The sequence below is a fragment of the Abramis brama genome, assembly GCF_963993115.1.
Source record: "Abramis brama genome assembly, chromosome: 3".
Taxonomy (NCBI): Eukaryota; Metazoa; Chordata; class Actinopteri; order Cypriniformes; family Leuciscidae; genus Abramis; species Abramis brama.
Genome location: NC_139965.1, coordinates 24,098,789 through 24,242,967, shown reverse-complemented (window position 1 = coordinate 24,242,967; position 144,179 = coordinate 24,098,789). Strand labels below are relative to the sequence as shown.

Genomic DNA, 144,179 nt, shown 5'->3' with positions numbered 1-144,179 from the left:
CCCTCGCTTGTGTCATCGCGCTGCTTTGAATAAGGTCTATAGACTAACAAAGAGTAAAATACGTTGTTTTTTTATCGCAGTAAGTTAGGTCAGTGCAGAAAATATTAGAAAAAGATTACAAATTCAAAGATAACGCTTCCCAAATATAATTTAGGCCTATTTCTCGTTTTAAAAAAGACAGATGCTAACAATTAGTTTGTAAGGCACACATTTATTCTGCTTTTAATGAAGACAAATTCAGTGGAATATAAATGTTCACTTATTGTTATAACACAATGGGTAGTAGGTTAAGGATACAATTTATACAGAGAAATCTATATAATAGAATATTATTATTGTATATAGATGTATAGATGATAGTATGCCAGTGCAGAATCTATTTAGGCCTATAGCAAATTATATAAGAGTCCATATCACATTTGTTTCAACAAAACTACAGATTAATGAAACTCACTCAGAGTACGGTATTTTCTCTGTATGTTTGGACATTGATTTGTACTTCTCTCCTAGAACTGGAGGAGTCTTCTATCTGTGTCTGGTTCTCACATAGCTTTTCACAGCATCTAAGCATGCTTTTAGCATCTTTCCTTATGAAAACATACAGCAAAGAGTCAGCGAGAGGATTTAAGTATACTAGGATCCCTGACACTGTGAATAAATTAGCATAAAGACCATGCTCAAAGGATAGTGACAAAATTATGTTCTGAACAATGGCTGGCAGAAACAACACAGTGTAATTGAAAAGCACAAGAGCCAGAATCCTCAAAATCCTCTTCTGTTCATCAGGGGTGACTGCGACTGAATGAGAGAGAGCCCTCCACGAACCCACGAAGGAAAACACAACCAGTGGATAAGGCAGCAAAAAAAGTAATACATTTAGAAGAAATGCAAATTCCACATGGCCTTTAAGTGAAATAATCACATCAATCACCATATATCCACATGATATTGCCCAAACTATCAAGCATATCAGAGCTGAATTTTTATAAGTATGATGAAGTCTGTACCAAACAGGGTATTTGATCATTATGTATCTTTCCAAAGAGATACAGACCATGAAGCCAATATTAGCTATCATGCTCATAAAATAAATGTAGAAGACAAGTACAATTATAACATTGAATAAACAAAAATTCATGATGGGTCTGACACAAATCTCTATGACATCAGCGATGAAGAGGTTTATGACAAAAATGGGAACAGTACGGTTAGATCTGGTCAGACAGCACAATCCATAGAGTGCCAGAGACATGACAAGAAACTCAATGGAGAAAATAATCCAGATTACCACAGCTTCAACTGGGGGGACACAAAACACCTTTTCGAGAAATGTCCAATGCAAATCATCAATTTCCCATGGAAATTGGCTTATTTCCAGTTGGAAAGTACTATTGGTTGATGTTCCAGTATAAACCATTTTATGTGTCTTGGATGGGCTCTGGATGTTCAACTATAACAAAAACAAGTGATTTTTGAATTTTGAATTTGATCTGTTAAGGAAAATACAATTTTGTGAAATTAACACCAGTCCACAGATGAATGCCATCAAAACATCTTCATTCCTAAACAACACAAAAAGGCTTCAGCAGCATTATAAAAGTGCACAAAGAGATATATGTATTCATCATTGAATCTTCTCATTATAAGCATGGAATATGAAAGTTCACTGTAAATTGTTAATTAAACTTGCCATTTAAATTTATAGAGCACAAGAAACATGTCCAAACATACCTTGTTTTTTTCTATAGTGATTATTTCACTTTGTCCTATCAGCTTTTGTGAAAGTGACACTCCTATTGAGCTGAAATACAGAATTTTGCTACATTCTCATTATAGAATCAGATCTCATTCATTAATTTATTCATTCTTGACAGTACATAAAATACTTCAATTCCCAAAAGCTAGTCTGTTAATATACTTTTACAAAACAAAGTAAAATCATTGCCTAGTAAAATTACATGTGAATACATTTTAATACACAATTAATTCAAAGTAAGATTAATATTCTAACAAATATTTCCCAAGACAATGAACAATGTCTCTAAAGAGCAAAGAAAAGGGTTTACCTATAGCTGCTGCTGGTTGATTATGGTGGAAAGTAACTGATGAAGAAACAAGAGAGGGAGGAGCTCTGCATTTTTATCATATGATCAAGCAATCAGATTAATATTTGACCATGCATTTCCTGAAATCACTTAAGCTCAGAGGGATTGACAGAGATGTTGTTGCATTTCAAATGTGAGTAATGATGAGGACTCAGTAAAGTGGTTAAAATGCAATAAATAGCTTCCTGTTCTGTCCTTGATACTGTTCAATGACTCAAATGAAACTTTATACACATTTAGTTAATTGCCATTTGTGGTCTAATAGTGAAATGATTTTGTGTCAGTTTCTGAATTGGAGAATAGAAGGGCTACACTTGATTTTCATGTAGCTTCTTACAACACAAATATCTTAGCATGCTATTAGCATCCTACCTTATGAAAACATAGAGCAAAGAGTCAGCGAGTGGATTTAAATACAACATGATTCCTGACACTGAATGAAAACTATCATAATAACCACTTATTCCGCTCTTAAAGGACATTGCGAAAATTCCGTTTTGAACAATGGTTGGCAGAAACAACACAGTGTAATTGAAAAGCACAAGAGCCAGAATCCTCAAAATCCTCTTCTGTTCATCAGGGGTGACTGCGACTGAATGAGAGAGAGCCCTCCACGAACCCACAAAGGAAAACACAACCAGTGGATAAGGCAGCAAAAAAATAAATACATTTAGAAGAAATGCAAATTCCACATGGCCTTTAAGTGCAATAATCACATTAATCACCATATATCCACATGATATTGCCCAAACTATCAAGCATATCAGAGCTGATTTTTTACAAGTATGATGAAGTCTGTACCAAACAGGGTATTTGATCATTATGTATCTTTCCAAAGAGATACAGACCATGAAGCCAATATTAACTTTTACGCTCATGACATAAACATAAAAGACAAAAAAGACTAGAACATTCAGTGTACAAACATGCACAATAGGCTTGACACAGATCTGTATGATATCACAAACAAAAAGGTTTATGACAAATACAGGAACCGTATTGTCAGACCTAAGCAGACAGCACAACCCGTAGAGTGCCAGAGACATGACAAGAAACTCAATGGAGAAAATAATCCATATAGCCACCCTTTCAGATGAAGACGCACAGAAAACATTCCTCACAAATGTCCAATTAAAGTCCCCCAGTAACCAATTGAAATCGTTTACTTCTAACTGGAGTGTCATCTTGGTTGAGGTTTCAGGGTAGGCCATGTTCTGTAAATTAGGATGTTCAAACTGAAATGAAAACAAATCTGTTTTCGATTCAAACTCATCTATTTGACTTTATTCATTTAAGTTTTATGCTGTAGCTCATGTAACATATAACATACATTAATTAGGTACATTGGCAAAATAAGACACTTGATAGCTGATTTTGGCCAATAAACAAAACAAAAAAAACACCCTTACACATATATAGTGAATCACTTGCGATTAAATATCTAAATTTTATTATTTTTATGCAAAATAAAATATATAAGCATACCTTAATTGTATGTTGTGGTGTAGAGTGCTCTCCGTCCTGTCAGTTTTTGTGAAAGTGACACTCCTTTTGTGCTGAAAAACATTTGCTACATTGCTATAGGCTACTAGAAACATCCTAACAGGCAGTATAGAAAATAATTGACAATGCTTTCCTCAAAAATCAATCTCATAAACATAACCATAACCCTAAATTTCATAAACATAACTATAATGCTGCTTTAGAAATTAAACCCAGAAATTAAATGCTGGGTGTAAAATGCAAAAATTCTGCTTGCCAAAATCAGAAATGGAATGGAATAAAAATAATATATTCTATGCATTTATTTTTTGATAATAATACAAATCTGGTTTGTTGCTAGTATACAGTTTTTTTCCCCCACAGAAAACATATTGACTTTCTATAAAACTATAATAATATCATAAAGGTTAGATAATATTCCAAACAACATTAACAATAATATTTCAAACAACTCATGTATGAATCCTCAGAAAATAAACCCTTTCAAACATGAATAATGAGCTTGTAGGGAAGAAAGAATAAAGGAAAGTTTTACCTGACACATAGGCTGTTGGCTGATTTTGGCAGGAACTGATGAAGAAACAATGTTACAGAGAAAGGGAGGAGTTCTTAATACTTAATAGCATCCATCCTCCATGGGTTCTGCATTTTAGTTAATAAATTGTTGGCTAATGTGATTATGACAACTCTGGAATACAAAAATGAATAATGGTGAGTGGATGGTAAAATGGTTAACTTGGCTGGGTAGTATTTCAGTATTGCTTGCTGTGCTTTTTACTTTTCTGTAACGCATACAGTTTAAAAATAAAAATAAAAATAACTGCCTACATCTTGATTAAAGGGGTTCATAATCATCATCATCATCATCATCGTCATCATCAAAAGGATCATTATGACATCCGATTTTATAAAACTTTGTTTTATTGAAAAAAGAAAAACCCTGCAAAATATTTTACCAGAAATTATACAGAACACACGTCATTTAGCAATTAAAACTCATGCAAAGGATTCCTACTCATGGCAACATGCTCAGAGGTCAATCTGAACTGCCGAAGAACTGGCAAAGCCTCCAAAACAGCATGTTTATCACTCTTCTCGTTCACAGGTCTTTTACAAATACAGAGTACTGCAATTTAAGTTTAGTATAACAACTCTTTAGCACTTTTCCCCACACGATTTCATGTACAGCCTTCATCTTTAGTATTTCCTTATGGTTTACGATTTCCTTGTGTCTTACACTGTCATTTCGCATGTCAGCATTAACTTTCACATTAGTGCTTCTGTCTTGCAAGGGGATGGAAATGATACTCTGATAATTCAAACAGATTGTTCTGTTAAGCACAATGTCAATGCATGATACTTTCAGGTCAAGAATCTCTCCAGGGACCCATTGGCTGTTTATGTACAAATATATAACTCATTTCAGGGTGATTACATGAATGTTGTATTATTATATCTCCTGCAAACAAATGAGTTAAATAGGGAAGAAGAATAAATCATTAGGAATTATTTTGGTGTGTGTATTACTGGTGTGCAATATTATTTGGTGTCTACCTTGCAGCAGCATGTAAAAATCATGTTCTTTTTATGTATTTTTAATGGATATCACTGTAAAGCAATTAATAAGAACAACTTCAAAACAGGGACATACAGGGAAACATTTCTGCAATGAGCTACAACTCAAACACTACCTCTCAAAAGTTTGGGGTAGGTAAGATTTTTGTTTTTGAAAGAATTTTACTTATGCTCACCAAAGCTGTATTTATTTGATTTGACTGATAATTAGACATGGCAAATAGACCTAAAGTTCAAATAAAAGGTGCTTATCTTCAAAGGGCTGTGTCACTGTTGAAATATATACTGATAAAAACAAACCATTTTCACACTTTTTTAAACTGTTTGCAAGGGCACCTGATAAAATCCACTTTCTTTTCATCATCAAAGTGTACAATCATGACAGTCAGATCAGCTAAAGCGTTTTTTAATGGTACATGCATGACGTGAGTTAATAAATCCAAACACTGAATGACTATTTATGTATAAAATGTATAAAGCAACAGGGAGTCAAACCTTCAGGACTGTAGCTCAATTGGAGAATACAACTAAATGTTTGATCAGATCATTCACAGAGACTGCACATCTGCTGTTTTATTTAGTTTTTGCCCTTTATGACACTTGTATTTATATGGATAGTTGAGAGAGCACAGGGAATGATAGTGAAGTGGCCAGAATAGCATGCTGGTGTTCCCACCACGCTGCTTAAAAAACAGCAAGACTTCCTTGGTCAACCAGCTTCACCATGCTGGTCGATCAACTTGATCAAACTCCAGTTGTCTGCATTAGCAACCCAGCTCATTATGAACGTGTGCTAACTGATAATCCACAGCTCCAACATAGAGGGTCTTAAATTGAGAATTCCAGCATGAGAATTATGGTACCTTTCACCAATTTCATGGAAATGACTGGAAATAGTTGACAAGCATGGAAAGCAAGAAACATGTCTTGTGTGAGGCCTACCACCTTGTGTTGAAGATCTCAGTTCTAGTATAAACCCTTTTACAATACAGAACGCTGCTAAAGAAAACCTACTACTATACACTGCAATTTGTCTTGTGCTTTGTTGGTAAACTTCAATAAATAAATAAATAATTCATTCGACCACCTCAGCGGGGTATATTCGTAACCTTTGTTTCCCTCTGTACTTGGATCTCTGACCCTCAAGACATCTTCCAGATAAAACGGTGGACCAGTCTCTCTGAAACGAACACAAAGCACGTGAGCGAGTGAGTACTAACCCTCACTTCAGTCCAACTGGCAGAGACAGTTTTGTACATTATAACTGTCCATTTTAGTCACTTTAAAGTAAGGGAAAAGGAGAAACAAAATGCACGACCATACAAAACGCCCCTTTCGGAAAGTGCTCCCGGTTCCTCAGAGTCTTCTGCGCTTGGGAAGTCTTACAGACATGCCAATCAAATTATGATTAAAGCATCTGATCAAAACACGCTTTGGATTACTTATAACAAAGACCAGAAGCGTTTAAGCTGAAACTCTGAAGGCCCTTCCACCGGGGTTTCTTAGTGTGTAGGGGCTTCTACAGATGTCTAAGAAACTCCTTCGTAGCTAAGCTTTACCTTGGGGGACATGCATAGGGTTGAAGAGCGTGCATGAGATTAGAGTTAGAATAAGAGATACTGCTGAGAAGTATTAAGAACCTACAGTATAGTCTCTACTCCCACAGAAACCCAGCATGAGTGACCATATTGCACTGTGAAGGCGACTGAGCCAGTTCCAACATTTTTTTGCATCTCCCGTGTCAGTTTTAAGGGTCTGTGGGCCCTGCTCCAATCGAAGCGCTTCAAGCTTCACAGTGCGTTTCCCTCTTTCCACAGTAAGTGCCCTCAGCGTCGCTGGCAGGCTCAGGGGGAACTGAGGCAGCATGGCAGCATGGATCCTCTCCTGCTGAGGAAGAGCTGATGGAAAAACTTAGGGCAGAGTGCAGTGTGGAGGGAGGTCAAGAGGTGAAAAACTGGAAGGTTTCACTGCTAAGCCGCTCACTCGCTGGGGTACGCGGGGTAGTGCGTCGGGGGTTGGGGGCAGCCGTGCCCCACAGGAAGGGTCGAGTGTCGTTCTGGAGGAAGGCGTTTAGAGAAGAGGTCAGTGTCCACTCCTGGTTGGGTATCACCATAGATGTCACCTGAATGAAGATGAGAAGTGTTAACAGGACGGTCTAAATAGCACAAAAGCCATGCATGCACATGCAGCTGCTTTACACAGAAAATAAAGTGATTTCTGGGTTGTTACACTGATTTTCTCTTTTCATAACACCAACCATTATAAAACAGTCATCAGATGTTATTCTAACTTAACACGAGGAACCTTTTTTTTTTTTACCAAAGATGTTTTTGGTACTCTAAATTGTAATGTAGACACATGCATTTTCTGTAAAACTGCTTTGAAAGGATATGTATTGTGAAAAGCAAATAAATAAATTTGAATTGAATTGCTTTTCTTGGAGCGCTCTTTGCAAACAACAATCCTTCTGGCAGACTATTATGATGGCTGGTGAAACAAATACATCACAATTATGCATGCGATTCAGTCTCACCGTTGGCAGAGTCCACCCCAGCCTGAGATCCGGTGATGTGGTGCCAGAAAGCACTTCGTGGTAAGATTGCTGTCGGTGTGCAGGGGTAGGACGTCCCCTCTGAACCCTTAGATAAAAGCTGGGGACAGATGTGAGAGGAGAGAAGAGAAAGAATTTCAATTAGGTTGATTATAACACAAAATTATGCCATTAGTTCTGATGTATTGAAAGTTCTATAACAGGAAGAAAATCAGATCCAGCCTTGTTTTAATAAGCACTGTGTGTGTGTGTGTGTGTGTCTAGTGATGATGCTTTTATTTAGCTAGCGTAAACAGTCATTACAAATTACTCTACCGTTCAAAGGTTTATTTTTTATTCAACAAAAATGTCAGTAAAGACACATTGTCACAAGTAATTGTTCTATTTCAAATAAATTAGGTTCTTTTGAACTTTCTATTCATCAAAGAATCCAGAAAAAAGGGTATCAGTTTCCACAAAAATATTAAGCAGCACAATTGTTTACAACATTGATGATAATAATAAATGTTTCTTGAGCACCAAATCAGCATATTAGAATGATTTCTGAAGGATCATGTGACACTGAAGACTGGAGTAATGATGCTGAAAATTCAGCTTTGCCATCACAGTAATAAGTGACATTTTATTTTTTATTATATTTCTGTTTTTACTGTATTTTTGATCAAATAAATGAATGGTATAAATAAATATGAACAGCAGTGTATATCATTTATTTGAGACTGCTGTTTCAAAGAATGCTTTTTGTATAAAGACATTCACAAGGTTAATGAGAAACGTTAATGTCAAAAATAGTTTAGTGACCTAGAAACAGTGCAGACACCTTTTTTGTTGAAATGTGTCTTGGTTTTAAATTGTCAAAACTTTCTATTTTCCTTTTTAAATTAGATTTTCAAACGAAGATTTTTAGTCTGAGTCTTTTGGACCCACTGTATGCTTTCATTACCTTGCTGTTTTTTTCCATTTCCATAAGGACCCTCTTATGCTGCTCAGCTATAGCTAGAGTGGAAGAATGAACCCTTTGGTAGATCTGCTCTCCTTCTCGTGTCTGGAAAGTGTACAGGCCCTCCCCGCTGTCACACATCCTGACACAAAATCAAACAAGATAGTAACACACAATCAAGCAATGCAAAAGTGATGTACTGCAAAGAAATATCATATACTGTACACTACACATGCTTTGTGTGTTACAGTAAAATAGCCACTAGGGGTCAGTGTTACACCAGACTCAACTGCTCTCTAAAACTCTCTCAAAGGGCATCCAGCTGGTGATGCGAATCTTCTTTTATTATTTGATCAAAGCAGTGAGAGAGATAAAGAACACCTAATCTGCCATTGAACTCCTTGTAATCCACTCATTAAATCCTTTTAGGAGGTCCACAGTTCAATGGCTCCCTCCTCTGCTTCCATGTTTCTCCTACATATACATGACCACACCAAAGTGAAGTACACATTACAAATTTCACAAGTTCCTGTGAATGGTTCTTGTTATTGGCTTTAAATTTTGATGATATCTTAAACAGGTTTTACCTGCCAGCCTCAAAGGTGAAGCGTGTAGCATCCCGTCCGTAGCGCCGCAGAGAGCAAAGCGGCCAGGTTACTAGCTTGGTGCGAGGGTTGTGAATATCCCACAGGTAGATGTTTTCATGCGTGATCTGCATCATACACTCTCCGTAGATGTCAAGATTAGGGCAGGGTAACAGGAACACGTTGAAGCGCTCTGTAAGAAAAAACAATGAGAGACTGATAGTCAAGAAGGTTAATAGTTTGGTTCCTATGCTGTACATTTTTTTTGTAATTCTTACTGAAAAAAAGAAAACTGAAAAAGGCTATATTAAGAAGCTGTTAACTGGTTATCTGTAAGTTACCTTACCATATATGGTAAAAGAAAACTGTAAATGGTTTAATATTGCATTATATTTTACTGTAAACTGTACATTTTTTGTTTTTGGAGGTACAAAATTATGAATTACCGTACAATTCATGATGGAAAACAGTAGACAAGTCCTTGACACCACATACGAGTATAATCTAGTTTCTAGTTAATAATCAAGTTTCTTCTGATTTTTGTTATCAGAAATATACATTAGATTGACCAAATATTGCACTTTAAAGGGACCGTATGTAAGAAATGTATTTCAATTAATCATAAAATGGCCCTGATATGTCACTAGACATTAAGAAATCATGTTTATTTCAAATACTTATAACACTGACAACAGTAGTACGGCCAGGATATTGTCATTTAAAAAGTGAAGTTGCAGCCTTCAACTGATGTTGATGTTGTCATGTTGTGTTTTGGCCTGATGCCCCACCCTCCACCTATCTACCAATCACGAAGTCAGTAGTGTTTCGGCATCCGGGTTGCCAGCTCTGCTCTAGTTGAAAGCTCCTTGTAGCTCCTACGTTCCTGCTGGATCCTGCAGCCTATCTGGCAACCTCGAGTCAGGGGGGAGGGGGAGGGGATACACCGCTCTACAGTAATTTGACAGTGATTGCAGTACCAGTTTTGGCCACAATCTTACATACGGTTCCTTTAAATAAACCCAAAACAAATTAAATCTCATGCTGAACCACTACAGAGACATCACAGCCAGTGGCAAATGTCAGAAGGACTTGCAGAGGTCAGGCTGTTCTCATGAGTGCTGACTGCAGTGCTCGCGCCAGGACCTCACAACTCCGAAAACCTCAAATTGCCGCCATCTTTATCAATAAACCACATATTTGAGGTTTAAACAACAACATTCTCACCTGAAAAACTCTTAAATCCGTGACTAAACAATAGTAGTATTTCAAAGAATTATTGTGGCTTTTTTTCCTCCGTCATTGCCGCTCGCTGAGAGAAACGCTGTCTAGACCGCAGTAATGACAAATGATGAACAGTCCCATTGCTGATACTGGTGATATATCAGCACTCCTGGGAGACTTCTTAGCCAATCAGATTCAAGGACCAGAACTAACTGTTGTATACTGAAATATATTGTTTCAAGTAGTAAAATACACTGGCATTAATATGCCATCAATACTGTAAATTTAACAGGTTTTGTAGATTAAACTAAGTGCTACCATGTTGTCACTTCAGTAAACCACAAATCTGAGGCCATATTGGATTTCTGTAGCAAAAAATGGTTTTAGTCTCTCACCTGTGTGTTCACACTGAACTCCAGCAGCAAGGAGGTCTGGTTCTCCAAGACTGATGTCATTAAGACGTGTCCCCAGGCACTCAATAGACAAGGTTTTAAACCACTCTTCAGCCTCCAGCTCTGGGAGAACAGAAAGATTCAATGATGTCGATGAATGAACATGTTCTTTAAATGAATATGTTCTATGAATAAAACATGCACTCGGAGATGCAGTATGTTAATGTGCCTGAGAGCAGCACATCATCAGACTGTATAGACTGCTAATGCCATGTTAATGTCAAGAATCAGAGCTTCTTCAAGCTAAGCATCATCATCAGCTTCTGCAGCAGCACGACAAGCCTTAGTTGAAGATGATGTACCTGATTCACAGGTGAAGGTTCGAGAGGTGTCGTCTGTAAAGACGATGGCCACAGCTTGCCGCTTCGTGTCACGAGGCAATCTTGTGATGTTCTTCACATTACTAATTTCTGTCACCTGTGTGAACATAGAAAAGGCAACCGATGCAAACTCAGAAGTACTGACAGAGCCTAGTTATTCAGGCAAACTTCATTCGCATCATTTGGAAAGGCACTTGCGGTCTCTTAATCATCTAATTTATCTTTCACGGTCTATAGCGGGTTGTGGGAGAAGCAGAGTGCAGTGAAGAAAGGCAAATGAGACCGATAAACACACAGAAACCGGAGGACCGTGAGTCAGCAAAGTTAGAGCAATTCGTCTTTGCGTATAGATACTTTTATTCCAAAATGTATGTTTACACACCGCCCGTCTCGTAATCTTGCCAGCCAGCCCTCGCGGTATGAATGCGCTCTACGTGGCTGTTAGTATAATTGGAGAACTAAAGTGACACTTGAATGTTTTCCTCGAATCTTTCATATGACCCGTGACATTTTCACAGCTTAGATTAGACCTTAACTGAACTGTTGCAGTGAGAGGTGTACCTTAGGACAGGCTCTGATGTAGGCTGACTTCTCATCAGGGTATTTTTCCAGTCTACGAGGTCCTTTACTGGACGACTTCTTAAACACCAGCCAGCAGCGCCGATAGATCTGAAACACGCATGCACATAACCACATGAGGTCCGAAAATAACACTCACAATGTGCTATTAGCACACCATGTGCTAAAGGCATGTAGAAATTAGCCTTAGTGAGTAAATCAATGATTTCAGTGTCAAGGAACCTTTAAAATAAAAAATGCAGCATGGTATAAAATATATACTGATATTTTGACTGATAATAATATGCCAATAATTTTTAATGCAGAGAATCAATAAATGACCAATGTTAAAAATCTTCACTATTTTGTTTTGTAAGAGATTATTAAATAAGTGCTCTTAAAGATTAACTCTTAGAGTGTTCTAAATGCAATCTAAATGTAAAAATATGACTGATACAGATACACTATCGCTCAAAAGTTCTGGGTCGGTAAGATTTTTTAATGTCTCTTATACTCACCAAGGTAGCATTTATTTGATCAAAACAATAAATAAAAATAATAATAATAATAACATTGTGAAATATTTTATTTGAATCTATTATAAAATGTCATTTATTTCTGTGATGGCAAAGCTAAATGTTCAGCATCATTTCTCCAGTCTTCAGTCACATGATGATTCAGAAATCATTCTAATATGTTGCTTTGATGCTCAGTCAAGAATAATTTCTTATTATTTTAAACTGAAAACAGCTGTGCTGCTTAAACTTTGATGTTTTTCAGGATTCTTTGATGAATAGAAAGTTCAAAAGCATAGCTATGACATCGAAATCTTTTGCAATTTACATGATAAATGTTTTACTGTCAATTTTGATAAATGTAATGCCACCTTGCAAATAAAAGTATTAATTTCTTTTAAAAAAAATCTCCAAAACAAACATTTGAGCACTGAAAATCACAATGGGATTTGTCATTTTTTGTGTCAGGTGGTTACACTGAGAAACTGGGTAATGTACAGTATGATGCTGCATGTGGCACAGAGACCTGCTCTTCATTACAAATATACGGGTAAAAACAAAAGAAAAATACTGGCTTAGAAGAACATTTCATTCCAAAGCTAAAGCAAGTTATTCTGCTAGACAAATGTGTTATTTGTACAATATGAAAGCTCCTAATTAAACCCACACCAGTTGTGATCTGTCTTTTTCTTTTGTAAACACTCTCTCCCTTGATCGACCTCCTGCCATAAAAGCTATTTTCTGTTTATACCTCTGATGTCCTTCAATGACAAATCCTACAGTTGCCACGGTAACCTCCAGCTATCCCAAGGCCAGTTCCACTCTCTATCGTCATCACGTACACACCTATCTTATTGCAATCTACTGGAAATTGTTCCTGAGCAATATTATTTCTTCATCATCTATTCAACAAGCATTACAATCCTTTGTCAAAACAGCCTGATGTACCGAACAGGCTTTCTGAGAAACAGCAGGTCAGCTGTATACACTTTCCTTTGTGTTTTAAGCGTCGGAAGATGACAAGAACGGCACGAGAAAAACTATAACATTTGAACTGAATTGAGTTAACCAGGAAAAATGTTATTCTTTACAGAGGAATTATTTGTCGTTTTTGCCTCAGTAACCCTTAAGAGCGAATTAAAGTCAACGCGTTTAGACTCTGATCAAATTCCCTGGTGTTTAGACTGTTTTTAAATGAAGTTACATTCTGACTCACACAGTCATAAACATTGCATTAGTCATCAAGCTTGTATAATGAAAGGCCTGCATTGCCCCTCAAATACAACAGAGAGGCTTAACAACCGAGTCCACATGCTTTTAACCCTATTGTCCATTAATGAACATATCAATAGGTGATTTGGAGTCCAAATGAAAAAAATCTTACCTTAGGAAGTTTCATGCATCTTACAGCGTGTCCAACTTCCTGCCGAGATGATTAATAGCTTTTGTTTTTGTCATCTAAGCTGCTGACCTTAATGTTATTGCCACTCGAATGCTTGGACCCATCTTATGGAAAAATGGAGAAAGTTTGCTGCATGGTTTTCCATTCACAGCAGGTAAAAGATTGATCCCTTGTTTGCATCATATTGTCCCCTGAGGTTCCACTAATCCTCTGTAAACAGACTGAGCAACAGCATCAGCAGAGAGCGACCGAGTGTATGTGTGTGGGTGAGACGTGCTCTCACTGCTGCTTTACTGTTTGTATATCTGTCCGCACAACAATGATACACAGACGTGGAGGCATAGCCTATACACACACACACACCAAAACAAAAAGGTATCATGGTAACGTGTAAAAATTACTACAATTAACTTGGTATTGTCAGCAAAAAGAAATTGAGATCCTACACTACTGTTCAACAGTTAGTATGAATTGTTTTTGAAGGAATTAATACTTTTATTTAGCAAGGATGTGTTAAATTGATGAATAGGAAGTTCAAAAGAACAACATATTTGAGAATGAAATCTTTTGCAACATTATAAATGTTTTACTGTCACTTCTGAGCAAAGAATCCTAAAAAACATTGTATCATGGTTTCCACAAAAGTATTAAGCAGCACCACTGTTTTCAGCATTGATAATAATAAGAAATGTTTCATGAGCAGCAAATCCGCATTTTAGAATGATTTCTGAAGGATTATGATTCTGAAAATTCAGCTTTGTCATCACAGGAATAAATTAGATTTTTAAATATATGAAAATAGAACATTTAAATTGTAATATTTCACAATATTATTGTTTGTACTGTATTTTTGATCAAATATATGGAGAGCTTAACAGACTTACTTCAAAAACATTAAAAACTTTTGAACGGCAGTGTATAGCAGCAGCTTGTATGACTCCACTTGTTTGCGTTTGCTGCACGCAATTGCAATTCCAATTCAAACTCCAACCCTGCTTTGTTTTTTGATTGTTTTTTTTTTTAAATCCATTTTTCCAGAGCAAACATTAATGAAGTGGCCAAACTGTGTCTGAAATTTCAGATAATTGATATTAATGTATTGCTTTTAGCTGCTGTATGAAAGGCAATGATCTCACTCGCAATTATACCACAGTACTGAATATTGGCAAGGCTACAACAACAGTGTGATTTTGAATGTTATTTTGCTCAATTACAGCATAATTGAGCTTCTTCCTTATTTTTTGGAAGAAACCATGGTAACCAAGCTAATTTTGTTTCAGGGTCAGTCTTCTCACACCGTGAATGTGTATTAACATGCACAGTTATCTTTATATTGTCTTGCTTTAACCCTTAAACCTCTACATGGAGAATAACTTGTCATGGCAGTCAAAGCAAATGTGTTAAACACATGGGGGAATAATGCATGGAGGAATGCACAAAACTTCTCAAGTGCTTACTTCAGGTCAATATAAGAGAAGAGGCAGGAGAAATAGAATGAAGGACACAATAACAGCGTATGGAGGCAGAGGGAGAGTTAACAATTTAAACTGAAACAGTGAAAGGCTTATTTATTGGAAGGAAGAAGCAGAGATAAAACAGAGGCAGAATGTGCCAACATTTCATAGGATAATAAGCCTATAATGACTAATGAGGCTGTTTGCCCTTGGTATGAATCCATTTATGCATTTTTGTCAGCTGTTCATCTCTCATCTGCTCTTCCTCTGAGATCTGACAGAACTCAGCTTGGCATCCTAGGATAGTCTAGGATAGTAATAATGACACTATTTTAACAACAGTTGCTGCTACGCTTAAAGCTAAAATTAAACCACTTCCTCTCAGGCAAAACTAAATTTAAAATGGCTGTGTCCATTGAAACCTGTTGGGGATTTTCAGGTCCTGTCTGTCTGCGTCACAGTAGCTTCAGATCTGGGCTTTTTCTCTCAGAGGTGGATAACAAAAAAGAGGGCTAAGCGTGGTATTACAATGTATGTCCATTTGATTGATCTTTGTCACATGCATCGACCAACACCCTCCCCATCTAATGTCTGGGGTTGTTTCATAAATGTGATGCCTGGTGTTGGCCCGTTTACGATTGCAAATGCACTCAAAAGAGCTGGCAGTGGCTGAGGAGCAATTAGGGTAATTCCAGCATGGCAGTGAGGCCGGCGATCCTGGGCTGCCGATACCCGAGCAGAATGCTAAACAGAGCTCTGATTAGTCTGATTGGGGTTCTTGGTCCCTAAGAGGGCCGCAGAGATAGACAGTGAAAAAGGGAGGGAGAGATAGAGAGGTATGTAGTCTGGCTAATTAGCATCCCTAGAGGTGCACATGGAGTTTGGCGAGGGAGGTGAAGAAGAACGTAAAGCGGAAGGGAGGGGGAAGGGATATGGAGACAGTGGTCTGGAACGGTGTGATGAAAGGCTGATGAGACTCACCCAGCTGCTTTATGGCAACACGTAAAGCGACTATGGTGTACATTGCATTCAAGTTATACATTTCAAACAGTGAAAATTTGAAAATTATTAAACGCATATGCACTTAATTTAGTAAATTATTTAGTTATTATGCTGCCCAATGCTGCATTCATTTAATAATAAATACAAAAAAACCCCAGTAATATTGTGAAATATATTATTACAATTTAAAATATAATATATTTTAGGATGTAATTTATTCCTGTGATCAAAGCTGATTTTTTTTTGCATTATTACATCAGTCTTCAGTGTCACATGATCCTTCATAAATCATTCTAATATACGGATTTGGTGCTCAAGAAACATTTCTTATTATTACCAATGTTAAAAAAACAGTAGTCTGCTTTTTTTTGTGTGTGTGTGGAAATGATACAAAACTATAAATATACAAAAATTTCAATTGTCTTTACAAAATTTATTTTCAGTCCTAATATCATCAATGATGGTTTTAAATTTCACCACATCACCAAGACTGTAAATTACTTTTTTATTTATTGAAATACTGTATGACTTACAATGCATGCACTGTAAAAATTATATGATCAATAAGTTGACAACATGTTTTTACATTACATCCAAATAAGTTAAGCAATTTTGAACTTTTTTATAATTTATACAAGATTCAACTCATTTTTTAAACTCAGTTTAATGTAATTTAAGTTGAAATGAATTAAACATCCAAGTAGAGATTGTACTTAAAAATTTAAGGCATAAACTTTTTTTTACAGTGTGTGCGTGTGTTCACTAATTCATGTGTTTACAGAATCCAGAAGCATCAGTCAGTAAGTTCCAGGTCTTGTTACAACCAAAGTCAAATATGAATAAGAAAACAATCGCTAAACAGTCCTCTTCTTTAATAAACACGGTAATGACTAAATAAACCTGGGTGGTCAAAGCCTTACAAAATATTTACCACCCGCATTCAATACAACTCTCAGATGGACAATATGATGAAAATGCTGTAATGTGGGAGATTTTTGCCAATGAAAATGGATTAGAACACAATATTTCCTACAATCTGTGGAGGCTAGTTCCTCTACAGCCAGAAAAAAGTGTGTGTGTGTGTGAGAGAGAGAGAGAGAGAGAGAGAGGGCTTTGTCACAGCTCAAACACAAATGCAAATGCCGCCACACACTCACTGCTGCTGCCAAATCAGAGCAGAGGCAGCAGCATGGATGTAAATAGTATTAGCTGCGCATAAGCGGGGATTTACGATATTGTGCTTGCATTACGTGCACTAGCATAATATTAAATAGACGAAGGAAATTGACTTACAATTAAGGAAGCCGTTTGTTAAACAATGATGGAGGAACGGTGCCCGTTTTGAGTTTGCACAGCACAGGAAAGCAAAAAGGAGAGACAAAGAAAAGCATAGATGCAGATACAAGATGTTTCTGTGCAAAAGGAACAAGAAGAAAGAGAAATAAAAGAGAGAATGTAGGGAGAGGAGAAATAAAGAGTACCAAACAAAAAAAGACAGAAGGAAATGGTCAAATATAAACTCCTCTCTTAGATTATTTAGCACTGCGTTCCCCAGGGGGACCATGTGTCACAACCCCACTGCTGCCACGATAACCACAATCCTGCTGACTATATAATTCAGCCATCGACCTGTGCATGAGCTCGAGAGGCACTCAGAAAGTCACTAGACACAGTAATGCTGGAACTTTAGACATTCTGAAACATCAATGCGGTTCATCCAGATTGATTTCAGCAGTGAAATAGTTTAAAAACATATGTTTGTAATCATAAAAGCAGAGCAGGAAAACTCGTAATGGAAAGTGATTGTAATGCAAATAAAGCAAAAGACAAACACAATGAAATACTAATGAAAAATGACAAGTAAAATGACAAAAAGAAAATGAAGAAAGAATGAGATTTTTCCAGAGGCGAAAAAAAAAAAAACTTATGTAAGTGTAACTAACTGGGACAGCAGAGGAGATGCTCTCAGACCCTGTGAGGCTGAAGCTCCTGTCAGCAGAAGATTGTAAAGCTGTAATGAGGTCTCCGGGCCAGAGATGAAGTTAAGTTAGTAGTATGAATGTAGTCCCCCTACGTCCTGCAGCATTATTGGTTCACAAAGCATATTCCAAGGGAATCATTTGCTCAATCTCTTCAAAAACATACAATTACCCAGTACAATTATTTTGTGTAAGACGTCTAGTCTGATCTGGATGAAACGATAAACAATACTTGGACATTTTGATGCCACATACAGCAATGCTTTCATTACCTTGCCTATCACACACCATTAAAGCAAATGCTGACCAACACACAAACTGATATATGATGTTTGGCTCCAGCATAATTATTAACGGAAATTAAAACAAACACAAGAAAATATATTTTTAAAAAATCAATCTAAAAATAAAATAAAAATAACATCATAATTGTGAAAAACTTAAAAAACATTTTTGTACATGGCATAATAATACGCTATAAGATAATAATAAGCTAATTCACTAAATGCTACAAGATAGACAAGACTGCTGAGAAATTTTATACCATTGAAATTTGAACGCTACACTAAAAAAAAAAGATTGTTGTGAATAAAACAAAAATATTATTGGAGTACATTTTACAACAAAATATTATATCAGTCTTTCAACTTCAAAATTTCATGTTTAATTCAACGTATTACTTTGTATTATTGTATTACATCGTATTACTTTCTTTGTATTCATTGAAATTGTTTCAAAGAAAATCCTACACCAAACTAATTATTAAAACTAAAACAAGAAAACTCTGAAATAAATAATTAATAGAACATAAATAAAATCGAATTTTACCTGAAAAGACAAGTAAAAAATAATAATAATAATCAAGATCATGTGCACTAAAAGCTATTAATTACTACTCACCCCCAGTTTCCTGCTCCGCATGCGGACATAGCCCTGCTTGACAATGTCATTGAAGTTGGAGGCCATCTCTGAGGAAACTGGGAAATTCTAGAATAAATAGAGGCTAGCATCCAGCCCTTCTTTTTCCCCCTTCAGCCAGTCCAACCAACTCCTTCCTTCCTTCTTTCCTTCCTTCCTTCCTTCACTTCTTCGCTTGTCTTCCAGTCTTCCTTGATCTCGTCAACTCAGCAGCTTGTGGAACTTCACATCCAAGAGATCATATAGATCTTCTGTGTCCCCTCACTCCAGCATGATCACTAAGAGATGAAAAAAGGGCACATATTTCATTCATTTACGAGAATGCTGAATGTTTGTGCAGACATGCAAAAGATTATTCACTTGTCAGACACCTTCATTTGGGTAAAATCTGCCCACCTTTCCATATACTTTTTGACTGGAAATCTTTACTGGAAAATTTCACAGCTGAACTTGAGAAAGTGAGAGTTAAATAAACATTAAAGTTGTATATGACATGTTTCCATCCAACGGCTGCTTCAAATGCCATACTGGCCTAAATTAAAATGCTCTCTGACTGCAAACATTATTTCCGCACTAAATAGCTCAAGCTTCATTTTGAGGAGGATGACAAAGATTAAACATATCAAAGTAGCAGACTAGAAACTGGTTAGACAATCCCTAAAGGGATATTTCACCCAAACATAAAAAAAATGTCTCTGTGTTTTGTTTGCATTAAATTAAATTACAGTTGTGTTCAGAATTATTGGCACCCCAGGTAAATATGGTCAAAGATGGCCATAAAATAAATCTGCATTGTTTATCATTTTGATCTTTCCTTCAAGAAATTCACAAAAATTTAAACTTTCATTGTGAAAGAATTGAAAGTGAAAAAAAAAAAAAAAAAAAAGTCACATTACGAAATAAATGTTTTTCTCCAGAACACGTTGTCCACAATTATTGGCACCCCTAGAATTCTTTGAGTAAAATTTCTCTGAAGTATATTCCCATTAATTCTTTTTTTTTTTTTTTTTAGAACACCAGGGTGACTATAGCAACAAGAAATTGTCTGGCTATGACTTCTTGTTTCACAGGAGTATAAATATGAGGAAACCCAAAGGCCAAATTCCCTTAATCATCCATCACAATGAGTAAAACCAAAGAATATAGTTCTGATGTGCATCAAAAGATTGTTGAGCTTCACAAAATAGAAAGTGGCTGTAAGAAAATAGCTAAAGCATTGAAAATTCACATTTCCACCATCATTGCAATAATTAAGAAGTTCCAATCAACTAAAGATGTCACAAATCTGCCAGGAAGAGGACGTGTGTCTATATTGTCTTAATGCACGGTGAGGAGGTTTGAGTGGCCAAAGACTCTCCAAGGATCACAGATGGAGAATTGCAGAGATTAGTTGAGTCTTGAGGTCAGAAAGCATAAAAAAATAAATAAAAACAAAATAAAACAAACCCGACATCAGCACATGATGTTCGGGAGGATTTCGAAAAAAAACTCCTAGCTCCTCCAAAAACACACTCCAGCATATTCAGTTGTCAGATACGACTGGATCTTCAAAAGGCAACGGATTCTATGGTCAGATGAAACTAAAAAAAAAAGCTTTTTGGCAGCAAACACACTAGATGGGTTTGGTGTTAACAGGCATCAAAAGTACCCCATGCCCGCGGTTAAATATACGGCTGGATCTTTAATGTTGTCGGCCTATTTTTTCTTGTTCAGATACATGGTATCATGGATTCTAGCAAATACCAATAGATAAAAAAATCTAAACCTGACTGCTTCTGCTAGAAATCTTATAATGGCCCATGGTTGGATCTTCCATCGGGACAACGATCCAAAACAAACATCAAAATCAATAAAAATGTGCCACTGAGCACAAAATGAAGCTTCTCCCATGACCATCCTAGTCTCCTGACCTGAACCCTATAGACAATGATTGGGCTGAACTGAGAATCTGAAGGATCTGGAGAGATTCTGTATGGAGGAATGGTCTCTGATCTCTTGTCAGGTGTTCTCCAAACTCATCAGGCATTATAGGAGAAAAGGGAGGTAGCAAAAAGTATTTAATAAAAGGGTGCCAATAATTATGGCCAACGTGTTTTGGAGAAAAGCATTTATTTCATAATGTGACTTACCCCCTGCTTTTTAATTCTTTTACTTCAATGAAAGATTAAATTTTTGCGCATTTTTTGAATGAAAGATCAAAAGGATAAACATTGCAGAATTATTATTTACAGCCATCTTTGATCATATTTAGCAGGGGTGTCAATAATTCTGACCACAACTGTAAGTGGGATGCCATGTTGTTTAGACACTATTGACTTTCACTGTACAAGCAAACAGCTGAAAGATTCTTCAAAATATCATCTTTGTGTTCGCCAGAAGAAACAAAGTCATACAGGTTTGGAATAACACAATAATGACAGGATTTTCATTTATGGGTGAACTGTCCTTTTAGAGTATCAAACTGAGTTATCTTACCCACATATCCAATCTTGAAAGGCTTTACAAACCCTCAATAAAAAAAAACTAAACAAAGAAGAATCTTATTACTTATAATAAGTAATAGGGGAATAGTGTGTTTAACACACAGTTTGAGATTAAAAGTTTCTAAGCATTCATAATAATCCTCTAAGCTGTAGCCCTCAGGCCAAAGAACTGGGACATGTTTGTAAGTGCAAAACTAAAAGCATCATCAGCATGCTCTCGAACAACAGCCCAACGTGGCACACTTCCCCAGAAGAGAGTCGGAGCCGGCGCTTAAAATTCTTGACTGCAGTGGAACACAGACATTAAACTTTAACAAGGAGCTCATTAGACAGGACAGAGCCAGGCTAATCGTCGTCGGCGCTGTTGGTTTTAAAAAGCGGCTCGCTCAGGGAAGGAGGGGCCATTTGCTCCAGCAGAAGATCAGTGAATCATAATGGCATTATTATATGCTCTCATGACCTAGCTTCAAAAGCCCTTGTCAGTCGAGTGAATGGAGAAATAAAGATAAAAGGGAGAACAAGAACAGTTGAAGAAGGATATGAACGATAAAAAAAAAAAAAATGGTTTTGAGAGGACCTCAATGGAACAGCATAATGAAGGCTCAAAACAAAATCACAACCGCTTGAAAAATCAAGACTTAAGTGTCAGGTGAGCCTCTTTGTATAAATAGTCAAATCCCTTAGACAGAAGGAGAGTTTAAGAACATGATGCTGTTGTTTTAATGTAAATCTGTACCGGATTTACAGCAGTTTATAAGCATCAGTCACCTTTATTGCCCCAGAATACATAGGATAGGCCACTATGCTTAAATTTGAATTTACATTCAAATTCATTTTGATGGCAGTCATTCTTAGCACAGTGACAATGTCTGGATTCAGTGTATTATGATTACCACTGTTCAGCAGGAAGAAACAAATCAGAGCTATAAATTCTTTGGGACAGTCAGACTTCGATTCTCAAAACCAGCAGGAAAAAGTAGGAGGGGGAATGAATGAACAGCGCTCTCTTCCATCCTCAATACCCACGACTGAGGTGCCCCTGAGCAAGGCACCTCCGGGTGTGTGTGTGTTCACTACTCACTGCTGCTAATGTGTGTGCACAAACATGGATGGGTTAAATGCAGAGGACAAATTCAGAGCATGGGTTACCTTCACATCACGTCACGTATAGTAACAATTTAACATAAGAGCTGCTAAGAGCCTTCTGCTGTATGACGAATGGGTATGTGCAACCAAGAGCAATTTGCTGAATTGGTAAGTATAAGGTCATGTGCAGTAAATAGGCATGCAAAGGTTTTCAGTCTACCACAGCAAAAAGAACAAAAAACAAAACAAACAAAGATATTGGCCAAAATCTATATATTTTAACAATATATACACATAATATATAAGACGCACACACACTCATAGCTAGTGAGTAAGCAGCATTACTGTATTTAGGATGTTAATTCCAAGTAATCTCTTGGATGAACTTGAGGTCCAATCTTTGCCAATCACTTCTATCTTGAGATTACCAAGCCAGAAATTAGCCGAGAAGCCCTGTCATTGCCTGGGCTGAAGCCTCACTTCTCTTCTATGTTTGTCACACAGAGAAACAGTGGTGACTAGGAATCCAGGTGTGAGCAAGATTTAGAGGCAGCTAATGAACACAGACACCAGACTATCCCACCCAGCCCCCTGCAGCACTAGCGACAAACAGCTTGTTAAGACGCAGGTGACACTCAACATGGGAGGAGGAATGGAAGAAGAGCATCTGTTTTCACTGTTAAGTGCAGGTATTGACAGGGAGCTGAGAGCATGCAGCAGACAGACACGAACGCCTGGCTAATGATAGCCTGCATTACCTTGTCGCCAAGTCTTCGTAATCCCTGAGAATTGGCCAGGTACACCATATTGTTATGGATTTAAGTCCAATTTGGTTGCTTTGTTTCACAAACACATCTTATTTTTGAGGAAGTGATGATAAATTGTTTCAATGTTACCAAAAATGCACCTTCGATGATGAGGGTGACAATTGTACAATGACAATGCAAACAATTATACAATCTCCTTTTATTATTACAAAAATAATAAGTACATTAAAGCACCACTGAATTTTGTGAACCACTCATCAATGCATAGGCAATTTCTACTTTTCAGTATATTTTCATTTCCCATCCCATGTCTTACTACATATAAAAGTTCACAAGTTTTAAGGATGAAAATAAATGATAGTGTTATGCTATCAGTTTCCACTTATCTTTAATCTTGATAAACAGCAATCTTGAGAGTGGCAAACAATAATGAGAGATGGGAGAAATTACAGTGCAATTTCTGGTCATATTTCTATTAGCAAGGGATAAAGCTTTTCAAGACGGAGTACTACGATACTTGCATAACACTATTTCTTCACAGCTGATTAGGACAAAGCGTCAAGCAATAAAAGTTATCTCTTCCATGTAAATCTGATTTTTGTCACCCAGCCACGGAAAGCGACAGGAAATTTTGCCGTCACTTGGTTTCCCTTTTTGCAAAATTGCCATCGGTCCAAAATCTGTTCTATGTAGCGTAATATTTAACATCAAATATGTTCCAATTGCCTGTGATCATTTAGTGAAATATTTTCAATTTTTGAAATGCAAACATGCCTTAATGCCCTGGGTTGCCCTATATACACATTTGACTAGAGAAAGGCATTGCATTATGGGGTGGTGGGTGCTTAATTTCAAGGTTGTGGTCAGAGTTGGCAAAACTCCCCTAGGAGGATTAAAGAAGAAAAGAAAGTGAACAGGAGGGGTAGAGGAGGTGCACTGATTGTCAGTTTAGATGAATCCTCACAGTTGGAGTCTATCAGAAGTATAAGTGAACTGAAAATTGAACGTGTTTGCTGTGACTCATACAGACGAGGAGGCCAGTAGCTACAGTGGACAGTGAAATACCAAGTGTGCTTGAGTGAGAGAGAGAGACAGAGAGACGAAGCAACAGAAAGAAAGGTCATTGGTTGCAGTTGTGTGTATTTCAGGGGTCACTTATATTGGCCAGAGACTAAATTTAAGAGGTAAAACGTTAAAAAAGGTGACCACTAAAGTATTTACTATTGATATGTATTTTTTTTTTTAAATTTCACAGAATTTTTCACTAGTGTGACTTTACCTTAAAGCAGGGGTGTTTCATCCAAGGAGGCAGTCCCTGCATAAATAAATAAATAAGTAATGAGAACAATAATTGTCAGTACTAAAATAAAAACAAAACATAGCTCATATAGTGTGAAAAGTGACATTTTTATCAAGTAACACTGTCCAGTGGCCACATTAGCAGATAAAGTTTCATAGGAAGGCAGCATCTCTTTTACCTCCCTTGAGAACATTGCGGTTTCACAGAGGTCACGTGGCATGAATGTGATGGGGGAAAGTGCAGATGAAAAGTCATGGTTAAAAAAAATCAAATGAATCTGCAACATGGATTTATACAAAAAAAAAACAAAACAAAAAAAACAAGAGACGGGCTTCCACACGCCACTGGTCTAAAACAAATCTTGTTATTCTTTAACCTTTTGTCCTCCTAGTCTATCATGGCATCTTTCCCGATACGAAGACATCCCATTCTCATAAGGTTTCAGTGAAGACATATTATCTGAAAAGCATTAACACAGTGAGAAGGTTGTTGGAAAGCCCAATAGGACACGCTGTTACTTTTCTTCTTCCTGAGGGGTGACAGCTGTGCAGAACACCTAGGGTAACCAGCAGCTGACATGCAACGCAATACATGAATAGAGAAAAGAGAGCGGTTGAAGAGAGCAAATGGATGCAAACCACATACCGTATTAAGATGTTACAAAATTTGGCACGGAAAGCCCCCTGGTTCAGTTTAATCACTCCCTGCAAGTGCATGTAAGCAATACGATCATAATCGGTTGTGTTTGGAGTCTTGATAGGCTTATAACATCAGACTCAACCTTGCAGTGTCGCCTTATATAAACTCCACGATATGATATTCCATCAGAATGATACTGCCATTCTTCAGTGTTTGCTGGACTGTTGAATATTGAAAAAGAATGTATCGTACTTTTATCATTCTCAAAACTGCACAATCTCTCATACTTTATAGCTTAATTAAAAATTTAAATGGTAGAGAGAATAATTGGAGAAAGAGGAATGAGAAAATGTGCCAGTGACACTTTCATTTTTGTTTTTTTGTGTTTTATCTCCATCATCAAATATTCAACAGTATAACAGAAGCAGCTCATTTAGCCTTTTTGTGGGTCTGGAAATAACAACATCATATAAATGATTTAGTGATGCAAATTGCCTAAATAAAATTCAGAATTGAGTCTACATTGCTTGTCAAAACCATTATGAGCAAGCTGTATCCCTTCCTCTGAAAACAAAATTATAGTGAAAACAATTCAGACTATAGCACAAAAGGGTTAGGCAAGACTTAATGACAGGACCAGCACTAACACAGCAAAGCAAAAGACATTGACTTCCACTGCCTATCGCTAATTAAAGAATTGATCAGGATTTAATCGAAAACACTCTTGAAAATCAAACAACATAGACTGGTGAGCGCAAGCCAAGCACATAAAGGTGATAAATAACTGTGCTCACTCATTTCCCCTATTTTAATCTTTCAAGACAATATTTTAACAACACTGCTTTAGCAAATCTCAAAATAAATATCTGTTTCATACTGTACATTATAAAGTTGTGATGGATAAAATCTCTCGTAATATATATATATATATATATATATATATATATACATACAATTTGACAACAAACTACAATAGAACAAAGAAACAGACCTATCTGAAAAACTTCAAACACTAGAAATAACAAATACTAGCCTAAATAAATTGTATAAAGTAATCAAATGTATATAAAAACACTATCTTCACTGTGTAAATTAAATATACATTTATTCATAACACTTTACAATAAGGTTCATTAGTTAACATTAGTTAGTTAACATGAAATCTTTAATATGTCATTAAAATCAAAGGTTGTATTTGTTAATGCACTGTGAACTAACAATGAACAGCTGTATTTCAAGAGCATTGAGAAATGTTCTCTTTTCTGTTGTTTGATTAACATTAATGACACAGATGCCAGCAGGATCATTAGGCCACTGTCTCACGGATCCACTATACTGTTACAAATGCACCGTTTACGTTCACTTAAGACATAAATGATTGTGTTTACGAGGACACTTGATAAGACTGACATTTTGACACACAAGTATGTGTATAACAGTTGAAGCCCAATTAAGGGGCAAAAAGAACTCAGTTCATACTACGCTGTATGAGCAGCGGCTTCATGTGCGCACGTCTCACAGCCCTCAGAAACCATCAGCGCACGCATATAGCGAAATGAGTTCTCTTTTGCTGACTATTGCGTTTCAAAGGTTCAAAATCACTCGTTTTAAAAAACGCATGCAAACGATAAGCTTTCGTGACCATGCAGCACAGCAGCATCACGTGAGCGTAACCGCAATAGAGAAGACGGTCCAAAATTTCTACTGGTTGGCAAATTTCTACTGGTTAATCGTGTCTACTGGTATATCGCCCACCTCTACTACAGAGAGTGAAATAACTGAAGAGGAAAAAAAGAGTTGGCTTTGCAACACTCCACTTTGCAACCACAATGCAAATGAAATATAAAGAAAGAAAATACATGAATAACTGAAAGAGATAATTGAAATCTCATTTGACTAAAGTTAATATTGCTTCTGCAGTATTAACTTGTATTAATATTATCTAAGAAGTCACTTACATAATTGTCACAGAATATAGAACTGTTCTATTCATGTCATGCTAAGAGAAGGTCAGGAGTGAGAGAACAACATTGTTGAAAATACATTTTAACAAACTAAATTTAACAAGAGCAAAAATGAGGTAAAGAGGTCAATGAGGTAAAAATGGCTGAGCGAGATAAAGAGTGGAATGGAATTCAAGAAACGTAAAAGAGAAACTCTCTTTTGTGGATTTTGTCATTCATTTATCGTTCAAGGACGATGGATTTCTCCTGAATGGACTTTTTTGTGGTTTTCGTCCACATTGTCAGCACAGTCAGAGTTACTCAGAGCATGTGACATGACCCCTACCACCAGGTAAAGGAAAACGAGGAGAAAGAAAGAGGGAATGGGAGGGATGGGGCTGAGGGGACGACAGGACACAGTGGGGGCTCAGCTGGCTTCATGATTGGCCGATTTCATCTCCTGTGGTGCTGCAACTTATGTGCAAACCACCTCCACACCTGACTGTCTGCATGTGTGGGTCAGCTTTTGTCTGCCACATGGATAGTAAAACCTGAAATCACCTACATTGTGGAGACTGGCCAACAGCTCCCATGAGGAAAATGGCTTAATAAATACACTAAATAATCTCTTAATGAAAATGTATATGAAAATGGATCGAGAATATCATTAGCTCAGCATAAAAACAATAGAAGTCAATGGAAAGCCCCCACCGCAGTGCACATTCTGATGAAGTATATTAAATCCACTGCATACATATCTGCACTCGAACCCAATTTCACACTGAATTAAAGGGCTTTTATTGCTGTCTGACTACCTAAGGAGGGTGCAAGGACACTCTCGGTCTCCCTCCACCTCTGTCTTACCATCATTCTGTCCTTTTTATACTCTTAATCCAGCTGTCATATCACACATAAAGCCCTCCATACAACCCACAAGGCCAACGGTGTCCTTTCAGGCTCTGCCACAATGACATCCAAAATCACTCATTCAGTTAAAAGGGTAGTTGATTATGATTTCACGTTTTTAACTTTAGTTTGTGTGAAATGTTGTTGTTTGAGCATAAACAACATCCGCAAAGTTACGACGCTCAAAGTTCAATGCAAAGGGAGGTATTTTCTTTTACAGAAATTGATTTTTAAAGACTAAAACAAACGGCTGGTAGAGACAACAACAAGCTTCTTCCCGGGTTGGTGACTGACATCACAAACCCTAAAATTCAGCAGCCTTGCTCACTGTGGATCGAGCAATTAATCGATAAACATGCCTTTTAAGAGTGCCTTTTAAAACTACGCTGTGCCTACTATATTGGATCTCACAAGAACGACGCAACACGCTTATTGTGAGAAAAAAAGTTTTTACTGTGTCACTATTGCTTTGTTACAGATCGTTTGATATGTACAGATTATGTGTACATGTCTAACCAAAATGTATATGTTTCTGATATGTAATGATTCATACATTAAATTATATATAGAGATCAATCAAAGAACGCTCCCAATCGCTGGAACTGTCAATCAAACTGCGTGAGTGTTCTGGACTCTCGCTAAAACTCCCGTTAGAATCAATTAATCTCTTATTTACAATGTGTTTGCACTGTTAGTTATGACGAAAGCATTCGTTAGTGTGCAGAACTCGAGTTACAATGACGAGGTCGCTGCATTCATGCGCTCAACATGTCTGTGATTTGGCTACAATGCTCATCCACTGCAACCTTTCGTGCCGCGATCAATCTAAAATATAATGCTATAATCTACACTTTTCACGATTAGTAATCTAATTTAGATTAGATTAGAACTGTAATAGTAAAAACATGCTAAAAGTTTTTGAGAGAAATCCACATATAATACTTAGCTATTTCATATGCAAAGATGTTTGCCAATCAAAGCAGTGGGCGTTACTTACACTGAAGTCTCACAGCAGACACGCCCCCTTAAAAGAGAGCGTTCGAATCAAAGGGCTCAAATCAGGGTAGAAAAAAGGCCTGTTATTTTTAAATTATGACCATTTTTGATGTTAAATCATACCAACATTATAAGTGTACCCCAGGAAACATAAAATAATAAAATAATACAGTTCAAGACCCCTTTAAGGGGTGTGTGTGGTTTTTTTTTTTTTGGCTGAGCAATGGAAGACCAATCATCAGCAGGTTGAATCATGAGGTCAAAGGGCAGAATACTCTAGAAACTGTACTAGAGGCGATTTGACCCTATATCCACCAGGTTGTCTATTAACAACAGGACGGACACAGGCACTTATCAGTGGGAGGCAGAGAGAGAGAGAGAGAGAGAGAGAGAGAGAGAGAGAGAGAGCTCCTGTAAACCAGATGATTTTATGATCACACTTGGCCAATAAAGGTCTAACAGTTTCTGAAAGTGAAAATAACTAACTATTATTCTTCTCTTTTTCTACCTCTTGCCTTTATTCTACCCCAAAGTCCACTGCATTTAGCTACATCAACCGTTTAACTCTTCCTCTAGAAATGCCAAAAAAAGCACAATCAATTTTTAGGACCAACAAAGCTAAACACACCACCTACACACAAGTGTTAATACACACTGCCACATAAGCTACATAAGTGAATGAGACCATTGATATCGCAACAGTATTATAAACAAGTTCGATTTGGGTTACACTTTATTTTAAGGTGACAGTTACATTGTATTTACTCAAATAAGTACGGAGCGGGCACGACCATTCATTTACATGACATTGGGTGGTCTCTTGGTTTCCCATGTTCCACACCAATATATTGAGCAGGCCTTTAAGATTATCAGTATTGAATGAAAACTCATAGATTAAATAGCGTCTGATTAAAACAAAGTGGTTATAGAAATTCACAACATATCAGGACATTATTGGTTTTCTTGTGGTATTTGTGATTGTTGTTTTTTTGTTTTTGTTTTTTTCATATGTTCATATTGGGCATTTTTAAGATGATATTAATATTATACACACATTTAAAGAGGCGATTTCTTTAAGACTTTTTCTGGAGCGCTTTTCTTAATTATCACATATTACAGTATTCATCTCAAAATCAGAAGTTGTGATGTACATTGGTTTGACATTGAAAAATGTTGAAGTTTTTAGTGGTTTACATCAATTTTTAACATTGGCCATAACATGACAATTATCAGCATTGGCTGGAACTGTTTTAACATAATTTTAGGGACTTTTCCAGTCAATATTGTGTCAAAAAAAGTGCTCATTTAAATTCAACAATTTGTGAATATCTTATTTGCTTTTTTGACATTTATACGGTACTTTGAAAATGTCTTAGGCATGTTAGATTTTTCACCATTTTAATGTTTAATATCTTTTCTTTTGCTTTACTCTGTCATTGGGAAATATCAGTTTATATTTCCAAACATTCCTTTTGACATTCATTGTAATAACCCAGTGAATCAGCCTTTTTTTGGTTGAGATTTTGGTTGACTTTTGCACAGGACTGCATATTGGCATTATACTCTCAAAATATTGTTTTGTACCACACAAAAAAAAAACAAAAAAAAAAAAACTATTTTTACCTTTTAGCAACCACCTTACAAGCAATAATCAGAAACGACATGCATATCACAACACTCGAGAAACATAAATGTACCACACAATTCAGTGAAATGAGATGGAAGAAACAGTCTTTCTGAAATCACATTGAGTAGCGCCACTTTTCTTCAGAAGAGACAGGAAAAGGCCGAACAATAATCAAGAAACGGGCTGCAATGCTGATGAAAAAAAGATGAATAAGAAGAGAAAAAAAAGAATAGACAGCTTGAGGGACAGAACGAAGACGCCTCACTCTAGTTTATACGCCCTGATTTTGACCTCTTGTGGAAAAATTCCAGGCTTCACTTCTACATAGTCCTAACAACAATCTCAAACAAACACACAGATACACACAGACCCCCAGAACTAAAGCACAAGCAGATGAGACATGATGTCTGCAAACTTCTATCTAACAAAGATAACAGAGCAGCTATAAACACAGACAACTGGTTTCAGCACCCCTCCTACAGCCTGACGCGACACTTTGTCTCCAGTCCTTTTACCAGATTGACAAAGATAAAGCAAACAAAACACACAAGTATGCAAATACACACTCATTGTAAAAGCAAGGAAGATTTATTACACAGAGACACTTATGCTTGTTCATGCACTTGTTTCTGGCAAGATAATAATCAGAATATGATGAAAGGAAATAATTATTTTAAAAATGGATTCCCTTGCTTGGGTATATGGGAATAAGAAAAAAATAAATTGACAGGTTTAGGTATATTCTGAAGTGAATTTTCAGCTTTGGGAGGTTTTCCAGGCACGCACACTGCCCAACTTTTACATGACTAATGTAGGGTCAGGGTGATATTTAGTTACAGTATTACCTAAATTAGGTCTGTCCATTTAATGCGTTCATTTAGTGGGATTACTTCTAAAACTAAAAAACAATGCTATAAAAAAACTAATTTAACTAATTATGCCTCGTGGCAAGTTCTGTTATAAGGAATTTTCCTACAGTTACACTGGAGCAATTCATGCTTGAAGCATCATGTCCATGTATTTGTCCAATCAGCACTGAATGGATAAGGAGCTGTTCACTAAATACATCTCCATTCAACTGGATGGTCAGCAACATAACGGAACAGAATGCAGGAGTCTCGAGAAACGTCTTTAAATACTGAATTACATTTAACTTAAAACACAGTGGTTGCCAAGTCTGCCTGGATGACAAATTCACTGGATTGCTGTGGACTGTAGGCCAGTGATTGGCTTCAGTGATATGGAAATAAAACTAAATATATGCAGTTTAAGGCCAATTATTATAATGTCTATTCAATGATTCAATGAGTTATCGATAGCCACAATGATGTTGAAAATGTTTTTATTAACTGTGATTACTTTTACTTTTATGCATTTGGCAACTGCATTGCATTGAAGGTATAGATTTTTATCAATTCATGCATTCCCTGGGATTCAAACCCATGACCTTTCTGTTGTTAGCGCCATGCTTTTACTGTTTGACATACAGGAATGCTGTATTTGAATAATAATTTGATTAGTTACAACAAATTTGATTCATTATATGCTAATGCTTTATAAAGTATAATCTAATTTGAATTCTAATTTGATTAGTCAAAATATGTACTGAATTACAATTTATATTATAATATCGATTGGCAGCCCTAATTTAAGTTGATAATTTTCTCAAGATCATGAGAGACAAGAAAAAAAAAAGCGAGACTTGAACCTTCAGTGTTTGTGTGTGTATAAGAAAGTGAAGTTTTGAGTTGAGAGTGAGATCTTGAGTTGAATTCCAGATATTGAATGAGAATGAAAAGGCTCACACAGCAGCGTCTATCACAAGTGGCTGTCTGGTTTCTGACACCGCAGAGCCGAAAGCCCATCTGACTTCAAGTGTCTCTCTTGTCTTAGACAGCCTCCAATAAATGGGACAAACACACACACTCTTACACATACACACTTTCAAATCTCCCAAACACTGCTTCAGAGCAACAACAAATAAAAACATTTAATTCATAAAATTCCCTCAGGCATAAAAGGAGAGGAAAAGATGTAGTTTTGCTATCATCTGAGAGACATTTATTGGTTTTTAACTTTATAGGGCTGCCTGTGAACCATTAAACACATTTAAACATTTTTAATTCTGCAGAGCAAAGAGACGTTTCAATAACATCCAGGCCTATCCCGGTCCTCCTACTCTCCTTAACAGCACTCCAGTGTATAGACATTACATATAAATAGTGAGAAAGGGATGAGAAAGTGTAAAAGCAGTCACTGTGTTGTGCAAGAAAGAAATGCGAGATCTTGTTTGGCCATTTAATATTTCCAGCTCAAAACATCATTTTTTTTCCTGTTTCGTTTTACAAATTGCTGCCACACCACAGCAAACTTTTTCCTGGTGCCACAGTAAAAACAAACATTGAGGTGTTTACACAGGTTTGTGTGTGTGTTTGAGAGCTGCACGATTCTGGATTCTGAATTCTGAATTCTTAGGACTCCCCCACAATTCTGAATAGACAACTAAACAAAACACTTAATATAAAGTAGGACCCAGTCACTCCTCCCCACCTACTGGTGGAATGATGTAATGATAAAAAATTTTTTTTGCAGCTTCAAAGTACTTTCAAAAGGTGTTTTACTCCTATATAAACTTGTATCCCAGTACTTCTGTGATCATTTGAATTATTGTAACAGACAAATACTGAGCTGGACTGAAGATTCCAGTCCAATCATCCAGTAGCACTAAATGATTTTAGGCCTGTTGCTCTGACTTCCTTAGTAATGAAGAGTTTTGAAAGATTGCAGAAAAAAGAGCTTCTTACAAAGGTACAAGATTCCCTTGACCCTCTTCAGTTTGCTTATGGGCCCAGGCGTGGAGTTTTGTACCAATTTTGTACTTAGAAGGAAGCAAGACTCATGCTAGAATTTTATTTGTTGATCCGCTTTTAATATGATACAACCTCACATTTTAGTAGAGAAGCTTTTGAGCTTTGGTTTTAATTTTACTATCGTTGGTTGGACCCTTGACTTTTTAACTGATTGAATTCAGAGAGTAAGGGTGAATGGGTGTTTGTCAGAGGTGTTGTATTCATCCACAGGGTCCCCTCGGGATTGTGCCCTTTCTCCAATCCTGTATATTTTATACACTGATGATTGCAGGAGCAGGCATGACAATAGATTTATTATAAAATTTGGATCCAGAAATCCAGAACAACTATTAAAGAGCAGGAGGTTGAGGTTGTTGAATAATATAAGTATTTGGGATGTGTGATTGATAAGCTGAATTTTAATGTCAATATGGAGACGATTTGTAAAAAGGGCCAGCAACGTCTACAGAGAGAATTTTAATGTTGATCGGTCCTTGATGATTTTATTTTACAAATCTTATACTGAGTCCGTTTTAACATTCGCTGTTATGCTGGTATGGCAGTCTTAGGGTGAAGGCAAAGAACTGCTTTGGCAAAAATAGTTAATACTAGTAGTAAGATTTTAGGAATTCAGCAGAGTCACCCATCCTGTTTAATCGCCAGGTAGTTACAGTAGAAAAGCCCAATCCATCTTAATGGTTAGTTCCCATCCTCTCTACTCTGAGTTTCAGTTTTTATCCTCGGGATCTCGGTTAAGATTTCCCTCTGTTAGGAGTAACAGGTACAAACATTCATTTATTCCTACCTCTATTTCTCTGTTAAATTTGGGCATGGGGGGAGTAGGTGGAAGTAGGTTGTTGTTTGGGCCTGTCGTTGTCTTGTGTAGTTTATTATGTAATTTTTAATGTATTGGAAATTGTCTTCTTTTGTATGCTGGTCTTGCTGTAAAACCAATTGCCCTTCGGGGACATAAACAAATAAAGAAATAAATAATGTGGTTGAAAAGACTGTTTGTGAAGCTGTTTCATACCAATACATGACGACTGCTCTCTCTGGGTCAGCGGCAGCATCAACACAGATTTGAATGTTCGCTGTGATCGCACTTGTAAAAGGTTAAGACATAGCTGAATTGATGTCAACTAAGAATAGGATTGTGTGGGTGCTTGAATCAAGATTGTAATTTCAATAGGGGTTATGCGCAACATACTTCCGGGTTCTACAAAACAGATATAACTACTTCCGGTCGTCAGCTACTGATGTAAACACAGCGTAGGAATGGCGACCTTTTATAGCCGGTGTTTACAGGAGCTACCCATTCTATCCATTTCAGATGTACATCGTATTGCCAAACGGACTTCCATAAAACTTTGGACTTTTATAAAAAAAAAAAATTCTGATACTTAAGCATTTGTGACATTTTAATTAAAACAGAAATAAGAATTGTATTCTAAAAAAAGCGCAAAATAAGTTACCTCAGAGATCACCTACCGCTGCAGATGCATACGGTAATGCAAACCGGAAATGTTTATACCTGTTTTCCTTTTTATACCTGTTTATTAAATTGTGCAGCTCTAGAGTGTTTTGAGGCATCGGAAATGTAGGAAGAGTTTACTATACAGTATAAGAACATTAATATATGAACCGCCTGTAATTGAACAGCAAGTAACAGATTATCGCAAGTTATTTAGGCTCAAATGTACCTGGGCCTACTACAATTCAAGAAAATGTCATTATACATGGAAAAAGAGAACAATTCTACACAATATTTACAACCCTTGGTTTTCATTTGTTAGCCATGGCTTTATCTTTGCCCTTTTTCTTAATCTCGATCTCATGACTGCACTTCTGACACAAAGAAACCAATTTTGACAGAAACCATCTCCGCTTCGTTCTGTTTAGCCTATTCTCATTGGAAAGAACTAATGAAGGGGCAAATGAAGGTGTTATGACAGCCTAGAATTTATCACGTCATCGCACAAACAGCATGAGATGAATGAACAAAGAGGTGACAGCGAGAAAGAGAGAGAGAGAGAAAGCATATTTCAGATGAATCCAAATCCCCATCATTGTTGTCACACAAAGCAGGCATTTGGCTAGGTCATTGGCTTCGTGGAGCTGCCAATGTGGAGCTAAGGTAGTCTGTCTGAAGTCTCTCTGTCGCTTCTTTTTCTCATCTCTGTGAGCATTTTGCTTTGACAGTTGAGACACAACTCAGTCTAGATTTATTCTGAGTCCTTTCATTAAAATTGCCTTGTACACAAAGTACATGCCTCTACCAGTCATGTATTTATGATCAAGCTACGAATAAGTCAAGAATACTGAGGCAGGCCAGCTCAGATAGCAAATTCCAAGGGACATTTTTAGTTAACTAAGCCTAATGGAAGAGTTATCCTTATGTCGGCTCTACGGGGAGGATGAGCGAAGGCAGAGGTTTGTAGGGCACTTTGTGAGACTGCAGAGAAGCTGCTGATGAGTCAACGGCTGGTTTCACTCTCACAGAGCATCAGCCAAACGCCTTGAAAGACACCTCAATATAACAACTTTTCCCTCGGTGCATTTCTACAGTCAAGTTTCAAACTTTTTTTCTGAGGTTCTTGGCACCACTGCAACATGTTCAGCCGCTGCCAAACTAGGAACTGCCAAAGTATGTCAACTTGTTTTTTTTATGATATCTTTCTTTTATGAATGAAGAGTTTTTATTGTTGGAAATCAAAAACATATGTTTATAAATAGCACAACATTATACAAGAATAATAATAAAAGATTATGACTTAATTGCACATGCACACACACGGACAATGATGACAAAAAAAAAACATTTAAAAGACGATAATACATAATTGGGGTTTTTAGTGCCTCTTTTCCATTACAAAAAAAGTTCTGTCAAAACCGCAAAACTGTAATGGAATAAGATAGGTATACCATGGTAACTCTTTATAGGCAAAAATTTGCATCTATTATGCAATATTTTACCCAATAATGCCACTTGAAGAAAGAACAAGCATAATCGCTGAAAAAATATTATAATATCTAGAATTTGTTTAGTAATTCTAAACATTATAAAAGTATAAAAAATGTAAAATAATACAATTATAAATGAAGTAAAATGTATAATTTTGCCCAGTAATTTACATTTTGGTGCATTACTACTCCATGGTATTTTTACAATGGTATGCTAATGATATACTCCAAACAAAACAAGAAAAAAACGTAGTATTGGAACTATTACTTTTTTGTTAATAGTTTAATGAATGTAAGTAATGGTTGCTGAATGTTCTCCTAATCTGTTTTTGGTCACACTTTAGATTAGGGACCAATTCTCAATATTAACTAACTATAAACTATTGCCCCCAATAAACTCCTAATTACTGCTTATTAATAGTTAGTGAGGTAGTTGTTAAGTTTAGGAACTGGGTAGAATATGGTCATGCAGAATAAGGCATTAATAAGTGCATTATAAGTGCTAATAAACAGCCAATATCCTAGTAATATGCATGCTAATTAGCAACTAGTTAATAGTGTGAATGAGACCTTAAACTAAACTTTCTTTTTCAGGTAGCTCTGATGAGTTTGGCAACAAATTAGTCACGGTTTCCAAGAATCTCTCTCTTACTCAAACAGAGTTTTTGTCTGTCGTTCTTATTCGCTCTCTGTCTCACACAGATGTGCCCTGACAGCCTTGCATGACTGAGGGCGAACAGAGAAAGAGATGGAGAAGATGAAGGAAGCAGAAATGAGACAGACAGATCGAGAGATACAGAAACAGGGGCTGAGGGAGGATGTCAGAGTTTGGGAGATTGTTCACGTCAGCATTCTGGAGCTTTCTGGCTTTGAAGAGTCTCTCTCATGGCAGGCTGAAGTGACAGGCACGCCTTGTACAGAAAAACGTACAATTTGTTATAAATCAGTGTGTCGGAGAAATGAGGGAAAGATGCATGAGAGAAAGAGAAGAGGAGACCGTTTCTGAGACATTTACATGCTCATCATTTAGCTTTGTAATGCAGGCTTCAAATGCATCTACTTCACAGCAGCTGATAACAACACCTCAGCTCTAGCCTTATCTGAACCTGCAGCTGTCATATACAAATTGGGAAAAATGTGTATAAAATTAAGACACTTTGTGGAAATTGAGGGCAAATTTTTTGGTCATCAGGTTTCCTAAAAATCTTGCCCTGTGACTTGCATATACGAGTGTCTCAGATTTAAAATTAGGTAGAAAATGGCATATATGTTCAAATGGTCTTTTTCAATTAATCAATTCAAAACTCTGATTCAACACTGCCCTGAATTTTTATTTTTTTAATGGATTTTTTAATATAAAAAATTCAGGAAATATTTCAATTAATTACATTGAATTTTTATTTTTGTGCATATAATCAAGAAAAATAAATCTGTTCATTTAGTTATTTTAATAAGCAAGCAATGTGAAAGAATGTCTTTACATTCAGTCATTTACATTGCTAAATTTACATTAAACATTTTGAATCAAATTAGTAATATGGGCTAACTGGTAGAATCTAAAGAAGCATAATGTACAGATTGAAGAATATATATTTAAACATAATTATATGTAAAATAAAAACAATTATACATATAACAAGGTGACTGAAATGAAACTTGTGCTAAAAAGTAAAGCATATTTTAGGATTATTTTACTGTGCTCAAATAAAATTCAACAGTAGACTTTTATAAGTAAGCTCTGACAGTTTATTGTCAAGCCTGCTTTTATTTGTACAGCACTTTTCACAATACGTGTTGTGTCAAAGAAGCTTAACAGAAAATGAGAGGGAATTGCACTCTGGCAACAACAAAAAAAGCTTATGTTTAGCTACAAGATGGAGAACCAGACAAAAAAAAAAGAGATCAAGAAAAAAAAAGATAAAATATAACAGACTCCCAGCCCAGATGACATGAAAAAAGCGACAAAACCATAAACGATTCCCCAACCTGTTGCTAGAGTTCTACCGTGACCCATTATTACTTTAGTTACATAAAGTTAAAAACTCTGAAGAAAAGAGGGCCTAATGTCAAATTCCCTTCTCATAACTTCCCAGTTGATTTATGAGATGCAGCATAACAGCTGAGCATTAGGGGAAAGAGAGAGAAAGATACAGAGGGAAAGACAGCAGGAAATGCGTTCACTATTCATTTGTTACAGAGGGAGTGCACGAGGGCGCAACTTAGACACAAAAACAAGCCGCAAGCCGCATCTCTATCTCTGTCATAAATTATGGATGTTGTCTGATGTCTCCTAACTGCTGTGAGGCTCTCAGGGGGTCTTCTCAGCGGCAGAAGAGCTGAACTTATAATGTAGAGCCTTCCCCTCTCAATGTCAGCTCGAGCACAGGGAGTGCTCGGGTCATGGACTGGTGCAGCAGTGGTAAAACATTACTGGAAGATCAGCACACTTTATTCATTGTATGCATATGCTTTACATTATAATTAGTAGTCCTTGCTAAGGCAAATATCACTATAACTATTGCACAGAAGTGCCGGTATGCGGGAAAAAGTGAGGGTACGTATGCTACAGATTAAAATATAGAAGTGCCAGTACTGGTTACCACTCAGAACACACAATAGTATCACGGTGATGAGTTTGAAATGGCCATGAATGAAGGTAAAGTTTTATAAGAAAATGCCATCAGAGGTGTTGTACCCTGGAAAGAGCATTATAATTTGGTAGACGTTGATGACATTTTAAAGCATCACTGTTTATAATTAGCTGGTCCTTTACATTAACTAACCCAGTGACAATATAACTTTCAACACAGGAAGCACTGACATAAACAGGAAACTGCTGTTCGGCAAATCCTCTTACAGCAGAGTCAGCTGATGAGACCGTTGAGAAATAACATTATGAAAGCTTTATTGAAGCACTATATTCAGCTGGAACATACAGTATAGGCTTAGACATGCACTATAGAAGCACAATATTCAACCTGGATATACAGACATACAATATATTCAGCTGGACGTATAGACAACCACTACATATATATTGTACAGATGGACATACCATTGGATGTATAGATACACTGTCTGCGTGTTAGTTGAATGGTGAAATTTGGAAAAAAAGTATTATCAATCTATCAAGATCAAATCAGCAAATGGCACAAGACAGAAGGAGAGGGGAAGAGAGGCCACTTGTCCTATATGGTGTGCTGTATAGGCACAAAATCACAAACCTACACTTTATCTCTCTCTCTCTCACACACACACACACACACCCAAACACACATACAATGTCACAAAGCTCATTTGGTCCCTCAGCTCCCTCACCTCTGTCAGGGTCACAGCCATTTACTCGGTCCCATCCATCAGCACAGACTACACATGATCGTTACGCACACACCCACCCTCACAAACACACAGCTCTTAGCCTCAGATATGTTCTCACAAACACCTATGAACACATTCGCTCTTAACTGAATGCCTATGTAGAAACATTTATTTGTTGAATTAATTAAATTATGAATTACATGAAATACCGAAATTTGGCAAAAAAAGTAGTAGTTTGCATCACTGAATACTACCATTGGTCGTTTCCCATTTTTATTGTAAAACAGTTGTCAAACATGAAATGTTTAGCTGCTTACATCTTACCACGCACACTTTCTGGTAAGATGACCGATAAGATGATTGGTATTTCTGCTCAGCTTGAGTGAACAGTATATCCCGCCTTCTTTGACTAAACTAGAAGGCGGGGTAACTAGAGCAGAGCTGGCAACCCGGATGCCGAAACACTACTGACTTTGTGATTGGTAGATAGGTGGAGGGTGGAGCATCAGGCCAAAACACAAGATGACAACATCAACATCAGTTGAAGGCTGCAACTTCACTTTTTAAATGACAATATCCTGGCCGTACTACTGTTGTCAGTGTTATAAGTATTTGAAATAAACATGATTTCTTAATGTCTAGTGACATATCAGGGCCATTTTATGATTAATTGAAATACATTTCTTACATACAGCTCCTTTAAATGTATTAATATTTATAAAGAGCTTTAACCAATATATTAAGCACGTGCAGAATTATAATCTAACATTGATGATAAACTAAATCCTATTAAAATCATCTGCTGAAAATACAGATATTCGTACATGTGTTAACTTTGTCTGAAGTGCTCACAGACTAACATTGATCATTCCAATATGGTGGATAGCTTATGTATGGTGGCCCATAGAAAAAGTTGCTGCTAATAAGGCTCTATGTATATCTATGATCATAACAACAAACACAGCAGTGTGTAATGGAGTGCAGCATAGTAACCACTGGTAGGTACAATTTAGCCATATATGATTATTGGGGGTGGGCTCGTCCCCCCCTGTCGAAACCCACTCATAAACTCTGAATAAAGACCCCTTTGCAGTCTCAAAGCATATTTTGACACCTTTAACCCTGTTAAACCCTCAAAACAAAGCATATTTTCAAAACCCAAAAGCTTCAATTCTTAATTTAAAAAAACATAATGTTGAAATCCCTTGTGTTATGGAAATGCCATGCATTTCAGAGTACGTGCACTTCGATAAACAACACCAAACTCTTTAAATATGCCGCTCAGACATGACAAACAGCAGTGTAGGGAGTCTGTGGCGCATATGTATGCCAAAGCTCTGGGGAGGGGAACAGAAATCCAAACAAATCAATGCAGGCCGTGCCCCGGAGAGACGGGAGCCTCCACCACCGCCAATTACTGCAGCGCAGAAACAAACACAGTGGAAGTGAACTGGAAGAGAAGGCAAAGTCTGCTGCTAGCAGGTATAGCTGTAGTTTTGCATGTGCGTGAGGCCGAGGGAGGGGAAGAGGGGGGTCTGGATAGACTCACACAGGCAGGTTTGCTGGGTCTGGCAGTGCAGGCAGGCCACTCTGTAATTTACAGAGGTGGAATGCAGCATGCTGCCGCGGGTGCTAATTACAGAGTGTTCATCTCTCTCTCTCTCTCTCTCTTTCTGACTGTGAGCCAGCCGACCAAAACCAGCCGACTCCCACACTGCTCCGCTGTCAGCTGCAACCTTCAGACAAAATGCAGAAGTGCACGCACACACACACCAGGACAGCTGTTTGGATAACATCTATGACTCAGGTGACTATCCACTCTACCAAAAAGCCCACATAAAGGTTTAATAGTATGTAAAGAGCATTGTAATAGACCCCATTACAAAGCCAATGGAAATGGACTGCCAGTACTTATAAGGCTATTCATCTCTCTTGACTGGAATCTTGTTCTGTTATGTTTTTTTTTTAGCAGCTACTGGTCAGGTCATATAGCATGCTCTCTTGGATGGCACCGATCTCTCCAGTCGTGGCATGTGTATTGATGCCTTTAGTGAACGAATTCATTGAAATCCATCCATTTGTGTCTCAATTATTCACACATATGCAAGCACACTCCCATTACCAAAGAAGCAAACCCACACAAAAGTATTAAATTATGCCACATATACATTGTGTACTACGCACCTCCACACCAACAGTGCCCATTCTGCCCACTAATCGTATTGCGTTTAATTACATGAGTTGGATTATACTGGAGAAACCCAAGGTCAGCAGGACAAGAGCCTAGACTCACTTAGGGAAACATCCACCCCCTCAGTGGTCAAATTCAACGTTACAGCTTTTTAGATGTGAACGAGACTAAAATTAAGAAAGCAGAGAGAAAAGGATGGAAGACAAACTGTTTTGCGCTTGACATTTGTTATGAGGTTTTGCCAGACCTCATTCACTGAGATGAAGTGCTAATTCCAATACTTGCTGTCTCATGCAAACATGGTTTGCTTACTTGCTAATGTCTTTTCTAAATATGATTATAGCCTATTAATGCTTCTGATGCAAAAATGTTATACCAAAAATACTGCAAACAAAAATCCAAAAGAAGTGTAACCTCTTCAGTTGACTCAAGTGACAAGACTGACATTTAACTAATGGGCTTCATTCAAACACTACCAAGCATTAAATCAGCAGAGTCATGTTTAGTTTAAAGGGGTTATAGGTTAATAAGTGTTTATCCACCGCAATCTTTATTGTGCTCGAAAGCAGTTTACCTGTGATAACACCGTCATGGTAATAAGCTATCACATTGACCGATAAGATGATTTTTTTTATTTTTTTTATTTTTTTTTTTACTTTCTATGTTCTCTACAGCCAAGGAGGATTTGCAGACTAATTTATTATGAGCTTTAGTGAAGCTGGTTATGCTCAGAGAGATAAGGCTCAGATTAAACGTTGTCCTTTATCAGCATGCAGCACATTCAAAAGACACTGTTTCAATTTAATTAATTGCCCAGAAGACAAGGTGCAAGGCAATTATTTTCCATACTTAGACATTCGTGTGAAAATATGGACAATAAGGACAGTAAATGGGAACATATCCAGGAACAGAGCTCTTTTTTTACCTCTAGTTGCATCTCAAAATCTACTGTTCTGTCTACCTAGACAGCTTTTTAGGCACCAGATGAGTCAGCTGAGCCAACCCCGCACACGCCTATAAAACCCAAAATATAAATCATTAGATTTAGAGATATAAGCTGTGTCTGAAATCATCCGTCCACAAATTCCTACATAGTATGTGGTGGTTAGGTGCACTATGCCAGCAAGGATGCTGATGAATTCGGATGCTGATGTAGCCATGATCGAGTGAGTCAAGTAGTGCTGCCTGATGATGACCCTGGAAAATAATGAATGAATGCCTTTTATTGGCTTGTCAAGAAAAATGGCCCATTGCCACGTAGAAAACAATCAGTCATGAACACCAGCACTTCAACAATATTGCAATTTACATATTATTAATCTTTAATTGAAGTTACTTTTCATATAGTTAGCCAGAATATTTTAGGTTTTCTTTCTTCTGGCTCTTCTCTAATCGGTTTGTTGTTATCCCAGCCAAGATGATGCCTTGTTTTCTTTTACATCTGGACTTCTACGCTAATTTATCTCTCAAAAGTTTTATGTGCAGCATATATATATATAAAAAAATATTAATAATGTCCTCTGAGGCCATTTTTATTATAGCACATAGTCGTAGAAACTGTTTTTGACATTAGTTAACTATTCTAACTTTTGTTATAATGAAAAGAGACTGCGGAGTGACATTGTGACATGAAAGTAATGATAGTGTGTTGTCGTAGGTAAGGGTGAAATAATCGGTTAGTCTACTTAAATTTGTCTTGGACAAATGACAGCACACAGAGTGGAATACAACACATAAAAATTAGTAGCCTACAGCAGATAATTACCAGTTATTATTTAACATTAATAAATCTTACAATTAAAAATATTAATTGATACTGGTATGAAAGACTTTTTTGTACAGATTAACTATAAACAATGGGACTCTTAACCGCCTCCTAAGTGGTAGGGCATATAAAATATAGATTACATATTTGACCGCTCATTGACAAATCAGAATTAAGTATTCTAGAGCCATGCAATAAAAATAAATTAAAAAACTAGTAATATATTAAAAATATCAATAACAACAAAGGCAGTGCATAACACAAACACAGAATTGCCATTTAAAGACCTGGGCATAATCACATAAAAAGCAAGATCATATGAGCAGTTGAATGGACCTGCAGGTTAATTAGCTATCCTGGGTCTGAAGATGCACTTCTCAACTAAACTATATGCTTCATTTCAAACACACTCACATCAGACAAACGCAGCATAAAAAAAAATGGGATGCTGTTGCACAAAAAGTTGATCAAAGGAGTAAAGATGTAGTGATGGACATGATTCAAAAAGCAATTTGCAGATAAAAAAATTGCAAATTCAAACAACACCATTCCAAATTACCCCTTTCTTTCTCTAGTATTGTGTTAGTGTGACTGAAGCAATGATCTCGGCTTCGATACAGCACATGAACTTTCATAAACCTACCTGGATGATGTTCAGCTGAAGGTGCGGCCCCTTCCCAGAAGACAGCTGCTTTTAAAATGTGAAAATGCGATGTTTTTGCTTGTGCCCTAACAGAAGAAGAAAAAAAAAAAGACAAACGCAAGTTTTCTTAGAAAAGAAATGTGTTCGGACATTAGACCTGCGGACAGTATTCCAAGTGACTCTTCTTGGTTGTCGTCTAGGGTTTCGGGACGAGACGCTGTACAGCGCGTCTGAATCTCAAGCTCTAAACACACACACACACGGCTGTTTCACTCTCAGCTGTCTGTCTCCAGCTCGCAGACAACAAAAGTCCACCCTTTACCGTAGTGTGTTGAAGAAGAGCGCACACAAAATAACGAATGGGTTTGCTGTTATTTATTTATTTATTTATTCTTTGTCACTAGTTGTCTCCATCAAGAAACATTTCATAATTTGGTAACACTTTACAATGAAGTCTAATTTGTTCTCATTAGTTAATGCATTAGCTAACATAGGCCTAACAAAGGGCAAAATATATTTTAAAGGATTTATTAATCTTAATGTCCATAAAAAAAACAGAATGTTTGTTCATGCTAGTTTACAGTACAACAAATGTCAACAAATACAATTTCAGATTTTGAAAATGTATTAGTAAATGCTGCAATTAGGGCCTCTCTAAGCTAGAAGTGCTTTTCATTGTTCATGTTAACTGATGTAGTTAACTAACGTTAACAAATGGAACCTTACTGTAACATACATTTTTTTTTTCATTTATAATTCTTTAAATTATAGAGCTTTATATATAGCTTTATTGTTTGGTCAAATGTATTAATGATAAATTAAATGTTGAGAGAGAACTGTGAAATCTGTAATGGAGAAATCTCTTTTATAACGCCATTATGGAGACATAGATACTAATAAAGAACTGGAAAAGGGTTCTTTAGATTATTAAAATGTTCTTCACTATTGAGAAAGGATGGTTCTTTTAAAGGGGTGGTATAATGCCCTTTTCACGAAATGTAAAATAAGTCTTTGATGTCCCCAGAGTGTGTATGTGAAGTTTTAGCTCAAAATACCCCACAGATATTTTTATATAGCATGTTAAAATTGTCACTTTTTGAGGGTGAGCAAAAACGCACCGTTTTTGTGTCTGTCCCTTTAAATGCAAATGAGCTGCTGCTCCCGGCACAGAGGGCAGAGCTTCAACAGCTTGTGTCCTTTTACCTCACACAGACATGTACTGAAAATTTCAAAAACTCTCAGCCTTTTATGTTCAAACCGGAGTCAGACAATGATGGAGAGACTCAAGAAGAAGTGACAACATGTAGAATGCAACAGGACATTTCTGAATGGTTAGTTGATGAATTTATGTAGGTTATGTAGTTATCTTCTAGTCAATGATTAGCATATTCCCGGGGGCGGGGTTTCAGTAAATTCTAGGGTTGGTGATGTCATTAACCTTGGAGGAATGTCCTACCAGCCGTTTGTTGTAGTCCTTAAAAAGCTATTTCTTTAAAAGAAAATATCTCCCTTTGCTTTGAACTTTGGGCTTCGTAACTTTGCAGATGTTGTTTATGCGCAAACAGCAACATTACACACTAACTAAAGTTAAAAAAGTGAAATCATAATCAACCACCCCTATAAGAACTGTTCACTGAAAGGTTCTTTTGGGAGTGTAAAATGGTTCTTCTGTGGCATCACTGTGAAAAGCCCCCTTTTGGAACCGTTATTATTATCATCTGTGGAAAAAAACAAACAATGAATAACTTTAAAATATTTGACACCAGGCAAATTGTAGTGTATAAGCCAGATTGGTACTTTGTAGACATCTTTGTTTCCATTGGAACTGATAAGAAAACCTGTGTGCTTGTACTCATGAGTCAGCCAAACAGATTAGAGTTTACTTGACTGAAAAAGTGCATTCTGTTTTTATGTGCAATATTCAGTCGACTGAACGGTCAGACTGAGGCTATCATCACTGTGCACTTAAGCAAGGCACATAAACCCAATTAAGTTGCTTGTAGAAGACGCTGTGAATTGATGTGTCAAAAAAAATCTCAAATTAATCTATTTGCTAGTAAAAGCTTTCAGTATAAACCATTGCCATTATACTGCTTTTATTCACATTCAAATGATCAGTGCAATCATTCTTGGTAACAAAATAGTATGTGGATATGATGAATTTGCATAGTGCATAGTGCTGTGAATAGTGCATTCTCACAGACGTCACGATAGAGGCGTCCGGGTGCTGCATGAGGCCCTAGAGAGCCACTCACTTGCAGGGAAAATGATGGATCATTGGTGGGAGCATTCAAGTGAGTCTGCTATTGCTGATGTTGGAGTTTCTAGGCTAGATACGTCATCATCATCACTCACAATGAATGCTGATCAGTCATGAGATATGAACATTTGAGAAAACGGTGTCTGAACACCAAATATTTTTTGGTGATGTTGAAACTCACAGTTCTAAGTCATTAAGAAGCAGCATTAAACATTTAGTCTCTAATCATGTGTCATTTTAAGTTTTGATGTCAGAATTGATTGCCCCCAGCTGGTTTGAAGTGGGACACACATATGGACCACTTGGGGTTATCTTAGATTTGTGACAGCAAAAAAATGTCCTCGGTTCTCATGGAAACAGAGGCAGGAAAAGTGATGTACAGCAAAGCAGTAGAGAAGAATGACAGCGGAGGATTACGCACCATGAGGCATAAACCGCTATTATAGCAAGTTGCAAAAGAATCAGGTTGTCAACTTACATTTCTAAGATTGAAAGTATTTTGGATACTGATTTGTGCTTGCTTAGTTCCACTATTTAACATTTAGATTACCTTTGTTATTGTCAAATATACTTAAAAGTTAACCTTCAAAACACTGATATTTTAAAGTCCCCCTGTAGTCATTAATTGTATGGCTTAAAACTCATCTTTGATCACCAAAATGACATATTTAAAAGTTTTTTCCTTGAAAAAAATTTCTTCATGTCTTAAAATAACTTGAATGTAACATCCTTGCCTCATTTAGTAAACAGTTCTATGAATATGTAAATTAGCCCCGCCTCCACTCACTCACACCAGCTCAGAGATCCACACGTTGACCTGATTGGTTACAAGGTCGTTTGTGACGTCAGAAACCAACCCGATTTCGCGTTTTTGAAACTGTCTTTGGTTCACATAGTTTTAAGGAGAAAATGCTCAGCAATAGCGCTGACTTGTGAATTTGCACATGGTTTGTCTTAAAGCATATTAAGCATATTATCCATTTTTCATACTGTAGATTATAATAATAAATTCACTTGCATAATTTAAGATAATTGATTTTAGATTTTTAGTGGCCGTTTCCCGGACAGAGATTAAGGGCCCTATTTTAACGATCTAAGCGCATGGTCTAAAGCGCACGGCGCAAGTGCACTAAGGGCGTGTCCGAATCCATTTTTGCTAGTTTAAAGGCACACTGTGAAACTTTTCAACCTTCATAATATATTTCCAAGACCCTTGTGATGGTACATCGACTTACAATAGGTTGAATGACACGTCTGCCATAGCCTGACGGGGTCTGTATCGCTTTTACTGGCACTATGTAACTTCGGGGTTCGGGTAGTAACCCAAGTACAAAAAGAACTACAAAATTCGACTGCTTTACGGCATACGTCACTTCCCCCACCACTTCGTCAAATTTGGACGTGAGAGGCCAACCAGCGTTTGTTTTCGGCTTTCGTGCGTATGTTTTTGTCATGGGGCTGTTTACACCTGGCCACTTCATGCGTTTTCTCAGATGGGATAGCTATCTGATCGTGAAAAGACCAGGTGTAAATGCCCTCCGAAACACATTCAAGACGGATTTGAATCCGATCGCTCAAACCACTTCAGGAGGAGGTCTGTGCCGCATTCCTGACCAAACTGGACAAGTGTAAATGGGTCAATGACGTATAAGGATTTTCTACAGGCCAATTTTAAAATACGAAAATTAACAATATATATTGCAATTGTTCAATCATTAAGAATGTTGTGTACATATAAATTCAAATAAAAAATTTAAATTAAGTGATTTTAGTGTTTTTTCATCTAGATGAATTGTCCATAGGCTTAAAAAATGTCATGTGGGGCGACCGTGATTTATCTTAAAATTAATTAATTTCCTTAACATAAATGTATTTTTTTTTTTACATGTTCTCAGTAATTAAAGTGTTTAAAAACAGAGTATTTGAATTTCTTTTGAGTTTTTGTATATAATGATCTCATATTTTTGTTCTGCGATTTCAGTCGCCTTCTAAAATGCAGTTAACAGACTTATTTTTCCTGTAAATCGCATAAAACTGATAGAAATGTTTTAAAAATATAATTTACTAAAGCATACTGTATCAGTGATTCATATTTCAGCCACAGAAATAAGATATTTTATTTTAAATTGAATACAGTGATAGCTTTTATTGGTCGCACCACATGATAAGTGGTCGCTCCAAATGACATGAAAACCTTATATAGTTAAAAATCTATTTAAAGAGATCAATGAACAATACATTTTATAAAAAAATTTTTTATTTAAACCAGATTTTATACAAATTTCACAGAATTTTCCTGAACACAAACATTTTATAAACTCACTTTTATAAAAAAAAAAAAATCACTTCACAAACACAAGTGCACCATTTAATTTAACTTGACTTAGAATTTCTTTCTAACAAATAATAATGTTATAGATATAAATTATTTCATAAAAGTATTGTATACAGGTAACATTTGGGGTCAATAGTTTTTTTAAATAATTAATACTTTATTAATCAAGGACACATTCAGTGTCACATTCAGGCGCAGGCTATAATGTTCCGAAAGATTCTATTTCAAATAAATGCTGTTCTTTTGAACTTTCTATTCATCAAATAATCCTGACATATAAAATGTATCACAGTTTCCAAAAAAAAATATGAACATTGATAATAATCAGAAATGTTTCTTGAGCAGCAAATCATTAGTGACCCTGGATCACAAAACCAGTCACAAGTCGCACAGGGTATTTGTGGCAATAGCCAACAATACATTGTATGGGTCAAAATTATCGATTTTTCTTTTATTCCAAAAAATCATTAGGATATTAAATAAAGATCATGTTTTATATTTTGTAAATGTCCTACCATAAATTTATAAACATTTATTTTTGTGAGTGAATATAGCAATATTGCAAACATAAATGGACAACTTTAAAGTCAAGTCAAGTCAAGTCAAGTATATTTGTATAGCGCTTTTCACAATACAGATTGTATCAAAGCAGCTTCACAGTATTAAAATAAAATAATACAACAAAGTTTGTTTCTAGTGGAATTTATTGATTGATAGAATAAAATTAAATATCCCCAAAATATCCCCAACTGAGCAAGCCAAAGGCAACAGTGGCAAGGAACCGAAAAACTCCATCAAGTGACCTAATGGTGTCCTAAAACTCCATCAGGTGACCTAATGGAGAAAAAAAAAAAAAAAAAACCTTGGGAGAACCCAGGCTCAGTCGGGGGCCAGTTCTCCTCTGGCATTTATGAACTAGAGGCCGGATTGTAGTTTGAAACTGTGAGATTAACAATATTATATGAATGCCTGGCTGAAAAGATGCGTCTTTAATCTAGTTTTAAACTGGGAGAGTGAGTCCGAGCAACGAACAGTATCAGGAAGGCTATTCCAGAGTTTTGGAGCCAAATGTGAAAATGCTCTCCCTCCTTTGGTTGATCTGGATATCCTAGGTATGACCAAAAGCCTTGAATTTATTGATCTTAAAGAGCGCGATGGATTATAGGGTGATAGAAGATCCGTTAAATAGACTGGAGCTAAGCCGTTTAGGGCTTTATAAGTCAGTAGCAATACCTTATAATTAATACGGAACTTTATAGGTAGCCAATGTAGTGATGATAAAATCGGTGTTATATGGTCATATTTTCTTGATCTAGTAAGAACTCTAGCAGCTGCATTTTGGACTAACTGTAGCTTGTTTATTGAGGATGCAGGACAACCGGCTAATAAAGCATTACAGTAATCTAGTCTCGAGGTCATGAATGCATGAACTAACTTTTCTGCATCAGAAACTGATAGCATATTACGTAGCTTAGCAATGTTTCTAAGGTGGAAAAAGGCTGTTTTTGTAACATACGAAATATGATTTTCAAAAGACAGGTTACAATCGAGTATAACACCCAGGTCTTTTACTGTAGAGGATAAAGTAACAGGACATCCTACGATGTCAAAGTTGTATTGTGAGAGGTTCTGTGGGCGGTTTTTTGAACCGATAAGTATTACCTCTGTCTTGTCTGGATTTAATAAAAGAAAATTACGCGTCATCCAATCTTTTATATCTTTAACACACTCTGTCAATTTGGATAATTTAGCGTTTTCATCCGGCCGTGATGAAATATATATTTGAGTGTCATCAGCATAACAATGGAAACTAATTCCATGTTTCCTTATAATATTTCCAAGTGGCAGCATATATATTGAGAATAACAGAGGGCCTAACACAGATCCCTGCGGCACTCCATAGTTTACTGGAATTATGATCGATTTTTCTCCATTTAAATAGACAAAATGGTAGCGGTCTGATAAGTATGATCTAAACCAGCTTAATGCTTGTCCTTGAACACCAGTATAATTTTGTAGTCGATCTAAGAGTATTGTATGATCTATAGTATCGAACGCAGCACTTAGATCAAGTAAAACTAGTATTGAGATGCAGCCTTGGTCAGAAGCTAAGAGTAAATCATTTGTGATTTTAACGAGCGCAGTTTCAGTGCTATGATGCGGCCTGAATCCTGACTGAAACTTTTCATAGATATCATTTTCTTGCAAGAAAGAGCCCAGTTGAGTGGACACAACTTTTTCTAGTATTTTAGACATAAAAGGTAGATTTGAAATGGGTCTATAATTTGCTAGATTATTATGATCTAATTGTGGTTTCTTAATGAGAGGTTTTATAACTGCCAGTTTAAATGTTCTTGGAACATGACCTAAAGATAAAGACGAGTTAATAATATTGAGGAGAGGCTCTTCCACTACAGGTAACACTTCCTTCAGTAGTTTGGTTGGTATAGGATCTAATAAACATGTTGTTGTTTTAGATGAAGTGATAAGTTTATTTAACTCTTTTTGTTCTATAGTTGTAAAGCACTGTAATTGTTCTTGCGGGGGGATAATTGAGGCTGAATTATAAGGTGCGATTGAGGATTGAACGTTTACAATTGTGGTTCTGATGTTTTCTATTTTCTCAGTGAAGAAGTTCATGAAATCATTACTACAAAACTGTAACGGGATATTTTGTTCGGGTGACGTCTGTTTATTTGTTAGTCTAGCCACGGTGTTAAATAAAAACCTAGGATTGTTTTGGTTGTTTTCTATTAGTTTGCGGAGGTGCTCAGCCCTGGCCGCTTTTAGGGCCTTTTTATAACGTGACATACTGTCTTTCCACGCGATTCTAAAGACCTCTAAATTAGTTTGTTTCCATTTACGCTCTAAATTACGGGTTTCTCTCTTTAGAACATGCGTAGTATTATTGTACCATGGTGCTTTAATTTTCTCTCTGACCTTTTTTAATCTAATGGGTGCAACAACATCCAATGTTCTAGAGAGAATGGTGCTCATAGTGCTAGTTAGTTCTTCTAGTTCATCTGTTTGTTTGGGTTCAGGCAGCAGCTGAGACAGATCAGACAAGCAATTTGAGAAATTATCTATGGTGGATGGAAGGATTGTTCTGCCTGGTCGATAACGCGGCGCCGCATGACATATTACAGCAGTACGTAATATGCAAGTTACCAAGTAATGGTCAGTGACATCATCACTTAGTGGAATAATATCAATATCGGTTGGATCGGTTCCATATGATATAATTAAATCGAGTGTGTGATTAAGACGATGAGTTGGTCCGGTGACGTTTTGCTTGACCCCAAATGAATTTAATAAATCTATAAACGCAGCCCCTAACGCATCATTTGAATTATCTACGTGTATGTTAAAATCTCCAACAATTAATGCTTTATCTACATTGACCAATAGATCTGAGAGAAAATCTGCAAACTCTTAAAGGCGATTTTCTCAATGTTTCGATTTTGTAGCACCCTCAGATTCCAGATTTTCAGTTGTATCGGCCAAATATTGTTCTATCTTAACAAATCATACATCAATGGAAAGCTTATTTATTCAGCTTTCATATGATGTATAAATCTCAATTTCAAAAAATTTACCCATGTGACATTGACCCATTGAGTGGTTTTGTGGTCTAGGGTTACATATTAGAATTATTTCTGAAGAATCATGTGACACTGAAAACTGGAGTAACGATGCTGAAAATTCAGCTTTGATCATAGGAATAAATTACAGTTTACTATATATTCACATAGAAAACAGATATTTTAAACTGTAATAATATTTCACTCTTCTCCTATCAAGGTACTCTGCTCTTGCTGCAGGGTTAGAATTTTTTCGCTTGGCAGTGGCATCTGGTAAAATAGATTAAAATAGTTTTAAATAAATAAATAGGCAATAATAAATACACTACTAATACATGCATTATTACTAAACTGAAATTACATGCTCTAATTTTTTTTTGTTGCATTTTTCTCATATTGTACAAAGAGTAAACACAAACTGTCTGAAATCTATAAAAAAGATCTCAAATTGCATAAAAATCTATTCCAAATGATATTAAAGTAAAGTACTTTTTTTATATAAACCGTCAATTGAATATAAAAGCATAAAACTGCCAATCTAGGACATATATCTATCATGGAAAACAGTCTGCAGTGGTCGCACCACATGATATTTGGTCGCACCACATGATATTTTCAAATTCAGTCATAATTTACAGGCACAGAATTGGCCACCTAAACAAAACAAGCTAGCTTGCCAAAAAAGGTCACTATGAAATTTATAATAAAAATATATATTTGTAGAAATAACTTTAATATTAAATTTTTTTTGAGGTCATCCCACATGACATCCAAATGTGGCAACTACATACCAACCATTACAAAGGTTTATTTTTTTTCCAATTTGAGAGAATTACAAACCTGCTTGCTGCTTCCATGGGTCCTTGGTATATTGGTTTATGATGTAACTTCCTGTGTTTGAATAGTTTTCAACATATAAGTCCCAAAATGGTAGTTCCTTGATGGTCGCACCACATGATATTTCATAAAATGGACATCATCGGACAAAGTTTGTTTGTATATTATGATGGAAATATAAATACAAATGCTTTGAATTTTTTTAAAGGATTACAAAACATTTTGGAAATCATGCCAAATAGTGCAGAAAATAAATTTGAATAAATTCAGAGTAATTTCAAAGACGTTTTCAAAACAGAAGTTATGGCCGGACGGTCGCACCACATGATGTTTTGACACTTTAAATAACAAAAAAAAATAACAAATAAGTAAAGGTTTTTTAAAAGTTAAAGTGAGTACATACATGGGAGAGGTACTATAAATATACAGTATCTTTTTATGCATTTAAACCCATTTTTGCCTGAAAAAATGCAATCGGACAGAAAATTTAGGCGTCACGTCATTGACCCAAATGCATCTGGTTGTTGAAACCACATGTAAATTGTACTCCTCTCAAAAATGCTAAAAATAAAAACGTGTGAGAGCGTGTTATATATGTTATAGACAGATATGACGACGCTCCTGGAACACACATCACCGCAGATGAGCAACTGAGCATAGTCATAAAGAGAACGTGCAAACTATCGCAAATCAAAGTGAAAGTAAGTCGCAGACGCTTAACACACAATCATCATCATTAAAAGTAAAGAAATGAAATGATCTTACCAGGGCTGTTCCTTAGGGTGACCATATTCCAGGACATGTCCGGCCGGGGTTTCGAGATCGCCCAAAATATCCGGGATACGGCTTTTGCTTTATCGTCGCCATTCATTTTGTTTACATGCACACCTTTTGATTCAGTAGGACTGAATTGATTCCGATTGGTGAATCTGAATGTAGTGTTTACATGAACGCTAAACAAGTGATCGGTTGATGTGCGTTTTAGCATTGCTAAGAAAATTCCTGTGTTTTCGTCTCGATCGGGATCCGTGTGAAGCAGAATGCATGACCTGCAAAGCTGGCACGTACGTGTCAGTGTCAAATAATGTAATAATGTAAACATAATGAATGGTGACTGTAGAAAGCAAAAGCCGAATCCCAGGCATTTTGGGCGATCTCGAAATCCTGGCCAAACATGTCCTGGTTAAACAGGACGTATGGTCACCCTACTGTTACTGCTCTCTCTTATTGCGGTCTTTGATTTTGAAATTTTAGCTGATGATCAATAAAATGCTGTTCATATCTGTTGCTTTCGGTGACGTGCACTCCATTAAATCTGCATACAGCGCGGGAATTGAAGATCGGATTTAAATCCGTTTCGCAAAAACACATTTATGTGACCAGGTGTAAATGGAATTGTTTTGATAAATCAGATAGCTATCCGATCTGAGAAAACGCATGAAGTGGCCAGTAAATAAATCTCTTATTTGTAAACTTGTTTGCATTCTATGTTGTATGTTGTTGCGCTTGCTTGTAGCCTATGTTTTTTTATATGCTGTTCATTCATTTATTGCTGATAATTAGACCAGTCCAATAATTTCCACATATGTCTAGCTAGCTTTCGATTATCAGAGCTGTTAACAGACTTGCTAAAAAAACACTCGTTTCTCTTATGTGTTTTAGCTTGGCTCACAAACTAGTTTGCCAGCTGAACTCAGGTGTTGTGAGGTGTATTTATCACGTAGTCCTGAGGGATAGGCTATCAGACGACGCTGTTGACGTTGATTCTTGCGATTATCATGAGAACAGTTTTTAATATCTCACATAATTATCAGGACATAAATAATCCTAATGTAGAGGTTGTAAATAGTGTAAACAAGTACAATTTGCAAACTATTATGATAAATTGCAATAATCATGTCTTCGGAGTCTATCTGTGCCTATTCCATGCCCGATGCAGGTACCGGTGTACAGGGTGGGAGGTGGGGGGGTGGAGGGGTATTTACGACAGTGCAAGTATTCCATAGCGACTCTAGGGGTCGCTGTTTGACAAAAACACAATTCCTTCACAGTGTGCCTTTAAAGATGGGAAAATGGTCGGCGTGCCCTGCGCATGGTCTAAAAGGATTGTCCCTATTATCTTAATGAGTAATGGGTGTGTTTTTGGCGTAATGTGCAAAATCAGAGTGTAATTTCCAGTTTCCTTTAAAAGCCAGTTACATTTGCGGCATTTACTTCACGGAATTTGCAAGCGGAAAGACTGAACGCTTCTCCAGAGAGCAAACGAATCTGCCCATGCGCGAGATAAGCGCGCAAGCAGACCATCAACCAGGACAAGCCGGATTCCACCATATCTTTATGTACACAATATTAATATTTTATATTGTAATCCTTTTATTTTTAATATTTGGCATGTTTGTGTGCTGCTGCGCTTCCCTGTCTGTGTAATAAGCAGAGTGGACGCGTGGTGTGGACCCACTTATAGGTCTTGTTACTAACACGCTCTTTAAATAACAAAAATATATATATACAGTGGGGAGAACAAGTATTTGATACACTGCCGATTTTGCAGGTTTTCCCACTTACAAAGCATGTAGAAGTCTGTAATTTTTATCATAGGTACTCTTCAACTGTGAGTGACGGAATCTAAAACAAAAATCCAGAAAATCACATTGTATGATTTTTAAGTAATTAATTTGCATTTTATTGCATGACATAAGTATTTGATACATCAGAAAAACAGAACTTAATATTTGGTACAGAAACCTTTGTTTGCAATTACAGAGATCATATGTTTCCTATAGTTCTTGACCAGGTTTGCACACACTGCAGCAGGGATTTTGGCCCACTCCTCCATACAGACCTTCTCCAGATCCTTCAGGTTTGGGGGCTGTCGCTGGGCAATAAGGACTTTCAGCTCCCTCCAAAGATTTTCTATTGGGTTCAGGTCTGGAGACTGGCTAGGCCATTCCAGGACCTTGAGATGCTTCTTACGGAGCCACTTCTTAGTTCCCCTGGCTGTGTGTTTCGGTCCGTTGTCATGCTGGAAGACCCAGCCACGACCCATCTTCAATGCTCTTACTGAGGGAAGGAGGTTGTTGGCCAAGATCTCGCGATACATGGCCCCATCCATCCTCCCCTTAATACGGTGCAGTCGTCCTGTCCCCTTTGCAGAAAAGCATCCCCAAAGAATGATGTTTCCACCTCCATGCTTCACGGTTGGGATGGTGTTCTTGGGGTTGTACTCATCCTTCTTCTTCCTCCAAACACGGCGAGTGGAGTTTAGACCAAAAAGCTCTATTTTTGTCTCATCAGACCACATGACCTTCTCCCATTCCTCCTCTGGATCATCCAGATGGTCATTGGCAAACTTCAGATGGGCCTGGACAGTGGCGTAGGTTTGATTTTGAAATTGGTGGGGACGGGGACATCAATATAAATATATTTTAAGTTTTGATCGAAATTATTGCTAAGGATATATCAGTGTCACTGGATATTGGTAGGGACACGTCCCTAGCGTCCCTACTAAATTCTACGCCCCTGGGCCTGGACATGCGCTGGCTTGAGCAGGGGGACCTTGCGTGCGCTGCAGGATTTTAATCCATGACGGCGTAGTGTGTTACTAATGGTTTTCTTTGAGACTGTGGTCCCAGCTCTCTTCAGGTCATTGACCAGGTCCTGCCATGTAGTTCTGGGCTGATCCCTCACCTTCCTCATGATCATTGATGCCCCACGAGGTGAGATCTTGCATGGTGCCCCAGACCGAGGGAGATTGACCGCCATCTTGAACTTCTTCCATTTTTTAATAATTGCACCAACAGTTGTTGCCTTCTCACCAAGCTGCTTGCCTATTGTCCTGTAGCCCATCCCAGCCTTGTGCAGGTCTACAATTTTATCCTTGATGTCCTTACACAGCTCTCTGGTCTTGGCCATTGTGCAGAGATTGGAGTCTGTTTGATTGAGTGTGTAGACAGGTGTCTTTTATACAGGTAACGAGTTCAAACAGGTGCAGTTAATACAGGTAATGAGTGGAGAACAGGAGGGCTTCTTAAAGAAAAACTAACAGGTCTGTGAGAGCTGGAATTCTTACTGGTTGGTAGGTGATCAAATACTTATGTCATGCAATAAAATGCAAATTAATTATTTAAAAATCATACAATGTGATTTTATGGATTTTTGTTTTAGATTCCGTCTCTCACAGTTGCAGTGTACCTATGATAAAAAATTAAATAAATTACAGACCTCTACATGCTTTGTAAGTCGGAAAACCTGCAAAATCGGCAGTGTATCAAATACTTTTTCTCCCACGTATGAAGTTTCATGTAACAAAGTTCGGGAGGAGCACATTCAGGTAATCAACCAATCAGCACAAGAGGAAGCTGGTATAAATAAAGCCTTTCCTCACCTTCTGTCTCACAACAAGTTTCTCAGCATTCCTCCACCACCCCATCACCTCACACTCGGATGGGTCTACCCCAGTATAAGGGGGGAGTACTCTGGGTTCGGGCCAAATTCCGAGCTCGGAGCCCTCCCCTGGACAGCAAGCCAAATACGCATAAATACTACATCAGATTCCATGTACGTGTGAACTCGTGAAATATATTGCGCCATTAACTTTAGACCAGGTTTCAGTTGGTCAATGGCACAGTCTATTTCAGTTGCCTCAAAATAGCAACCCGCCAACAATGCGCCAGAACACACCTCGTTACAGCAATTCAGACCAGCACGCCCATTGGCGCACCAATGAGCGCAAATGCATTTGCTATTTAAACAACCTTTGCAGGACGTGAAAATGGTAAGTACGTCAGGCTAAAAGTAGCAAAATACACTTGCGTCGTGCCTGGCCCTGCATTGCGCCGGGTGTATGATAGGGCCCTAAGCCTATAGTCTTAGACTTATATGGGTCTTTAAACAAAAATCTGCTTTATCTGTCATGGTTTGAAATAGTCATAGGGTTAGTCTAGTCCAGAAGAAGATTAGAGCTACTCCAGGACTAAACTGTGTCTTAAATTAAACCAACCAGGAGGCAGGTTGGTTTAACTTCAGTTTAATGTTGTGATTAAAGACACATGCCCCTGGTTTCACAGACAAGGTTTAAACCTATTCCTAAACTACAATGCAAGTTTGAACTGTTTTTAGTGAAAGCAACTTGCACTGGCATATCTAAAATATGTCAGTGCCATTGGTTTGTGTCAAGATGCACACCAGTAATGTTTTTTTCTAAGGCACAAAAGTTACTTAAATGTCCTAATTAAGGCCTAATTCTGGCTTAATCTAAGCCCTGTCTGTGAAACCAGGCCCTTGGGATTACTAGGACTATGTCATTGAAGATCAATATATATACAAATACACACACACACATATAGCCTACATACAGTATTGTGTGTGTGTGTGTGTGTGTGTGTGTGTGTGTGTGTGTGTGTGTGTGTGTGTGTGTAGGTGTTCTTCTTTGAAACACAACATTAATCTGAAGTTAAACCTGCCTCCTGATAGGTTTCATTTAAGCCTCTATTTAGTCCAAGGTAAATCCACAGAGGCTAAGTAACTACTAGCTAGTTTGTAACTAACTCTGCACTTTATTATGTTGCACCATTTGTTTCCTTTAAATACGATACCACTTAGTCATGAATAACATAATTTCTGTATATTTAGGTTAAATAACGTTCAGAAACTGTATTTGAAACAAAATTAATAAGGATCAATAAATAAATACTGATAAAATAAAAAAAAACATAAAAAATGACATTTCTTTATTATGACTGATTTTATTGGACATGCACGTCCATGTTTAGGACGGGTTCGTGTTGATGAGCTGCTAACAAATTAATCTTTTCACATAATGTTCTTTCTCTTAAAATGTAAGCGAGTGTAAATGTCAGCATTATCATATATGTCTAAAGAATTGAAGTCTGTCAGGTAAAAGAAGAGCTTATTGATGCAGTTCAGTCTGTCTTCTATTTTATTCCAACCGTTACTCCTGATCGGAGGCTTCCGTAAATATTTAGTTTATATGTAGAGTTGTGCTTCAACTAAGTTTAATGGTGCAACGCACAAATATTTAGTAGTGCACAAGCAGTAACTTAGTGTCCATTTACTGTACATCAAAACTAGGCTAAGTTGTAACTCATGCACAGCTGGTGCAACCGGCCCCTGGAGCTAGTCTTCCTCCAAGAAATCATGGTCATCTGGTATGTTCTCCAAAGGTTGTGGCTTTCAATTTTACACCTGTCAGTAATTCATCCAACTGGTCAGTATCTTTTTTTGCAGGTCCTCCGCCAGTCTTTGCAGACCTCTCTCTTCAGGGTGCCAGCAGCAGTCATTTTTGTGGTTTATTTTTATATTCTTCCATAGCTACTGTAGTGTCAACCCACAGATTTCACAAAACAGAAAGGTAATAAAGCTGATTATTCAGTTTTATCTGAAATTGTTGTATTATTCATGTAGAAGTGTGTTAACTTGCATTGAATTAATTACAAATATATTTCCTAGCATTCCTTTGATTCCACAGCTGATGTTTGCAGCCTTTCTTTACTATGAGTTTTCTTTTGTTCTGTAAAGTTTTTTGATTGCAGTCTTTTTTCTGCTCTCATTGTTTTCCATGGATTTGCTTCTCTGTTCCATAAAATTTTAAGCTTTTCTTGGTTCATTGTTTATCGTTTATAGGCAACCTCATTCGTGCTAATTCAGATTAGCACATTTGGTTTTAAATTAATATTGTTTATTTTGGTTCAGTGGCCTATTGCAGAAAGCCGGCTTCAGTAGCTACCCAGGTAAGTTTGTTAGATTGTTAGCAATCTAGTTTGTTAGTTTGCAATCTCTAGCAATCTAGTCAAATGTTATTTTGAGCAAACTCTGTTTTTTCGGGCCCAAGAAGGTGGATTGGTTTTTAGCGGGTTTCATCGCTAACCTGCTCCGGAGTATGGTTTTATTCTGGGTTAGAGATCGCAGACCAAAACTCATTGGCCATTTATCCGTTATCAACGCTAACATAAAAAAAATGTTTTGCTTATCGCCCAGAAGTTAAATAACAATGCATTTCTGGTGCCAACTGAGAATGTATAAGAGAAACTCATACATCGCTTATTCTATTTCAGAGGAAAAGCAAGTAAATGAGAGGTGATTGAGAATGCAAGACCATGAATGGGGGAGGAGCGGGAGGCCTGGAATTTGTTCCAAAAAATGGTGCCGCCACACTGATAAGAGTGTGTGATAACGTTGACAGAGGGGACAAGAGGCAGACATAAGGGCAAGTGATGACAAGCAGAGGCTCATGCCCGCATGCACTTGCATTTATTCACATACACAGAGACGAAGTGCAGATACCATTTGTGCAACTATACTTAAAGAATTTTGAAGACATGTACATTATTTCCTTCCAACTATGGATCATGAATTCACACATAATGCTTATGTTCTAAAGCTTAAAAAGTGTCTACATTGAGGTTTTTATACTCTTTCACAACTGACTTTTTTTTTTTATTAAATGAAAAATGAGTAGTGTAAAACATGAAAATAATGGTTTATGTTTCTTATTTTGACAGGGTTACATAACTACACATGCAGGGTCACCACAGTTGTGATCCTCCTGCTATGTGTTTTTACTTCAAGTAACAATAAAACGGAAGTAGCGATAGATTCTTTCTTCCATTGTGCAGAGACCTGGCTCAGTCCATCGGTTGTTGATTGTATGGAAATAAATCTGAATGCGAGTTTCCACCTGATTTTAAGACAGGGGCTGGGTTTAAGCAGACTAAGACTACTTGTTAACAAGACACCATTTTCAACAAAAAACAGAAAACCTTTTATGCGTTTTGGCGGTTAATTTACATGACTTTTGAAAACGTGCACGTTTTTGAAAACAATACCGTTATTGTTTTTGTGTAAACTATAAAAACGCAAATTTCTGAAAACTGTGACGTCGTGCGCATGCATATTATATACGTGTTCAGTCTATATATATCTGTATATCTGTTATATCTATATATTATATATGATTCTCCTAGCCACACCCCCCAGCCGACTGCAGCAGGAAGAATAGAAAGACTCGTCACACTGTTCAGTAGTATAGTTTTCCTTTACATGACATCGCCAACTACTGGCCTGGCATGCATAACGCAGCGTTTTAAGTCATTTTTGTGGATTCTTGTCTTGTGGGATTTTTTTTTTTTTTTTTTACAACGGTGTCCATTTGGAAAAACTTTTCCATTTTTAGTACATCTTTGTCATGTAAACGTAGTACCCTTAATATTTGGAGAAGTCTGGTATACGTAACCAGAGATAAATCTGCTGTTTCAACGGAAGATCGAGTTATGAATTATTTTGATTAATTTTTATACATTTTTTATTGATTAAAAAATAAACAAATCAATAAGTTCAATAACATTCATTTAGAAATTGCTGACTTTTAATACAGATATCAAACTGTCCCCTTTTTAATTCCCTTGGTTAATTTTGTAAGGTTGAGTCAAATAAATAGATATTAAATTGATCCACTGTGTTGCCCAACTGAGATAATGTCCTAGAAGTCATTACAACAATACTGTAAAGAAATACAGCAAATATCATTATACTCTGTTAATGATAAAATGTATATTGTCAGAGTTAGCACAAGTCAAGTCAAGTCACATTTATTTACATAGCGCTTTTTACAATACAGATTGTTTCAAAGCAGCTTTACAGAGATAACAGGAAAATAATGCAAAAAAGTTTGTTTCCAGAAGAAAATAGCGCCACAGTCTAGCTTAAGCAAGTTCAGTGATGTTTCATTTTTGTTTTAAAAAAGTTATTAATGTAGTTAATTTATATATATATATATATATATATATATGTATAGCCGCTCTGGAGTAAACCGTGATGTCATCGTCCAGCTCAATTCAGTTCTTGTATAATAGTGTCAATGCAGGCAGATCAATATTATTGTTGAATATTAAATTAAATGTTAAATTTAATGTCCCCAACTAAGCAAGCCACGCCAATGGCAACAAAGGTGGAAAAAGGCGACAGTGGCAAGGAACCAAAACTCCATCAGGTGGCAGAATGGAGAAAAAAACCTTGGGAGAACCCAGGCTCAGTCAGGGGGCCAGTTCTCCTCTGGCCAATGAACGAACAGTGTATGATTATGATTCAGGCAACATTAGAGGTCAGAAGTCAGATTGGTTTGGAACAATCAGAGTATTATCCAGTTCCATCTGGTTGAAGATCGGAGTCACGCCGGTATGGAGACGGGTTTGTTGAGGATCAGTGTCGATGGTTGTCGTGTTGATGAGGCCTTCACAGGAGAGAGTCTAGTTGACACAATCTCTGCTGACACTTCAAGGATGCGTTGTGGCCGTGTCTAGGTGCAGGTCCTCCATCTGGTCTGGATACGGCCCGGATCCGGCTGACTACATCATGCACTGTGGTCGTGTCTAGGCGCAGGTCCACCATCTGATCTGGATTCGGCCTGGATCCAGCTGACGGTAGACCTCGGAATAAGCAGAAAGACTAACATTAGCGTAAGCACAGAGATTGGCTGTCTTTTTACATTTTTTTTTCCATAACTCCGCACGCCTCTGTTTTCTCTCTCTCTCTCTCTCTCTGTCTGTATTGCACAAACTCACATACACAGCCCTCTATAGTTTAATTGAGTTCAGAGGACAAACACTTAGGAGACACAGCAGCAGTCTAAAAGCATCCAGTGCGAGACGTTTCATAAATGAGTGTAATCGTGGCCATATGGCAGCTTCTGAGAGCCTGAACCACATGTCTGGAAAAAATATCACTGACTCCTCATTTCACACAGCTCTGCCAGCCCAGCTCTCCTGAATCACTTAATACCTGTTTTTCTGCACATCACAGCCTGATTTGTATGTGAATTCAGACACTCACACACACTCACACTCACACACGTGCGCACACATAGGACAACATATGTTTTTTAAATAAAACATTGTATAAAATAGTAAATCGCCAGAACTCCACAGCTGAGCGAAGAGGGAATGCAGATGGAATTGTGCGAAGGTGAGCAAGCTGGAAAAAGTCTACTGTGGAAAAAAACACACACACCTACATTTTCAATAAATATTGAACAAATAGATTTTGATTGAAGTACCGTCACTCTTTTGATATAGCTGACCAAAGCTTAAGAAGAAAAATCAATGCCCTGATCTCTGGAGATCATATCTCTATCATATCTTGTTTGCATCATGTCTTAAATCCTCTGACACCAATTCCACACAATCTTTATCAAAGCCTTTCTTCTCCCTGTATTCTCCTCAAATAACATATTTCTCTTTTCATTGCCTTTAGCATGGCGTAATTATTTACAACCTTTTATAAGAGTGCTATAGATCCAGTGAGTTTCATGTCACTGCTAATTATGCCATCAGTCACAGCAGTCCTATAATGTACTGTTTACTGGTCCAAGCCCAATGTTTTCACAAGCCTCGCAACTTGCGGTCTTCTATTTTAGTGCTCAACGTTATCAAGAAAATAAAAACCTGCATGCAGGCGTACAAAATTGAAATAATAATCACCATAAAGCAGAGCGGCTTGCAATTTATGACCTCATTTAAAAACAGAGGCATCAGAGGAGTGTTTTTATATAAAGAATTTTGTAATCCATTGTTGTAAACAAAAGAAGCAGTTCCGCGCAACAACAGCGAGGTATCTTCATTTAAGCATAACACTATTTTTTCTGCCTTCACTCTTTCTGTTTCTGTCTTCAGAACAGAGGCAATAGAGGGGGAAAAATAAAAATACTGCCCACTGCATCAGATTTGAGTGTTCTAATATTTGTGCAAGTCTTACTATCTAATGTTGTTCTTTTGTCTTCAAATCAGGGTGGGACAAAATTCAGAATTTAATGACTGGTTCACTTTTAATTCATGTGAATTTGATTGGAATTGGCCACATCGCACAGGAAGTTGAATTAGATTGACAGAAAGATGCATTCTGGGAAAATAAGTTCTATTGTTCTATATATCGATCTGTCTGTAAGCTAGTAAAGCCATCATTCAAAGTTTTTCATGGCAAAATGAGCTTTTCTAGTTAAAATTACAATAATTACTTTTACTTCTGCTTCCTTACATTCAAATGGAAACCCTGCATTCTGTTTGCTACCTCAGTTCAAATTCAGCAACTGAACTGGAATTTTAAAGCCATTCTCAATTCAGTAACTCAACCAGTCTGTTTTAAATAGAGATCCTTTGTCTCATTCTGTTGCACGTGCAATACTTTGACATGTTTTTCTCTTCCATCCCGCTTCACAAACTAATAAGTCTCCAGCAACCTGTCATAAGCTTCCTCCTCACTATCTGTCCCCAGATTCTTCACAGAACACTCTGTTTCAATATTTTCTCTAATGTCACTGCATAATGCTTCCGCAGAGATGGAGATCATGCTGTTTGGAGCCAATTCAGTTTGAGTGGAAATCAAATTTGAATTAATTTGCAAATGAATTGGAAAGTGTGATAAATATTGAGTAAAAAAGCTGCAAGTTGCATGTAATGCAAATGTGTTCACTGCTGCTGGGTTATGGAATTAATAGTTTATAATGTCAGAGAGAATAGTGTGAATGAATTCTAAAGAGGAAACAAACAAAAATAATTCATAATCACTCATGAAAAAAACACGAGAGGAGCACACCCTCGTGTTTTTGTTTTTTTGTGGGATCCATTATCCATGAACTTTTTCCATGGAATAATCAATAAACTTGAACTTGAGCATTTATGCAAACTAGACATGGCATGTTTTTGGATATATATTAGCAAGAATTCAAAAGAATTGAGGATGTTTTTCGCACACATTAATTGCTTGAATAATTCTCCTAAATTACCATTCAGAGGTGAGAGAGAAAACATTGTAAACAGCTCCAATGCAAATGAAGAAAGAATAGAAGTGGATCAATGGGGAGAAAAACATCCCCGCTGCTTGATAAATTAGCTGAGAATTCTTTCCTCATTTATTGCCAGATGGTTAATGTTGCCATATCAGTTGGCGTGCTGTTCAGAAATGATGGGATGAGGTGCACCTAAAAGCCAGCCGAATGATGTGCAAACTGTCTTGAGAATGGAGCTGAAATTGGATATTTATGATGTATTTATTGTATCTTGGCATTGTCTCTGGTAATCTTGTAGCGAGATAGCACATTTCACAGTGATAATAAGAGCATCTATTATCTGTGTGCATGATGGATGGAAGTAGTAAAAAAGAAAGCAACTCCTGTAGCTGAATGAATTAGGGTAAAGCCCTTTTGGCTTCAATGCTAGATCCTGGCACTGAATCTTTCTCTTCCTTCTCGCTTCTCATTAAGAGCAAACTGCTGTTCTCCACAAAGAGCCTAACATTCACATACGGATTCAAATTCACACTTTCACATGCATACAGAGAGGTGCACATTATTATTTTACCAGCCGAAAATTAGGTTCTGGCCACGGTTTGTTTTCTTAACACCTCTCACCACAGGCTGAAAATTGCACATGGTAAGAGGTGTGCAGAAGTATCTAGCTTTCTATATTCAGTAGACATTTTTATAACTTTTTTTAAACTAAAACACTGTAAAAGGGCACATTTGCAGTACGCAAAATCTACAATAATGTTCAACTCTGTTTGAAACCGGTTCATTTATATGTTTCCATAATTTCCATCCATCCTTTTGTAATGTTCAGCTTAATGGCAAATCATTTTTTGTACGGTGCATTTTTATAGTTCATTAATCTTGGGGAGTATGGCAAATCTGTTTTCTGCAGTAAAGTTTTGGAAATAACGTAATTGCCTCTCTACATGTGTGCTGTTGCCGCTGTGCTGTTCCCTTTGCTCCATCTCCACTGTCCGACATAATGATTCCACAGCAGATCATTATTACTAGCCCCCAGCTGTCTCTGTCCCCTACTGCATGGACACAGTCCAACAGCACGTCTACCAATCACTGGCATCACCCAGAGCTGTCCCTTCTCTAACTTTAGATAGAAGATGCCTTGTCATGTTGATCTTGAACCATCTTTTACCTACCAAAACCCTTTAAAAACCTGCAATTTCAAACTGAGTTAAGTGAAAATGTGTTCTTTACACCCAAATGGCTAAACCAGATGAATGTCCTGCACTGATGGCAACTCTCGTTCATCTCCCTGTACCGACGCTCTCGCTTCTTCTGCTGATTTCTATTATTATTTGAAACAGACAGCCCTCATATCTCTGCTACATGAGCTAAGGGAGTGCATCAGCCTGTCATTTACTTGTTCCTAGTCCCTCTCTCTCCCTCTTTCGCTCTCTCTCAATCTCTGTCAGTGATTGGCAACTTGCTGTGGGGTTGTGTCAGGCCGGGTAGAGCACAGTGTCGGGTGCTGTTGTGTGGATAGAATAACTGCACCCCAGGCACCTGGTGATTAATATGAAACAAAGCCAGTGTGCTCTGGCTTCCGAACATCAGCCTTTACGCAGTTTGGGCCTGGTTAACAGGTCCCCTGTGATACAGAGAGAGAGTGAGACTGAGGGAGAAGACAGAGAATAGCTGTCATGAGGAAGGTCAGTGGACTAACAGGGGCATTAGTCAAAGTCGCACACACACAAAATATAACCAAAAACGAAAATAAAACTGAAAGAAAAAAACATGCAGGTTTTAGACTTCAGATGACTGCAATAGAACAACTTATTACACAGTGCTTTTGAATACTTTATTCTGATTGGTCAATCGCAGAATTCTGTGTGACGTTATGTGCCCAATTGCACGGAGTGAGCGGATCTGAATGGCCATTTTCAATTCATCCCGAGTGACACGCTGACGCAGTCATTTGTGGGATTCACGCGTACAAAGGTTGATACATGCTCAACTTTATGCAAATGTCAGGGTGAAAAACACCAGGTAGGTTAATCACTGTGAGGTGGGGACTGACGTCTGTTCTGAGCATTAACCAACAAAAAAACGAATAGGATTTTTGGATTAGTACAGGAAATGAGTTCTGTGACCAATAAAAGTTTATGATTCTTACATGTTTATAATGTTCACAAATTAACACAACTTTTCTGAATTTTCAGAGGTAAAAACATGTGAACATAACATTATGTCATAGAATAAAACATGAAAATATCTTGAGCTTGTGTTAACCACAGACCTTATTTCAGGAATTTATTCACCTTCAGGACAATGGAACCAGAAGTACCAAAATGCGAACTCGTTTATAGGTTTTGGCCTACAAAAACATATCATCCCTGCAGCACTCTATTGTGCTGAAGTTTCTGCTGCGGATTTAGTGTGTATAGGACATTGTTTACATATTACTATTTCAAATCTGCAGCTTGGACGCGTTTGTTGGATGCTTACATTGAACCTGGAACCTTTAAGATGCTGTTTCGCCTAATCAAAAGTGTTAAGAACCGAGGAGCATGTTAAAAATATTCATTCTTTTTAATAAACAAATGCTCACTGTGATAATTCCTTTTCCAGTAAGAAATGCTCCTTGTCTTGAAATAATGGTATGGTTATTATGATTCCATCTCTAATGGCACAGTCTTATAGAGTAATTTCGTATTTGAACAGGTATTCAGACTGGAGCCTAAATCATCTCAGAAGGGTAAAGACTGCATCCCTCCCAAAGACACAATACAGTTTATTAAACCTGACAAGCGGGTTCCACAAATCCTGCATTGTCTGTTTGAGAGCAGAATAAGTTTGAATGAAACAGAGTTATAGAAATTAGATATTACAATGGTGGGCAGCGTAGACTTAGGCCTACAGCTTATCATACAAGCTACAGAATTGTGTCTTTACAATATTAACAATAAAAGGATGGCCAAGCCCAAGTCAGCTGTTATTGAAGTGTTAGTTCTGACATCGTTTACTCACCCTCATGTTGTTCCAAACCCGTAAGACTTTCGTTCATCTTCGGAACACAAATGAAAATATTTTTTGATGAAATCTGTGCGATTTCTGTCCCTCCATTGACAGCTATGCAACTACCAGCTTCAAAATGATCATAAAGAGATAAAACTAATCCATATGAATCGAGCGGTTTAGAAAACATTTTCAGAGACACGATCGCTTTATATGAGGAACATATAAACATTCACCAAAGCACACATCAGTTGTGGTAAACGGAAGCTCAAGCTCCGCAAGAACCAATGAGGTTTGTTCTCATGTGTCAGGCAGGTTCGGTTGAGCTTCTGTTTATGTTTGCTGATCAATATTTATACTGTATGTGAATAAAAGCATAGAAAAATCTGTTCATCATATAAAGCAATCATATCTCTACAGAAAATTTGGGCTAAACCGCTCGATTCATATGGATTAGTTTTACGATCTCTTTATTAACTCTTTGATGTGTCAAAAGTGGTAGTTGCATAGCTGTCAATGGAGGGACAGAAATAGCTCAGATTTCATTAAAAATATCTTTATTTGTGTTCCGAAGATAAACAAAAGTCTTATGGGTTTAGAACAATGAGGGTGAGTAAATGATGACAAAATTTTCATTTTAGGGTGAACTAACCCTTTAAAGGGATAGTTCACCCAAAAATGAAAATTCTGTCAGTAATTACTCACCCTCATGTTGTTCCAACCGCGTAAGACCTTCGTTCATCTTCGGAACACAAATTAAGATATTTTTGATGAAATCTGAGAGCTGATCACTTCTCCATAGGCTGCTAGGTGGCCCAAACTTGCTGGCCCAGAAAAGTTATTAAAGAGATCGTTAATATAGTCCAAGTGACTACAGTGGTTGAATCTAAGTATATCAAGCGACGAGAATACTTTTTGTACGCAAAAACAAACAAAAATAACGACTTTATTCCACTATTCATTTCCTTCTCTCTGGGCCTCGTAGTGTTTTTGCGCTGCGCATCTGTGTTATACGTCATCACGCATCACACACATGACCAGCGTCGGCCAATAGTGAGCCTACGTGGTGACGTGTAACACAGACGCGCAGCGCAAAAACACTACGCGAACCAACTAGAGGTCCAGAGAGAAGGAAATGAATAGTGGAATAAAGTCGTTATTTTTGTTTGTTTTTGCACACAAAAAGTATTCTCGTCGCTTGATATACTTAAGATTGAGCACTGTAGTCACTATATTAACGATCTCTTTAATAACTTTTCTGGGCCAGCAAGTTTCGGTCACCTAGCAGCCTATGGAGGAGTGATCCAGCTCTCAGATTTAATCAAAAATATCTTAATTTGTGTTCCGAAGATGAACGAAGGTCTTACGCGGTTGGAACAACATGAGGGTGAGTAATTACTGACAGAATTTTCATTTTTGGGTGAACTAACCCTTTAAGTCTTTATTACTCATGTAGTGTCGGGGACTTTAAAAGTGTTGCTTGCCAAGCTATAGCTAATCCTAATTTGAATCATGTAACCAACTACACAATCAAACTCCTAAAAAGTAGTTAGCTATACAATTTATAAACTAAAGTAGCTAAATACATTTAAGTTACTAAAGGGCCAGTATATTTTTATAATTAAATATTTTTCCAATATATATATCAAATTTAACATTTGAGTCGTATTTTTGCTCCTTCAAAACAATGAGAAGAACTACTGTAATACTGCTAAAAATGTAGTTGTGTCACTATAGTAAATCTCAAAGATGAGTGTAAAAGTGTTTGTGGTTACACTTTATTTTACAGTGTCCTTGTTACATATGTTACATGTACTTACCATAGTAATAACAGTAAATTATGCATAATTACATGCAACTAACCCTCAACCAAATCCTAATCCTACCCTAACCCTAGTAAGTACATGTTGTTAATTAATATTACTCCGTATTTAAATATATAATTACACTGTAACAATGACACCTTAAAATAAAGTGTAACCGTGTTTGCTTATTTTACCACAGATAACAGCCATGCCCTCAGATGAGACCGGGGCTAGTTGTCACACAGGTTATAGGATATATGTGTAATGTTTTCAGTTTCATAAGTCCTTGTTTTCTTATGCTGGTTTCAAATGCGGTTCAAATTAGCATAATTTGGAGGATTTTTTTCCTACAACTTAAATTACATCATATTATTGCAAAAGCTGTTGGGGAAACAAATGACCACAAAAGTGACCACAAAAGAAAAATGGTTACAATTTTTGTAGCTGATAAAAACAATGGGTTGATGTTTCTGTATACTTTTACCTAAAACACTGCATTCATGCTAACAAGCAATGACATGAAAACCTAAGAGACCGCAAATTAAAATGTTGTTGTTAATTGAAGAAAACACTGTTCTGTTGAATTGCACGGGGAATAAAAGACAGTAATGATACCAAGAACATTTAGCAGAACGTCAAACAGTTGTCAGATTCTCCAAACACACACACACACGCGCGCGACACAAACACAAGACAGCCACATTAATAAACCCACAATAACTGGAATGAAAAGAGCAATTTAGAAAGCGAACTCACTGGGGACAGTATAACTCACTCTCTGTCATTTCGCTTTTCAGCCCTTCTACCTCTTTCCCACCATTCATTGTATATATTTTGCCATTTGGCATCAGCATGAGGGAAAAAGTGCTCTCAAATACAATTTTGATCAAATGGGCGGCAGATGTGTGTGCTATGAGTGAACGTGTAAAATCATCCATAAATATAATTCTCAGATTGTTGGAGGACATTAAACCATCGTCTTCCTTACCCACTTGTCTCATGTGTATTTCTAGTACATGTTTCTCTCAAATAAAAAGCATGTAATGAGGGCAGCATTCAACAGCCCCAACTCTAGAGAGAGATGTACTCAGGCTTATACATTTTAGTGTCAATTTTCATGACCGTTGTCACAAGATGAAACCAAACATAAATAATGTCACTAACCAAACCAACCATAAATTGGATTTTTGGAATCCCCTTAAGAAGTTTTAAAAGGACGGGAAATAATATCAGTAAATTAAAAAGCAGAACAATGGATGTAGAATGCATCTGAAATTATTCATAATCATACATTTGCCATGTCCATTGAGTATTTTCTTTTCAATTCAATGTTCAGTTTTAGGATTTCGCTCAACCTTCCTCTGTGCCATTCAGGGTAGTGCCAGACGTTTAAGGGCCCTCTAAGCACAGTTTAAATGTGCTTTTATCGGAGATGCGGAGCCGCACTTCCATTTTTATTTGCGTGGCAAATGGTTCTCTTGACGTGGCCTTCTGCCATCTGTCAGCGTGGCCATCGTGCAGGAGAATAGACTGCATCATTTCATCATTTCATCCTTTCAAACACCCCACGCAAAGCAAAGTTCTCAGTTTATATCCATTCAACCATATTTTCCATCTTACTTTGTCCTTCTGTGCATTTCCATTCATTGCATTTCCATTTAATATCCAGTTTGTTCTTTTCACTCACATAAAGCAAAGAAAAAAAGAAAAAAAGAGCTGCTGTTTTTTCCCTGCTGTAATTCCTCAGTTTGTATGCAGGCTTTTTGGCATCACAGAAGATGTGAGTCGTATATTTAATTATGCATCGATTTCAACTTACTCTAGCACTGCTGGTTTAGAGGGACCAGCTCTGACAGCTCTGATTCATGACACAAGCAACTCCCCTGAACTCCTGCCAGTTAAAAACGTGGTTCTATCTCATCTCTGTGCTTTAATGACTTCTCTTTTCTGTGCAGTTGCATGTTCCAGTTGATTGTTTGCAATAGTTTTTAAAGGCTGAAATGTTCAGAGCTCAAAGAAATCGTAATCTCACAATTAGTCCTAAGGAAAACATCTGCTTGTGTGTCAGGCTCATGAGATATTTTTCTCTTTGGAATTCAAAATAGGCCATTTTTTTAAGTATCTAAAGTGTTTAAATAAACCCATTCAATTTACTTAATTATCCAGTTTAAATAAATCCAGTTGAAATAAATAAAACCTTTTCAACCATTTTTGTCCATTAGATATTATGTAAACTGCCTATGCTTCTAGATGAAATCACTCTACTTTGACACATTATTCATACCATATATATATATATATATATATATATATATATATATATATATATATATATATATATATATATATATATATGGCAGTTTGTACAAATGTTCTAGAATTATGTTGCAATAACTTATTTTAAGCCAAAATGAGTGTAATGAAGATTTGTCCTTTGCTTTTGAAGCTTAAAAAACACAGGGGTGAGTCTCACAAAATAAAGAACAGCTTCTAATCCACTGCAGACCGGCCTGTCATAAGCCATTAAAACACAGGGAACAGGCCTCGCTACGGCCTACTCAGAGTTAGCACAAAGATATGTTTAGAAGTGCTCTAAAATCCCAGTAATATGGAGCCTGTATTTATTTATAATCCAGCCAGATTCTCATGAGACCTGCTTGAGTTGAACAACATGATAGAGACACTGGATGAAATCAGACTCTACGCTGATTTTCTGCCAACACAGTTACATGTCTATAGATCCTCTCAGAACAGAATTTAGATGCAATACTCAAAGCTGAATGATGAGGAATAACGAAGAACAGAATTCATGATGTTTAAATAGGGTTATCAGACAGGCAATTCCATAAAGTAAATTTACTATTACTAATGAAATTGTGAAATGACAGATTCAAATCAGCCAGTCCACATCTCAGACTAAACCCATTCCTTTTTTCTTTTTTTTTTTAGATCACTTGAATAGAACAAAACGCTATGCTTATACATATACGTATATATAATTTAAAAAAGTTTTTTTTATTATCATATTCTTTGTTAACCTTTACGCCAGTTCATGCAAGCTTGATAACATAATAAAACAAATGCTGTCCATTTTATCAATTCATTTGGCCATGTCACAGTGAATGAGGCATAGAAAACATTATCATATTGTATCCAAACACAATTAACGCTCAGTTACATTAATACAAAATCCCACCTTAACAAACAGGCAGTATTAGTCAGAGCTTGGAAACAGTCTAACAACTTCATTAGCATTGCCTCCCATTTGCCTGCCCATTTAATGTGCAAATTAGATCTAAACAGAGAGACAGATGCATTTTTTTCCCCTTCATTTTTTGGGTCACACAGGCCCACGCCAGCAATAAGAAACTGTTTAAATTGCATTTATTTCATCTAATATATAATTATTTTTCATATAACAGATGGTGAGGCAGCAAGAATCTAAGTGCAGAATAGATTCTCCCATTAGCTTCTGGTTTAGTTTAATTGTCTGTTAAACAGAACATGATATGAATCTCAGATCGTAAATCAGAAATGTATTTTAAATATGGCCAAACTGAACTATGAATTCACTCACAGAAACAATAGTGATGGAAACGGTCGTTTATAAGCACTAAGGGATCATATCTACTGCTATCAAGAACTTTTCTTTTGAACTTTCTTTAGATTGGCCTACTGTACTGAAAACATTTTAGGATTGATCGTTTTTGGTTCCCCTAGATACGTTGGAACGTTAAGAAATGAAATGCTTGCTTTCTCCTGGGAGAGGAAAAAAACTCAACAGTTTCTTAAGGGCTGCAGTGCATTTTCTCAGACATAGTCTGTAAATGGACACTCAGAGCCACTCCATAACCACTTCTCTCTAGCAACTCTCCAGTATAGGTCCACTTGTCATTTTCACCCTGTCCTCAGGAGTGAGGGAGGAGACAATGGAAGAATGGCGATGTGAATGGATTAAGCTAAGGCAAAAAAAAAAAAAAAAAAAGATAAATAAATTTATCAATAATAATAAATAATAAATTTAAATTTGTTTTAACATAAGAGATCTCTCATGCTCTTCAAGTTTTCATACACTGAAAAAAATAAACTGTACATATTTTCCAGTTAACAGGAACTTTTGGGTCACAAATACTAAGAAATGTAAATTCCTTGTTCGACAAACAGGATTAAACCGACCAGTCAAAAACAGTTGTCTGAACAAACAAATTCAAATTGACATAAAATCATGTTTAAAGAACTTAAAAATCTGACTGCATCAGGTTGCGTTGTTTTCAAGTCTTTATAGTGTACTTGTACTCTTCCATTTATTTCCAATTCTGTCTGTATTTCCATCTGTATCTGCTGTTTTCAATTACAATATCAAGGTCACGATGCATCTTCATGCACCAAGAGGCTAGATTTCATTACAGCTGCAGAGAGCTGTGATTGTATTCCATTAGACTCCATTACCTTGCACAGGTTGCAGAATTCCTAATGAACCAATAAAGCTGTCATTAATTCTGGGAAGGTGGGGATAGGGAGAGGTAACACTCATCTTCTGTCGCTTCAATATTGAATGCGATGCCGTGCCAAGCTCCACATGGGCTGTAATGACCAGGTGTCAGGTGACACGGCCTGCAATTATCACCATGGAGATCAGACAACATTTGCAGAGAGGGAACATTTACAAACGCACCTATTACAACGCTCTTGTTTTACTGTCATTCTGAAATAATCTCAGCAGCGTGGTTGCCATGGTTAACTCATTAGCGACCCTGGTGAGTGGATGAGGTCCATTGAAGAGAACTGCGTTCTGTGTGTCTTACGGCTGTTTACAGTTCCCTACGGTCTGATTGGTATCTCCACGTGATATGGTGCAAAAAGCATGCGTGATCATTACTGGAAGTGAGTGCTTCCATCGTCATAGAGACAGAAACCAACGCATTCTCATCCCCAAATCGTCACTTTCCGTCACTTTCAGACATTATTCAATATCCGACGCACAAAGTACCCTTTAGCGTCCATATGAGACGCTTCGGTTATGGGTAGGTTTAGGCGTCATGTAACTGACGCTTTCGAAAGTTCGTCAATATCCGACGCACAAAGCACCCTTAGCGTCAATATGAGACGCTCCGGTTATGGGTAGGTTTAGGTCTGTGGTAGGGTTATGCGTCTCATATGGACGCTAAAGGGTGATTTGTGCGTCAGATATTGAAGAAATTTTGAAAGCGTCAGTATATGACGACTTGGGACACAGTTTTCATGTGTGATGCAAGTGTCAGCCATATTTGTTGAGTGTGCTGAACCTTGTGGGTGCTAAAACCCCAGACATCTCAGTGACAGAATCCATAATTTCAAACATCTTCACTCGGGTTATGCTAGGCTCAAAACATCAAGAAACCTGCACTATATACCTGAGGATTTGTAGAGAGCTTAAGGGCTTAGAGGCACAGAAGATGGCTTCAGTCCTCTCAGCCAGAACAGTGTTTCAGCACAAACTCCTGCTGTTGACAAAAATGGCATTTGACATGGAAAAAAAAAAACATCCTACCTAAAGGTAGCTAGCTTGTGGGTAGACAACAAGAAAGAATTTTGCATTCTACTGTTCTAGTAGTTCTAATCTAGCTGTTGTAACTGTGCAGTCAGATCTGGTTTGTACGAGAACATTTGTGACCCTGGATCACAAAACCAGTCACAAGTCGCACGGGTAGGCTATATTTGTGGCAATAGCCAACAATACATTGTATGGGTCAAAATGATCGATTTTTCTTTTATGCCAAAAATCATTAGCATATTAAGTAAAGATCATGATCCATGAGGATATTTTATAAATTTCCTACTGTAAATATATCAAACATTTATTTTTGTGAGTGAATGCAGCACAATCGCCAACATAAATGGACAACTTTAAAGGCGATTTTCTCAATGTTTTGATTTTTTTGCACCCTCAGATTCCAGATTTTTAAATAGTTGTATCTCGGCCACATATTGTCCTATCGTAACAAACCATACGGCAATGGAAAGCTTATTTATTCAGATTTCATGTGGTTTTGTGGTCCAGGGTCACATTTATGCTAATGCATCTTGACTTAAGCCCATCATTCAGTGTGTGACCGACCGGCCATTTACCTAAATGATTAGATTAGTTCTGTCTACTACTGTATACATGTCATCGATGTGATGGCTCTAGCTCTTCTTTTGGTAAAAATGATATCTGAGAATGTCTTAAAACTTAGCTCAGGAAAACTGAGGAACTTAATAACCGCATAAACGGATACAACTATCATAAAAAGCTATAGGCCGACTCCAGTCAACAAATTGGAATTTAAGTAAATACGTGTTATGTAAAAATAATTATTCATATAGATTTACTAACCTGAAAAAGCTGCATAACAGATTCCACAAGATATATAATAATAGGCTTATAATAATAATAAACATTTAAATAAAACATACTATACCAACACTGACATATAAAAACAAATTACAAATTAAACCATTTTCTACTTAAATATGTAGACTATTTCAAATGTAATTTATTACTGTGATGCAAAGCTGAATTTTCAGCAGCCATTACTCCAGTTTCCAGTGTCACGTGATCCTTCAGAAATCATTTTAATTGATTTGGTGCTGTGTCTGGGAAAGTTAAAAGTAACGTGTTACATTATTGCATTACTCCCTAAAAAAGTAATTAATTGTGTTACTTAGTTACATTTTATGGAAAGCAATGTGTTACGTTATTTTTGCATTACTTTTTCTCACCTAGGCTGGGCTTGCTTGTTGTAAATTTGTAAAGGCCCTTTCACACCAAAAGTGAAATGAATAAGCCTCAGGCTGAAGGAAATGTAAAATCACTCCTGAACAGCAGAGGGCACAGCTCAAACAAACCTTTCAGCTGTGCTGCCATTCTAAATTTCAGAAGAATACGCAGGAGAAGAAAGTTCAAGACACTTTCTTCAGCAATAAAAACAAAAAGTGAAACTCAAATGTGATGTTTATCTAAAGTCATTGTTGCTTATTAGTATGGTTGAACTGTATCATCGAAGGTCAGTAGCAAAAACATTGGGTAATAATATGAGTATGTGAGTTATATGAGTTTGTATTTCACTGTTTTTATTCATTTAGAGCAGGGTTCACCAATCTCGGTCCTGGAGGGCCGCTGTCCTGCAGAGTTTAGCTCCAACCAGCTCCAACACACCTGTTTGAAAGTTTCTAGTATGCCTAGTGAGACCTTGATTAGCTGGTTCAGGTGTGTTTAATTGGGGTTGGAGCTAAACTCTGCAGGACAGCGGCCCTCCAGGACCGAGATTGGTGAACCCTGATTTAGAGGAATACTGAATCTGTTTTTGTGCAATTGAGATGAGAAAGTTAATGCTCACATTTAGACTAGAACTACAATAACCATCATATTTACACAGCACACACAACACCTCTGCACCTTTACTTCTGATCTCTCTCAACATGGGTGTCAATAAATGGGGAAACAAAAAGGAACTCAGATATTTTGTCGTAAATTCAAAAGTAATACTTGAAAAATCTGATTACGTAACTTGCGTTACTTGTAATGCGTTACCCCCAACACTGTATATAAATCTACAATATTTCAGAGGCATTGGTAAAGATACATACATGTATATACACAGAATTCATGCATTAACACATTTTCCCCCCCTGACAGTTATCTGATGCCAGTGAAACTGAACCACCAATGGTTTGCCTGTTGAGAACAACAACAAATACTATGAATGAACAAATCTGTGGCTTGGCCAGATAACTCCAGTAAACAAGGTAAGAATTATTAGCGTCCCAACCATTATCTCTCATGATTGCTTGTGTAGCTGTAATAGAATGACAGATACATCCCAGATACCCGAGAACAGCCATTATATGAAACAAGCAAAACATGGGGTAGATACACTATGCCCACACCAACCTGCCTCCAGAGACATGCATTCTGAAATGACAGCTGACCGTGAGATGAATATCAAAAGACTCTGCTTTACAAGCAAGTGATATTTGAGAATCTGTTATCCAACTCCTTTCTCCCACAGACGTGGTGCTATGCTATCTCTTAGCTCTCACAGCGTGCTGGGGAGCGATATGGAGGAAATAGCATCTGCACCAGTGGAGGCTTACAAAAGTGTCTCTCTGTTGTCAAATGTCTCCGCTTGGAAAGACAGCTCTGCGAAAGTTAAGGGAGAGAAGGAAATTTAAATGAGAGATGGGGGACTAAAGTCCTGTTGTCTCTGAAATAACTGTTTATTTATTTCTGTTCCTCCACACTGACAAGGTTGGCATCAGGTGCTTCATTTGAAGTTGACAGCACAGTGAAGGGTTTGCACACTCACTAGTGGAGTCATGACGCAGATTCCAGCTGATGATCCTGTCATGTTCACTCGTTTCAGCTTGCCTCTCTCAGTACATTGACAGACATGACAAAGAAAGATTTTTCATTCACTGAAAAAGGAAGACTATCTTTCCCTAAATAAAATGAGTGATGAAATGATAATTGGAACCCTAAAAGGACGAATAAACTCCACAAAACAGTTTAAAGCTGTTTGGACTAAACTGCCTAATACGGAGAACAAGAGTTTAATTACTAGCTCTAATCTTCTTGGCTCGTAAGCAATTCAGCAATTTGAATTTGCTTTTTCTCATTAACATCCTAGAACAATAGCAGCACTCTGAGCTTGTATTCACCTAGCATCAGTAATTAAGAGTGATCCATTTTAATTGGTAAATTAATCAATTTTTTAATCAAACTGATGAAATCTCAGCTTTTTGAGACCATTTCCAATGGGTTAATTCTGTCGATCTGTTGCACACGCTAAAGTAGCTATCAGATTCAAAACAGAACACCACCATGTTTTTTCCAAAAAATAATCAACAAGGTTGCTCACACAGATTGAGTCATTTTTAGGTTAGAATTGGAGTTTAATGTAAGAGCAAATTTGACTAATTTTGGGAAGCTACCTTAAAACTGTTCAGCTAGACTACAAGTTACAAAAAAGTAGTTTCTTTTTGTTTACACATGTACAGTATTACTTTTTGTTTGCAGGCAATATACATCATTTTTTAAATATATTAATATACTATACAGTATATATATATATATATATATATATATATATATATATATATATATATATTCATAAAATATGCATATTCATATATATATATATATACACACACACACACACATTTGCTTATATTGAACTTATATATATTGAATATTTTTCTTACACAAACGCATCGCTTTACTTCAGAAGGCCTTTATTAACCTGCCAGAGCCGCGTAAAGCACTTTTATCATGGATGGATGCACTTTGATGAACTTCCAAAAAAAATATACTTATTCACTCCCATTATAAAGCTTGGAGGAGTCAGGACATTTTTTAATATAACTCCGATTGTATTCGTTTGAAAGAAGAATGTCATATACACCTAGAATGGATTTATGGTGAGTAAATCATGGGCTAATTTTCATTTTTGGGTGAACTATCCCTTTAAGCAGCGTTGCTATTCAGTTACTGTTAAAGGGTTAGTTCACCCAAAAATGAAAATTATGTCATTAATGACTCGCCCTCATGTCTTTCCAAGCCCGTAAGACCTCCGTTCATCTTCGGAACACAGTTTAAGATATTTTAGATTTAGTCCGAGAGCTTTCTGTCCCTCCATTGAAAATGTATGTATGGTATAGTATACTGTCCATGTCCAGAAAAGGTAATACAGACATCATCAAAGTAGTCCAAGTGACTACAGTGGCTCAATCTTAAGTTTATAAAGCGACGAGAATACTTTTTGTGCGCAAAACCCCCCAAAAATAACGACTTTATTCCACTATTCATTTCCTTCTCTCTGGGCCTCGAGTTAGTTCACGTAGTATAACTGCGTAGCGCTTCTGGGTTGTACGTCACACGCATCACACACATGACCAGCGTCGGCCAATAGTGAGCCTACGTGTGACGTACGTACAACCCAGAAGCGCTACGCAGTTATACTACGTGAAAAAACTCGAGGCCCAGAGAGAAGGAAATGAATAGTGGAATAAAGTCGTTATTTTTGTTGTTTTTTGCGCACAAAAAGTATTCTCGTCGCTTTATAAACTTAAGATTGAGCCACTGTAGTCACTTGGACTACTTTGATGATGTCTGTATTACCTTTTCTGGACATGGACAGTATACTGTACCGTACATACATTTTCAATGGAGGGACAGAAAGCTCTCGGACTAAATCTAAAATATCTTAAACTGTGTTCCGAAGATGAACGGAGGTCTTACGGTCTTGGAACGACATGAGGGCGAGTCATTAATGACATAATTTTCATTTTTGGGTGAACTAACCCTTTAACACTGAATCAAAGTAAATAATTGTGGCAAGGTCATTTACTGGGTTGTAAAAATTGTACATCTCTTGTTGTCTTATTTGACAATTTAATTTAAGTTAATAATGGTTGACTCTTAGGTTGCACTAGATTTCTTTTCATGTCTCTTTAAATGCACCACAGTCACACTGGCTCTTAAACACAGATGGCTTTAATATATTCATGGCCCTGATGTGTAACCTTTACTATGTAAACACTCTTACACCTACTTGAAATGATCCTGTGAATGAGTCAAGGGTGTAAGTGAGCCTGCAGCCTTCAGTACAACATCTGGATTTCACCATAGGTGTGCGTCTCAGTTGAGATGACACCAGCTAATATAAGAACTGTCACGAAAAGGACAAATGGTGACATTTAAAAACTTCCCGTGGGTGGTAAATTTGCATGCATCTTAAAGGCATAACATTTTTTTAAGGTTTAATTTGTCATTTTCACAGTTTTACAGTACCAGGGGGTCTTTGCTTAACTCATTTCCTTGAAGAGAATGATAAAAATTATTTCTTAACCATGGATGAAAAGCACTAGAAAATTCATTCAAGCAAGTCAGAGTATCTGCAAGTACGACCACTAAAGCTATTTTGCAAGCACATATTAAGTAATGCCACATTACGACAGCCCAACCAGAATAAATTTGGAATCTAAAGGATTGTTGCAACTTCAGGTGCAAATTAACCCATAAAAATAATAATAATAATAAAATAGGTGAAGAAGTGGTTTATTCCTGATTCAGAACATATTGTACTTTTAGAGTTATGGCTCGTATTGTTAGAAGCTTAAATTACCATTAACTTTCTCCTCAGGATGTATTGTTCTTATTTGCACGCAGATACCCTTTTGCTAGATATTTTAGTGGGTAGCCTTTGTATGACATCAGACCGAAAGTAACTGTACAACTTTCTGCAAAAAAAAAAAAAAAAGATAACACTGATACTTTTTTCTAAGTCATACAGCTGCCGAGGAGAGGTGTGTTATCACTTTTCAGACTTGCAATGAAACAGGCCAAAATTCCCATAGACTTGCATTGTAGGTTCCAGTTGTATTCTTGAGACAAGAATATCAGACACCTGGTGTGGGACTTGCAACAAAAAAGAACCACCTAGCAATTATCACTATCTATAAATATAACTATCACTCAGAATACCACAGCAACCACATAGCAACACCCTAGCAACCACCCAGAACACCTCAGCAATGCGGCAGTATTTCAAGCACTACTCGGTTTCTTCAGAAAAGCCATGTAAAAATCTAGTGTCAGTATTTATCACATCTGTAGAAGCAGTATTCCACTGAAGATCTCTCTTTTTTTTTTTAAATTGTAGTAAATATATACTGTACGCAGCATGACCAGATAATACATGGAGAAAAGCAGAGCTACACAGGGAAAGTACTACATGCTGTATCTTATTACAATCGATACAGTTCCCTCCACTGCCTGCTGACAATCTATAATAGGTGTCAATGTGGCAAAGTGTGTTCTAGACACTCGGTGGGGAAACCTTGTTAATCTCCATATGGATATTACCATACTGTTCTCAGTGCATGCACACTTTTGAGCCGTCATACTTGAGGTCTCCAGATGTCAATATTGGATTTCGTTTTTACAGAAGCACTCAGATTCCTCGACAAGTTTGAGATGTGGATAATTGGAGGTCGTTAGAGGGGCCGGGAAGAAGTAAGGGTGTTATTTTAGTCTTTGCCTGCTTCAGATTATGATTTGCTACATTAACCATAAGTGCAGGTAGAACTGAGGACACACTACATTATGTAGCAAAAAAGTTAACACCTCGTCTCTTCTCCTCCAGTGACACAGAAAGACTCTGTCAGCATCTGACGTACATGGGTGGAGGAGACGGCGAGATACCGGAGATGAGCTTGACTGAAGATTTTAGAAACATGGCCAAAATAGGGGATAATAAAACTATATTAAAAGACAGAGCAGCTTTAGTGTCCAATGGAAGCTAAAACACTAAAGCTGCACTGTCTCTGCACATCACTATTATAAAGGGCTGGGAAGTTCCTCAAAGCCAAAGTAATAGCCAAAATAACCAATGAAGCAGAACAAAACCTGATGCAGTTTAAACATATTTAAACGCACAAAATAATAGGTCTCTAGGGACTTTAGTTTCTGGCATGTTATGCACAAGCACATCGACCTTCCAACTTTATCTGTAAATGTATTTTGCAAAGTAAAAATAATTACTTTTGGGATCTGCTTCGCTATATAATCAAGCTCTCCAGAAAGAACAAAAAAATAAAATAAACCATTGCTGTGATCTTGCCATACAACCTATTACAAACCAATTAATACAGAGATATCCGTCCTGGGTCATCTTTGGTTGCTGAAGCGTGTCTAAAAGAAGAATGTATAACATTACCTGCATTATGAATTATCTTGTGAACAATGCACATGTAATCATGCATACGAGAAAGGTTTTAAGAGATGTTATTATAAAGCATCCATAGACAGGTGCAATCAACCATGTGATTTTAGTTCAAGTCAGCATGCAACAGTAATTTTGATCGTCTTTTCTTCATTATTGTGATGCATATACAATTGAAACGGGTTCCAAAACGAGAAAAGAAATGTGTAGGGCAGGAGTTGATTTTGTCAGTCAATATTTACTGTATATACACTTAACATTTATAGAGGTAAAATACAAACACAAACAAATACAAAAAAACTGTAATACAGGCAACTTAGGTAAAAAAACGAACATCTGATAAATACTTTAATATGACCAGTACAAATGTCCCAGTTGAAGATGAGTCAGTTTTGGTCCCCATTGCAGATGTAGACAGTATCATATTGCTTAAAAGTCTGTTTAAAATCAACAGAACATTTGTTAAAATGTTCCCTCATGTCCCTTTCAAAGGTTTAATACAAAAGGGGAAAGCAATTATGCTTGAATACATTTAATAAGAATCCAACCGACTTGTTCACAAACTACCCACGGTCCCCCCTCCCTACTTCCTATATAAAACAAGACTACTCCTCCACTGCAAAGACAGAAACACATTTATATGGTCACCAAGAACAACTTTGGGACAATTAAAGCAAGACTACTTCTGAAAAACAAAGCACTTGCCTGCCTCTTCAGTAACAACACAGCAGAAATGAAATGTTCCCCAGACACAGGGAACATAATCATCATGTTCATCTGGTGTTAAGGGATGGAGGTGTGTGGGAGGGCCGACAAAAGATTAAATGGGAAATCAAAATGAATGGGAAGAGCAAAAGGGGACAGTGGAAATGAATGGGTGACGAGACAAAATTATAATGCAGGTGATGGAAAATAAATGAAGAGAGGAGGAAGGGAACACGCATGTAAACAGTACATGAAGCAAAAGAGCAGAAGTATTGGATGGATGCATGGGTGCTTTTAGAGGTCATCCCAAGTCAGACAAGAGATGAGAATGTGATCCAGACTGTGTCAATTTCCTTCCAGGGTTACTGTTTGAAAGTGTGAACAAGTTACAATGGGCTTTTTTTCAGGCTTGAACTGTGTGTACCAGCGCATGCGTCCACTTATTACTTTACCATGTGCATTATCACTAGGCATCAAATGGGCTTCATGAGACCCTCAAAAGCCATAGGGTTAAAACCATTTGGTCTATTAATAATCTTTGAACCTGTATCCTTATATTAATCATCTATGTGCCATCTAGGACTGTAACCAGCAATATATTGGTGGAGACACAAGCAGATTTTTTTTACATGAAAGCCCTGGCACACACTTCATAAGCTGTCAAAAACAGGCTACTGAAAAATCGCTGTGTTTATCTGTCTGCTGAGGATTGTGAAGTCTGTGTCCTCTTCTGGACTGGCTGAGAGATGGAATGAAAGGGAAGGTGAAATGCTTGGGTACGATCTACGAGTCTTTCGTCCATTTCCAGGTGTGGAGTGAACAGTTTAGGGGATCTGAAGCTGCAGTTCTTCTTCCTCATCTTCATCAGGGTCACTATGGGGGCCGTCCGCGTCTTCAGGCCCAAAACGCGTTGAAGCTGATGCAATCATCTTGCCAAAGAGGCCAGGATTCTGCTGACGCCTTAGCCTTTCCCAAAAAATATAAAAAAATAAAATAAAATAAATAATAATAATATAAATCAAGTAAATACATAAAGACAAACGAGAGAAGGAAAGAAAAAAAGAATGAGAAATCCGTAATCACAGTGGAATCAAAAAGTATATTTGGGCACTTAAGCCACACTTAGAAAAATTAGATGAGAAAAAAATAATCAAGTGTCATTTGAAGAGATAAAGTACAAGCATACATTTTAAGTAAAACATTTCAGTTTAATTTTTAAATTATAAACAATAATTTTGTAATGTACTCTTCAAAATGACTAGGTCTAGCATCATTTGTCACTGTTGATTTCATATTAGGTTGTTCATACACTTTTAAATGGAGCTTTAGCCACTGTAAGTAACTAAGTTATGAGGATTCTTGGCATCTTCATTATGTCAATTAAAATAAGAACAAGAAACAAGAGGTTGACCAACAAAAAGGAGCTCTAAGAATCATAGTAACTGTTTATCTCCATTATTACTGGCAAACAATAATAATACATGCTAATGGATAAATAAAATGCATCAGTTCAGCTATCTGAGGCCAGTACTGCATCAGAAAAGAAACATGGGCAAATGCAAATTAGCTCAGAATGAGTCACCAGTGGGCAAATTAATGGAATAAATCATAGTTTTTTATGATGATGATTTATATGATATCTGAATACACAAAACAGGTGGTCATTAGCACAGACAATTCTTTCTGACAACACTCTTTTTAATGCCCATCCTTTTTCTTTTGGACTTTTTCGCTCTGTTTTGTGTCTCTATTCTTGTCAGGCACTGTATTTGTATGGTTTTGATGTAACTGTAAGGAAATATTGGCCCTGTGGCATGTTAGGAAACATTTCCTGACCATTAAAGTGCTGCTGGGGTAAACAGACAAGGTAAAACAATCACAACAACAAATAATACAGAAAAAGAACAAGAGGTTGATGTAAGAAATGGAGGGAGAGAGAAAAAAACCCTCTTGTCTTTGAGCAGCTGATGACTCACTATATTGTTAGTGTTTGAATAACTGAACAGATGAAAAGCTTCTCTGGGTGTATTCAGGGGCGTATAAGGGCCCAGGATCCTCCACAGAAGAGGGACCTACTGTCAGGAAACACTAAACATTGCTAAATTACACATTACACTATTTTGACCACAGTGGCTCACTCACAGAGGCTAAAAGCTTTTTGAGTCCAAAGCTTCACAGGGCTACAATTTTCACCAGAGATCATAAATACAGAGACGCATACAAATAGTGAAACAAAATTGATTCTTGTTGAGCCCACACAGTGACTCATGTCTTCAGGGTTTATCTGAGAGACCATGAATATTTTAGCATTTTAACATTTGGGTGGCAGATAAATAACATGGACATAATTATTTCAAATGTAAATACATGTAAAAAGGATATTTTTTCTTGTAGTTTTCTGTCAGTTCTAGACAGTTCTTCAAACCAAAATCACCAGATACTAAAATACTGTGTGTAATAATTACTGTGTGATTTTTATCTTATAAATGTTGTATATTTATCTATATGTGTATATATAAAATATAATATATTTTAAAATGCAGTTTATTCCACTGAATGTAACACAGCATGATCCTTCATAAATCATTTTAACATGCTCAAGTAACATCTTATCATCAATGTAATGATGTAATCTTGTAATGTAATGTAATGTAAACTGATATTTCCTACTTACACACTACAGCAAAAGATATACTGTAAATAACTGGCTTGAAATATTTTTTTTTGTGTGAAAATACTAACGTGCCTAATACTTTTGCACAGTACTGTATATGACTGCTTGACATTTCATGCCAACTACTCATTTACAATTCAGGTTCTGATCAGCAACTCTGCTAGCCTTTTATTCTTCAAATTGTTCATTGAGGCAAAGAATAAACTCTCAGGCATATTATCTGTTCTGTTTTGATGTAAAACATTACACCATCATTTAGGATGTGGAATTGACTTCTCCACTACCAAACCAATGGAAAACCAATGTGACCAATAGGAAAGCAGCAATGTAATTGTTCTACCCCAACGCTACTGGCACAGAGACATGTACAATAAAGAACATGTCAGTCAGACAAAGCAACCGTGAAATCACGACACCAATGTCACGTGCATGATAATCCCATTCTGCACCACAGACATTTTCATTATCCTTTGTTTGATTTATTTATTAATATATCCCCTTCTTCAACTCCCCCATACATGACGCAGAGATACTCGCTCCCTTTCTCTATTTCTCTCTGCCACACAAAGCTGATGAGTTGCCTGTCACTCAGTGGAGGTGTGCTTTAAGTGCCTGCCTTTTAATGTCTGTACACTCAGATAAGAATGCAACTGGCGAGCTACATTAAAGCTGCATAGATCCACACCATCAGCTCTCTCGATCTGATCTATCACACACAAAGCCCCATCACCATGTCTCCGTCTTTGTGCAGCTCATTCCTCCACGCAGAACCGTATCTGGCACATTCCTCAGAGCTTTCAAGCTATCGGGTCTACTATCAGACTACTCGCAGGAGTGTACTGCTATACTGTTAGTATATCCATGTCTTTGTGTATGAAATTCATTGCATGCATGTTTTTGTACATAAATTACCAGATCTAATGCAATGATTTTTTATATCAGTCTTAAGAAAAACCATAAGAGTGCAACCTCACACTTAAATTTTAAAGAGATAGTTCACCAAAAAAATAAAATTCAGTCATCATTTACTTACCCTCATGTCATTCCAAACCTGTATGACTGACTTTCTTCTGTGGAACATAGAAGATAATTTGATAAATGTAAATCAATGGTCACCAAAACTGTTTGGCAACTAATATTCTTCCAAATATCTTTTGTGCTCTGCAGAAAAAAAGAAAGTCATACAGGTTTGGAACGAAAATTAATAAATGACAACAGAATTAGCATTTTTGAGTGAACTTTCCCTTTAAAGCTACACTCCGTAGGATTTTCTCCCATCTAGCGGTGAAATTGTTTATGACTACCAACTGAATATTACTTTCTAGCCCCTCCCATTCTGAGGGCGTTTTAACTCCTACGGTGGCCGTATTATTTCAAATCTTTGGCTAATGTATTTTCAAGATGGAGGCGCAACACGGCTGCTGAGCGACTCGCTCGTATGTACTCTAAATGGCAGATTCTACGCTTACGAGAATACTTGATTAGTTGGTAGAAGTAATTACACATTAATGAGCACATATCATTTTGAAAAAACAAAGTGTTTTTTGCTAAGAATCAACTTAAAAGATTACACAGTGTAGCTTTAAGTGCTGTATGTTGTTTGAGCTATTTGAAAGGTGTTGTGGTTTTTTAAACCACAAACAGACCATGAGGGTTACAGTCGCAACAGTGGCATATGTGACACGCCTGAGTGTAAATGCAGACCTGGTAGGCTTCTCTGCTTCCTGCAGGGATTAGGAGCATTGTCTGCCCTCATATATCGATTTACACACAAAGTTTATGATTATAGACTGAAGCACATACAGTCATTTACCATCTACTCTCTGTAGAGGCCGAGGTAGAGAGAAAGAGAGAGGAAGAGACAGAGAGACATGAATAAAAAGAGAGAATTAGAGCAAGGACCTTAGAAGACAGGACAACAACGAGTAGACGAAACAACAACAAGCCACTAAGGGTGAAACAGAGATGAAAGACAGTGAGTTCACAGCTTTCCAATGAAGAAAGAAGCAAATAGGCACGGTGGGGGTGCCAAATGGTGCTGCCGGTGGGCTGAGCAGAGCTGCTGTCTCATGCTGCGAGACTAACAGACAAACACAGCCGCTGAGAGCAGGACAGCGGGCGAGAGGAGCCAACCTCAGTCATGAGATCTGATCCTGTTCTGCGTGTCCACTGCGCCCACAGCAGATATTATGGTTTATGTTATTCTTGCTGCAGGACATAAAGTGGGCGGAGTCACAGCCAGCTGAGAAATGATGCGACTCTGAACTTCCTGTGGCGTTAGATATGGGTATGAACTCTAAGTCAACTCAGCGACTGAAGCACTATCAGTTCCTTAATGCTGTCATTTCCAGCCTTCTCCTGTCACCTTGACAACGCTTACTCCAAATCAGCCTCTAGACCATCCTCGGTCTCCATGACAACTTGGACAAGCGCTCAACTCCATCTGTCACCCTATCCCCCATGGCCTGCTCCTCTCTTCCTCAATCGCTGCGCTAGTGCTGAACCCTGGCCCACCTCTCAGAGGGACGGTCGGAATGTTCTCGCATCCTTTCTGCAACAACTCTTTCATATTGAAGATTGGCACTCGCTGACAGCCTAGTGAGCAACCTTTTCTCCCAATAGAGCATTTTAGTTAAGTTTTTGAGCAAACTCAAATATATGTTTTGTTTATTTTTATATATATATATATATATATATATATATATATATATATATATATATATATATGTGGCACCTCAAATTAAAGTCTATGTAAACATGCTTTTTTATTAAATCATTTAGCAATGAAAGTGCATTTGCTTTTTCAAAAACATTCTTTCATGAAAGTACGATGAAAACTTTCATTATCTTAAAAGTGTTTAATGAAACCATTAAGGGACAGGATTCATTCCAAACTGTAGACATGCATGAAACCTCAAACTTAGGATTTTCCCAGGCAAAAGGAGGGACAAGAATATCACTAGCCTGGTTTCCATATCAGATTTGCACAAAACTTTTGCAATATTTTCTAAATGTCGATAAAAAACTATTGCGAATCCATTAACCGAAGTTATGTGACTAAAACATATTTTTTACCTCTCGCGATAAGTCATTCCAAAAATAATGGCAACGGATGTTAGTAGGTTTACGTATCGCAGCCACGGCACTAGCCATTATTTTTAATGGAAGGAGACGTAGGTATATTATCCTACTATCCTTTCCAAGGAAAGTCCCTTATACTTGGCAGCAGCTGGATGAGGTGTTTCTGGGTGTTTCTGTCTCCTATCTGCTTCAAGGTCTTGATAAATTGTGGCATTTCTTTGTTATTTAGAATCCAGTATTCCAGTAGTTTAATAAAGAACTCGTCTCGTCTTCTGTCCAAACATAACGTGTCATCTTTAAAGAATGATTGACTTGTACTTACGCCAGGTGACCTGTAAATGCGAAAAACTGTTTCCATTGCAGTTTTGTGAAATATTACTTTTTCGAATGGCCTGAAAAAACCACCTCGCGAAAATGTATGTGCTTCCATTGGGCATATTTTCGATTCGCAATTTCAATTTGTGCAATTTAAAAGGTAATGGAAACGCATCTACTGAGACATGGGGGGGAGCTCTGTTGAAATGGATCAGTAAGCGACGACACAAATCAGTAACAACCACTCCATACGCTCCTTACATTTTTTTTCATGAAATGAAAAGATCGCCTTTAAATCACAATGCCATTTTACCTCAAATAAGAGTAAGCTATTTTTTCTCAACAGTCTGTACTGAATCCAACTGACATCTCTTCCTATACCCACAAAGGAAAGTTAGCCGTGTGCAAATCCAATGTGAAGAACCCAATCTGCAAGGCTGCATTTTTTAGTTAAATGACTTTTGTTTTCATGACAATCTCATAATTTAATTATATGTATCAACACAGGTGTGACTTGGAGGAATTATGCTTTGAGAATGTCTTAATCATTAGAAGCTTTTCATCAGTCTCTACAAACACCACCATGCCGACATGCCTGTCACTGTTCTCTCCAGCTGCGGGGGGCCCGAGCCCACAACACTGCTTCAAGTCTCCCTGTTACTACGGTAACCCACAGCCAGGCAGCCTGGGATTGGCTGCGTGTAGGTGCAAGCCTGAATGCAGGCAGAATAATGAGAGAGAGACTAAAAGAGAGAACGGGCTGAGGGAATCGTTGACAGTTTACCCTATAAACCTTATCTTATTCATGATGTTGTGTAACAGAAGCTTATCCTGTATTCATTACTGATCAAAAGAGATCTGAACTGAACACAATATTCTCAAACGGATCACACAGTTGACCTGGTACAGAGATACTTCTGAGTCAGTGCATGTGCATATATTTATCTGGTTACCTGGATTGTAGGTGCTCCAGCTGAACTTGTAGGTTCTCTGACTGCTCCACCTGCTCATCCAGGGATCTCTGTAGCTTTCTGGTCTGATTATGTGCCTCATCCAACTGAAACAATTGCATAATACATAGTTTATATTATATATATATATATATATATATATATATATATATATATATATATATATATATATATATATATATATATTTATATTTATAGCATACATTCATTGATCATAGCAAACGTAAAGATTTGGTTTTCTGTGATTTACTAAAAATTGTTGCTGAGAATTCTTCTGATTTAAATATATCACTAATGCAATGCTATCTAACTGTTGATCAAAACTGTGAAAATGACTTGAGACAGTCAGGAGAGATAGGAAGAATGGGTTGAAAATTAAACATCTAATCATTTTATGTTATAATTGTTTGTTGTCCTAGCAAAGATTAATTTATCTCTGTATAATTTTGTAAAGTAACAGCTGAATCAATTTGTTGTAAAGTTTAAACATAACATAACATAACATAACATAACATAACATAACATAACATAACATAACATAACATAACATAACATAACATAACATAACATAACATAACATAACATAACATAACATAACATAACATAACATAACATAACATAACATAACATAACATAACATAACATAGAAAATCACAGAATACATCCCAAGCAATTATGAATTTAATTTTGAGCAAGTGCTTTGGTTGACCTCATCTTCAGCCTGGCCCAGCTCTTTCTTCAGCTCCTCCACCCTCAGTCTGAGTTTCTTAACTTCTGTCTCATGCTGTTCCACACGACGGTTAGCATGTGCTAGCTCAGCCATCTTCTCCTGGTACTGTTTTTTAACCTTGGAGTGGACGTGCCGCAAATCTGCCAACTCCTGCAAGAGAGCAGATGCATTGACACCATGTTCTAGATACAAGACAGCTGAGAACTACATCATCATAATCACCAACCTGTATACTGCTTAGTGACAGTAACTGTTTCATATACTTTGACACAGAATCAATATAAAAATGTGTGTTTGTGTGTGTTAAGGGGGTATTATATACCTTATAAGCCTGGCTCATGAATATTAATCAGGGATCTAGCTATAATTTGGGATTATACTCTACTGATGGTACATTCACTGGTTTGCAGAAGCTGTTTGGCCTGTGAGAGTTTTTCTCTTTGCACTGCAGCCAAGCAAAACAAAGCTCATAAATATAATGATTATTGCCCGCGTGTGAGGTATGATCTGTAAAAACTCTAAAAAGTTCTATAATGGTTACTACACCCATGCTAAAAAACTAAAAGTGCTGTTAACATTATGCAGTGAAATAAGAAAAACCCATTCTGAGCTCATTTTCAATATGCCTAGTTTAAAGGGGTGGTATGCCCCTTTTTACAAGATGTAAAATAAGTCTCTGATGTCCCCAAAGTGTGTATGTGAAGTTTTAGCTCAAAATACCCCACAGATCATTTTTATAGCATGTTAAAATTGTCCCTTTTTGAGGGTGAGAAAAAACGCTTTGTTTTGTGCGTGTCCCTTTAAATGCAAATGAGCTGCTGCTCCCGGCACAGAGGGCGGAGCTACAACAGCTTGCAGACACGCACCAAAATGACAGAAACTGTTCTGCCTTTTATGTTCAAACCGGAGTCGGACAAAGATGGAGAGGCTCAAGAAGAAGTGACAACATGTAGAATGCAACAGGACGTTTCTGAATGGTTAGTCGATTAATTTATGTAGCTGATGTGGAGTTAACTATCTTCAAGTCATTGATTAGCATATTCTGTCATGATAATCTATGAAATCGCTCGTGTGGGAACTGTTGTAAGATGCCTACAGAGTGACATGCTATTGCATTTGTGTTATGTACTGTATTACAATAAATGTGAAAAGACGAATGCGACAGCTTGAGCAGACTCCCAAATGTGCTCTACTACAACAACTCTTCCAGTGTTTCCAGGGGCAGGGTTTATGTCAATTTTAGGGTTAGTGGTGTCACTAACCCGGGAGGAAGCTTGTGTAGTCCCTACCAGCCGTTTGTTGTAGTCCTTAAAAAGTGATTTCTGTAAAAGAAAATATCTCCCTTTGCTAGTTTGAACTTTGAGCGTCGTAAATTTGCAGATGTTGTTTATGCTCAAACAGCAACATTACACACTAACTAAAGTTAAAAAGTGAAATCATAATCAACCACCCTTTAAAGTAAACATTTTCACATGCCATCAAGTGGATACCCTTTTTGAACTGTTTTAGAGAGAACACAGGTCACATAGCTATTAACTTATCAGTAATGAAAATAAAGTTGATTACCTTCCTAGACTTTAATAAAAAGGACACTGTGCTTCAGTTCCCATAACAACACAAGGGATTGTGATGGGAAGCCCAAGTCATATCTAATCAACAAATAAAACATGACCAACAAAGAACATTATGTTGCCAACAGAAGGTGCATTGCCCCCCATAGTGTTTGTTTTCTTCTCTTATTATTATTATTCTGCTCCCACTGGAGTCTATTGCAGACTATAGAGCAGTAGAGTAAAAAGGTTTAACAGTAATATGTCGTTTGTATAATACAAAGCTGTAAAATGTAGCCCATCGTGGCTCAAAGGAACACTGTGTTGGATCTATTTTCTATTACAATTGAATACTTTTGCTCTGCCTCATTTTTTATACCATTTTTGGGAACAGTGTAAATAAAACAGCAATGCAGAAATGTTCAACTATACTTTTTATATTATGAAAGCCTTGGAAGAATCTCTTTACATCTACCATCTTGAAAACCACTCAAACCCGCCACAAGAAGCTGTGCCCTGATTAGGATCCGGAAACCACATCAGCCTCAAGTTTTTAAATCAGACAAGACAAACTAACACTGACAATGTATTCTGTATCCGGGTATTTGTCCAAGTCGATCTTAATGTTAGACAAGACAAGACCTCTGAAGAGAGACAGTTCCTGGTATGCGCTGTACCACAGCCCATATATTATACAACGAAGGAAAACGAAGACAAAACAAACTAACATAAATAAAGAGTGCATGTGGAACAGTCGAAAAAAAACACTCGGGATGGTAGAAACCCCTCCTAATCTATGGATATATATATAGATATAGATATAGATATATATTTTTTTGATTTGATTAAAACACACAACCAAACAATCTCTTTACATTTCGACTTTAACATTGAAGCCCAATTTACCATTCAGGCATTTTTTCATTCTCATTCTGAGAGCATGAATACAATGATTTTTAACTCTGTTTTTTATATTTACACTACCTTTCAAAAGGTTGTGGTCAGTAAGATATTCTTTAAAGAAATGTAAATATTTAAAATACAGCAAGTACTGCATGCAAATGACAATAAAGACATTTATAATGTTACAAAATATCTCCATTTCAAATAAATACTTTCTATTTGGAATTCTAAAAAAAAAAAAAAAAAAAAAAAAAAAAAAACGATCACGGTTTACACATGAAACTGATGTTTCTTGGACACTAAACCAGCTCATTAGAATGATTTCTGAAGGATCATGTGACACTGAAGACTGGAGTAATGATGCTGCACATTTAGCTTTGACATCAGAGGAATAAATTATCAAATTGTAATAACATTTCAAAATATTACTGCATTTTTTTTAATCAAGTAAAGGCAGCCTTGGTGAGCATGAGAGGCTTAAAATCGTACTGGCACTAAACCTTTGAATGATAGTGCACATATTACCTGATGTATATGTACGTATAACAGAATTTAAATCAGTGCTGGAACTTAAACATTTATATCCAGAAGTTTGAGGACATGTGTTTCTAAATACATGTATAAATAACAGTAAAATAAAACACTAATATAATCAATTCATTAATCTACAAAAGTCTGAAGTCCTTCCATAATGCAAATTTGTCCATTACATTGGCAACATATGGTCTTACACACTCACTTCAAATCAACAGTTAAGTCAAGTACTTATGAGTATCTCGACCCAGGATGATCTACTCGGGGTTCCGACCTTCTCTCATTTCTGTACACACACAGCTCATACAAACCTCTGTGTGACCATTACAGTGAAGAACAAAGAGAGGGAAGGTCTAGGGAGATCGAGGGGGGTGGAAGCCAAAGGGAAGCACCAGATCCATGAATAATTTAAGAGGATAATCAAGTAGCTAGACAAATCTCATTCATAATGTACCTCCCCCATCACATGAGCAGCCAAACTGTCCATTTGTTTTAGAGCGGGAGCACGTATGCACACGTGAAGATTCATACGTGAAGATTCATACGTGTTTAGTATCAGTGGTTCACCCTTTTCACACTGATATGAAAGAGTAGATCTAAAAAAAAATAAAAAAAACCTAAGATACATAAGATAGTAACAACTTAAAAAGAGAAAGAAGAGTAGCACACACACACCTGGCAGAATAAGAATCCCAGGCCGCTGTGTTCTATTGATTTCTGGGTCACTGGAAAGGAGGACAAGATCTACTTGTGTTTTTACTGAGAGAGCCACAGCATAGTTAACCTCAGAGCAAATCACACTGCTCTGTATGTGGAGCACATCGCTCAATATGGCCTGCCGAGGTGTTTTGCGTGTGTCTGGTGTGATCAAAGGTGTTTTTGACAAATCAAATGTATTTAAAAACTGTCCATGGGATTATATCATGTGATGTGACATACATACGAGCATTTTTTTTAAATCAGGCTTATATGTTTAGGTTCAGTAATTACACTTTAATGGCAATGTAAAGGTTATTAGTCAGTTATTGAAATGCCTTTTTTTTTAAATGTCACTTAATGTCACTTATTTGGCAAATTTGATTGTCCATGTGTGTTTTTTGTGCAAAAAACACCTCTTTGGACAAGACACAGTAAACATTGCGCATCTTATTCAGGTTTAAGTGCCACAGGGGATCCAGATTCAAATGTGACCCGTGGTCTTTCCCAATAACACCATATCTCTCTTCAGTCACTCTTCACTGACCTATCTGAATAAAAGTAAAATATAAACAGTATATATATATATATATATATATATATATATATATATATATATATATATATATATATATATATACGGTATATATATGGTGTATATATATATATATATATATATATATATATATACGGTATATATATGGTATATATATATATATATATATATGGTATATATATGGTATATATATATATATATATATATATATATATATATATATATATATATATACCATATATATACCGTATATATATATATATATATATACTGTTTATATTTTACTTTTATTATATATATATTTTATTATATATATATTTTATTATATATATATATATATATATATATATATATATATATATATATATATATATATATATATGGTATATATATGGTATATATATGGTATATATATGGTATATATATATATATATATGGTATATATATATATATATATATATATATATATATATATATATATATATATATATATATATATATATGGTATATATATGGTATATATATATATATATATATATATATATATATATATAAAATCGTATAAAAAAATAAATGAATAAATAATAAATAAATAACTATAAAAAGTGTACGGTTAAGTAAGTTGTGCATTAAGTCAGTAAACATTAAACCGATATTAGTCAAATCTAAACAATCCATTGTCATAAAATGTATATTTCTAGTATAAACTTCTAAACATCTTGTTTAGTTACAAATCTCTTTAAACAGGATAAAAACGTACAAAATACAAACATATATATATGAATTTTGTATACAGTACTGTGCAAAAGTCTTAGGCACGTTATTATTTTCATACAATTTTTTTTAAGCCAGTTATTTATATATTTTGCTGTATTGTGTCAGTAGGAAATATGTTTACATTTCCAAACATTCCTTTGGCCATTAACTGTAATAATCCAGTGAGATATTTGTATGCATAAGGAGTCTGACAACAGCCGGTATGATCCACACAGAGATCTGATCTCACCATCATCGAGTTCTGGCAGGACCTGGAACACCTGGAACACGGTCGTATACGCCGATCCAGAGCATCCCAAACACATTCATTCATGCTGACTGCAGGAATGTCCACCAGAACTGTTGCCCATGAATTGAATGTTCATTTCTCTACCATAAGCCGTCTCCAAAGGCTTTTCAGAGAATTTGGCAGTACATTCAACCGGCCTCACAACCACAGACCATGTGTAACCACACCAGCCCAGGACCTCCACATCCAGCATCTTCACCTCCAGGATCGTCTGAGACCAGCCACCCGGACAGCTGCTGCAACAATCGGTTTGCATAACCAAAGAATTTCTGCACAAACTGTCAGAAATCATCTCAGGGAAGCTCATCTGCATGCCCGTCATCTTCATCAGGGTCTCGACCTGACTGCAGTTTGTCGTCGTTACCAACTTGAGTGGGCAAATGCTCACATTCGATGGCGTCTGGCACTTTGGAGAGGTGTTCTCTTCACGGATGAATCCCGGTTTTCACTGTACAGGGCAGATGGCAGACAGCATGAATGGCGTCGTGTGGGTGAGCGGTTTGCTGATGTCAACGTTGTGGATCGAGTGGCCCATGGTGGCGGTGGGGTTATGGTATGGGCAGGCGTATGTTATGGACAACGAACACAGGTGCATTTTATTGATGGCATTTTGAATGCACAGAGATACCGTGACGAGATCCTGAGGCCCATTGTTGTGCCATTCATCCACGACCATCACCTCATGTTGCAGCATGAAAATGCACGGCCCCATGTTGCAAGGATCTGTACACAATTCCTGGAAGCTGAAAACATCCCAGTTCTTGCAAGGCCGGCATACTCACCGGACATGTCACCCATTGAGCATGTTTGGGATGCTCTGGATCGGTGTATACGACAGCGTGTTCCAGGTCCTTCCAATATCCAGCAACTTCGCACAGCCATTGAAGAGGAGTGAACCAACATTCCACAGGCCACAATCAACAATCCCCCCCAGACCCCCCCAACACAGTAAAACTGCACATTTTAGAGTGGCCTTTTATTGTGGCCAGCCTAAGGCACACCTGTGCAATAATCATGCTGTCTAATCAGCATCTTGATATGCCACACCTGTGAGGTGGATGGATTATCTTGGCAAAGGAGAAGTGCTCACTAACACAGATTTAGACAGATTTGTGAACAATATTTGAGAGAAATAGGCCTTTTGTGTACATAGAAAAAGTCTTAGATCTTTGAGTTCAGCTCATGAAAAATGGGGGCAAAAACAAGTGTTGCGTTTCTAATTTTGTTCAGTGTGTGTATATATATCAAATCAAATCAAATCAAATCAAGTATATTTGTATAGCGCTTTTCACAATACAGATTGTATCAAAGCAGCTTCACAGTATTAAATTAAAATAAAATAATACAACAAGGTTTGTTTCTAGTGGAATTTATTGATTGATAAAATAAAATTAAATATCCCCAAAATATCCCCAACTGAGCAAGCCAAAGGCAACAGTGGCAAGGAACCGAAAAAACTCCATCAAGTGACCTAATGGTGTCCTAAAACTCCATCAGGTGACCTAATGGAGAAAAAAAAAAACCTTGGGAGAACCCAGGCTCAGTCGGGGGCAGTTCTCCTCTGGCATTTATGAACTAGAGGCCGGATTGTAGTTTGAACTGTAAGATTAAAAATATTATATGAATGCCTGGCCGAAAAGATGCATCTTTAATCTAGTTTTAAACTGGGAGAGCGAGTCCGAGCAACGGATATATATATATGCCAGACATTTGACATTTGATGGAGATGTTTAAATACTGTGTGAATTATTTTTTAAGAACTATATTTTTGAACCTTTTACCTTTATAATTTTATTCAGAAAGGACAGTGAAGAGAGGGTGTTGGGGAAACAACCGCGAGTCACATTAGAACCTGGATCCCCCTGAGAGCACCTATATATATATATATATTATTTTATTTTTTTCACACACATTTTTTAGTTTCCTTTATTTTAGATTAATTATTTTACCATTCTTAATTATTATAACTTGGCAGTCTGTTCTGGGTTCTGTTCTGTTAATATATAACTAATAACTAATAATATAGAGTTCAATAACTGTTGTGATGAACCAAACGTTGTGTGTAGTCAAACGCAGCACTACATATTGTCCCTGATCATGTCAGTCAGATCTTAACAGTTTGTTTGCAGATTGTTTTGTGAACTAGTCACAATGTATTTTGTGAGATTTTGCAAGAGCTGTTTTGAAATATGGTGCTGCGTAAACTAGAATTGACCAGAAAGCAAACCTGCCACCCTGAGTAAGCATTGATATTCATTTCCCATGTCAGACATCAAAGTCCTACATCCTGAAAGAAATAAAATTATCAATGTCACTCATCTAGCTTACAACGTTTCGTGAAATGACAGATAGGTTAAAAAAAGAAGCTCCTGAGGTCATGCAAAACAGTGAAATATTGTATGTGAAAGATGAAAACTTCAAAGAAAAGATAGAGATTAGCATGAGAGGCATAAGGCAGAAACCATCTGAGAAGATGAAAAATACATGTTAAGTGGGAGGAAGGTAAAATTACAAATGACATCACATTAAAAAAAGGAGCCTGTGATTTAACAGCCTTCTCCACTTAAAAGTTAAATTTTTCATCTGGGTAATTTGGACCTAGCCATCTTTGGTGAGTGTTTTGAAACTGAAAGAAAGTGGAAGGAAAAAAGAGGGCTGGATGAATAAAACATGCCACGTCATGATGAATGATCTATGATGCTACAGAAATTTACTGCAGCAGAAGGAAATGGAAAGTGAGAAATGGAAACCTGGGATACGGGAACAGACACCTGATCAACACACACAGATTTACACGTACGGTTCTACACACATGGGAATACAACATGGGAATGTGAAGACAAAAAAAATGACTTGGTCTAATAATATAAAGATGAATGCAAACAGACACATACGCACAGAGTAAATGAAAGCAGGGTGAGATTGTACAGCCGCATGGGGAAAGCTGTTAAATGTTTTAGATCCTGAAATGTGCTTAAACATGTGGCCCACTGCACTCAGAACACACACCTTGCTACGCAAGACACAATCACCTCTTTCGGTCTCTCACTTCCACTCTAAAAGATCTGAAATACACAAATGCAGTCTTAGAATATTCTATTTCCTTTTCATTTTGCCTTTCATCGAGAGCAGAGAGACGAGAGCTTTTTGACGTGCTCACCAAATGGTGTGCATCGAGTGGCTCCAATGGCTGCCGCCCATGCAAAGCCAGCTATAAAAGCAGGAAAAGCTTTAGTTTGGAATATATAATATTAGTGAATTTTAGCTAAATAAATCAGTCAAACTATTTCAGTCCACTTTGCACTTATTTCTTCTTTGCAGCTCTATGACATACAGTAGGTTTTATATAATTTCTGGAGCTTAAAGCTAACCCGGGCTTTCTCACTCGCAGCCAAGAGCCAACATAAGAAAAAAAAAAGCAAACTCCACTCCTGGTTTGCATATAGTATATTGACATAAAGATGCCTCACACCCACATATCTAGTTATACAACCCAGCCATGATGGCAGAGATTATGTAATGCTCAGAAGAAATTATAAAACTCAATATGTATTATATGTAATATGTAGTCATGCAGTCTGCAGTTAAAAGGGTCAATTGCCTGCTAATTTACTCTAGAACGTTCATTATTTACATTCACCAGCCTGAAAAACAATGAACAAAGCCTAGTTGTTTATTTTAAAATTCATAAAACATATAAATGGCCTGAGAGGGATGGTGAAAATATACATAAAGTTAATGTTAATATAAAATACAATATACAACAATTATATCATTTATTATAATTTTTATTGAAACAGAAATGTCATTTTTTATCAACCATCTTTAACAAAGATTAATAAATACTGAAACAAATGTATTGCTCATTGTTAGTTAATGTTAGTTAACAAATGGAACCTCATTGAAAAGTGTTACCCATAGATTTAAGAAAGATCTGGACAGGTAAAATAAGGCTGTGAATTGAAATGCACAAACTGGTGATCCATGATCTGAAGATTCCCTATGGTGTCCTCAAGTGCTGCTCCAGGGAAATGCCTCCATTTGGTTGCTTTACATAAGAAAGCATCTTGTAATGAACATAAACACTACACCTCTGTTACATGTTTCTTTAACTTCAAGTGCAGCTGGAATCCAGCACAAACCTCTGACCCTGCCTTACAGCTATCATTACAGCTGAGGATTAGATCAAGTCTAATAAGACAGCTAAGTGAGAGCACAGTCTGGGGGAGGGACGCCTCAGTCGATGGGAAAATGGGGGCGATGTAGGAGCTGCTAGAGCCATAATGGTTTCTCTGCCAGTTTGTGCCTTCCTAACACTATTTCTCTTGACAGACTGAAAGGATGATTCACTCACTCCAGTTTTATAGTGGGCAAAAACAGTGCGCCAGGAGCTATGATCAAACAGTGTCTGTGGCTCTTAGTGGCCCTGACCTGAGACCGAGGAACAGCAGTCCAACTGGCCAGGAAAATAGATGTGCCGTCTACAAATAGAATTTGCTGTGCCTTTCAAATGAATGGTGCTTTGTGGGCAAATCTACACAGCCTGAATCTAAATTTGAGTTCACCTTGGTGGTTTTAACATGCATCCTCCCAGACAGGGTCCAAAATTAACACTTGCTAAGTAAAGTAAACTCAGGAACTGCTAAATAATCCAACCAGTAACACAATGAACCGTGCTGTCCGTCACAATTATGCAAAGAAGTAATTCAATAATTCAAATTAAAAAAAAAAAAAGAAATTCAATAATTATTACTTTTTTTATTTAAATGTATATATTTATTAAACATACTATTTCAAAAATGTTGATGCCATAAGGAAAACATATTCCTGCAGCATTGCTGTAGCTTAAACATTAGAGCATGGTACTAGCAATGACAAGCTCATGGGACCCTGCTCACAGAGTAGTATAGATGTGGCATTTCACCCTATTGCTTATCAGATTCAACTAAAGTCATGAATTTAGAATACCATTTAAGCACAGTTAAACAAAGCTTCATTGAAATACCACAAGATAGACACACACACACACACACACACACAAACCACCATGACCCTGGGCTTGTGCCGGAGAGCCGTGCTGGTAGTGTTTGTACAGTTTTAGGGGTTCATGAGGCAAGCAAGAAAGGCCTCATTCGGACTACATAGCACCCCTCGAAACATCACATGACCATTAGCCCTGAGATCAGATTAAAGCCAGACTATTTCACCTGCTCTAGCCCCTCTCACTTTCCTTATTCAATCCTGAAGTTCCAATTACTTTTTCCTTTGCTTCCCTTCTGTCTCTCTCACTCTCCTGTCACCTCTTCCATTCATTCATCTCTGTCTCACCTTCATTACCTCCATGCAATTTCACAGTGCGGATCCATTGTCCTCTGTGATTGTATTGTCCAGCCGTCCATTTCTTCCCCCCTTTCACAATCTGTCTATTGTAAGTGAGATGAACACTGCACTCTTTTTCAGCACATTATCCTCATATCGTCATCCTCATCATTCTCTCTCACTTCTTTTTTGCAGAAGGACTTCTGTTTAACCTTCATTTCACCTCCCCCACTTTTCCCTCCTGTCGGCCCTGAGAGAAGGCTTTTTTTGCTGACCGAGAGCTCTCTCGATAAAAAAAAAAAAGAAAGAACCCAGACATCGGTATCAGAGCTGCTCAACCCTTACATGTCAATGTCTAGGCTTATACATCTTAATTTAAAATTATCTGAATGTTCAAATATGCAAATCTGGAAGAAGATTTCCCTTGAGTTCAGATCCTTGGATATTTTTTTTTTTAATGAATTCCACACATTTTCAACAGCACATTCCACACATAGATACGTACACCTTGTCGTTTGTCCCATTTGGGTTAGACAGTGGGCTGTAGATCAGCAGTAATGGCATGTTGTCAGCGCTGGCTAACTGGGACATTGGCCTCAGAGGCTCATAAATAAGCCATAGCAGTAGGTGAAAATGGGTTCATTTAAACTCAGACCAGGCCTTATAGGGCTCTGCTGACTGGCGTGGGATCATGGGAGAAGTGACTAATGTGCGGACACAGTGTCATGCTCCCAACACATAGGAACTTTACTAACACAGCACACTGACAACAGCATTAGAGGGGTAGTTCAACCAAAAGTAAAAAATCTGTCATCATTTACTTACTCTTATGTGTCATTCAAACCTGTATGACCTTTCTTGCAAAACAACATTGACTTTCATTGTATACAAAAAAAAAAAAACATGCTAAGAAAAATAATAATAATTTTGTGTTCCAGAGAAGAAAGTAAGTCATGCACATTTGGAAGATTGTATAATTATAATATAATATAATATAATATAATATAATATAATATAATATAATATAATATAATATAATATAATATAATATAATATAATATAATATAATATAATATAATATAATATAATATAATATAATAATATTATATTATATTATATTATATTATAAACATTTATTTTCAGCAACTGCAATTAAGCTGAAATATTAGATGAAAAAAATTACACAGACATTTGAAATGTTGCTGAAATAAAATTGTAATAAAAGTTTGTTGAAGAACTAAAATAACAATCTGAAATAAAAATAAAGCTAAGTAGAAGTAAATTAAAATGAATTGAAATAAAAATTAAAAATAAAAGCTCATTAAAAATATTTTTAAAAATACCATAGTAGTATATAAATAATACAAAAAATAACACAGACTTTGGTTTATTAATGTAAACCACCAAGGTGTGTGTAGATTTTCATTGTCAATATCAAATCTTCTCCTGATAAATGCAATGTAAAGGTTTAAAGTATTTTGCTCTGCTGTGCTATCTAAACATTTTTCTGTTTGGTTGAGCGGTCTGACATGTAAATTTCGGACTCAACAAAGTGCATGAGTTTGGGCTGGGAAACTTGTATGGAAAAAGTTATTTTCCAAATCCTTTTTTTGTAGCTACTGGTGCAAAAATAACACGCTTCACATTTAACCTCTTGGATTGCATAAAAATGGAATAATCATAAACATTTCTAAGGACAAAGTTAGATGAATGAGAGCTGGCAAATGGTGATGGATGAAAAATAAAAAAGAAGGAGAGAAAAATGTGCATGAGACACCTCAATAAGTTAAGGGCGACCCCTATGAGAAAAACACAGCAGGCCCAAATGGAAAACCTCTGGAGAAGCAGCCCAGAAACTGAAAGGCAAGACAATTCATTTCACACTGGCTTACTCCAGATGTAGCACACTAGAGAAGCTCATTTATATATACACACACACACACACACTCTGATTCATTTGCTGCTTCCAAAACCAGAGATGCAAATCAGAGCACATGGGCTCCCACATTGGCCGTCGATACTGTTTACCGCATTTCCATCAGAAAGTAGGAGCAACAACAGCAGATGAGCGGCCAATATAGGCTCATTAATCATTGTGATTTGTGAATGAACTCGCTCTCTACACCATCAGAGCAGGAGGCATAAACACCTGTGTGGAGGAGCAAGTGGCTGGCCAGATGCTGAAGGAGTTTAAGGAGAGGCAGGCTATTGAACAGAACGTGAAGAACACATCTGTACATGGAGAAAATTCGAGACAGGACACTTGTTTTCCATGATCCTCAAATTCTTTAGACTTAAATTATTATGCTTAACTGCTTGAAATAAATTTAGTAGACAATGTAAATTGTGTCTTTTTTTAAAACATATTATATACTGGCAATTATAATTATATATTATAATTATAATAATATGTATTACTGTATAAAACTTTTCAATTGATTTAAACAATTATTTATTTCACGAGACAATTTCTATACTTCTATTTGTGTTATTCTATAGTTAAAAAAAGTAATAATATAAAAAAGATTTATATACTTATGCATATAGTGCAGGTCAAAGGGCTTTACAAATCAGAATATAAAAACGTAAATTAAATCATTAAAAATAAATATGTAAATTTTAACTGTGCCTAAATATTCTTAAATAATAATTACAAAAATTATATAACTTTATGTACAGAACTTTTTAATAACAAATCTCCATTTTTCCAATACCTCGAAATGTTATACTCACAACTATATGGAATATGACTTTACTGTTGATGTTATTACTATTTTATAACATTCTACATTTTATAACATATTGCAATATGTTTGGTAAAACACGTGACTAGAATGTGAATGATCTTAGAGAGAGAAATGAACAAAAAATATGAGTGAGAGAGACTGAAAAAGTATGGTATTAAACTGACCTCCAGAAAGACAAACTTCTCTTTGATCCGAGAGCAAAGAGACAGACTTTAACTCCAGTTCAAAGCTTGTCTACTCTAGACTCAACAAACCCTTTAGGAAAAAAAAAAAAAAAAAAAACCCTGTGCAGCCTGTTTTGCCAATGTTCCTCCATCTGGATGGAGGCCTAATCATTTTATTCGCGTTTGTTGAAACACAAGCGTCATCATGTATTAGCCCCACACAAACATGCTTTGAAGTTTGTAAGAGGTCACGGTCCCAAACAAAACCAGTCCCTGATCAAAACAAACGCACACAAAAAACAAACCAAGAGATACAACAGCAGAACCAATAGCAGAATCTCCACCTGCACGATTCACCTGGAGCCTTTTTGATGTGTCTGTGTGTGTGTGTGTGTGTGTGTGTGTGATGTGCCGACCTGCAGCTGTGTGTTTGTACACGCACCGCTGTCTCAGTCAGACTGAGTTCTGACTGAGCCTCGGCCAACCCGATGAATCCCTTTCGAATCAGCGTGTAGCCTTCCAGATGGGCACCAGACAGCATGTTACAAAGGGCCGTGATTCAGGCCTTACAGCAGGGATATTCAATTAAACTTTACATTTTTACATTTCCTTCTTAAGAAGAAAAAAAAAAATCATTTGCATGCTAATAGGAAATCTCTTGTGAGATGAATGACAGGGCTAAAGGGTTTTATATATATATATATATATATATATATATATATATATATATATATATATATATAAGTCGTCTCTTATGTTCACCAAGGCTGCATTTATTTGATTAAAGATTCAGTAAAAACAGTAATATTTCGAAATATTATTACTATAAAAAAAAAGTTTCCTATTTTAATTTATATTTTTAAAATGTCATTTATTCCTGTGATTCTTGTGAATTTTCAGCATTATTACTCCAGTCTTCAGGGTCACATGATCCTTCAGAAATCATTCTAATATGCTGATTTGGTGCTCAGGAAACATTTCTTATTATTATCAGTGTTAAAGAAAGTGATGCTTAATATTTTTGTGGAAACCCTGATCCATTTTTTCAGGATTCTTTGATAAATAGAAAATTCTAAAGAAATGCATTTATATGTAAAAGTCAAGTCGCACACAAACACACTATATAAATATATTCACTATAGAAATTTCCAAGATTTCATTAACTTGCATAACTTTCCCACTCCTACAAATCTCATTTAAATTGTCTGACATTTCCTAGTTTTCCATGACTCTAGAACCCTGCCTTGAGTACAAAGACGGCACTAATGAGTGATCAGATCAATATTTCATCGCTTGTAGGCATGGCAAACACCAGAAAAATCACACACACAGGAAGTAGCCACTGAGTCCCATTCCCAATATTCTGCACATACTGGGTTTAACAGTAAATATGACAGTATGCATCAATCTACGGGTGAGAGTCGAAGGAAACGTGGGAGAAAGTGAGAAAGCGGCTGGAGCGGAATATGATTTCAGTATCAATCACACTTTGTTCTTTTTGTCAGTGATGGTGCATCGTCCTCAGTGCGCCGTGGCCTGTTTCTCCGCTCCTGTCCTCATCGATCCATTTGCTTCAACAGCTCCTGAGCAAGCTCATCAATCTCTCCGTGTTTCTCTCCCAGAATGCAGGCCGCCGGCCACTATCAGGACATCACTCGTGTGGGAATGTGCAACAGCATGTGGACACATAGACACACGCACACGCATGCGCAACACCATTCTCAGATGGCCATATGTTGTGCATTTGACAAATAAGCCAACACATTGAGCCTCGCATGCAGGGATTACATGTCCGTTTCCTGGCACAATATCCCTATTCCCTTGACACTGGATTAATTGACATGCTACGCTCACTCTTAGCCCCTTTCACTCAGTTCCTTTCCCTTCAGCATACCTCTGGCCTCTAAAACAACTCACTCTGCTCATATTCATCTTTCCCTCTTCACCGCTCTCTTTAAATCTCTCCTACTTTCTAGGCAGAAGTGTAAGAGCAGATGAGCGAGTGATTTACAGCGTATATATGAGGGGCGCTTTGGATCACTTCATAAATCTCTGGCTGCGCTAATGGTCGCTCATAAGGGCCCTGGCCATAAGCGTCTGGATTTCCTGACACACTACTTTAATAGAGCCTCACCAGCATCTTACAAACACACACACACTGAACGACTTTCTCAGCACAGCCAATATACAACATGAGACGTCCATCAAAACTGCGTGGCAGCTATTGCGCACATCCACTGTCTTGCACGCCTCTCAGCACAGGATCTGATGGATATGGCCTCTTTACGTCAGTGACACTGCCTGGATTTATTGCAGGAAGAGGCTCAGATACTTTGCAAACTGCCACCACACCTCATCCATCTCTCATATGCTGTTATAGTAGAATCTGAGCTGATGCTGAGATGTTGAGAAATGCTTACTTATGTAGGTTTGTGATTATTTGTGTGAGGTTACTGCGCTCTCCTTCACTCACCTTGTTCCTCTCAAACAGCTCACACTGGATGGTCTTGAGGTCAGTGTCCAGGGCGCTGGCGGCCTGCCTGCGCTTGCGTGCCAGCTGCTCCTCCAGGTCCTCCATCTGGGTGCGCAGCTTTTTGTTTTCCCTCTCCAGAGCCAGCTTTTCCGTCTCCAGCCGCTCCCGACGACCCCACTCTGCTGCATTCTCCACCTGCAGACGCTCCATCTGCACATACACACATACATTCAGTAAGACAGGAGCGAGGAAAGCGAGAGAGAGACATAACACAATAGAAAACAAAATAATTGAGGACAATGATAAAGTAAATTTGAATGTAAAGCTATTCCTAACATGTAAAAAAGCACAACAAGAATGCATCACCATTTCACCCTAAATGTAAATATTCACAATGGTATAATATTTTACCAAATATTCAAACGCAGTGATTAATACATTACCTGGAGTGTAGGTTGATTTTATTTATTTAAGTATGTTTGGGGTCTGATGCTGAAAGAAGTCTCTTAGGCTCACCAAGACTGCATTTATTTGATCAAAAATACAGTAAAAACAGGAATATTGTTTAAAAAAAACAAAAACATTTCTTCAGGATTCTTTGATGAATAGAAAGTTTAGATTTATTTGATATCTATATAAATAACTTTTGGTAAATTTAATGCACCCTTGCTGAATAAAATTATTAATTTCTTAAAAATAATGAAACCTTTGAACAGTCTTTTTGTTCTTTCTTTAGTATCTTTAGTTTCTTTTCTTCGGTACAGAATGCTTCTACTTTAGTGATATTCTTAAGTCAATGTGCATTGCGCTGCATGTTTGAGATTTACCCAGATTTGGATCTAATCTTTTTGAAATCAACTGGAAGGGTGTTTTTGCATATCCTGCTTTTACAATTTTATTTTTCAATCTGTTAAATTCAGTAAATAAATACTTCATAAAAAACTGTTTTGGATAAATATGTCAAGCTTAATTTGTTTAATTAATTTGTTAATTAGTTAAATTCTTTTCACTCGGAAAATCCACACAAAAATGGTTATTCAAGTTTGGGTTCCCAAACCTTACCTTTTTTTTGTTAAGCATTAGAACAATTTGTATCGTATAAGCATCAAATCATTATATCATTCAATAATAAATCATTTAGACTGAACAGTTTCTTTTTTGTTACATACTAAAATTCCTGAAAACTACTAAAGCATATACTGTGTGCAGAACTCTAAGTATATAAAATATGGAGACACAGCATTTCCCATGTGTACACCCATAATCAGGAAGGACTAATGCGTATGCTGCATTAGCACACAGGTCTACTATTACCCCAGAATGTTGTTGAACTAAGTGAAGGGCTCTCCGTGATTTCCCAGTTCTGACCTGCCGCTAAAAGCAGTTTAATGGGAAACCATTTCTCCTAGATTCACCTTAAGTGCTGGCTGACTTTCATACCCCAAACTCTTCCAGATTAGTCATTAATATTTCTATAATGTCATTTGACTGCTGAGATGAGGCAGTGCCAGTGAAATGCCTTGATTCCTGAGGGCAGAGATGAAGGGAGGTCACCATGGGATTTTGGAGATGAGGGGACACAGCGGATCTGAGGAGTGGCGGCGCTCTTTAAGGGGCGCATCAAAGTGCAAAATGTCACTCTCTCCTGCCAGGTTCATCTCATGCTAGGAATGTGTTAGAGAACAGCGTTCTGTCATTACGCCAGCCTGACTAACAGAGGGATGTGGTGTTTGGTGCCGTGCTAGTCGAAATGCAGGAGAGATAGCAGATGGATGTTTAAAGCCCTGAGGGTGTTTAACTTTGATGTAGATCACAGTGAGTCCTGGGGTGACACCCAACCGGCTGCCCCATGCAGAACAATGCAGCATGGGTAGGACACAGCAAAAGTACATGCGTTTCACCTCTGTACGGAGCTCTGCCAGTTTCTTGTCCATGCTGGTGCGAGCTCCCAGCTCGTCCTCCAGATCTTCCGACATGCGGCCCAGCTCATCTTGATGCACCTCCTTCAAAAAATTCAGCTGCAAAAGAAACAGTGTCATTTAAGTTCATCTCTGAAATTATGATCTTAAGTAAAGCTTCCCCTTGCTTTGTCGGATAATTTGTCGGTTATAAGACTATGTCTTCCTCATTATAAGACTATGTCTTCCTCTTCCTCATTATAAGACTCTGTCTTCCTCTTATAAGACTATGTCTTCCTCATGCTCCTATTCAGCATTGAATGTTATTATTTTGTTGTTGATGTGATTATTATTGTGTCTGTAATAACATCATGACTGAATAAAGAACTTGAACTTGAACTTGATAATATCTAGGTACTCAAATAAAGTACACAGCCTAACTACACCAAACTATGCAGTGCTCTGAAGATGTCATTGGTATTCAAAAAAAATTTACATTCTGATTGTGAAGGAGTCTGGTTTTTAAACTCATTTCACATTTGATGAAACTCTGTGAAACTGCACTCATTTAACACGACTTGTACTGACATTCTGTTGGCAATACGGTCTAGCACATTTGCCATTAAGCGAGAGGGACGCTATGGTCAAAGTCTGATCGTTCTACAGCGTCTCGCGCTCGGCATACTGTGACTCAAACGCAGTGATTAACATTCGCAGCAGGTCGTGAGCTCACACAACTGGGCTGGGGACAGGCAGCTCATCTATTAAAATACTGAGTGTAGCGTGCACACTCTTCCTTCTCATCATCTCATGGTATTCATGCACATCCTTACGGGGTTGAGGTTATTAAAAAGAGAAGCACATCTCTTCCTACTCATCACCTCTCCACTATATGCCTGTGACGAGTCTAGGTGTATGATGAAGAATCAGTCCCTTATTCTCCCTATGGAAGGCTTGTATTGAGAGTGAAAGTTTCCCTGGGCCCAATCAGTGTGTCTGTCTTTCATAAAATTGCCTGACTGAAAGACATCGTAAGCAGCAGTCTAATCATTCATGAACAATGCCAGACCGTCTCGTTCATGGGTAACAACTGCCCCCTGGTGGTATTCTTATGTACAATATCAGTCAAAGTTTGGATACAATTATTCAAATATAAAAAAAATATATGCAGTTATAGTATAATATAATATGTATAATAGTACTTATACAAACATCATTTTGTGTTATACTATAAAATATCAAGTTTAACACGTATCATTTTTGCTTATATAAAATATACAAGTTGGGTCTACATTATGAATTTACTAAAAAAATAAAGTGTAGGAAAAGCAGCCAAAATGTTGCCAGCGTACATGTGAGCTCCTTAAAAAAAGCATCCCAAGTGGATACACCTTATGTTTTTATTTACTTATTTTTTTGTATTAAATAGTTTATTTTATACTTTTCATGACTTTGTTATTCTTTTCCACATTTTAGAATAAAATGAAGAACAAGTAGGTGTGTCCAACTTTTTGACTGTGTCCACTTTTTTATTATGAATTTGAAGCAGGAATGACTATGCATGGAGGATCCGTGACTTGTAAGGAAGAATATGATATCTGAAAGTCAGAAGGTGAAGTGCAGGCGTTTTGATGAACAGGCCTTGCATTCTTCCTATTGATTAGAGCTCTCACTATAAATTGCAGAAAATTGGAGAAAAGGCCAAGGATTTCTTGCTCTTTTAACACGAAAGTGCTGGAGATCAGTTCCTCATGAGAATATTTTATTTGTTATTTGTAAATCAAATACAATCCACAAATAAGAAAGACAGCATTGAAGCCAGAATACTAATGTTCACAATTAAGGCTCAGCAATTTATGTCTTGACTTGATGCCCGTAAAGCAAAAGTAAATTGCTTAAAATACCAATACCAATCAATGAAGCCAACTAAACTAAATGCTCCACAGCTGCTACAAAACTATTTGGCTTTTGATAGTGACCTATTGTTGCTGAAGAATAACTGTCATAATACACTACATGCAGTAGAGTTGGGGCGATCTAGCCAAAGAAAAAAATATATAATTTTTTTCCACCCAACCTTTTGACAATATTAAATGTATATCTCAATATTTATGCAACTGCACTGAAGTGGCTTTTTTTCAATCAAAGAAAAATCACTTCAACCTAACAGTCACTGTTGATCAGTAGATTCATGGTATTAATGCACAGTATAAATCTAGTTAAAAGTAATCTAGACATTTTTCCACACTATTTGTCATTAAATGCAATACGCTTGACTTTATATCACCAGCAAAATAATTGCAAACATATGAAGAATATTCTACATATCATTCATCCCTAATATGCACACCAGTTGAAGTGTTAAAAAAAGTGTTATGTTGCTTATGTTCCTCACCTGTTTTACAGCCTCTTGTTTGCTCTTGTTCAGTTCTTCATATTTGAGTTTCCATTGGCTCAGCTCTGCCTCCAGCTTCTCAATGTTCTTAATGAGTGTGTGTTTATCTCTGAGAGAGAGAGAGACAGAGACATGATAGCTTGACATGCACAGCACAGGCCAGATCATCAACATCATCATGACAGGGTGAAGGCAAATCTAAATAGATTGTTCTTAAAACATCTGGTCTTCTGAGATGCCTCCAGTAGGTGAATTTTAAAGTCAACATAGATATATCCTTCACCAGTCTATGATGAGTGCAATTCAGTGGTTAGTTGAAATAAATGTTATTATAAGTTATCCTTGGCAGTAAAGGATATATGTTAACCCTGTAATTGTTATGAGAAGCTCCATGATTCGAAAGGCCTTTGATTTCATTTGTTGAGTTCTGGTCTGTTGGCATGCATTGTTGCCACCTGGACAATGATCACTTACTCTCTTTCTTTCAGCAGGACTTTCTGGGACTCATCCAGGCGTAGCTGGAGAACATTGAGCTTGCTGGAGTCCTCCTCCAGGGAAGCCAGATCCTCCCACAGCAGTCTGCTCCGGTCCTGCCGACTGAGAGCTGAGCGCAAGCTACTGGCACTGCGAACGTCCCATGAGTCTGGAGCCTCTGACTTCGCCCTGAGAAGAGCCTCCAATAACTCCACCTCCTGAGAGACGAAAGAAAGAAAGAAAGAAAGAAAGAAAGAAAGAAAGAAAGAAAGAAAGAAAGAAAGAAAGAAAGAAAGAAAGAAAGAAAGAAAGAAAGAAAGAAAGAAAGAAAGAAAGAAAGAAAGAAAGGGTTGCAGCTGTTCAAAAGATGCCAAAATGGAGAGGTTGCATGACATGCCCTAATCCTCAAAAAACAAGAAAATAAAAAGTAGAACCCAGAAATCAAGTTATCTTACAAACAGGGATAATTAAGTTAAAGTTCTTATAGAAAGTTTTAAGTTTACTTTTGTACAATAAACAATTCTGAATCTGATACTGCCAATCAATGTCCAAAGTAAAACCTGGGTTGTGAAGCAAAACCATCTGAGAACCGCTGTCTAAGTCAATGTTTCAAGACAATGAAAACAAATTGAAAACATAAACAACAAAAAAACAAAGACTTTCAAGCTTTAGTTTTGTCCTTATTAAACCAAACCACATAAGAGTAGTTTTCTCTGTCATCCACATAACAAATATCACATTGCACCTTTCCTTTATTTCCTTTGTGCATGGATGCAATTCACAAGCTCTTTGGAGGAGTAATAAAAAACGGCTTTACAGTTCAGTGCACCATCCTTTCTCTTTCCTTCCTACACACAGTAGGGATTACATATCAAAGACATGGGCCCCAGGATACAGACATGAGACACTAAACATGCTGCCAACTTCCTACGATCCCAGAAAGGCCACAGTTCAGTAATCACACTAAAAGTGCAATGACAACTCCCTACCACCAGGGGGAACCAAACGCATACAAATAGAGATCATTGAGTTCCACATGTGGAAGCACTCAGCATGCCTGTGTGGAAACAGATCAGGAAATGGGATGGTATCAAACAATCCAGTGAGAATCAGACTAAGCTAACTAGTATTTGTTTACTTAGCTAATATTGAATGAGGGTGCCTGATCCTACTTCAGAAAAGGCCCATGTCTCTGTGCTGAACAATAAAAAAAAGAAGAAGCAAAAACAGTTTTGTACTCAGCAGGTAATTGTCACCGTTTACAGGAATCAGAGAGACTCTCGGGCTATCTAGGCTACCCCCTGTTGATATCTGTGCAGAAATATACATCCATCATGCTCGAAACTCTGAAGGTCAATTTGACACTAGTGACATTTATTTTTCCGTCCCTCTCTCTGCTGGTGCGTCGTCTTTGCAAGCCAAAAAAATAGGTGAACATTTGTTTGAGGGGTAATTCTTTTGAAAGATTAGTTAAAAACACTAAGGAAATAACGGACATGCTCAAACGAGTCTAGAAATGAAAAAGGGGTTTCTGGGTAGTGGGAAATGGTGCGGTACCCCTGGCTGTGGCCCCATGGGGGTTGTGCTGGTTCTAATAATAGGACAAAAAAAATGAAACCAGCACACAAGCAAAAAGCACAGAGTCAGGTAAAGAAATCACAGGGAGGTGCACTGAACCAGGTCTGTGGCTGACCCATTTACAATTGTCTACCTGTACTGAGTTAACAGCCTTGGTAATTGGAGCATCTGGGTTTAAATTGTTTTATTCAAATTTTTTCTCAAGTATTATTCTGGTATACAACTGATTTGACATATGTGTGCTTTCTGACAAGCGCTTTTGGTGTGCACTGCCTTCATTTGACATCAGAGTTTGGTTCGTTTGGATGACGTTCCTTCCAAACTCGGGTGCGCACCCACAAACCGTATAAGAATCCCCTTATAAAGGTGATATGGCATACAGTTCCTGTGAACTTAAGTATGGTTCTCTGCGGTTTTGGTTAGTGCACAAATCTTCCTGCAACCGAATAACTTAAATTGCTTTTTTCTACCTAGTGCTTTGTTCCTCTGAGAAAAAGAAAACACCCCTGCATTCTGTTTCGATCTATGTAGTTGAATTTGAGTGTCCAGCTGGGGTCTGGTGGGGTCAACCCACCAACTAATCCTTTTTGAAAATATTTAGCTTTACATCTTTCCAACTGAGGAACACTCACCTTCTGCCTGTCTAGTTTGTCAGTGCCTACATCTCTCACAGGTTCCTGCTCTGGAGAGCCTGGCCCATCTCTCACGCTCTCCTCGTCCTGGTTGTCATGCTTGATTTCTGGTTCCCTTGGCTGGTTGGAGTGTGTGGAGGCAGTTGAGGAGTTGGATGCTGGTGCAGTGGAAGCGTTCTCTGGGGAGTTCTGTTCAGCTCGGACCCTTTGGGCTTCCAGACGCAGTTGTTCATTTTCCGCCGCCAGTTCCTGGCGCTCCCGTCGTGCCCCTGTCAGCTCTTTGGTAAGGGCGTCCAGACGCTGTCTCAACTGCCTAACCTCATCCCGTGCCCTGTTGCGTTCGGCCCGCACCTTACTCCACTTCTCCCTCCAGTTGGCCGTACAGTCCGACCACCAGCGCATTGTCTTCTCCATCTGAGCTGCTCGTGCCCGAGCCTCCTCCAACTCACGCAGGCGCAGCTCCTCGCGGCTCTCCCAGTCCCCAGCGCCATCACAGCCCAGCCCTGGAGACAGCAGCAGAGGAGGGCTTGAACTGGGTGTTCCCCCTGACGGGCTGGGCGTGTGGGTCAGGCTGTCCGGGGAGCGCACCCGATCCGGGCCCAGGCCCAGGCCGCACAACAAGCCTACCCCAGACTTGGCGGCCTCTGTCATGTGGGGGCTAGGTGTGTGGTTCATCACTGAGCCAATGATGAGTCCAGGGATAGAGAAGATAGTGGTCAGGAAGATCTAATCAGGAAGCCATGATCCACATCAACATGGTGGTTTTCTGTGAAGCAAGAGCAAGATGAGTTAAGAAGAGTAAACAGATCCTTCAAAATAAAAACTCTCTTTAAAGAATTCTTAGAAATATACTAATGTTTAATTATTCATAGAGTTTTTCAAAACCATAATACCATTTTCAAGAGAAGCTGACATTTTTTATCTCATGAAGAAGAAAAAAAATGATAGAAGTGGTCTGTTCAAGTCGTTGTACATAAGAATTGCAATGTTAATGTAATTTTGAATAAAATTACAGATAGGACAAAAAATGAGCGCTATAATTTGCTCTGAAAAGCAGTGTACATATACATTCAGTAGGTGACAAAGATATACAGGGGCAGAGAGAGCAAAACGAGAGAAAAATAACTCTCTCTGTCAACATGTCATTGCAACAGGGCCAATAACATTAATATTGTTGAACAATCCAGACCACACCATGACAACCAAGTGCAGCTTTAATTTACAAGTGTTCTCCCTTTCACACACTCCCACACACAGAGCTGTATTTACTTAGAGTACAGGCAGGGTAACAAAGAAGGAGGTTCCAGGTCAAAAGCCTTCTGCCAGAGCAGCCAGCATCTCTCATCGGCCATGAGAAAAGAGTTACAGCCCTATAGCAAAGGGGAGTAGGAACTTGTGTTTGTGTATGTAAAAAGTGTGAGGCTTTGGTGAACAAGGCTTAGATTTATTATATTTTTAAAAACAGACCTCTTTCTGACCTATAAAACAACTGAGCATGTCATCTGTCTGAGCCAAAAAGAAAATTCTAGTAAAACATCATAATTTAGGTACATTCACAGTTATACACAGACATGTTATACACTTATTAACTCACTTATCTTAGGTTATTTTTTCAGTGGAACAAACAAACAAACAAACAAACAAACATTATGGGTATATTACTGCACCTAAAATGGAAGTCTATGAAATTGTGGAAGCAAAATTGTCAAGCGAAATATGATGGACTGAAGGGTCATTTCGTGTCAACTCAACCAGAGGGTTTTTCTGGTGAAAGAAATACGTAATTTAAGAAGAAAGCCAAAATATTAAATGTCATGGATGTATATTTACTGAGTAATCCACTCAAAATGTCAATTTTCACCTGAGATTTAGTGCCAAATTACAGGGGGTAAAAATGAGTTTAGAAAGATGACGCATCATTATTTTATTTTGACAGAGATTTGGTAGGTCATTTTTGTGGGTTAATTTTTCCTCCTTCGGGTATTGCTAATATCCTTGTGCAAAAGTTACATAGTTTCTTGACTTTATATGTTCATGACAGGATAAAAAAAAAAAAAACTTTGCATAGACAAATATCAGTAAATGATTTTAGGCTATCTCTGTAGTCAAATGTTAACATGTATAATGTTTAAGTCTTGAGCCTATACTCATTTTAACATTTATTCTGGTGCATTAACATTTATTCTACCCCCATAGATTTCCAATGCAAGACCACTAAACTGTGGCACTAAAAAAACACTCATATGCCACTATTCAAACCCTAAGGAAGTTTACGGGTGGGGCCTGTGGCTTTGGGAACTGCCGACTTGTGCATTATACTATATTGGGGCAAGAAACAGAGGCATAGGCTCCTCATAAAACACTACTCATACAAAAGCCCCCTTTTTATTAGCTCAGCTGGAAAAAAAAAGTGAAGACTATTAGGTTTGCTGCAAGCCGGGAGGGTGCACAAGGGTTTTGGTGACAAAGAACAGCTACCGATGCCACTGTGGGTCAAGGGTACAATGAATCAGTCTCCTGGATCAACATATCACCACAGGCTACATAGTTTAGTCTATATGTCACTGGGTGTCTCTTTTGTGAGCTACAGCTGATAAGTTGGAAGCAAAGCAGTTGTCATGCCAATAAGCTCCTGCAAGGATTTGGAAGAGCAACAAAAAGCAACAGAACACCACAAGTAAGAAAACGAGAATGAGGCAGAAAATTAATTAGCTCCAGAGGCTTTCACAGGAGATCCTAATTAAGACTGATGATGCAATCTGAGCAGCATCTCCAACAGAAACATGAGCAGGATGGAGAGACGAGTGGATGAAGAGAAAGAGGTGAGGAAAGAGCGAGAGAAGGGGAAAATGTGTAACTGGACCCGCTGCTATACTGCTGACAGCTAGAAGAAAGAGCAGTTGATATCAAAGGAAGAGCAAAGACTTGCTTAAAAAAAAAGAAAAAAAAGACAAGATTTGGTTGAAGTTTCAGGCTTGCACTAGTACATTCAAGCACTAGGACAAATTGAGAAGCACTTGCCTACTACAAAAAATAGATCATATTTAATGCAAAACTACAAAGTCAGGGGTTAATTATGAACTGCATTAGAGGATTAAATAGTTTCCCTCCTGCCACAACTATTTTCCCAAAACACTGTTCCTAGTGTATACCCTCAACAGGAAATCCCTCAAAAGTCACAGATTTGCTGCCATCGGTTTGATTCACCATTGGGACCAAGCTGACTCACCCATTTCAGGTCATATTTCACTGTCAAGGAAACATCTGGAAGCTCACAGTACCCTTTACCAAACCAGAATGAGGCTGACAGGCATAATGGAGTGTATACAAATGCTAGTTAAGTTCAAGCACGAAGAAATTGATTTGAATCTTTGCCACGTTAAATGGGCAAAAAAGAAGTAAACACTTAAGACAAAAGATGATCTTTGAGAGAGAAAAGCAAAAAATGAGGGAAAAGCCATTTGGAGGGAAATTAGCCCCATTATGCTTGGCATTTCATATGCAGTTGCATAGCTTTTTATTTTTTCAACTGGGTGTCAGTAATAGACTTCTGTTCAAGAGAAATTCCTTAACATCTCACACAGTTTTGCTTTTCAGGTAAACTGATCTTTAGAAACTGATGTTTAGATATTTTAACTAGACAAGACAAAGATACTGATTAAGAAAAAGTTTTTTTGCAGTGTTACATCCTTTTATAAACAGATATTCATGACATTCTGCATTCTTCACAGTCTGCATCATCAGTTTTCATGGGTTTCTGGGAAGTATCACATGCCTGACTGGATGGCAGTATGCACAGAATATGTAAATTATATGCAGAAGATGTTTTGCATAAAACTATTGTTGTTAAGTTTCATTTATGGTCATTTTGGAGAAGATGGTTGAAGCTTGTGCGTATACTATATGAGATTTATAACAAAGCAGACTCTAGACACGTATGGTCTAATAAATCAAATCCTGTGCATGTAAAGAAAAAAAAAATCAGTTTGTGTGTACACATACTTGTAGGATGAAATCTATGCAAAGTTTTATAAATGAGGCCCCAGAACACTCATTATTATTACATCACAGAAAATTCACAAGAACATTTTAAACAACGGAGACCACACACCACACCACTGAGCAACATCTCATCTGTCCAAACTCGGCAAGCAATGAATTACAAATCTGAAGAGTTCTTCAACGCAGGACGTAAATAAAGCCCCTGTGTAAAACGCTATCCATTTGTGTTTTCCCCAGTGGATCTGTAGGAGTCAGAGGAACTCGAAGACAAACTGAGACACAGTGTAACTCACAGGAGCCAGGGAAAGTGAAAACCGATCTGATGGCTGCAGTCCACTTTACTTCAATGCCCTACTGTCACCGTCACCTCCTGACATAAAGCTAGGAGTACAATCTTTTGTTCCCTGGTTCATCAGCTATGCTTGTCAAGGTATAGCCTCAGGAGATATCTTCCATTAGGACGGAGTAAAGTGTTAAAAGACACTCAGGGCAGGAAGTGAGTAATGTTGCAGAGATCTTATTTGTTTCTGCAGAGAACATACATAGAAACATGTGAACCTGAACCAAAAAAGTCGATTGAAATGTTCTGAAATATAAGAGAAGGGGGTATTATGAGGACAGCATCCGTTAACATAAATTTCAGAGTTTTAAGACTGAAAGCACACCTTGGCTGTAACCTGTGATCCTTGTGGTTTTCAGAAGAATTTGCCCCTAAAGGAAGAGGAAGTTTGTCTGTTTGTAGCGCTGCAAGCGCATGTGGTCTCCGACCGCAGACTGTGAAAGTGACAACAATCATTTTGTGTTCCACATTAGAGCAGATGATCTTGATAAAAGATCTTCCGCTGTCTCGGTTGAAAGCGTTCTTGCCAAGTGTAAATAAGCAAGTCTTAAAAACGGCTTATCTTCACAGCTAAAGTAAGCTTGCTGAAAAGCTACAGACAGCCAAACTGTTTCGATATTGTAAACAGATGGTAAACGCATACGATATACCATATAGATAGCATAATGAGTTCAAATAAAGTGGAGAAGAGAGGATAGAAGGATAAAATATACTCTTTAAGAGGAACAGTCAAACTGATTCTTTAGGGCATATGCATTATGTAGTATTTTAAGTCATAGTACGCTTTTAATATTCTGGTTTAATAAAAGAACCTAACTTGAGACCAAATAGTCAGCCAGCCGGGGCTGCCGTTTACTTTCATCACCAAACCACTGGACGTAACCCATACCGCAAGCAGAAATACTCATAATACTGGAAGAAAAAGAAAAACGGAGGCATCCATTCACTGCAACGTCATTTCTCTGCTCTGCTCTCTAACTTTTTAACTGAGTTTAACTCGAACATTTAGTGATTCAGTAAGGCAGCACAATAAATGTCCTGTAAAATCAAAAGAAACCCATTATTTTCTCAACACAAGTTTACAGAGAAATGAAAGAAAGTGTAAACAGGTTTAGCTTTCTTTCTCAAGCTTGTCATTATCTCACACTGTGACACAGCTGATTAAATTCGAATGATTCACGCACCAGAAACTGGTAGACAAGCCAAAAATGTCACACAGTAAAAACAGTAACGACTATAGCCACTCCAGGCATGTCTGCGGTCGAGACTGAGCTGGTGCATGGGCATCTACTTTATCTACATAACCCATGCACAGATTGACTGGGCCTGCATGTCACAATCAATATCAGTAAAATGTCATAAAATAAGTCTATACTGCTGATCAAACAGTGCATTAATTGAGAATAATTGCTTTTCAATCAGTGTTTAATCAATTCTACACCCAATCTTGAAATGAATATTCAAATGTTCATATGGTGTGACTTTTCTTCAGGATTAGAGCTGCATGATTCTGGATGTTTTTTGTTTCAAATAGAGATCACGATCCTCCTACGATTCTAAACAGACAACTAAATAAAATAACACGATTTACTAGAGGTTCTGACAAAATATTAATTGCTGCAGTCTATTTAAAAATGTTTGATTAAATTAGAATGATTTTTTTTTTTATTGGTTTGAATTAATGAATGATTTAATGACTCACTCATAATGTAAATGCTTCACTTGTTTCATTACTGGATGAATCAGCGTTTTGGAATGAATCTCTTGAATCGATTCAATGACAAAAATATTTTTTAAGTCACTTGTCGCTACATACTGGACTGGTGTAACAATGTAATAGATACAATCGTTATTTGAAGCAGGATCTATTCCATTTTGACCGCTAATGTAGAAATCAGTGTTTATCTGAAAAATACACTTATATATTAGACAAACTTAGACATATCCGAATCGTTGTCATTTAGAAATGAGATTGTGTGGGTGTCTGAATCGAGATCACAATCTTGTAACGATTAATTGTGCAGCTCTAGGATATAGGTTTCTGTTTACATAAAAAACAAAGAATCAAAAATAAAATAAAAATGTATTCATGTTAGAAGTTTAAAATGTGAACACATTTTGCAGCAACAATACACACACACACACACACACACACACACACACACACACACACACACACACACACACACACACACACACACACACACACACACACACACACACACACACACACACACACACACACACACACACACACACACACACACACACACACACACACACACACACTACTATGCATGAAATCTGCAGGTCATGCATAATATTGGGGTCACCTGTGGTTAATACATTTTGTCTGAGAAATGGGTAACATATGGTGTCTCCATATTTTACATCTGGAATGGAAAATTACTTGGACACCTTTCTAGTGAAACAAATTTCGAGGGCATCAACAGGTGAACATTGAGTTTTTCCTCTTTTTTTGTTATTATTATTATTAATATTATTATTATGTTAAGTCCAATAAAAAAATATTAACGAAAAAATTAAAAATCAACCATTTTAAATGCAACAAGTGAATTTAGGCATCACAACATTAATATAACCTACAGTATGAAAAAAAAAGGATATTCATTTTGAGATTTTCTACAGGTTTCTAAGTAAACTGCACAACTGAATATCAAATTAGATGAATAAATAATCACCCACATGCACAATACCAAAACAGTCCTGACATTCATAGGAAGAATTACAACAGATGGGACAGATGTCAATTCACTGACTTGGTGGGACATCAGGAAAAGGTTCATTTGGGGGTCAGCCAAGCCTGTCACATACTTACAGGGGCCTCTTGTGAAAATAATCACTAGTAACATGATCAAAGTTAGTATCCCAAGAGGAATTTAATGGATCAGGGAGTTAGAAGGTCTTACATATAGAGTAGCATGTAATAGAGAGAATTAGGAAATAAAAGCAGCCAAATAGAGGGAGAGAGAAAGGGAGAACTGGTGATATGTCAGAGGGGAGTGCTCATTTAAGGGGTGTTAAGCATTAAGATGTTAATCTCTTCATCATCTCATTCAACGAGGCATGAAACGACAATAACAAACACTCAAAATCCTGCATGAGCAGATTATGAGTTTGAGGTCAGGTCTGCAACCATGTATCAACCAGAACAAGATTTCAGTCATGCAAAACACTGAACAAGTGAGTTGAATGAGCTATAAGGAAGAAGGTTGTATTGGAAGCCCATTTCTGCCTCAGAGTAAAATGGTAATTGCGAACTTCTATATCTCATATTGTGACAATATGCAGCGTGACTATTGAAATAGCGACTTCTCAAATCTCATAATGTGACTTTACTCGTTGAAACTTTCTCTCTCAATTACCTTCTTTATTGTTTTGAAACAGACTTCCAAAACAGGCTTTCCAAAAGAAATGGTAAGACATTAAAATGGGAAGGAAAAACAGGAAGCAAAAGTAGGACAAAGACAGAAGGTGATGAAAAGTCAAGAGAGAAGCAGCAACAGGACACATACCATGCATAAAGGTAAGAAATACTGACGAGACAAGACAGGATTACGCCTGAACTTGTGATTTCACAGTATGATTACAACACAGTCAATCCTGTGGAGAGGGCATAGGCCTATAGAGCATACATACATCACCATATTTGTCAATTTATCAGTTAAAGCACAAAAATCTATGAAGTGCAAACAGTCCTTTTCCTGTACACAAGTCTCTCCTTTTTCAAATTAATCAGACTTCTGCCTTTCATTAAATAAGAAAATGAAACAATCACTGTGCAAACTGCCCTGGGGGAGTCCATGAAAAATGACACAATCATTCACTTCAGTGGGATTAATGAAGGGAGATGTAGTATTTGTAGTAGATGTAGTATACAGCAGAAAAATGACTGAAATCCTCCAACTAGCACAGGATTTTACACAACCAGTTACTGCACAATGGCTTTTCCTCATCCTTACAGCAGGGGGCGATGTGAGGACAAAGCTGCAGAGTAGTCCATAATAATGAAAGAATATTTAACATGACTACCTTTAACTAGCAAACTTCCCGCACTTCCTCTCAGGGGAATCCCCACCGCCACTTTGAAATGTGTTCAACGTCGTCAAGTGGACGAGGGAAGTTTATTTGGACAGACCCTCAACCCCTCGATTCTGACCAAGGGAGCAAGTATACTCAACATGTACACTTCAGACAGATCCATAGACCACAATGCAACATGATTGTGACGTCACAGCAAGTCGTGCTAAATTTACCCCCACCCCACACAAATCTAGTGTGTGATATTGGGAGTTATTTTGAAATTTAACTGCATTTAATACTTGTAGCTACCTTAAGCTGACTGTTTTTAACACAGTTATAGTTTATTGTACTGTTATCCTTTTCGTTTCTGTTTTTATTGTTAATATAAGTATATTGATATTAGGGGTGTAACGATACATGTCACGATTCGATAAATATCATGATACATTATTATTGAGATACTCCAAGACATATGGTAAAATGTTAACAAAAAAATGTACTGTTGATTAAAATGCTAAATTTGGGATTACATTGGGGGTGGAAATGAATAGGCTTGGACTTGGTGCTGGTAACCCAATGCATTGGTGACACCAGAATAAAAATATTCATGATTATGAAGCTGAAAATACAGAATTATTTTAGACGAAAATGCTTGCACTCTGTCACTGACTAGATACATTTAAAATAATGTAGGCCACTTTTTACTGGTAACATAAAACATTTAGCATATCAGGACCCACAGATATCCCCACATTGCATTATTATACATTATATTCAACATTATATATAGCAGTTTAATGTAGTACTGACACTAAAACTTTGTAAACTTGAATTTTTTTCCCCTCACACATAATTTTCATTTTGGGTGAACTACATAATACAGATTGTCACTATCCATGATACATATTGTTGTTGCATTTTTGTATTGCGATATATTGTGTTTAATATTAATATAAATATTAATTATACACCCCTAATTAATGTATTCATAATTAATATTTGTTTATGTTTTTAAAAAATTACAGCCCAAGCATATACAGGTCTATAGAATGGTGCATAAAACAAATTCAGGTGTTCCATTTAAACACATTTCAAGGATTCCGCCAGTAGTGGGCACTTGTGCAACATAAGCAATGACGCACATCCGAGTGAACGAGACTAAAGGAAGTTAGCGAGGGGAGGACATAAAAAATTGGATTTAAACGCACCCCAAATCTCTTTTATCTTATGCCACTTGTGTACCCTAAGGAAGCGTTTGCCTGGAGAGGAATCAACGATAAAGCTAATGAAGTGGGATGATAATGGCGGAGGGATTTAATATGCTCACAACTACGATGACTATGAGATCACTTCAATAACTGTTGTTTAAGGAAACATAAACTAACAAGGCGTAACTGTGTTTCCTACACACTTTGTCTTGGGTTGCACATAATGTCTAAGAAAGAATATGAGACCACAACAGGGTCAAATGATATTATGCTCCATTTTTGACTGCTGATTTATTGGGGGGACATTAAAAGTGAAATTCAATACACCATTTCTCTGAGGAGAAATCACTTTATCATCTTGAAAAATATATATATATTAATTATTAAGTTGTGGACACATAATACAGTACTTTTTTCTTGATGGTTGCACCACATGACATTTTAGATTCATTTAATCAAAACTTCATGAAAATTGTTTTTTCCAAAAACCAAACGGAAACAACAAAGACGGCATTACTAGGAACATGAAACATGGATATGTGTTTTAATTTAGATTTTAAAGGATTTTTCATGTTCTTGATCATGGACGCTCAAATTTCTCACTGACTGACCTAGTATTCTATACAATAAGTAGACCTGGGCTAATATAAAATGATTCTGTCTTTCTGAAACTAAGCGATCTGGCTGAACCTCACATAGTGTGGTTTGTCCTCAGGGTTCAATGTCCACCATTAAAACTAATCCATCATTCTGAACATCCACCAACATGACAGAACAAACTAACGCCGCTCTCCCCGTATCCTCAGCTTGGCCAACATATGGTTTATCAGGAGACTACAATGTAAAGGTGCATGTGTGTAATGTAGCCTATATCCTTTGACAAACTAATGTATTGTTAATGATACCCAACAGTCCCCGCACACATGCGTGGCTTAAAGATGAAAACAAGGTATATGACCGAGTCAAGGAACAGTGCATTCTTCTAATTTTACCACGGCTAATGGTGCTCAGTTTATGTGTCGATTATATGGAGTGTGTGTACGTTGATGCGGTTTAATAAGGATCAGATGTTAAAGGCCGACAGATTCATGTGTGCGATAAGGATCCTGGAAAATGTAAAATGTAAATGGACTGGAATAATCCAAGCCAGACTGAATAATGCAGACAGTCAAAGTAAGGGAGGAAAGGTATGAAAAGAAGCTGTGGAAGAGGGTAAAGAGTCGAGGAAGACGGAAAGGAAAGGGAGGAAAAGACAGTTGGAGGAGGGGAAAGAGGGAAAGTCTTTGTGAAAGGGGCAGATGGCAGAGGACATTTCTCTACTGAATGGGATTCCTCCTGCCACTGATGAAATATACAACACTTATTTACAACTGATCAAGTCTGTCTGTGTCCACTCCCTTTGTCAATGCCTTTTTAGGTCTCTTGCTCGTCCACAGCGCACAGGGTTAAAAGACAGGATGCTTGATTTACAAACATCCTGGGAAGGCAAGAATAAAAGGGCAAAACACTGTGTGACGGAGTCAGACATGCCGAGAAATGTTAGCTACATGTGCGCTGGGACAGGGAAATGCAGTTCAGTGCAAAGTAAAACAACACTACTGGACATTAATTTGTACCATATTACGCAGCGCCTGACAAATTAATCCCATTTAATCTGCTGTCTCTAGGGGAGCTAACCGATCAATTGAGAATTTCTGCGCTGATCAGAACCAGGCTATAAACATGCAAACTTAAACAAATGGCTGTTGTGTGTTTGAGTTTCACCGTGGCAGTCTCAGACCCGTGACGAAATGCTTCCTCCAGCTTGACCATGTGACTTTGGTCGGCTCCACTGAGGCAGTTTTCCATTAACATGAGCAGATCAGTCTTTCTTCACAGTGAGGAAGGCAATGCTACATTTCTGCAACCATATGATCCATGAAATAGCTACAGACTAAAAACCTGAAAGTGCAGGGAAGAGAGCGATCTGAAATATCAATGCCAAAACCCCCCAGAAATAAAGATTTAGGAAAGCATGCTGCCATCAAGAAATATTCAGTTTAGAAGCACAAATACAAATAGAGAGAGAATACAAAAAAAAGTGGATGAACTTTAAATGAAAGCAATTTTACAACCGAATGGGTCTATAACTTAATTAAAATGCTCTTGAACTATTGATCACTGTTCATTGCAAAACTGCTGATCTCTGGCTGGAAGTTCAAATTGATGCTATGCAGTGTGGTTTCAGAGCAAGAAGAAACACGTTTGACGTTAAGCAGAAAAAGTTAAAACCTTAGTAAGAAAGACATGAAAATCATATAGTTGGCAAGTTAGTCTCTATAAAACCACACAACCTAATGTTTGTCAAATTATAGAATAAACCCTGCAATTGTCATATGACATGAATGATCATTGTGTTTTTCAAAATGTATACAATTATGATCCAAACGTTTAATGGAAACAAAACTACTTGAGCGATATTTTCTGTTTTCTAGTGTTGTAATAGTAATGCGAAAAGATGCATAGCATGCTAAACTAATTTTCTAATGCCTATTGTAAAAAATCTAATTTAATATATTAAATTACTAACTAAAATTTCCATTAACCATATGATAGCTGATTTGATTAAAAAATTCACCATTTTGTGTACATAACACCTTTGTAAAATAAAAAAAACACAGCTACCATCCGTTTTCTTTTCAGTGTCACTGAAGGTGATAAAACCACAATTGATCTGTTCATCACAGGTTATTCATAGCTGTATGCAAAGATAACATCTGACTCATCACTGACAGAGTTCAAGGGTGTTTTTAAGTCATCAGCTCGACAAAACATCAATCACTTGCTGATTCAACCAAATGAGCTCTTTCTTGTTTGCTCAAATGAGAGGGGGAAAACAAATCATGTTTCTTCAGAAACAGTCTTTTAGTAGGCCTGTTCAGAGATCTATATGGTCTTCAATCCATTTCTAGTCAAATTTCCCACTATAAATCTTCCCGTCCTCAATCTCATTGCCAAAATTTCTCTTTGACCTCGCCTCTACTTCTTTCATGTTATCTGTATCATTTCCCACATTACGCCCATAAAAGCCAATTTCATGGTTTAATGAATTGATGCGGCATTTGTTTTCAGATCTCACCACAGAGTCATTTTGAGGTGACACTTTCATTTTTAATTCATGGCTTCATTACAAATGGCTGTGAGCCAGTGTGTTAATAATCATATAGCCTAGTCTATCCCTTTGCTCCACCTAAACAGCATTCACACTATCTGAAGGTGTATTGCTCTTTTCTAACCTTCAGTGGTTAGGTTACCCTTTAATATACTTGATTTTACTTATTTGATCAAATAAACGCTGACTGCTTCAAAACTTATTTCAGCAAATTCATAAATTCAAACAAATAACAGTTTAGTGCCAAGTGCAAGTCATAAGGTCAGAAACATACTCTATGCAAGTATGCAAACAAAAACAACAGTCAGAACTTAAGAGGGGTGCCAGAGTTACCCACAAATGTCCATGCCATTAAACCAGTTAATCTTTAAACAGATAGCTATAAACATGTCAATAGTTTAAAAACCTTTAACGCCCTCAGCAAGCTTCTCTTCAGTTAACCTGACCAAAAGAACACATTAGTGCTAATGCAATGGTTCTCAACCAAAGACATTTCTTATTATTTGGTTATTTTTTATAAACAATATGCATCTTTCTTGTAATGCCAAGCTCTAAAATATTTTATTGGGTAGAAATTGTGTGAGGCGGGGCCTTCAAATATTGTTGTCTACAACTGTGTGTGTGTGTGTGTTGGCTTGAAGTTTGAGATCCACAGTGACTGCGCTAATGCCAGCTATAGAGCCCCTTGCTTCAATACTGAGAATTGCGCTAAGCTTTAACCTTCTTTGCCAACCAAAAATCCAAGCAAAAGCTAAAAGCCAATACTCTCCATCTAGCCATTAAATGCCCTTTCCTATAATGAATGTGCCTCCAAAAGATGGCCAGCCAGTTTTACATGTCCTAAATATATATCAGTGGTGGACACTTGTAAGTAAAAATTCCTATAAACTACTAGCTGCCAGTTCATCAATTTGCTCTGAACAAAAAGACTATTGAGTGTCACAGAGTGTGAGATTGTGGCTGGCACAGATGCAGTCATGCTCTTAATAGCAAATTTCCTCATGATTCATGTGATTGTGAAACAAAGCAGAGATCTGGACAGCTCTAAAGGGGTCTGGATGTGAATTGCTCCCATTAGAATATGTGTTCTGCAGCAAGACAGGGAATGTAGACAAGAACTCTACAGTCAAACATTCAAAATCATTTCCTCACCAATCATTGTTGCTGCAACGTCTTTGATGAACCTGGGTTTACATAAACGAGCAAATAAGTTTTTGAAGAAAGCAGGTGAGTTAAGAAATTGAGAAGGGGTCGTAACGCTACAGAAGAAACCGCTTTTTCAGTTTAATTTCATAGCACAGCGTGTTTTTCAGTTTTGGTTTCTCTCTACATATGACATATGATTCAATTTAACATTCAGCTTTGAAAGCAAGCAAGCAAAACATTTTAAACTTTAGCATGCATTTTCAGCGGTAAAAACATGCAGTAAACAAAGCTTTGCATGGAACCCATGGATTACAAAAACTAGACCCAAACTCCTCTTTCAGAATTAAACAAAATGCCCCTGATGTTCTCTAGTGTTTACAGAACTTTGTCACAATGCAAACATACAAACAAGTCCAAACCACTGAAGCGGCACTAGACCAGACTTACCAACATAAGCAAACTTAAGCAGATAAATCTCAGTGGTGATTAAGGGGTTTGACTTTGAAGCCAATTTTACCATTTTAGAGTCCAGTGTGCAATGCTGCCTTAGCAGGACATGTGCAAATTCACAGGAAAACTGCCATCAGCAGTATTACAACAGAACTGAACAGAGGTATTCATACTTTCATAGCATATCATAGCATAGAATATAATCTCCAAAACCGGATTTCAATAATGTATTCAATTAAAAATAAAATCTGACAAGAACCTATAGCCTAATTTATACCTAAAAACAAACCTGTATTTTTCATCCTGATTTAACAAATTCACTTTCTTAATGAAATGAAATAAAAACCAGCACTCACCAGACTGGTGATTTCCACAGTGAACTCCCAGAAATAATTAAGTTGTCGCAAGAAAGATCAGTTTTTCCTCCTGTGTTTGTCTTTTTCTAATAAATGTAAAGGAAAACTGTATACGGCCCCACCCGACAAATATCTGTTTTACTATGGCTCTGCTTGACTAGTGTGGTGGTGACCAATAAGACCATATCAAAAGGCCTGTAGGAAACCACCTTTGCAGTAGGGGTGTGCAATATATTGTCGACGATAATATCGTAATTGTTGTTTTAACGATGTGCAATTTGACATTGAGTATGTCCCTCGCTTTTCAAAAACCAAACAAAGACACACCTAGAGAGAGTGCATATACATTGCATTACATTACATGTATACAACTTTCACGCTATGATGGTTAAACTTTGCAATTAATCCATGAATTACATGTGCTCCACATCGGGGGGCAGCTGGCCCGTACGGATCACGGATCAACTATGAGTCTACGACCCCTGTACTTGACATCGCATATCCTGCGATGATGTGACTATTGCGGATGCGCACATTGCGATATTGATGCTAAAACAATATATCGTGCAGCCCTAGTTCAAATGTAATCATTTCACATAATAAATTATGCATTAATTAGGCAAGAAAAAATGCCTTTATGGTAAAAATGCAGATAAAAAGGTAAAAATCAATTTAAACTTATTGGAAATTTTTATTTCTGTCACTGCTGCTAACTAACCAACACCGCACAAAATATGAAGAATAACAAAAACTTCAGGAGTCAGCTGTCCACGGCAGTCCTAAGCCTGCCAAGTTACCAGCACAGTACCACTAAGCAAAACATCACTTATTCATCGTTATCGACAAAATCCCAGAAAATATCGAGATATCATTTTTTGTCAATGCCGCACACCCTTACTGTGCAGGCCCTGGTGTGTGCCTTGGTTGGAACACTTTAAGACAAGTTCCTAGTTCCACTATGATATTTCTTTCCAAAGTAATCTCATATAAGGCATCATTATATTCAGGGGTGCACGTAACTTTTTTGGTCTGGTTCTCAAGAGAGCACCTGGAGATGCTGCTAGGTACTTACACTACGCGACACACTTTTCCTACAAGCTGTCGTCATCACTTTCCTCCTGACTGCTTTCCTCATCTTCTTTTCTCTCGAACATGGTAGATGATGATGATGATGATGATGATGATGATGATGATGATGTTTTTATTTTATTAACATTAACGACACAGACAACAGCAGATATATTAGGATGCTGTCACTTTAAGACTGAATGGACGGACTGAATATACTGACATGACAAATACTGAGTATTTTGACATCATTTTATGTGTATGTGTCCATTCAAGCACAAGTAAACGCAAAAGAGGAATCAATTCAGTGTTCGAGGGCTGTCTGAAACACGCTTCTCTCTCTTGCACAGATAACAGCACGCGAGTCCCAATTTACGCCTCTTCTTCTGCGTTTAAAATCGTTTGAAGTTGTAAATTGGCAAGAAAAAACACGTCCAAATGATAAACTTTTACTCTGTGATGGTAAAACTGAGCAGTTAATCCACGAATCACATGCGTGCCGAACCATGGGGCCTGGTCCGTACGGATCAACTGCGATCCGTTGCACCTCTAATTAATGAACACATTTATCATCATGATTGCTATCTTAGCCTACCAGAGATAGAGCAAAATCCTACTCCAGTAAGTAAACATGTCCCTGTCCCCAAAATTGTTGGTACTCAAAAGCACTTCGCTCCACGTTTTCTGGTGCGCATCATTTATTTTTACCACATATGCGCACCCCTGATTATATTAGCTCTCAATCATCAACCTTGTCCACAATGATTAATCCCATCATATATTGACTCCTCTCAGTGTCAACAGAAAACTCCAGGTCTCCACGATTCCAGGTTTCAGGTATCAGTCTAGTTTAGGACACACTGTGCATTCCTGAACAATGACTCAATGACAAATGCATATATACATAGCACTCAAACCCACACACATATACTGGAGTACCTTAGTAACACACCAAAGAAAACATCCAGCTACATGACCACGCTGATCAGTGGTTTTAACAGCAAAGCAGATCCTCATGTTCTCTACAGTTTTCAAAACACTAAACTAAAAGTGAAGTGAAATATTCATTTCCAAAAACTCCCTGGGCACAACTTCTATGAAACAGCTTCAGGCAAAGTATTATGGAGATTGAGAGTGATCTTTTCATGGCATATACTAAAAGTAGATCAAACTACTCTACACAAGTCAGAAGAAATTCCTCACTCCAGAATGAAAAATCGGCTACCTTAATGAAACCATCAAACACAATTTGAGTAATGAATCGGATCCCTCAGACTACAAAGACATTTGTCAAGACCATGACTGAACATATAAGTGTAAGACTGGTTTGGGTGATCAAACGCTACGGAGCCCATAAGACAAAAACGGCAGTGAAATCTCAACTGAGCTCCATCTGAGAGCTGGAAGGGCCCAATTAAAAAAGTCAAAACACAGTCAAAGGAATGTGTCTGGTGAGCAGGATACTGTGGCAACACACACACAAACACACACACACACACACACACACACACTTTAATCTTGAGAGGGAATTTAAATGTTAATCACAGGAACATCAGAAAGATATTTTTTTGCAGATCGCATGAAGCTGAGATAAATGTCTTGTAAAATAACTTAAAACCAAATTGCAGCAGAAGTAATTATGCAATCAGGCAATTACTCAAATCTTCTGATGATCTCCATGGTGGTCTGCAAAAATCCTAACTGAATGAAGCAACAAGGGCTGGGCAATACGAATATTGGATATAACAGAATATTAGAGATAAAATTGCAATATATTTGCTGACGAATTTCGCTATAAAGTAAAACATTTTGCTTATAAAGACAGCAAGTCAATTTCATTCCCCTTTTTTATCTCATGACCATGACAGCAGATGGGCGGCTCCTTTCAAACGCTTCCGTGCATATTTGTGTGAGCTCTCTGTGAAGCATTGTCATACTGGCAGTGTACTAAACATACAAATGCACAATCGGTAAGCAATAATCCTAATTTGGCTAGCACCCCAGAATGTCACTTAATAAATATTCATGAGCCAGGCTGATAAGGTTTATAAATGTGCCCCCTGTTGCATGCCACACTTCTAAATGCAGACTGATGAGGACACCGTGCATCTAGACTAATTAACACATGAGGCTTAGATCCTGTCCTTGGGCTAAACTTGTTACATTCCGGCAGTGCAAGTGCTAAAGCTGATGTGATGGACACAGAGAACACCATAATTAGACTGAGCTGACAGTTAACTGGACTGACGAGTGATTTACATTCGACACAGTAAGCTGGCTATTGATTTTGAGCCATAAGTCACTTCTAACTACAGTACATATGTCTTACTGCTACTGCTTGGAAATAGCCTCCATATTATATATGGTATGTTGGCTATGCATACACCAAATTCTTTACTACAACTACTACTGCAGAAGAAAGTCAGTAATGTTTAGAATCACATGAGAGCGAGTAAATGATGACAGAATTCTTTTAACACAGGATGAAGTCAAGTTGCAAAGCTGGTGGCTTTCTGGTGATCTGCACCAGTGTCAGTTGGCCATTACTTATTCAAAAGGATAGATCTGCCTCAGAATGAGGGCATGAGAGAGGTGATATCATTTATCTGCTTACTCTAGCAGAAAAACTGCTGAGGTCTATGCATATGTCTACGATCCATATTCAAAGCAGACAAAGTGCTGTTTAGGGTGTGTTCACACTTGGCAGGTTTGGTTAGACTAAAACTAACTCTAGTGCGATTGCTCTGTTAGTGTATAGTTCCTTTTCATAAGTGTCTCAGTCTGCTTCCAAACAAACTTTGGTGCAGTTTGACTGAAATATAAATGCAACATGGACCAAAGACATCTAAACGAACCAAAAACAGGATGTGATGTCAAAAGGACAAAATGCGCAACCATACCTGGTTCTTCTCGTTATAGGAGTTATGTTGCCTACAGTTCGGTACAGCTGTCAGAACCACAATCTCCTGCAGTCAGAGTCGCAGCACTGTGCAGCAAGAGTAGATTTTACTTATCACATGATGAGAGTTAAGAGAGATGGTGAAGGATTTGGTGTGCAACAGATCCTGAGCATCATTGATTCATTATCTTGTAAAATATGCAGTACTGCCACTTCCAAAACACAGAGTATGCATGATTGTGAATTCAAAGTGAAAAGCGAGAGCGTGATTTCAATACACTGCATATTGATAGCGGCTCCCTGATGCCCACAAGTTATTTACAATATCTCCTCAGCTGGTGTTATCGGTAATACCAGTGTTGTCTATTTGTCTAAAATTTCCTCATCGTGACATCCCTAGACTAATGTCTCATTTTCTAATAACCAAGAGAACCGAAATACAAGTGTGAACACACCCTTAAAGGGATAGTTCAACCAAAAGTGGAAATTCTGTCTTCATTTGCTCACCCTCATGTCATTCCAAACCTGTATGACTGACTTTTTTCAATGGAACACAGAAGAAGATATTTTGAGTAATGTTGGTACCTTTGACTTCTATTGTATGGATAAAATATCATCTTTCATGTTTAAATCGAAGGAAGTAAGTCATATAGGTTCAGAACAACATGAGGGTGAGTAAATGAAGACAGAATTTTCCTTTTTGGTTGAACTATCCATTTAACCTCTAAGCTTAGGAATGTGCTTAAGTCATACTGATTCAGAAGTATGTATTTGTGCTTTGAGCTTTCAAGGGTATTATTTCAAGGTGAATAGAAATAGAGCTAAATTAGGTACCAATTTTTTGAACCAATACATAACAGATGTTTTATTCTACAACATCTTGGTCTGAAGCAGCTCTGTCAACCCGCCTGAACCCTCATGTGGAGTCAAAGACTCTGGATTCAAAAAGGAGTTTAGACACAAAAGTTTATTTTTGACCTCTCTTACGGTTTCAAACTCGTGAAACAAACTGACAAACAACTGACACTCACAGCAACGCAGAGGGATTATAAAGGTCATCTGTTTGGGTCCAAGTCATTTCTTTGGTGGGACAGTGCAACTTAAGGCTGAGGATGAGACGGTCTACGGTCCCACAGACAGACTCCTTGTGTTCCCCAGCTCTAATGAGGATCAGATGAGGAACATGATACAGCACAGCAGCACAACCACACACACACACAACATAAAAAGACTCCACTTGACGCCTGTGGTCGGTAAAGATCTAATAATACCTTCAAATCTGTTATATATTGCATGATCTATAAATATTGTAATGCTTTACAGAATTTTTTAACTGCTATTTAGGTCATTTAAATAAGGATAGTATGGAGGTATATTAACTTGCACGTTTCTTAATAATCATCCAACCAATGAAGAGAGCTCTGGCTATGAATGGAGAAACAAAAGAGACTAAATCATCTAAATCAGTCAGTGGTTCAGCCAGAGAACACAAAAGCCATCAGGAGAACCCATCCGCCAGAAAGAAAACAAACACCCCTATTTCTCTCACATACTTTCCTTTGATTAAAGAACAGAGCGCTATAAACACGGTCATAATGTATGTTAATTTCAGACAGAAGGAACACATTGTTTCTAGCTGCTTTGGTGTTTAAATATACAAAGTGGAAAATGAAAAAAACATAAGGCAGACTGTTTGACCGACCAATCAGATTAATTGTTCAGGCAAAGCAGCAGGTTGGAGGTCACATCACAATTTGCAATGGAAAGTTTATGGCGGTAAAACCATCAAAACAGACTCAACATTTGAGCACATAAGCAAAGTCCATCAACTTCTGACAACACATCCTAGGAAATGGAACAACATGAGAGTATATATGACAGTATTTTCATTTTTGGGTGAACTATCCCTTTAAAATATTCCATCTTGCATCTTTGTCTATAAAGATGTTTAGAATGTAGGACAGGAACTTTAATTAAACATAGGTTAGGCATGTAAATGCAATTTGCCAGTCAACTTAAAAAGAATCCAGACTCATGTCTGTACGCCGACATGACTAATCAACAACGACTGTTACTGCATCTGTGACTAACCATAAAAGCACTGTAAATATCTCAGCTAATAGCCTAACAGAGACCAGAGAGTGTGATGTGCGTTCCCAAGAGGAAAAGTTTTATCACCAAGTTTCCAAGCCTTTAAAAAAAATACTCATTCCATTGAGCTACAGAGAAAAATACAACTTTGTCTTTTTGAATCTCACATGATAGTTAACATAAATCATCTTCCGTGAGGTCCAGTTCAGTGGGAATCACAATCGAAGTGCCTTACTGCCAAGCAAACGCAGCAGTGATCTCAATGGACAGCTGGCTTTAAACCAATCAAACTCAAAGCAACTGAAAAGAAATATGAAGACACATTGGGGACTTTAGGATGATTGTATCTAAAGGAACGCTACTCCTAATACAACTATTAAAGTTAGGGCTGACGCCAACACAAAATAAAGCCTTGTCATGGTTTTCTCATCTATGCTCAGCGGTACAACGGAACAATAAAAAAAGTGATCTAACATTTATGAGCGTGTGCAATATCTGCCAGTCCCATGCCAGATATTGTCCAGTCAAGGCCGAAGCTTTCAAACCCCTCTTAAAGAATGATGATAATCATACTCAATATCTGGAAAAATATTAAAGAATGTCTGCAAGATGCATGGTCTGAGTTCTGATTTGATCTTAAAAAAATAATAAAAAAAAACCATTGTGTTGTTCCAAATCTGTATGATTTTGAAGAACGTTTCAACAGTTTTTTTTTTTCTTTCTTCTGTGGAAAACAAAGGAGGATATTTTGAAAAAATGTCCATGTAATGAAAGTTAATAGGGTCCAGTGTTGTTTCGGACCTCACTGACTCTGACATTTTTTTAAATATCTTCCTTTGTGTTCCACAGAAGAAAGTCAGTCAGAGATTTTTTGGGTGGAATTTTTACAGTGGCCTGTAAGGTTTGGACAATATTTTATCGAGACACATCCAAATTCTTTAGCTTAACAGTCTTTGAGGGGCCCGATTGAATGAAGAGCAAGCAGCAAATCTCCAGGCTTGTGTGGACTCAGAGAGGGGCCTCTCTAATAACCACTCATATCATAGACTGTGTGCCACAGCCCTTCCCTCTCAAAGCCACAGACCACTGCTATGGTGCATCTGGCAGACTGCTTATGGGCCTGGGGTGCAAGCTAATTGGCCACAGGAAGGCACAGAATATCCAATGATGTAGTGCATTTATTCCCAGTTGGACTGGCCCCTGCTGCAGGGCCAAAAGGTGACTTATAAGCACTCTGAAGCTGGCCTGAACAGTTGTTTCTACAGTAAGGAGAGTAAGGGGGGGTCGTCAAGGGCCCCTGAGACAACATCCTTTCCACTCTAACCCCATTCTATCAGACTTCCTTCCTCGAGCTACTTCAAAATGCCAAAGATCTTTATCAAGAATGCCTGCGATACAACACACAGATTCAGGTAAACGACAGCAATCAAAAAATACAATCACTTTACTTTTTTTGTCCCATTAACATGAATTTAAAGGTCTCATTGAGAACTTGAAACCGATGAATGTGTGAGGAGCTGCGTGTAAAACAAATGAAAACTATGAACTACGGGCTTAACTTTAGCACTGAGGTCACTCACCACCAAAATATACAGTCCAGAGACACAGCTGGAGAAGTGACAAAAGAACAGGAACTTTAGAACAAAAAAAGGCTGAAAAAAACATTAGCTGTGCGCAAATACAGCATGCTTGCCCAGTGCTTATCTGAATAGCTTGCAGACTGATGCAGAATCAGTGGATATTGCATTATGTCAAGACGTCACCAGTGATATGGAGCTTTAATGAGGGAAGAATATTGGTGAAATTAACTCGAGTGCTAGTTCATAACAGGACACAACACTCTTCATGCATGAATGAGGAAATTCTGAATAGAACATTTATTCTCCACACACATAAATTAGGGTGGGGAAAAAAAGAAAGAAAAATAGAGAGTCCAGGTATCTGGCGACAATATGTGAGAATGCAGTGTTTCTTATCGGAGATTCTAATCCAAACCCCATGTATCAAATTTAGAGCTGACAGAACTTATCCTCCCATTCCATGGATATTGAATACTAAAGCCAGTCACTTCCAAGTGAAAAGCCAATTCTAAGGCTCTTTCCTTTAATTAATCCACATTATTTGGAGTTATTCGTATGAGAAAAAAAAAAAAAAAACATCAATCACTGTGGAACAGATTTAACCGCAAATGTAGGAGACAAATCATTCATAGATGTTTTTGGCTAAATGCTTATTTTAACTAAATGAAGCTGCAGACAATGAATAAGTCCAATGTTGGAAAAACCCATTCAAAAAAATTTGGTGTGCAATTTGACCACATCCAGAATCCTGATATCATAATGAAGAAAAAAATAATAATAGAATACATATTTTTTTAAAGGCTTCACTGCCTATAATGTTGCGACTCCCCAAAAATATACATGAATTAATTGGAAATATACATAAATATTTCACAAATATGTAAAGTATACTTCACTTTTTGGAAATAATACATACTACCACATTAACTTGTTTTTTCAGGCCTTTAGAGCAAAGGCAAGCCCATGCTGCCAATTAAAACTGACTTAGCAAAGCAGATGTTTTCCAACCATTAAACTTTCAAAAGTGCTAATCATGCATTGTGTCTGCTGCCTCTGCAGGTAGAATGAGCGTCAATTTAAATCAAAGACACAAAAAAAGTGCAGCAGAAGTGTAAAAAATCATCTTGACTTTCACAAACTTTTTAGGCTTCAACAGCACAATTGTACTAATCACACAAAACCACAGTGCATCACAGAAATGCTAATCATGAGCTTGGCTGCCACTTCCAATTAGGAGCTTCCACAAAGATCAATCCTGACCCTCAACTCGACTTTATAAAACAGCCACAGTATGTGAAACTTTATCTGATGCTAAGGACTGTCAAGAGACCGCATAAAAGTTCTGCGGTCACACAGACCTCAGAGTTGGCCGTAATTATCACGGTGGGGGGGTGAGGTACCTCAGGAGGGCTGTCAGATCGTAGGACAATAAGCTCTACTTCGAAGACCGCATTTCAGTTTCCTGTGGATCTGCTATGAAGGAGTTTGTATTTCACATTCAGAGATTAATCAATCATTTAGGAGGACCAGATTTTCTGTAGCCATTTAATTCTGTCAAGACACATCCCTGAACTGTGTGAAACAGAAACATTTCAGTCAGAGCCTGCGTTCCAAAACTATCACAACCGATTACAGCTCATGAAAGAGAGAGGTCTGGGAACCAGGAAAAAAAAAGAGCGAGGGGATTTTAAAAGTGAGGTTAGGGGATGGGTGTGGACCACCAGAATGCTTGTAACAGGCAATGACTGTAAGTACACTGTCAATTCAGCATGCAAGCTAGAGAAGCTGTGTCTCTGCGAAAGCTCTTAGACAAAGAAAACCTGACCATAGCATAAAAATAATACAAAATATTTTACCATAAATAAAGAAAACCACCAGTTTGAATTAGCAACCCTACGTGAAAAAGTACTGCTCTTGAAACAAAAACAAGGATGTGGTTTTCGCACGCGAGCTTAGACAATTAGCAGCTTCTCACGATCAAAAAGCAAACAGGAGCACGTACACGAAACCCTATATGAAAATCCCTACCACTCTCTTTCTCAGTCTACGTGCAGCCTGCAAGCAGATGGGTCCGAGTCGTCTGAAAATGCGAGGTCACCATAGCAACCACTCACATACATTTGGTCTCTTTTCAGTGAAATGATATGCAGAAGGGGCAATAGTGCTTTTTCACCTTCCATCTGTCTGGCTAGCTGCCTCCATGTTTGGTGCACTAGCACTACCATCAGTGAAGCGAATTCCTTGAGAAGGAGGGAGGCTCGGTGGCTTACGGAGGTATTTCACAAAGCAATCCACCATCTGCTGACCACTGCCAGGTTGACAGTTGAAAGGGAGGGGGAGTCTGGCAGGTCTGACCTCCAGACCAAAACAAGATGTGTAATTAAATCAAGATGATGAAGGCCATCGACACACCTGTATACAGAAAGATCTCCATTATACACAAGCACTGCCGGTTTTCTGTGCTGTTTTGATCTTAAAGAAATAGCTCACCCAAAATGACAATTATGCCATTACTTATTAATGCTCGTGTTGTTTCAAACTTACCTGCTGTTATTTTTCAGTGAAACATTCAACAGGGATGCACAATACTGTGTAATGGTACCATAATGATTATTGCCGATATTGGATATTTAATTGGTGCTCATTTTCCTCATTTTTACATTTAGATTACCTTTGCTGTCATCTAATGTTCACTTAAGAGTCTTTTGTAAATCATTAGCAAGTGTAAAATGAATATATATATTTTTTTCATTATGTACATTATAATACTGTGATGCATAAATTCACTTGTAGCATTTAAAATGATTGATTTAAAAAACATTTTTTAATTTTATTTAGACAAAATAGCATGAAGAATATAACATAGCAATTCATCTGTTAAGAACCAAGAATGACAAAGATATATATATAAAATAGTCCACACAACATGTGTGTTGAATCCAGAGTAAAAGATTGAAATTTAAGTCACTATTTAGATTCAATTGCTTGTTTATGAATCACTGATCCTGTCACAGCAGTTGTAGCCTTAACAACTCACTGGAGGGGAACACTGTCATTGAATAATGACAAAAATCTGTTCCTCACACAAAGCTATCATATAGACCAGTAATATAAAAAATATTAGAAAATACAACATGGACTACTTTTATGGTGCTTTTAAGTGTAAATTCTTGGAGCTTAACAGCTGTGATCACTAGAAACTGGCCTTGTGTGATAAATATCTGTTTAAAGATTATCTAAAATATTAAATTATTTGTTTCAAAGAAGAAAGTAATGCAGGTTTGGAATGATAAAAACAATGATAAAATGTTAATTTTCCGTGAACTATTCTGAAGAAAATCCGAAGACACAGGAAGACAGAGGGACATTTTATGCACCAAGCCCAACGTCCTTGGAACTGACAAACTATATTCAAACTCAATCTGGTCCTGACAACATAACTGGTCATTGCGATTGCAGTTGGGATGGTTGTGGTTAGGGTGGCCACAGGGCCAGGCTCAGTGTGGCCTTGACTGTTCCTCTTTTAATGCAGTGATGCAGAGGAGGATAGAAGAAATCACTATATCTGTGGGTGACCAGAGTGCTCCAGATGTGGGATTCAAGAACATTCCTTTGAAAAAAGTTGAAACAAAAAAAACATGAAGACAGAAACAAGAGAAAAAAAAAACACAAATGTGAAACTTCGGTCCCAACCATACAATAAATGCCATGTAATTTACAAATCATCATTTCGGGTGCATGTGTGTTGCAAATCAATATTCTTGGATAACTATAAATTAGTCGGATAAACTCCTCTGACAGCTATTAGGGGATATATCACCAAAATGTATTTCTCTGTGGTCACAGATTTGCTATTTCGAGTGTGGAAAAAGTGAGCGCCGCTGTGGCTTTATTGAACTTTTGTGACCTCCAATTAACAATGTTTTTGTGTAGATGAAGCTCTGTTTTTTCTTCTTCTTTTTTTACCTGCCTCTTTTACAACTGGGCGTTAAAGGGGACAACCCAGCCCAGAGGAAAACAGATGTCATGGTCTTAAAAGCCCTATTTTCAACTGTCATTAGCCAGTTGGTGACAAAGTTATGTAGGCCTACTGTAAGTTTGAAAGAGGGGGAGAGTTGCATTATAGGCCTTAACAAACTAAATAAATGATGTATTCTTTCTGAAAAGCATACAACAACAACCGCACAAAAGTCTACATTTGAATGGCATTGATTCACTGGGTTACATGTAAGTATTTAACATGCCATACAACATGAATGAATGACTATGGCTTGCAAAGGAAGTGGACTTTGTTCCACATAGTCCAACTGTAACTTATATTGTCCATTTTAAACTTATCACTCACTTTTTTAAGATCAAATAAACAATGCATATTTAAAGTCTGATTCAAAAACAGTAATAAAAAGACTAACGACGATGAAACTTTTCTACTTCACCCTCCATAACAGTTCTTTTTCACACAGGATCTATACTACATTTCCAACGACGTGACTCAACGTAACAAGATACTGTTTGTAACAGCAACACGTCGGCTTCAAGGTAAACAGCGTAGCAATTCACGGGTAAACTGTATATTTGGGAAGTTCAGCGTGTATACAACGACGTCTGCGAGCACATTTCTATCGTTGTTGAATGTCACTCGACACCGCTGTTCGGATAATTCACAACAATACATCTTGGATCATGCCATGAACCATTAGAACGTGCACATACCTGAACAATAGGAAGAACATGCGAGGAAATCCTCCGGCGTGTTTTGCAGAATTCTGCTTTTCCACTACAATTCCCGAGTTCAAATCCACCGTGGATGTTCCAGCAGGAATTTTCCCACCGAAGGAAAGAGCAATGTGAGCGGAGGATGGAGGAAAGGGAGGGATAACAGAACAGAACGGAGGCGGCGCCTTTTCCGTCACCAAACTTCCAGCCTGGAAGCATTTTGTCAACACACCATATACAAGAACCTGCATTTTGCCAAAAAATATGTGAGAAAACTGACAGTGCCTCACAGAAATGTAACACAGTTCGTTTTACTAAAACTGCAATGAAAATGATTTACTCCTTGACATATGAAATCTAATTTGTTGAAATGGAACAGTTTATTGAAACTTAAACAAAATAAAAAAAATATATATAAATATTTAAGAAAATCAGTCCAGTAAATGTTCATCTTGAAATCTTGACATAATATAAAAGTCACTCTTTCATTTAATTTATGAAATCATTAAAGATTTGACACCAAAAAAAAAAGAAGCTGTTTACTCGCTGAAATGTATGAACTCCCAAGAGGGCCAGAGATACATGGAATATTGTGTACAAGTTTTTCAGCAAAGTTTTGATTTGTAATTGTAGAGGCCTTCATGTCAGGTGAGTTTTTTTCAGGGTTGGAGGGTCTGTCTCTGTTCTGAAAATCACCCCCTACTGGATATAGTGCGAGACAGAAGGGGTGTAAAGAGCAATGTAATTGGTAGCAGAGGGAGAAAGTCTGTCAGTGAGACTGGACTTATTTAGAGCAAGTCACAAGAGAATGGGTGGACCATACATTTTGTAGAAAGAACAGGAAACGATGCAAATTAAAGAAATTAAAGCAAAGCAAAGCAAAATTCATTCACATTGTAAGAACACATACACAGTGGTTATCTTGCTATATATGGGCACCTGTTGGGTATCAATTTGTAAACTGACAAAAGTAGCTAAATGCACCGCTATATCTAGGCCTTTACAAAAAAACAAAAACAGAATTCCTGAAAGTGACCTAAAAGAACTCTAGGGGGAGCTATATCCTCAGTAATAACAGAGCTGACAACGTCATTACCACATAAAAAATCTACAATATCTGAACACGTAGTTTTTTTCAACTGCTAACACATATTTTCAAAACTTTGCCTCTTTTTTTCTCCAAAACTTTACCCACAAATCCAAGAATTGCACACACAAAATGCAAAATGCCTCAAATCTCTTGCAAAATATCACAAACACATCTCAAAAGCAAACATTTGTCTTACGATGCAAACACCTTTGCCATAATATTATAATTTTGGATATATAATATACACATACACATTTAAAACCTAAAGCTCTTCTTTCATGAGCTCATGTATATTTCTGTACAAGATTGAAAGTAATTGGCAGAGAAATGTTGAAAAATTCACGGTAAACACGAAAGCAAGATTGAAACCAAACTATTTATTATTTGTTGTTATAAATACAGTATTAGTCCGAAAAAAACTAAACTATATAACTTGACTTTTTTCCTATTTATAGGCCAATTCTAAAGTCATGATTGGTTGGCGTAAAGTAAAGCAATGAGTGTTTGCACATGTGAGGAGTTAGTGTGAGGCACTGATGAATTAGAGAGTCATTTTGATAGGTTGTGTTTGAAAAAGGAAATCAAGATACTTCCTGGTTAGATTTTTGTGTGTTACATAGAGAATTGTGTGTTGTGGTTTGCAAAAAGTGTTTTATGAAATTGAAAACTGAGTCGAAGGCCGAGAATTACTTGTCCCGGGGCCTGTTTCAGAAAGGAGGTTAAGTGAAAACTCTGAGTATGTTAACCCTGAAATGAGGGAAACTCTGAGTTTTCTGTTTCAGAATGGGAGGTATGTTAAACCTGAGAAAGCAGAGTAAGTCAAGCCCGTTTCTGAAAGAGAGGTAACTTATACTCAGAGTCAGTTACCATGGTAACTTACTCTGTGAACCTAACCTGGTCAGGAGCAGGTTTTCTTCGGTAAACCCAGAGTTTCTTTCGGTCTCCTCCCATTTTTTAAAGAGGAAGCGGTGTTTAAACACCTTGTTCATTCTTTCAGTACCTTTTTATTAATAAAATTAATCTTTTATTAATAAATAAAAGATTGCTATTTTTACTGCTGTTTTTATTTTATTTTTATAAGATGAAGTCTATATAACTCATTAACTGGCAACTGAAAACACAGTAGTAGATTAGAGTTACATAATGTAGTTCTAAACAAATTCTACAGAATTAAACTGGCATTTACTGGAAATCACTGAACTGTGTTCATCTGTGCAAAAGAAGTTGATGGACCGTCCTCTTCCACACTCTGGGGGGGTACCTGTTTATACTTAGATTTAAACTTAGATTCTATAGGCTACTCCACATAAAAATGTGAAAAAATGTGAATGTGTAGATTGTTTGATGTGTAGACACATAATATTAACATTACCTCTGTAGGCCTCTCTGTGGCAGCAGAAACTCTTTATCCCCATGTGATGAGCATTTGGTTGAGTACACTTTATAACACTATTTGTCATAATTTCTGGTGTATTGATAGGCTACTTACAACTGCCTGGGGTTCTGTTGGGACAGGAGGCTCCATAAGACAGATATTACCATCAGAATCTATTGGGACCAACAAAAATCCTGACCCAAAGTAAAATATATGGAAATATAAAAAAATAGCCTATATAAAAAATAACACATATGTAAACCTCTTACATTTTATGAAGGCCCTTGGATCTTTGGGACT

The 144,179-nt window shown here is 37.3% G+C and overlaps 2 protein-coding genes across 5 annotated transcripts; both read right to left on the bottom strand.

Moving 5' to 3' along the window:
* Positions 1-5,355: 5,355 nt before the first annotated feature.
* dok4 (docking protein 4) lies at positions 5,356-44,866 on the bottom strand. Of its 2 annotated transcripts, XM_084109346.1 has the most exons (10): positions 44,554-44,830; positions 24,695-24,730; positions 19,062-19,357; positions 11,813-11,920; positions 11,234-11,348; positions 10,875-10,994; positions 9,262-9,451; positions 8,678-8,816; positions 7,717-7,834; positions 5,356-7,305 (listed from the first exon to the last, which is right to left on the bottom strand). In XM_084109346.1, exons 3-10 carry the CDS (start codon positions 19,125-19,127, stop codon positions 7,163-7,165), a joined length of 999 nt encoding a protein of 332 aa, XP_083965472.1. In that variant the 5' UTR covers positions 19,128-19,357; positions 24,695-24,730; positions 44,554-44,830; the 3' UTR covers positions 5,356-7,162. The 2 variants fall into 2 exon arrangements, with proteins under 2 accessions (XP_083965472.1, XP_083965471.1); XM_084109345.1 differs by lacking the exon at positions 24,695-24,730 and having other exon boundaries at positions 44,554-44,866.
* Positions 44,867-83,126: 38,260 nt separating this feature from the next.
* On the bottom strand, positions 83,127-141,636 carry ccdc102a (coiled-coil domain containing 102A). Of its 3 annotated transcripts, XM_084107798.1 has the most exons (10): positions 138,872-139,464; positions 134,059-134,187; positions 114,364-115,129; positions 112,154-112,371; positions 111,680-111,788; positions 109,288-109,404; positions 107,387-107,596; positions 91,358-91,528; positions 90,631-90,734; positions 83,127-84,573 (listed from the first exon to the last, which is right to left on the bottom strand). In XM_084107798.1, exons 3-10 carry the CDS (start codon positions 115,036-115,038, stop codon positions 84,432-84,434), a joined length of 1,746 nt encoding a protein of 581 aa, XP_083963924.1. In that variant the 5' UTR covers positions 115,039-115,129; positions 134,059-134,187; positions 138,872-139,464; the 3' UTR covers positions 83,127-84,431. The 3 variants fall into 3 exon arrangements, with proteins under 3 accessions (XP_083963924.1, XP_083963922.1, XP_083963923.1); XM_084107796.1 differs by lacking the exons at positions 134,059-134,187; positions 138,872-139,464 and adding an exon at positions 141,412-141,636; XM_084107797.1 differs by lacking the exon at positions 134,059-134,187.
* Positions 141,637-144,179: the final 2,543 nt, after the last annotated feature.

Excerpts from the sequence above, each read along its gene's own strand:
- dok4 (XM_084109345.1), bottom strand. The coding sequence starts at position 19,127 with ATGGCCTCCAACTTCAATGACATTGTCAAGCAGGGCTATGTCCGCATG. Across the intron at positions 11,349-11,812 it reads ACATCAGAGCCTGTCCTAAG|GTGACAGAAATTAGTAATGT; the intron begins GTACACCTCTCA and ends ATGTTCACACAG. Across the intron at positions 7,306-7,716 it reads TGGGGTGGACTCTGCCAACG|GTGACATCTATGGTGATACC; the intron begins GTGAGACTGAAT and ends ATCTTCATTCAG.
- ccdc102a (XM_084107796.1), bottom strand. The coding sequence starts at position 115,038 with ATGAACCACACACCTAGCCCCCACATGACAGAGGCCGCCAAGTCTGGG. Across the intron at positions 112,372-114,363 it reads ACAAACTAGACAGGCAGAAG|GAGGTGGAGTTATTGGAGGC; the intron begins GTGAGTGTTCCT and ends TTCGTCTCTCAG. Across the intron at positions 109,405-111,679 it reads AACAAGAGGCTGTAAAACAG|CTGAATTTTTTGAAGGAGGT; the intron begins GTGAGGAACATA and ends TTTCTTTTGCAG.